Source organism: Marmota monax, unplaced genomic scaffold (genome assembly GCF_021218885.2).
Source record: "Marmota monax isolate L192 unplaced genomic scaffold, Marmota_monax_Labrador192_F-V1.1 WCK01_AAM20220418_F8-fsc00063, whole genome shotgun sequence".
In the NCBI taxonomy this organism is placed as follows: domain Eukaryota; kingdom Metazoa; phylum Chordata; class Mammalia; order Rodentia; family Sciuridae; genus Marmota; species Marmota monax.
The window spans coordinates 2,893,302-3,026,473 of record NW_026693726.1 but is presented as its reverse complement, the minus strand read 5'-3'; the positions used below and the strand labels follow the sequence as shown (position 1 = coordinate 3,026,473).

Sequence of the window (133,172 nt, the reverse complement as noted above, 5' to 3'; positions counted from 1 at the left end):
CACCATCAGAAGGACCGTGCCACCATTAAAGAGAGAAGTAGAAAACCAGGAAATAAGGGTCCTGGCAGTAGTAGGGCAATTTCTTTAGCTTTAAGAAATTGTCTACATTTTCTTTTTAGGCTATAGTCTCTTTTTTTTTTTTTTTTTTTTTTTTTTTTTTGGTGCTGGGAATCAAACAGGGATGAAACCCTGGACCTTATACATGCTAAGCACGTGTTCTACAACTGAGCTATACCTCCAGCCTAAGCTGCAACCTCAAAGATACAGCAATGGAATCAAAGTATTAGTAATAGTTAAACCATCAAAAAAAAAATCAAGCTGATTTTTAACAAGATTAAAGCATACTATTTATCCAGATGAACCAAGATGCAAATAGTTAAAATAAAGATAGGTGCCTTTTTGTTTTTGTTTTTTTTTTTTGCAAAAGATAAAAGCAATGCAACATAGAATCCTAGAGCAAAAATTATAGAAGAGAACTGGGACATTTGTCTTGTCCCCATTAAAAGCAGGTGATAACGTTTTTTCATCTTTTTTGAGTCAAAGATATCTTTTCAAATTGATTGAAAATGTAGAAGGTGAAAAATCCAAATCCTATGTTAAGATTTCTTATACAGCATGGTGATTGTTAAGAGATCTTAAATGTTCTCACAACAAAAGTGGTAAGTATGTGAGGTGATAGATATTCAAATTAGCTTGATTTTGCAGCATATGTATATATCAAACATTGTGTTGTACACCGTAAGTATATACAATTATTTGTAAACTATATCTTAATAAAAATAAATATTTTTCAAAATTCAAGTTCAATAGTTAGGTGGTCTGAATTGAAATTCCTGACCTCCTTTTCTTACATTTATACCTTAAGCAACTTCCAAACCTTAATTTTCTCCTTTATAAAATGAAAATGATGATAGTAAATATTAATAAGGAGAGACCCAAACAAGATAACCCACATATGATGCTTATGGTAGTACTTAGCACTTACAAAGCACTTAACAAATGCTACCTATGACTACAACCGCGTGGCTCAAGTATTGAAAAATGCAGGGATTTTTGCTTTAGACAGGACTAGATACAGAGGCTCAAATAATGCTCTTTGGTCTCCTCTACTTTGTCTATATTAGCTCCATTTTCCAACAGGCTCTTTCCTATAGGAGTTTTCTCTCAGAAAATCTGAAAGAAAAAGTATGCTTCCTGAATATTACCAGATTGGGGTCTCAGCGTCTCTATCCTATGCTCAATCCTGGACCAGTTACTGTGTCCAAGGAAATACATAGCTCTGTCTGGCTGGGCTTAGGACACTGAGCCTGGGGAAGATCATCCCTACCCAGGCACAACAGAGAGGGAATGCAAGGGCTGCATTTCCTTGAGGAAAAATAGGCTACCATTCCCAAGAAGGAATGGAAATAGGACAAGGAAAACAATGGGTGACCACTTATGCCAGGTTACTAACCTCTGTCTTAGACCTCTAAATGACCTCTTCAATGGTGAGGGAAATGGAAGCGATTCCATAATTGTCTCCTTCATCCACACAATGCTTAACAGTTCTGAAAGGAAAAAAAAGTCTTCTTTTGAAATTAATTTTAAACCTTGAAGAGAAATTAAGCTCACTTTGTCAGAGATTCTGGAGTCATTTATTTTCAAAAACAAACATGTTCTTACCATATTTTGACTTTGGTATTCTGGGAGTCTGTTACATTGTCTATAAAAATAAGATGATTGACTTATATGATCTCTAGTCTCTTATAAATATCTGTGACCTCTAAGAACAAAAACAATGACTCAACAAAAATTTTGTCTACTAACATCAATTCTACATACCCTAGAAAAGTCTTCTTTTCATCTAGACCAGTTTATCAGAGCTCATCTCTAAGTAACAGGCAGTGGAGTATATTGATTTAGGGGACTGACCCGAGATCCAAAGTAGTCTATGTCCTACCTTTGTTCACTCCAGTTGCATGACTTCGGGCAAGTTGCATAACCCCTCTGAAAATTAGTTTCCTGTTTGTAAAATCTGAGTAAAGACTTGTATCATAAGACTTGTATCATAGGACTACATGAGCTTTAAGGAACTTAATATGTGGAACTGTCTTCCTCTGTTATGTAAGCAAAGGTGTTAGCAATTACTAAGTAAGCAGCATCACTACTAGTGAAGAAACATAGTGCAGCCCAACCAACAGGCTGGATTTTTTCATTAAAAAAATGTCTCTCCTTCCAAAGGTTTCCAAATTCCAAAAATGAGAATATTAGTTTTCTTTTCCCTGATTTTGTCAGCCACGTATTTGAAACTTTAATTAAATAAAAGATTCAATTAAGTCTTTTTAGCCCAAATTATATCCAAATCAAGAAAAGAATTATCAAAGCCCACTCAATTCAAGACATTCTTTAGGTTAGCAGCTGTCTGGTCCACAGCCCAGTTGAGTCAGGTTGCAAACAAACCAAAGAGAATGCCTGGATAGAGCATGGGAGACACTGGGGAAAGAGGTAAGAAGTGCTCCAAGAAGAGTTCAGTGGCAACGCTGAAAGATAGCACCTCTGTCCCTTACAGTGGTTTTCAAGCAGGGCCTCCTCTTTCTCAGCACCCTGCTCAGTGGCAGCCGACGAGATAGATGAGAAGCATTCTTTCCACAGTACCCTCAGTTCTGCACCTGATCCCACTCAGAGAGGGGTTTTATATGTTAGGCAGCAAAAGCAGTGACATCATCAGCATTAACTTGTTTAGTTTGCTCTCTGATAAGTATTCTATGGAGCATCCATCCTAGTGCACAACCTAGAAACTAACTTTCTTCAGATAATATGGACCCAACAATCCAGTGAACATAAGAAAAGGCCATTGTCCTTTTAGATAATCTGAATCTGGACTCTCCCTACCAGACTTGCTCTCATTGTTCCCTTAACTTGGTGTGGTTTCTGGGAACAGAAAGGGGGCACTCAGGGACATGATGTTTCAAATACTTGGCTGACAAAATCAGGGAAAAGAAAACTAATATTCTCATCTCTGCTTTAGGAATGATGCAGCAATATGATTTGATACAGCCATTCTACTATTGCCTCAGGCATAGTAGAATCTAACACAGCTGGATATATAATGGAAACCAAGCCATATCACATAAAGGTCCAATGAAGCTACATGAAGGTCAAACATAACCTCTAAATCCTAAAACCAAATCTAAGTGTTTTTAGATAATCTGAAAGACAGGGGTTAATCGAGTGAAAGTGTAGATGCTCTTTCTTTTTTCTGTGTGGGGAAGGAAAAGGGGTGTATCAGGGATTGAACTCAGAGAATTTGCCCACTGAGTCACATCCCCAGCCCTATTTTGTATTTTATTTAGAGACAGGGTCTCACTGAGTTGCTTAGCACCTTGCTTTTGCTATACTATTGTGATCCTATGGACTCAGCCTCTTGAGCTGCTGGGATTATAGGCATGTGCCACTGCACCAGGCTTACAGATGCTGTTTCTAATGTTGGCAACATATATAAAGAAATGTATCAAAAATAAATAGTCCATTAAATCTTAAATTTTGAGGTTTATCAAGGTCTTATAAAAATTAAATATAAAGTGAACAGATTAGTTGATTAGTTAACTAATCAAAATTGTAGTTAAGTTTATCTAGATCTAAGTTTATAATGACAGCACTATACCATTCATTAATATAACATTTTAGCATGAAATAAGATATAATTTACCATCAGTATTCACCAAAAGACTCACATTTTTCAAATTCAATTTTGTATCATCTTGAGGCATTGAGGTTCTACCTAGAAATTTTTATTCTCCAAATATTAAGTACTCAAATGCATAGGCTACCAATTTTCAAAAGCTTATCATCAAACAGCTCATGAAAATACAAGTTGCAGTTAACCTTCTGTGCATTTCCAAATATCTGCCTGTTTTATCTGGCATATGAGTGCTTTTTTCATTTCTGAATGAATTCAGAGAGAGGGGAAGGTTAAGTTACTAATTTGAGTACTCTTAAGAACGAGGCTTTATTCCTCCATCTCCTTTATTTCCTAAGACCAAGTGCTTTAAATTTTTTATTTAACCACAACCCACAGCAAGAAATACATTTTACATTGCAATCAAACACATATGTATACATATTTATACATACATAATAATACTTGCTTACTTATATCAAAACTCATAAATAAAAGTTAAATGAAAAAAATATTTAATCTTACTAGTGACACTAATTTTTCTATACTATTTGATTTTCATATTTTAAAAAATTTTAGAGATCCACCAATTTTATTTCAGAAACTGCTACTGCATAGAATGCTGAAGCTTAAAATAGCCTTAGAGACTTTACTTTGGTATATTAAAGCACAGAAAGAGGATAACACAAGAATAACTAAAAACTACATGGAAAAAACTACTTTCAGTTATTTGAAATTTACTACTGATTAGGACTGTTTTGATTTCCCTCTGGCTAAAAGGAACTGCAGCCTCCTATAAGGTCTCATAGACTTATTTACTAAATCAATCAATTCTACTCCCCAACTCTTCCAGAAACTCCTGAGGATAAATAAACTGTATTATATGTGGCAATTAAGGGAAAAAGAGCTTTGAATTTCAAGTTAAAGTATTTAACTTTGAAGTTAACTCTGACACTTGTAAGCTACGTAATTTTGAGTAGATATCTCAGCAGCACAGAGCTCCAGTTTCCTCATCTATAACTCAGGATAACAACTAGGAAAGATGAACTCAAACTTCCAGTTTTAGCTTCATCAGGTAAAGAGTTTGGGCATTGTCACTCCCATCCTTAAACAAGCAAAAAGTGGAACAAACAGAAATCAACCAATTTTCTTGAACTCATCAGAAAACTGAGGTCACAGGGCAAACTGCCACCCCAAAATCTGGAGAGACAGGTAAATAAGAGAATCACAGCCAAGATCCACCAACCTGCAGCAAAATTCCCTGGAGCCACAACCTGGTAGGAACACTTAAATGGAGACTGAGTGTAGACTAGCAAGAATGAGAAACTTCTGGGACCACAATCTGGGGAGGGCCCCACACTTTTATGAGTTTGACCTCCAGGAGCTCCACCATGTTCCCAAAGTGAACTGCCTAGAAAGATTCCTTCATGGCTCTGGCAGAGGGAGAGGAATAGTAACCATTCTAAAATATGTCTTATAATGACAGCACTATGCCTTTCATTAATATAACATTTTGGCATGAAATAAAATATAATTTACCAGAGCCCCAGAGTATTCCTCCAAATATTAAATACTCAAATGCATAAGCTACCAATTTTTAAAATCATATCATCAAACAGCTCATGAAAATGCAAGTTGCAGTTAACCTTCTGTGCATTTCCAAATATCTGCCTGTTTTATCTGCCTGGACCTACTCTCCAGCAAAAAGACCTTCTAAGAGGGTCTCTAGACCCTTATCCTAACTATGGAAGAGTACTGATCCAACTTGACTCCCTGTAGCTTTCCTTTTTCACGTGGATGGAAGAAAAAGACCTTGTGACATTTGCAAAAGTTACAGCCCAGTGACACACTACAGAACAAAACTGAATCCTGCGATTATAGAATGTCTTCATTCCCCCCACACTTTACTACCACACCAACAAGACTCCAGTACAGAAACATGGATTGCAGTGGAAAGAACTGCAAAGCAGACTCCATTTAAGAAGGAGTTCCTAGGGAAGCTGACACTAGAGTAATGTGAAGCCTCCACAGCTCTGCAGCTGTAGCATCTCCTAGCCAGATTAACATTCAACCTCACACTACAGGCCTTTTACTTCATTTCCTATTACCTGATACCTCACATTTGGTTTTCAACACACATGAAAGATTATAGCACAGATCATGATTAAAAGCAAGAAAATATAGCCTGACAAGACAAAGTCTCTCATCAGAACCATATGCAGATATGACAGATATTTGGGAGTTTCCCAAATTTAAAATAATTATAATTAACATTTTAAGGGCTGGTTGGGCACAGTGGCTCATGCTTGTAGTTCTAGTTGAGAGGCTGAGTCAAAAGGATCACAAGCTCAAGGACAGCCTCAGCAACTTAGCAAGACCATGTCTCAAATGAAATTTTTTGAAAAATGTTTTTCAGACTTTTTAAAAACAGCTTTATTTTATTTATTTATTTTACATGGTGCTGAGGATTGAACCCAGGGCCTCACAAGTGCTAGGCAAGCCCCAGCTCTCAAATAAAACTTTTTAAAGTACTGAAAATTTAGCTTAGGGGTAAAACACTTACTAAAATAGTAAAATTATATATATATATATATACATATACCATATATATGGTATGTAAGTATGTTAAGGTCTATTGAAAAATGTAGATAATGTGCAAGAATAGATGATAATGTAAGCAGGGCAATGGGAAGCTTAAAAAATAATCAATAAAAAATGCTACAAGTCAGAAGCACTGTTATAGAAATAAATAATGACTTTTGATACACTCATTGGTCAAAGCTCAGAGATACATAAAACTTCTCAAACTGTTAGGCAAAGAGATAAAAAAAGAAGAAAACAAAATAAATGAAAGCTGAAATCCAAGATCTGTGGGAAAATTTGAGAAGATGAAACATATGAGCACTTGGGATACCTAAAGTAAAGAAATAGAAAACAAAATAAAAGCCAGACATGGCAGTGCCTGCCTGAAATCCCAGCTACTCCAGAGTCTAAGGCAGGAGAATCACAAGATCAAGACCAGTCTCAACAATTTAGTGAGACACGCAGCAAGTTAGCAAGACCCTGTCTCAAAATAAAAAATAAAAAGAACTCAGTGGTAAAGCCCCTTGAGTTCAATCCTCTGTACAGAGAGAAGAGAAAGAGGAGAAAGAGAGAGGGGCAAGAAGGAGATAACAAAGCAAAAGAAATATTTGAAGTAATAATGATTGAGAATTTTCCAAAATTATTGGCATACGCCAAACCATGGATCCAGGAATCTCAACAAACACCAATCAAGATGAATACTGAAAAGTCTACACCTGGTGTATCATTTCAAACTGCAAAACAAAAGATTAGGTGAAAGAAACCAGAGAAAAGAACACCTTATCTTCTAAGAAATAAGTGCTAAGAGCCATAGCCAAGTAGTAATGATGCATGGCATTTTTTGGTTGAAAGGTGACGCCAGCAAGCCATTGAGATGATATGATTATGTTAAGATCTGCATTCAAATGGATATTAGACCCCTGCTGTCCACCTCCGCCTGCTATGGGACTCCTGGAGAGTTCCCATTGGTTGGGGAAGTGCGGTAGGAGGGAATTCGGAGGAGGGATTTCCTGTTTGTGTGTGTGTTCGGGAGAATGCCACGTGTAAGGGTCGGCATATTTCCCAGGAGCATACAGGGCATTGGCGGGAGTTTCAAAAATAAAATTTGTTCCTGTTTGAGTGGCTCGTGATTTTTGTGCCTAGCCAGACTGCAGCAAATAAGGGCAAAAATTACAGGACAGTGGACTTCTCGGAGAGTGAACTGAAATATTATAAGTGCTGAAAGAAACAATTAGGGTGGTTGGTTACAGAGGAATGCACAGTTGACAGAATCCATAAAATGACCTTAAAATGGTAAATTATATTTTGTTTTACGTAAATGTTAATGCTCTAGAAAGGATTTTTTAAAGTCTTTTGAAGTCAGTTACTATATGAGGTCCAAGGAATTTAAAAATGGATAAAGCACAGTCCTATCGCTCATTGGAAAGGAATAGTTAGTGCAATGTGGTAAGTGACCTAAGAGAAATATGAACAAGACACTGGGAGATCAAAACTCAGCAGCTCTTTGTAAGGTCAGGGAAGGTCTTTAGAGGAAGTGACATTTGGGCTAAGGCTCACAGAAAAAGTGGGAACCAACAAAGGTCTTTCTGTTGGCTTTATCTCAGTTATCATTATACATCAAACCCACAGGTGGTGGCCTGAGACTTCTTGGTTTTCTAGATAGCTGACCCCCATCCCCCAGAAGGCTCTTTGATGTGGAGAATGTCCTGACACTCCCCTGCTGGTGATTGCTGGGAAAGTCTACCAGGCCGAGTGCTGCTTGGTAATGTGTTACTTTGCAACCTCTGCAGTTTGTCATTTCTTTTCCTTTACATTTGAGGCTAAAATAAATATCAGAAATACGGTCAAATTGCATTTTACTGTGCTTTACTATGATTTGGATTTCTTTTCAAAAAAGAATAAAATATGCAGAAAATTTATGTATTAGGAGTACTCGAATTTTTTTTACCCTGTTCTCACTTTGTTCAAGTTTTACGACGATGCCTGAAATGTGTCTTACAGTAGTTGCCATTGCTGGACAATGTGGATAAGAATAAAAATTGGAAAATTAAAATTAAAACAAAGTATCAGTCAACTATTAATGTTAAAAAAAAAGAAAAAGAAAAAAAAAAGCAATGTTTCAATAATGTTTTCCTATCTATTTCCTCTACAGTACTTGCACCTATTTACCCTTCTATGCTCTGCAGGGCTCAGACCTTGCAGCCTGAGAAAATTCACATCCATTAATTTAGTACAGCTTTAGCTTCAAATGGCTTACCACCAGGGGGGCAACAACTTCAGGCCCCACAAAATCTAAATCAACCCTGGGCCTATTTAATGTGATGCAAACATTTCTCAATCTGGGGACCAATGGGAATAGCCACACTCAGAGGCAGCTCCCTGACCTGTCCAGAGGGAGATACTTAGGAAGGGGCAGATTTAATTCTTTTTCTCTGGTTTCCCTATGTATTAGTTAACCTAGCATCACTGTAACAAATATCTGAGATAATTAACTTATAAGGAGAAAAGTTTTCTTTTGGAAGTTCCAGTCCAAGATTGTTTGACGCTGTTGTTTTGGGACCTGTGGTGAGACAGCAAATCATGGCAGGAGCATGTAATAGAGAAAAACTACTGATGGATGAAAAACAAAAGAGAAGTGGAAGGGGCTGGGGTCCTAATATTCCCTTTGAGGGTTTGCCTCCAAAGACCTAAAAGCCTCCCAGGAGATTCTACCTCCTAATGATTCCACCATCTCCTAGAAGTGCCATCCTGGGGACCAGGCCTCTAACACCTGGGCCTTGGGAGACATTTAACATCTAAACTATAGCACCCATAAATGAATGTACTGATATGTACTGGTTCTTAACAAACCTTAATAATTCTTGAACACACAAATTTAAATGTTAAGCCTAATTAAACCAATAACACCACTACTTTTCATTTTGAGTGTTAATAGGGGCACACGCAGGACCTACTGTTAAGTAATGACTCTCATTAGCAGCAGAACAAAATTAGTATTTATGGGTTCTAATTAAATTTCGGCTTCCAGATATGATATTTTTTTTCTTTCACTAAAAAGATTTAACATTTAAACTAGAGAAGAAAATAATAAAATGCCTAAACAAGTATGAGGAAGTTGATGCATGCAAGAATGGCAACATATTGTATTTTAGTTTCTGATTCTTCCCAGCCAATCCAGAGTTCCATGAGCCATAGAAACACAGCTTCACCAATGAGGCAGAATAAGATAAAAATAAATCATAAATGTGTGTATGCTATGAAAAAGGTAAATATGTCTATTTAATATCAGTTGTTTATTACTATTATTGCTACTGTTGTCATAATAATACTAACCCTTAAGAATAGTGTGACTCTGTGTGAAGCCAAGAATATTAAAGGCATAAAATTTTAAACTTTTGTCACCTTCAGTTCTACCAGAGTTATGAATATCAGAATTTATTCAAAGCCTTTAAAAATAAAAATTAAAAAATATTTTCATGTGGAATAAATGGTTAAAACAATAAGAAGAAAGTCAGAGGGACAGGCTAGAGGTAGGGTGGAAGGCCCTGCATTTGATCTCCATCACTACAAAACAAAAATAATTATATAAATAAATAATCATAAAAGGCACTGGGAGCAGTAGAATTTCACCTGGACCTTGTACAGCATAGTTGCACAAAAATGAGGTTTTATTTTCCTCCAAAACACTGAAAAATGCCTACAAATGCTTAGTTACTGCTGAAGGAAGATGTCTCCTTCTATTTTGGTGGCCCTGCAGCTTTATCTCCTTAATTAGAGTCCCCATATTGTCTGGCCATCTGCTTCTAGGTCCTGCCCAAGTTGTGGTAATGGAAGGGGTATATTATGATCTCATCCATTTGTGGGAGGATAAATTCCACATTTGTCCGATGAGGACAAAACGCCTTTGGAGAAGACACATGTCCCCCCCACACCCCATGGTGCTTCCTATGTAACAGCCAAACATTCCCCCTGGCTGCACAAGTTCTGGGATTTCCTATTTGACTGTCTCATAGTCAGCATGAAGATGCCATATGTAGAACATATTCTCCCTACTTTCTCAACCCTTGTCCTTACATTGTCTCCTACTTGATTTGTCATTTCAGAGAAACCTTTGTAATTTTCTCCATATGTATCTGCCTTCTCTTAGATTGAGTCATTTTGGCTATTAGCTATAATTCTGTCTAGATAGCTACAAGCCTACACTAACTCTTTGACCCCAGCTTCTCATTTTTACACATTTGGTCAAGCACTGATACAATGTCCGCAAAGATGGCCTTCAGTGGTTCCTCTTATCTACACACATTTCACCTCCTATCAAGATGTGAAGTCTGTTTGTGCCTCATGGAATCTGCGATAGTCTTGTAGCTTGCTTTGATAAAAAGGTCTGGGAGGATGCAATTCTGAGATTTTCTGGGTCTGGGCCTTCATAGGTCTGAGAGTGTCTGCTTCTGATATCTTGGTGCTTTGTTACAATGGAAAGAAATCCATTCTATCCTACTTAAGAGAGGAGCCATGAAGACAGGTTTTAGAGAAGACATCACATGGGAGTGGAGGCCAAAGGAAGAAAATGAAGGACTCCAACATATGCATGAGCCTAGCCACCACTGTGACTAGAGAGAGACCCAGCCAGTTTACCTTGCGAAGGTGCCAGACAGATAACTGAGGCCATCTTACATCCTCCATTCCCACATGATTGCTCCAGCCAGGATTATGTGAAGCAGAGAGAAGGTATTTCCATCAAGACACACCTGGATTCCTGAACTACATATATTTGAGCAAAGAAATGGTTGCTGTAAGCTCCTAAGTTTAGGGCTGGTTTATTACACAGCAATATATCGCTGACAGAAATACTATGATAAAACACTGTAATAATGACACCTAAAATTGATACCACCCGGCAACTATGCCTCCTCACAATGTGATATTGCCATACCTCCCATCAGATGGTGGGGACCTCTGACTTCTTTTGACCATAAATTTTGGTAAGAAAAACTTTGTGCAAGTCTTAGAACCAAGCTACAACTGGCCTTGCAGCTTTAGCTCTCATACTTTAGAACCTGAAAACCATTTTGCTAGAAACACAGTCTGAATTAGTAATGGATCAGACGCCACATGGAGAGTCAAATACCCAGCTGACAGTGAACTCCAACTGATAGACATGTGAGTGAGGTCATCTTGAAGCACCCAGGCAAAAATACCCAGAATTCTGACCATAAGTGATAAGTATTCTTCCTCTAAGCTGCTAACTATTGGGGTAGCATTCTGTGTAGCAATGGATAATGGGGAAAAAAATGTTCAACTACCTGACTCCTGGCTGGCTCATTTGGTCTGGCTCCCTTCCTAACCCACACCAACCGTTAAGTCCAAGCACCAATGAAGTCTTACAATGTAGACAACCTTCTGACTCCATTTGACTGTTAGAAGTACAGAACAATGGTCAGGAGCACAGGTTCTAGGAGTGCACAGCCTAGAGTTATTCAGGGCTCTACCTTGACAGGAGTTTCCCTGTTTGTACAATGGGGATAATAACAGTCAGTACTTTACTGGGTGGTTGTGAGCATTCAATGAAATAATCTACATAATATATACTCAGTAAATGTTAGACAACCTTATTTTTCAAAGGCATGAGATAAGATTTTTTATGGAAAGTCTTTGCAAGTTTTTAAATGAAGTCATATCCTTTAAAGATCTTTTTATAAAATGAAACTGAGAATGAAAAGCCCACATTTCATAGCCCTCCAAACCTTCAGGGAGTTGTCATGGTAGTACTGAAAGGATTATAGAGGAAATGGCATAAGGGCATTTTTTATGGCATAGATCTGTAGGAGGGAATACTTCTAAATGATAATTTAAAATAGTTTTAGGCAAAGCTTTAAACTCTGCTTTAAAAAAGAAAATTTCAATTTCCAATTACTTCTTCACAGTACTGGGAATTGAATCCAGGGCCTTGTGCATGCTAGTCAGGCATTCTACCCCTGAGCTACACCCCAGCTTCTCAATTACTTCTTAAACTAGAATTAAAACTTCAGACTTCCTGTCAATATGAAATGGGCACCTAAATATTTATTTTATATTGAAGTGGCACATCAGAAACATTGACAAACTAGAGAAAGTACACAAAAATGGCACTGGTGTTAATGATTGTATTTTCATCAGAGTGAAAGGATCCATTGAGGTGATAAGGCCATAGAAACACAGAAAGGAAATGAAGTAGCTTCTCTAATCATTGGAAGGAAAATAAGAAAATAATCACTGAAGATTAAAAATTTAATGAAAGGATGTTATTTCTATTATATTTCTGTACATTATGAATTTGTATACTGGGAGTAAAAGGCAGGTTAATGGTCCAATTTCATGGATTATAATGCAAATAATATATGTTAATTAGAGAATTTTACCTCAAGAACTGCTTCATATAATTAAGATATCAAAATTGTCAAGATGGTAGATTCTAAATGAAGCATTCTCTTCAATAAGAACAAATAAGATGAGAATTCTCTAGAGCCAGAAACACCACCACACAATTGTAGAAAAAATTTATTAATCGGCACAGAAAATACTAAGAAAAGAAATTTATACTCTTCATTAGTTTTATTCAGTTCCAGCTGCTATAGCAAGATACCGCATAATGGGTAGCTTAAATAACAGAAATTCACTTCTCAGAGTTCTGGAAGCTGGGAAGTCCAAGATCAAGGTGCCAATAAATCTATTTCTCAGTAAGGGCCCACTTCCTGATTTGCAGATGGATGCTTTCTCGAATGGGAGAGAAAGAAACTGAGAAACAAACAGCAATATGTAGCAAGTCTCTCTTGTGTCTCTTCTTATAAGGCCAGCAAACCCATCATGAGCTCTCTACCTCAAGATCTAAAGTCACAATCTCCAAATACCATCAATTTCAGAATTAGTGTTTCAAATGTGAATTTGGGAGAACACAAACATTTAGTCCAAAGCATTAGTTAAAGTCTACTGTGACAAGTTGTATTTTCCAAAACAGACCAGAACCAAATTTCTTGTTCCAATTTAAAAAAAAAAAAAGAAAAAAAATTTTCTTGTTCCACATGCTCTTCCAGAACCTTGTCATTCTCCTATAACTCCATGGAAGCTATTTCTCTTCTCCTTGAAGCTGAGAAGGTCCTCGTGACTGTATAAAATGAAGCAACAGTGGTTTTCATGGTACTTCTCCCCCTCAGAAGAAACAGGCAACATCTAGAGACAATTTTTTGGTTGTTCCACTTAGTAGAGTGGGTGCTGCTGCTTCTAAACATCCTACAATGGACAATGTCAATAATGGAGCATGGTGGCAGTGAGACTTTATGACTCTCTAGAATATGTTAAACGGGCAATATGGCTTCCACCCAACATGCCCTTTTGGAGGTTGTTCACACAGCTTCCATGCAATGGAAAACACAGGCCACATGGAAAGATCCATATGGAGAAAAACCAAAGCCCTAGCTCTTAGCTCTCACTAAGGTCCCAGCCAACCACTAGTAATAACATAACCAACCACATGAGTGTTATCACCCCGAAGTCAGATCCTCCAGCTCTCAGTTAAGCCGCCCAAACTTACATTGTGTGAAACAGGGATGAGCCATTCTTTTATGAACCAAGTTCAAATGACATATTTATGGAAAAAAATGATTATGATGGTTATTATTTTTTAACTCATTGTGATCGGAAATGGCTAGTTACACAGCCATAGAAAACTGTCATCCATCCATCTACCTATCCATCCATTCAATCTCATGAATTGTGGTGACAAGTACCTGTATAAATGGTATTATGTTGTTCATCAAATGTTTCTATAGCTTATTCTTAAATGCCTTATTACACAGTAAAGAGAGTAGGGTGGGAGATCTTTAGGAAGCAAGGGGCCTTACCTAGAGACCTGTTAGTATATTATTGTTCACCTACCTACAAGATACCTCTGAATCTGACGTGTAGTTAATCAATAGTTCTTAAGCAAATTAAAAAAAATAGTAAAAATAAATTGGAATTCTAAGACCATATAACAAAAACATAAAAGAGAATAATTATTGGTCCTTTCATAACCCTTCTGAAACAAATATAAGGTTCAGATGCATTCAGCAGGGTAAGAATATTATTTTTAAAGATCAATACGCATAATATACAGCTATAATTCCTTATAGGAAAAATTTTATAGTAGAAAAGTACCCGAGACAATTTAATGAAAGAAACTTAAATGATGGCTTTTATTTCTATTCAGAATTTCTATATTCTAGTATTTCAAAAATCATACCAAGCAATTTTGGTTTCTATTAGTGTGTGATAGTTATACATAATATAACTTCTTTTTTACATAATCATACATGCATGAAATATAATTTACTTTTATTTTATACCAAGAAATTTTAACCAGGCCATTGACATACTAAAAAAGTAATGAGGTAATTGTAACTTTTTTTTAAGGTAACAGGAATTGAACCCAGCCCTCTTTATTTTTTATTGGAGACAGGGTTCTACTAAGTTGCCCAGGCTGGCCTTGAACTTGCAATCCTCCCAACTCCATCTCCCAGGTACCTGTGATTAAAAGCGTGTACCATCATGCCCAGTTGGAACATATTTAACATTAGTTGAATCTTAGAATTATCAGTATTTCCAATCAACATTCTCATGAACTATGTTTTAAATTTTATATATGTTTTGAGGTTAATATTTTTGATGCTAGTTTCACATGGTTAATATTTTAAAATCATAATATCTATGTTACAAATGCCATTTTTTTCTTCACCTCATTCCTATAAAAGCATAAGTGTCTTATTTTCTGTTGTAAGTACTTTATGAAATGAGATTGGACAGATGTGTAATTGGATAGATGAACTGATTTATATATGGTAGATAGGTAGATGGGTATATATATATATATATATATATATATATATGTATATATATATATATGTGTGTGTGTGTGTGTGTGTGTGTGTGTGTGTGATCTTTTCTGACACAGAATTAATTCAACTAAGATTTTTCGTCATTCCAATTTTGTAGGTAAAATTTATCAAGGACCATGCCTTTATCACATGGACTTTGGGGAGACACTTAAGATCCAAATTATAGCAACATACTTTCCTACATGTTGTTTGGCACTGGCCCTTCCACTATTTATAATCTGATGACTGTGTGTGTTCTCCTGGTTTCTGACTGCTCCTGGAAAAGTCTTCCACAGTCACCTAAACACACATTTCTGACTCCGTGTCTAGGCCATCCACATCCTTCCTGTACACAATGGCTCCATAACTTTCTCCACTCCTTACCACCCTGAAGTTTTTTTTTTTTTAATTTATTCTAATTTGTTATACATGATGGCAGAATGTAATTCATTTCATATTACACATATAGAGCACAATTTTTTCAAGACACTGATTGTATACAAATATTTTCACACCGTTTGTGTCTTCATACATGTACTTAGGGTAATGATGTCTAATTCATTCCACCATCATTTCTTACCCCCTTGCCCCTTCCTTTCCCCTCCCTCCCCTTTGCCCTATCTAAAGTTCCTCCATTCCTCCCATGCTCTCCCCGACAATCGCCATTATGAGTCAGCATCCTCATATTAAAGAAAACATTCCCCATTTGGTTTTTTGACCACCCCAAAATTTTAAACTCTGTAGTGACCTCATGTAAGGCTTGTAACTAGGAAAATGTATACTAATCTTTGAGAAATCTTTCAAAAATAGTAGCACAGATTAATTTTTAAATTGGCTTAATTGGTATGTTTAAGTCATCTCAGAAAAGTATTCAAACAATCTGTGGTGAAGAATCCATTTCTTTTTTATTTCCAATCTCTACTGGGCATGACTAGTTTGCAATTCTCCTCATATGCCCAAATGAGACTTACCACACTGAGTTCAACAACACTTGAACATGTGTAGGCCTTTGTTCAATAAGACAAGTTCACTGATGACATGCTTGGATATCCAGTTTATTCTGTTGTTATAAACATTTCTAAATACTTAATCTCAGTTTTGTACTTTGTAAACCAGTAATCAGTGGTTCACAGACTGGCACCAGGTTCAGGCCACACTGAGTAGCCTGAGCTAGAAAATTCAATTAGCCTTAATGCCTCTTTCCTGAGAGTATCACTTGACAAAGATAATAAATGTAAAAAATTTAGAGTCTCCTTGCTAGAACATTTTATTTTTGGATATTTTAAATTCCAAGGAGTCATTTTAAAAATGAAAAGATAAAGTTTGATATAGGTACACATGGTCTCTAAACCTAGCTCTAAACCTAACGGGACTTTGAGGAGCATTATTTACTTTGACTTTGGGGAGCATTATTTAACTTTCTGAGTTTTTCTCATTTGGAATACATGGATAGCATATCACAGGACTTGGAGCTTGGGATGTATCTCAGTAGAACACATGCCTAGCATGCACAAGGTGTTGAGTTCAATTTCCAACACTGCAATATATATAATAGGGATTATGTGAGGTTTAGCATAATGATGTTATAAAGCATTTAACACAGTGCCAACAAAGTATTCATGTACAACACATTGCCATTTCCATAATTTTTATTTTGTTTTGCTTTGTTGGTGCTGGGAATGGAACCCAGAGCATTGCACATGCTAAGCTCATGCTCTATCACTGAGTTACACCCTCAGCGTCATTACTTTTAAATTGTCAGAGCTGCCTCACCATTAACGTTGTCTTCTAGTTCATAATCTCATTTTCTTTAAGTAAGACTCTCTCTTTTCCAGTACTGGAGATTGAACAGGGCTTTGTGCATGCTCAGCAAGAGTTTTACCACTGAGTTATATCCCCAGCCCCAAGTAAGACTTTCTTGAAATTGTTTTTCCTTTTTAATTAAAAAAAAAGCAGGGAGCTGGGCATGGTGGCACATACCTGTAATCCCAGCCTCAGGAGGTTGAGGCAGAAGGATCAAAGCCAATCTCAGAAACTTAACAAGGCCTTATGCAACTTAGCAAGAGCTTATCTCAAAATAAAAAATAAATATGGCTTAGGATGGGGCTCAAAAGTGTCCCTGGGTTCAATCCCTGGTTAAAAATAATAATAATAATAATAATAATTATTATTATTATTATAATTATATATATATGTGTGTGTGTGTGTGTGTGTGCATGTACACACATACATATGTATACACATACAGCTATATCTAAACATATAGATACATATATATGTATACACATATACACACATATATAAAATCTAACTAAAGTCTCCAAACTGCATATAAATAAAATAGTTATCTTAAATAATGAGTATTAACCCAGCAACTAAATACTGGAATTTCTTTCAACATATATATAGCAATTTCTTTCCAGCATTAAATGACCTGAAAGAATCCATAAAATCCAAATATATCTCGGTTAAATCAAGAACAAATAATTGCATTAAGAACATCAGGGCTCTGGACTGGGAAGATGGTGGCAAGGGGAGTGCATTGCCCCCGTGTGCTGCTTCACTGTGTGGGAGTATGACAAGTCAGGACGGCTAAAGGCTATCTTGTTAGGAATTTCCAGCAATAGTGGGGTGCTCCGGAACCTGGAGGAAGGATTTCCATCGCACGAGGATCGGCTACGGGGACTCAAACGCGAGAGGTTTGTCGCACGGAGGGTAACACTGCTTATTCAGCAAATCGCCCCACGGCTAGAGTCTGTAGCGCACGCTGGGAAACAAGGAGATAGCGACGCAGGGATACAGCGCTGCAGTTTCTGCCAGCTGTGCAAGCACCGTACTCAGGGCTGAATTCTGGGTTCGAGACGGGGGAAGGAAGCGGTCCATCTTGGTTCTCCACACCGGTCAGACCACAGAGGAGGCCAGCGGCCACCATGTTGGAAAGCTGACGTCACCATCCCTGTTTTCGACTGACCGCAGCTCATTCAGCCATAGAACAGGTAATTTCAGGCTGCCATTCGCCTGTGGCTTGCAGACAGATTGCTTGGGCTCAGTGCCTGGGTGCTTCCTAGTGCCTGCTCTTATCGGAGCGAGCACCAAGCGCGGGGCGGCCGAGTTCCGGCTCCCGGAACCGCCCTGGCCCAGGGCTGGGGAGCCTGCGGAGGCTGCTTCTTGGAGTCTGCTCTTATCAGAGCATACACCGAGCACGGAGCGGCCGAGTTACGGCTCCCGGAACTGCCCTGGCCCAGGGCTAGGAGCCCGGGGAAACTGCTTCTCGGTCCGGGTCCTGCTGAGGGCCGGTCAGGACTCACCCGTTGCTTTGGTTGCCCGGCAAGGGGAACGAAATGCTGCCATTCGCATAGGATACCAAAATGGCAGAGATCTGATGTCATCAGAAAGCGGCGGAGGAGAGAACTTCATCAATACCAGCGGCGACAGAAACAGTTGGTCTCCTGGTAGGGGGGGTGAGGCACAGACACCCGAGTCTCTCTCGATTTGTCGTCGAGCCAGAGGGGAGGGAGCAGGCCCAGCGGCTCGCCGTCGTGGTGACCGCGTGACCCCAATTGGAGAGGGGGCGGAGCGGAGCCGCCAGCCGCGCCCTCAAGGTGGGCAGACCTGCGACCCAGTGGTACACGGGCGTGGTAGGAAGGGCAGGGCAGAGCCACCACCCGCACTTGCAAGGTAAGCAGACCTGTGACAGACTGGTGGGTCAGGCCCAGCGGCCTGCCAGCATGGTACACACGTCACCCCAACTGGAGTAGGGGCAGAGCAGATCCTTCGCCCACGCCCGGATCAGGCCCTGCCGGTGTGGTGGTCACGTGACCCCAATTGGAGTGGGGGCGGAGCGAAACCGCCACCCGTGCCCGCAGGGTGAGCAGACCTGTGACCAACCTGCAGATCAGGCACAGCGGTCCGCAGGCGTGGTAGGAGGGGCAGGGCAGAGCCACCGCCCACACCTGCAAGGTAGGCAGACCTGCGACAGACCGGCGGATCAGGCCCAGGAGCCTGCCGGCGTGGTAGCAGAGTCGCCGCCCGTGCCAGGAACAGGCCCAGCGACCTGCAGGCGGGGTAGTCACGACACCCCAATTGGAGTAGGGGCAGAGTAGAGCCACCACCCGTGCCCGAAAGGTGGGCAGATCTGCGACCGACCAGCGGGACAGGCCCAGTGGCCTGCTGGTACGACAGACACGTCACCCCATTTGGAGTAGGGGCAGAGTAGAGCCGCCGCCCGCGCCTGCAGGGTAGGCAAACCTGCAACCGACCGGCGGATCAGGCCCGGTGGCCTGCCAGAGTGGTACACTCTTCACCCCAATTGGAGTAGGGGCAGAACAGAGCCACCGCCAGTGACCTGCCGGCGTGGTAGTCACAACACCCCAATTGGAATAAGGAGAGAGCAGAGCCGCCGCCCGCGCCTGCAGGAAAGAAACGCAAGCAGTATGAAAAGACAAGGAAAGAAAGGACCACAAGCAATGCAGGTCAACGCAACTTTAGAAGAGGTAACAGCTGCAGCAGATGGAATGTCAGATAAAGAATTCAGGATATACATGCTTCAGATGATCTGGAGTATCAAGGAAGACATTAGACAGCAAAATCAGACAATGAAAGATCACTTCGACAATGAATTACGCAAACAAATCCAGGAAGCAAAGGATCAACTTTACAGGGAGATAGAGGTTATAAAAAACAAACAAACAGAAATCCTAGAAATGCAGGAAGCAATAAACCAACTTAAAAACTCAATGGAGAATACTACCAGCAGAGTAGAACACTTAAAAGATAGAACATCAGACAATGAAGACAAAGTATTTCAACTGGAAAAGAACATAGACAGCTCAGCAAGACTGTTAAGAAACCATGAGCAGAACATCCAAGAAATATGGGATAACATTAAGAGACCAAACTTAAGAGTCATTGGGATACAGGAAGGTACAGAGCTCCAAACCAAAGGAATGAGCAGTCTATTCAATGAAATAATATGAGAAAACTTCCCAGACTTGAAGAATGAGACAGAATCCCAAATCCTAGAAGCCTACAGGACGCCGAATGTGCAAAATCGTAAGAGATCCACACCTAGACACATTATAATGAAGATGCCCAACATACAGAATAAGGAGAGAATTTTAAAAGCTACAAGAGAAAGGAAGCAGATTACATTTAGGGGTAAGCCAATCAGGATAACAGCTGATCTTTCAACACAGACTCTGAAAACTAGAAGATCCTGGAATAACATATTTCAAACACTGAAAGAAAATGGGTTCCAACCAAGAATTGTGTATCCAGCGAAATTAAGCTTCAGGATGGAAGATGAAATTAAAACCTTCCACGATAAACAAAAGTTTAAAGAATTTCCAGCTAGAAAACCATCTCTTCAAAACATCCTCGCCAAAACATTACAGGAAGAGGAAATGGAAAATAACAATGAAAACCAACAGTGGGAGGTAGGACAGTAAAGGGGGGGAAAATAATCAAAGAGGAAAACAAACCATGTTTAGTAACAGAAATAAACAAATATGGCTGGAAGAACAACCCATATCTCAATAATAACCCTAAATGTTAATGGCTTAAACTCACCAATCAAGAGACACAGGCTAGTAGAATGGATCACAAAACAAGACCCAACAATATGCTGCCTACAGGAGACGCATTTGATAGGAAAAGACATACATAGGCTGAAGGTGAAAGGTTGGGAAAAATCATATCACTCATATGGACTTTGGAAACAAGCACGAGTGTCCGTACTCATATCAAATAAAATAGATTTCAAGCCAAAGTTAATCAAAAGGGATAAAGAGGGACACTACATACTGCTTAAGGGAACCATACACCAACAAGACATAACAATCATAAATATTTATGCCCCAAACAATGGTTCAGCTATGTTCGTCAAACAAACTCTTCTCAAGTTCAAGAGTCTAATAGACCACCATACAATAATCATGGGAGACTTCAACACACCTCTCTCGCCACTGGACAGATCTTCCAAATAAAAGTTGAATAAGGAAACTATAGAACTCAATAACACAATTAATAACCTAGACTTAATTGACATATATAGAATATACCACCCAACATCAAGCAGTTACACTTTTTTCTCAGCAGCACATGGATCCTTCTCAAAAATAGATCATATATTATGTCACAGGGCAACTCTTAGACAATATAAAGGAGTAGAGATAATACCATGCATCTTATCTGATCATAATGGAATGAAACTGAAAATCAACGATAAAAAAAGGAAGGAAAAAGCATACATCACTTGGAGAATGAACAATAGGTTACTGAATGATCAATGGGTTATAGAAGACATCAAGGAGGAAATTAAAAAATTCTTAGAGATAAATGAATACACAGACACAACATATCGGAATCTATGGGACACATTGAAAGCAGTTCTAAGAGGAAAATTCATTGCTTGGAGTTCATTCCTTAAAAAAAGAAAAAACCAACAAATAAATGATCACACACTTCATCTCAAAATCCTTGAAAAAGAAGAGCAAAACAACAGCAAAAGAAGTAGAAGGCAAGAAATAATGAAAATCAGAGCTGAAATTAATGAAATCGAAACAAAAGAAACAATTGAAAAAATTGACAAAACTAAAAGTTGGTTCTTTGAAAAAATAAACAAAATCGACAGACCCTTAGCCATGCTAGCGAAGAGAAGAAGAGAGAGAACTCAAATTACTAGCATACGGGATGAAAAAGGCAATATCACAACAGACACTTCAGAAATACAGAAGATAATCAAAAACTATTTTGAATCCTTATACTCCAATAAATTAGAAGATAGTGAAGGCATAGATAAATTTCTTAAGTCATATGATCTGCCCAGATTGAGTCAGGAGGATATAGACAACCTAAACAGACCAATATCAATTGAGGAAATAGAAGAAACCATCAAAAGACTACCAACTAAGAAAAGCCCAGGACCGGATGGGTATACAGCAGAATTTTACAAAACCTTTAAAGAAGAACTAATACCAATACTTTTCAAGCTACTTCAGGAAATAGAAAAGGAGGGAGAACTTCCAAATTCATTCTACGAGGCCAACATCACCCTGATACCTAAACCAGACAAAGACACTTCAAAGAAAGAAAACTACAGACCAATATCTCTAATGAACCTAGATGCAAAAATCCTCAATAAAATTCTGGCCACTTGGATACAAAAACATATCAAAAAAATTGTGCACCATGATCAAGTAGGATTCATCCCTGGGATGCAAGGCTGGTTCAATAGACGGAAATCAATAAATGTTATTCACCACATCAATAGACTTAAAAATAAGAACCATATGATCATCTCGATAGATGCGGAAAAAGCATTCGACAAAGTACAGCATCCCTTTATGTTCAAAACTCTAGAAAAACTAGGGATAACAGGAACATACCTCAATATTGTAAAAGCAATCTATGCTAAGCCTCAGGCTAGCATCAGTCTGAATGGAGAAAAACTGAAGGCATTCCCTCTAAAATCCGGAACAAGACAGGGATGCCCTCTCTCTCCACTTCTGTTCAACATAGTTCTCGAAACACTGGCCAGAGCAATTAGACAGACGAAAGAAATTAAAGGCATAAAAATAGGAAAAGAAGAACTTAAATTATCACTATTTGCAGATGATATGATTCTATACCTAGCAGACCCAAAAGGCTCTACAAAGAAACTATTAGAGCTAATAAATGAATTCAGCAAAGTGGCAGGATATAAAATCAACACACATAAATCAAAGGCATTCCTGTATATCAGTGACAAATCCTCTGAAATGGAAATGAGGACAACCACTCCATTCACAATATCTTCAAAAAAAATAAAATACTTGGGAATCAACCTAACAAAGGAGGTGAAAGACTTATACAGTGAAAACTACATAAACCTAAAGAGAGAAATAGAAGAAGATCTTAGAAGATGGAAAAATATACCCTGTTCATGGATAGGCAGAACCAACATCATCAAAATGGCGATATTACCAAAAGTTCTCTATAGGTTTAATGCAATGCCAATCAAAATCCCAACGGCATTTCTTGTAGAAATAGAGAAAGCAATCATGAAATTCATATGGAAAAATAAAAGACCAAGAATAGCAAAAACAATGCTAAGCAGGAAGTGTGAATCAGGCGGTATAGCGATACCAGACTTCAAACTATACTACAGAGCAATAGTAACAAAAACAGCATGGTACTGGTACCAAAACAGGCGGGTGGACCAATGGTACAGAATAGAGGACACAGAAACCAATCCACAAAACTACAACTATCTTATATTTGATAAAGGGGCTAAAAGCATGCAATGGAGGAAGGATAGCATCTTCAACAAATGGTGCTGGGAAAACTGGAAATCCATATGCAACAAAATGAAACTGAATCCCTTTCTCTCGCCATGCACAAAAGTTAATTCAAAATGGATCAAGGAGCTTGATATCAAATCAGAGACACGCTGTCTGATAGAAGAAAAAGTTGGCTACGATCTACAGTCAGTGGGGTCGGGCTCCAAATTCCTCAACAGGACAACCATAGCACAAAAGTTAATAACTAGAATCAACAAATGGGACTTACTCAAACTAAAAAGTTTTTTCTCAGCAAAAGAAACAATAAGAGAGGTAAATAGGGAGCCTACACCCTGGGAACAAATCTTTACTCCTCACACTTCAGATAGAGCCCTAATATCCAGAGTAAACAAAGAACTCCAAAAATTAGACAATAAGAGAACAAACAACCCAATCAACAAATGGGCCAAGGACCTGAACAGACACTTCTCAGAGGAGGACATACAGTTAATCAACAAGTACATGAAAAAATGCTCACCATCTCTAGCTGTCAGAGAAATGCAAATCAAAACCACCCTAAGATACCATCTCACTCCAGTAAGATTGGCAGCCATTATGAAGTCAAACAACAACAAGTGCTGGCGAGGATGTGGGGAAAAGGGTACACTTGTACATTGCTGGTGGGACTGCAAATTGGTGCAGCCAATTTGGAAAGCAGTATGGAGATTTCTTGGAAAGCTGGGAATGGAGCCACCATTTGACCCAGCTATTCCCCTTCTTGGTCTATTCCCTAAAGACCTAAAAAGAGCATGCTACAGGGACACTGCTACATCAATGTTCATAGCAGCACAATTCACAATAGCAAGACTGTGGAACCAACCTAGATGCCCTTCAATAGACGAATGGATAAAAAAAATGTGGCATTTATACACAATGGAGTATTACTCTGCATTAAAAAATGACAAAATCATAGAATTTACAGGGAAATGGATGGCATTAGAGCAGATTATGCTAAGTGAAGCTAGCCAATCCCTAAAAAACAAATGCCAAATGTCTTCTTTGATATAAGGAGAGTAACTAAGAACAGAGTAGGGACGAAGAGCATGAGAAGAAGATTAACATTTAACAGGGATGAGAGGTGGGAGGGAAAAGGAAAGAGAAGGGAAATTGCTTGGAAATGGAAGGAGACCCTCAGGGTTATGCAGTGGAGCGGGTAGAGAGAGAGGAGGGGAGGGGAGGGGAGAGGTGGGGAGGGGGGATGGTGGAGGATGGGAAAGGCAGCGGAGCACAACAGACACTAGTATGGCAATATGTAAATCAATGGATGTGTAACTGATGTGATTCTGCAATCTGTGTATAGGGTGAAGGTGGGAGTTCATAACCCACTTGAATAAAAGTGTGGAATATGATATGTCAAGAAATTTGTAATGTTTTGAACAACCAACAATAAAAAATTAAAAAAAAAAAAAGAACATCAGGGCTGATCTGGGTCAACTACAGCCTAATGGAAGAGGTTTGGACGCATCAAAGGTCTACATTCTTCATTCCAAGCCTCTTGCAAAGACATAGAAAGAAATTGTTGGAATTGGCCCCACAGATCAAAACACTGCTAGGTGTCTTTCTGAACTTGTCTTTTTTTATTTGGGAAAAAAAAAAAAAAAGACTGAAACATATTGATAGTCCAGGTTACTATGGATGGTTGAGCCAAGCTACTGAAAACTTAAATCACATTACTGTAAGTCAAAATGCCTCAATCAGTCATCTGTATGTTTTCGCTTTTTTGTTTGATTTGCTCAAAGTACATCAATATACGACCTGCGTGTACATATTGTTGGGAGAGGTGATCACCACTGGTTCTGAGATCCTTATGATTATGTCAAAAACTTAAGGCCCCTAATTAAATAATAAAAAAAGGCCCAGACAGCTTTTTACATGGGCCATTTCTCAGGGTTGTGTTTGTAATGGACATCCTTGAGATAATATCTCCTCTGAGACAAAGAGAAAGCTTGCTTATTACCCACTATAACAGCAGTGGTCCTCAAGTTCATTGATCCTCAACTTGCATAGCTGCTCAGAAATACTGAGACAACCCCCTGCATGCATAGTACCCACCTGGGCCATCTGTGTCACCCCAGTGGAACTTGAAGGGAGAAGCAATGCAATATATTAAATATAGAGCCCAAATTTTGCTGTTCTGGGAATAATAAAGTCTTTTCTCTTTGATTCAAGATTATTGTTACTTTTGCTAGAATTTATAAAATAGGTTGCTTGTAAGAAGTGTAAAATCTGAAACTCTTCATAGATTTTTTTCAGTAGTAAACTAAAATATTGGCCACAAATAGCTGAGCACAGTAATGAATGACTAGAATCCCAACTACTCAAGAGCCTGAGGCATGTATATACCAGAAATAAAGCAATGAACAGGGTAAGGAGGTACAATATGTTGAAACAAAACTAGTTCTATCTCTCATGTAACTCTCTCTTAAAAGATTCTTCTGGCTGGGCACAATAGTACACACCCATAATCCCAACAACTTGGGAGTTTGAGAGAGAAGGCTCACAAATTCAAAGCCAGTATGTATATATATATATATATATATATATATTTACATTCTGAACCCCAGAAAAAAAATACAAAAGCTGGGTGTGGTGGTACACACCTGTAATTGAGCAACTCAGAAGGCTGAGTTAGAAGGATTGCAAGTTAGAGGCCAGCTTCAGCACTTAGCAAGACCCTAAGCATCTTATCAAGACCCTGTCTGAAAATTAAAAATTAAAAAAGGGTTGGGGATGTAGCTTAGTGGTAAAGCACACCCCTGGGATCAGTCCCCAGTACCAAAACAAAAACAAAAAGATAGACTGAAATACTACATTACTAAAAATGGAGTTATTTTTTGCTCATAGAAATGAAGCCTCAGCCAGCCACAATATCACATATGTGTAATTCTAGCTTCTGGGGAGATTAGGCAGGAGGATCACAAGTTCAAGGCAAACCTCAGCAACCTAGCAAAACCCTTTCAAAAAACAAAAAACCAATGAAAGGACTGGGGATATATATATAGCTTATTGGTAAAGTGTCCCTGGGTTAAACTTCAAGGAAAGAAGAAAGAAGGGAGGAAGGAAGGGAGGGAGGGAGGAAGAAAACCAGCCATCCAAAGTCTCCAAGAGACAGCAAGTGGGACACTCTGGAACTTAATTTTATAGACAAGTAAAATTCTGGATAAGATGTCTAGAACAAAAATTCAGAACATAAATAGTTAAAAAATATATTAAAATATTGAGAAATTTATTTTACTATTTATTTTATATTAAGGACAAAATTATTAAAAAAATTATTTAAGAGAAAGAAAGAGACATTTAGTATCAGAAAATAGCATGACTCTATTAGTCAAGCACTTCTGATTTCCACAATTAATTTTTTCTCTTCCTCTTCCCATGTTACAAAGTGAGAAAAAATGAGTCCCTTATTTTACATGAGCAATCCAAGGACCCTGATCAATTAAAAAGCACCCTACTGGCAACATAGCATTCACCTAGCATTTGCGGGACCCTGAGTTCCATCCCCAGAACTAAGATCTCTAAATTTAATTGAGTCCTTTGGCAATACTTATAGGAAATAAATATTCAGTTCACATTTGCAAGACAAACATTCTTTAACGTGTCTTTAGGAAATATTACTTGAGATGTTTTTTACTAAGGCAGACTATGTTAAGGGTCTCTTCTCAAATGTAGAAAGACCTTTAAAAAATTAATGACAGACCACAACTGAGAGAATATATCTTAATCTTTTCTATGCAAACAGACTTCATCTGAAAAATCATGTGCTGCACATTTTGTGCTAAAACGTTTCACACTCTCAACAGTCTGCAACTTTTAAGAGATCCATTCCTATGTTAGCTTCTGAAATGTTGAAGGGGGTTTTCTGTATCCAACATCTGGATTAGGAGGCAGTGGCAAGTTCATTCCACTCCATTAGCTTCTCTAACTTTCTGCAATTGTTAAGACAGGAAGGCAGGATCTAAGTGGCCAAAGCAGTTTGTCAAAGCCTCCAAAGCATAGCAAATTTCTTCTTTAAAAAAGAGCTGAGGTAGAACGTTCGCCTAGCATGTGGAAGGCCCTAGGCTTGATCCCCAGTAACACACACACACACACACACACACACACACATGTAACATTTAAGTTTTCTTCCTAGCATCAGACACTGCAACAGGGTTTTGCCTGTGTTAAGATTTTGGCACAAGGATCTAATAACAATAATAAGTTGATATAATACAGTCATTTGATATGCCACAAAATAAAATGCAGCATTGCTTTTATTTAAATTTTTGTTTAATAAAGACATTGTAAAAGTAAAATAACTAATGAGAAAAAAAAGACTATTAAAAACTATCAGTGTTTTTTGCCTGGCACAGTGGCGCATGCCTGTAATCCCAGCGGCTCAGGAGGCTGGAGATATGAGGATTGAGAGTTCAAGCCAGTCCTTGCAATGGTGAGGGGCTAAGCAACTCAATGAGACCTTGTCTTTAAATAAAATACAAAATAGGGCTGGGGATGTGGCTCAGAGGTTGAGTGCCCCTGAGTTCAATTCCTGGTAAAAAAAAAAAAAAAAAAACTGTCAGTGTTTTTGACCAGGGTGAGACAAATTTTCCATGGGAAACCTCTGAACTTGTTTCAGGATAAGAACAACCACAAAGGTAGAATTGCAACTACACTCAGCTTTAAAAAGCTATGTACAACCATCTGGACCTACGAAGCAAATAAATTAAAGGAAAATATTTGAATCATAAAAATTTTTAGAAAAGCATTACTTTATGTCAGTGGTTCTCAGTTGGGGCAGTCCTCCCTCTTCCCACCACCAGGGGATATTTGGTAATATCTGGATATATTTTCCGTTGTCACTGCAGAGGGAGTTGCTACTGGTATTTACTAGATAGAGGTTAGGGGTTCTACTAAACACTCTGTAACACACAGGGCAGCCTCCCACCAAAAAAGAATTTTCTGACCACAAATGTCAGTAGTACCAAAGTTAAGAAACCCGCTTTAAACAGAATTTTAATGCATTTTTAAAAATTGGTTTGTTGAATAAGCACCAATCGTGACTTAACTAAAACCTGCATTCTCCCCCAGCCTTCATCCTGTATGTGTCATTTCTAATAAAATTGTATTTATAAGTATAGCATTTTCCTGAGTTCTGTGAGTCATTGTAGCAAATTATTGATGGGAGGGGGTTGTGGGAATCTTAAATTTATAGCCAGTCAGAAGTCCAGGCCTGGGACTGCCAAAGGGTGGCTGATCTGTAAAGGGCAGTTTTGTTAGAAACCATGCCCTTAAACTTGTAGAGTCCCTGACACTAAGTCCAGGTGGTTAGTATCAGAACCGTGTGGTAATACACACCAGTTAAGGCTCCAACAGTGCTTCCCTGGTCCCTTAATAAATTATAGGAGTTTCTACCGCCAGTGGATCCTCACCCTAGCTTCTTCAGCTTCTTCCACTAAAGTGCCTCCGCCAGTCAAGGCAGCCTTGGTGGCTGGACCCAGGCCACCCCACAGTAACTCTCTCAGGTGCTGCTGACATCTGGTCCATGGGAAGCACTCGCCTCCTTTGTGCAACAAACTCCCAACACAGCAGCGCCTTTCCCCCAGAGCAGAAGCTCTTCCCTTGCCCTCAACATTTTTTGAACAGGAATCAATCCCTCCTTTCTACCCTTCCCACTCCTGGGTCACAAACTAAGGTTCCTATCTGAGAAACTTCTCCAGGTCTCTGAGAAAGCTTCATTAGACTTGATATGAAAGAAATAGAAACTATCCTCCCAGACGTCCTGCAAGGAAGAGATGCAATCTCACAATATAACAGCTCTGTATGAAAACATTTTTCACAAAATCCTGTCCATTTTTTCTGAGCCCTTCTATAACATTAAAGCAGGTAAGGGCAATAGAACAGGTTCATAGCTATTTCCTTTGAAAAAATATGAAAATGGCACTTTCATATTTATTATACTCTGGCGACACAATACTTGGAATATTAATCTGTTATATATCTTAACTGAAGATTTTTTTTAAAAAGCTGAAAAACTACAAGGAGATGACTTCCTCCCCTACTCCTTGCTGGGCAAGCATCCTATCACGGAGCTACATCCCAGCCCTGAGAAGAGATGGAGTGACAACATACGTCTACAAAATTCTGAAAGTAGATGGACTAGTGATCAGTAATTCAGTATAGCACAGAAATCTGAAACTCAAGTCTTGGATGAGGGGATTCATCTTCAGAGCTCTAGAAAAACCTAAAAAATTAAACAAACGAAGTGCCTCTAAAGACAGAAGTGCAGTGTAAGACTCAAAATATGCAGATATTTTCCAGACACTTTGACTCACTATCCTAGTCCATTTTCTGATCTGTAACAAAATACTTGAGACCAGGTAATTTATTTAAAAAAAAAAAAAGTTGTTGGGGGCTAGGTGCAGTGGCACACATCAGCTACTACAGATGCTAAGGTGGGAGGATAGTAAGTTTAAGGATAGCCTGGGCAACATATCGAGATCCTGCCTCAAGCCAAGTGTGGTGGCACATGCCTATAATCTCAGCAACTTGGAAGACTGAGGCAGGAAGATTGCATGTTTGAGGCCAGCCTCAGCAACTTAGTGAAACCCTGTCTCAAAATGAAAAATTAAAAGGCCTGGGAATGTAGCTCAGTGGTAAAGTGCCCCTGGATATAATTCCCAGTAGTGGATACAATTCTCAGTACAAAAAAAAAAAAAAAAATCCTGCCTAAAAGAAAATTATTTTGGCTTATGATTCTAGAAGTTGGGAAGTTCAAGAGCACCATACTGGCATCTGGTAGTCATCTGGTGAGGGCCTTCTTGCTTTATCTTCACATGCAGAGGGCATCACATGGAAAGAAAGAAGTCAGGCATGGTGGCGCACACCTATAATCTAAGTGATTTAGGAGGCTGAGGCAGGAGTATCTCAAGTTTGAGGTCAGCCTCAGCAATTTAGTGAGGCCCTAAGCAACTTAGGGAGACATTGTCTCAAAAAAATAAAAAGACCTAGGGATATGGCTGGGTTCAATCTGCAGTACCACAAAGAGAGAGAGGAGAGAGAAGGAGTAAGCATGTGGCTCAGATCTCTCTTCCTCTTTTTATAAAGCCACCAATGCCTTGGGGCAGTGGGGGTCCACCTCATAACCTCATCTAATCCTAATTACCTCCACAGGCCCCACTTCTAAATACCATTAACACATAAATTCGGAGTTGAAGTTTCCAACACATTCAAGCCATAGCACTGAATCAAACGTAAGACCCCATTAATCAGTCACACAGTTGGGTTCACAGGCTGAAGCTGGGTAGACTACTGTGCAGAAACTATATGAAAAAAAATCAATATTCTGACTATAACCTGAGTTCCTTTCTCCAGGAAGAGTCAGGGGGAAAGAAAGAGCTCTTGGATATAAAAGAAACAGGTTAACAGAAAAAAAAAATTTTTTTTCAAAAAAAATTTTAAATTGAGACTATCTCCAAGAAGGTAAAAACAAGTAAAGGGACTATTTTATGAAAAGAAGGGATTTTTAAAACTTAGATGATTAGCCAGAAAGCCTTTCCCTTTCTGACTGGTAGTTCCAGAAAATGGGGGTGGGGAGAGAAAGGAAGAAATTACCAGAAAAAATACAATTTATCAGACATATAAGATAGGACTATAGAACATGACTTCCCAAATTAAAAATAACCACCAAGGGTCCAGCACAATAAATAACAATAAGGCTTTATCAAACAACAGTATCATGAAATTTCAGATGAAGTGATAAAGAGAAAATTGTAAAAGCTTCCAGACAGGAGGAAAAAAAAAAAAAAAAACAATTTCCAAACAGAGAATTTTTAAAAAAATGTAATTGCATCAGATCTCTCTATAGTATTCCTGGAAACTAAAAAAACAATGAAGTAATATCTGCCAGCAATTTCAAATTGTATATCCAATACTCATTCAAACTATATTTTCAGTGGGAAAGAAGAAATACTGTATTTTTAGGCAATAGTTACTTCCCATACATAGAGTAAGCTAAGCTCTTCCAGATATGAATAGACCCTGGAGAAAAAGATACTGTAGGTTACCTTCTTCCTCTTTAATTCTCTTGCAGGACAAAGACACATACATACACTCATTTTGTGAGTTTCTTTCTTTGGGAGTTGGTGGGGGGTGAGATTAAAGATATGTGTTTTACTTAGAATGGAACCACCATTTGACCCAGTTATCCCACTCCTCAGCATATACCCAAAGGACTTAAAATCAGCATATTATAGTGACACAGCTGTCACATCAATGTTTATAGCAGCTCAATTCACAATAGCTAAGCTAGGTGCCATTCAACAGATGAATGAATAAAGAAAATGTGGTGTATATACACAATGGAACATTACTCAGCCATAAATAAGAATGAAATTATGGCATTTGCTGGTAAATAGATGAAATTGGAGACTATTTTGCTAAGTAAAATAAGCCAATCCTAAAAAACCAAAGGCTGAATGTTATTTCTGATATGTGGGTGCTAATTCACAATAAGCAGGGGTTGGCGGGGGAAGAATAGAAGTTCACTGGACTAGACAAAGGGGAATAAAGGGAAGGGAATGGAGATGGAGTAGGAAAGACAGTAGAATGAATCAGACAACTTTCCTATGTTATATACAGACTGCAGGATACACGACCAGTATAACTCCACATCATGTACAACCACAAAAATTGGAAGTTATACTCTATGTATGTATGATATGTCAAAATGCAAATGCAGGGCCGGGGATGTGGCTCAAGTGGTAGCGCGCTCGCCTGGCGTGCGTGCGGCCCGGGTTCGATCCTCAGCACCACATACAAACAAAGATGTTGTGTCCACCGAAAACTAAAAAAAAAAAATAAATAGTAAAAAAATTCTCTCTCTGTCTCTCTCTCTCACCTCTCTCTTTAAAAAAAAAAAAAAAAAAAAAAAAATGCAAATGCATAGTCATGTATAACTAAAAAGAACAAATAAAAAAATTCTTAAATTAAAAAAAAATTATATATGTGTTTCAGGAACTGGGGGTGTAGCTCAGTTGTAGAGTCCTAGTCTAGAAGCCCAGCACTGCAAATAAGGAGAACGAGGAAGAGGAGAAGGAGGAGGAGGAGGAGGAAGAGAAATATGACTTAGGCAGGATTTACCATTGCGTTGGAAATTCATGTGCAAATAATTTTTCATGGGAGTGGCCTCAAGGGTGACCAGAAAGAGGAGGAGGCAGGATAGGAAAGGAGAGGAGACAAGGAAGGATCCCTTAACCTGAGCCTGCAGAACTCTGGAATGTCTGTTCACTACAGAATGGTCACACTGGGTATGGGAGCTGGTTTTATGCTCCTGTACCACCAGTCAGTGGGCAAGGGCCTCCCAAGAGGACTGACCAAACACCACCTCTTGGCTGGCAGAGGTGCTCCAGTAGTCCAAGGGCCTCCTAAGAAGAGCTACTTGTGCATAACTAGCCTATGCATATATACGAATATGCCACAGTGAATTTCACCTTTATGTATATCTATAATGCACTAATTAAAAAAAAAAAATACTGGGCTGGGGTTGTGGCTCAGTGGTAGAGCGCTTGCCTCGCACATGTGAGGCACTGGGTTCAATACTCAGCACCACATTAAAAAAATAAAATAAACAAAATAAAGTTAAAAAAAACTATGAATAGAAGAAAGAGTGGCAGAACAGAGGAAAGGGAACAGGAGGAGGGAGGAAAGGAGAGAAAGGGGAATTACTGGGGACTGAATTGGAGCAAATTATATTTCCTGCTTGTATAATTATGTCAAAATGGACTCTGAAATTACATATAACTATAAAGCATTAATAATTTTTTTAAAAAAATCTAAAAAAAAGAAGGCAAAAGTACAGACATACAAATGATTAAAGACATGGGGGGGGGGTAGAAAAGAACAACAACAATACACACACAAAAAAAAAAAAGAAAAAAATTTTTTTAAAAAATTTTTTAAAGGTTGGGGCTGGGGATGTGGCTCAAGTGGTAGCACGCTCGCCTGGCAGGCGTGCGTCCCGGGTTCTATCCTCAGCACCACATACAAACAAAGATGTTGTCTCTGCCGATACTTGAAAAATAAATTGCCGCAGTCTGGCTGGGCACAAAATCACGAGCCACCACACAGCTTGTAGATTCAAACAGCAACTCTTTATTCCCGAACTCACACCAGCCGTCTACAATCACGTTCTGGGGAAATCCACGTTCTCTGCCCAAATCCACCCCCACTGGGCTTCTGTCTCCCAAAAAATACTGTCTGAATCCCGTGAGAACTCAAGGGAAACTCAGGCAGCAGGATACGCCCTACTCCCAGCCCGAATAACCTTAAACCTGGAACCACCCTAAACCCTGATAGTCCTAAACCGGAACGCCGTAAACCCGGATTATCCTAAACCGGGAACACCCTAAACCCGGATCTGCCCTGGTCCTTGAGCAAGGTCACCTTAGATGCAATGTCACTGCAAAATGTCCTATTTCCACAAGTCCTTCCACTAAGCAACATGGGGTACGCTGGCAAGGAAATTGTCATACCTACTTGGCTAATGGCTCCCAGCAATAAATATTAAAAAAATTTTTTAAATTTTTTTTTAAAGGAGTCGGGGTGTGGGAAGGCTGGACTGAGGGTGTAGCTCAGTGGTAGAGTTCCTGAAAAGCATGCAGTAGGCCTGAGAAAGGGAAGGGAAAAAAGAGACTCTAGGGGATCTGGGTGGAACACCATTTTCTACAGAATGTAACACAGGGTCTCCCTGGCCAATACTGTCTGCAACAACCTTAAGGGGAGCCATTCGAAAAGAATGAGAGGATGCCCTGAACCAGACAGAGATGAAAAGAATCTGGGTCCTTGATAATGTTGTTGAGCCAGTAATTGACCCACCTTGGCGATCTGATCATGCTAAGTGATTCAAGAGAGAGTGGTAAACTATGATTCTGGCAGAAAAATGGGGTAGGGGAGAGGAACAGTCCTTGCGCAGAGTGAGCATTCCAAGGATTCTTCTAGCACTACAACTGAAATATGGGGATATGGGAACGGCACTAATGCACACCACCTGACACTTTCTAGAGAATTAACAGGTGCCATGCTCTTCAGCTCCCTCTCATGATCTTAGTTCCAAAAGTTACCACATTGGTACTCTGCAGAGAGAAGAAATTCAAATTTTAACATCAGAAGAAATTCCCAAGGCCAGGAGAATAAATGCAAAAAGCCACATACACAAAAGTAGCTTTCAGACCAGCTTCTGGGATCTCTGACTCCACCCCCACCTTAGGTGTAACTCATCTGCAGAGTGAGCTTATAAATGGGCTTGCAAGAATTTCATGGATAGAGCTGGGGATATAACTAAGTTGGTAGAGTGCTTGCCTCACATGCACAAGGTCCTGGGTTTGAACCAAGCACCACAAGAAAAAAAAGAAAGAAAGAAAAAAATTACAGATTAAAGGAAAAAAATTAAAGAAAAAAATCTTTGCATTAGGGGAATTATGCCATGTAGTCTGCTAACCAAATATTTCATTGTATGGTGACCTCTACTGGCCAAAAAATGTAACACCAGGGCTGACAAAATATTAACTGATTTGGTCTGACTCTTCAAGGAATTTGTTAATATGGAAAGACAATACTAGCTAAGTGTTATTTGTACAATGTTCTCTCAAATGTTTACCTTTAAAAAGATTTTGTGAAAAATTTCAAACTTATGAATTATAGAAAATAATTAACACACCTGCCACCTAACATTATCACATTTTAACATTTTGCCTATTTAGCTCAGGGGTGTGTGTGTGTGTATGTGTGTGTGTGTGTGTTTGTGTGTGTGTTACAGGACTAGAGCTATAGCCCCAGCCGTTTTGGCAGGTGGGAGAAATTGAGGATTGACTGCAAGGGTGCTTTACCACTATTATTATGAATATTATTATTATTATTTTGAGACACTGTATCTCTAAGTTGCTTAGAACCTTGCTTAATTGCTGAGGCTGTTTTAGAACTGTCGATCCTCCTGCCTCAGCCTACAGTGTCAGTGTCGCTGGGATTACAGGTGTGCATCACTGTGTGCTCAGCTCTAGTCCTTTTAAAGTTTTATTTGGACACAGGATCTTGTTAAATTGCTTAAAATGGACTCCAATTTTCTATACTCCTGCCTCAGCCTCCCAAGTAGCTGGGATTACAGGACAGTTGCACCACACTTGGCTTTTAGACTTTTTTTTAAAGACAAGTATATACATGTGAAGTCCCGTATGTTTCCCCTTCCTGAAAACAGCCCCATCATTGCCTCTCAAAAGGGTACTGCTTGGTGTTCTTTTCCATGAATGCCTTCATATTTCTACTTCATATGCATGTCTTCAATAGAATATAGCATGTGTTGTAAGATTCAAATTGGAAAACGGTGGAATAAAATGTGTATAAATTTATGAATTTTATACTTTTCTGCTGGTTAAATGGACCTATTACTGAAATAATTCCTCCCTCCCTTGGGAAAGAAAATAAAAACCTGAGGTTTTCTTTTTTGTGTATGTGTGGCACTGGAGATCGAACTCAGGACCTCTGGCATACTGAGCACAAGCTTCCTCAATGTACTACATCCCCAGTGGGGGGTAGGGGTAGAGGGTGGATACCTGAGATTTAAACTGATATCTATAATTCCAGAGATTTGGGAGGCTAAGGCAGGAGGATTGCAAGTTTGAGGATAGCCTCAGCAACTTAGGGAGACTCTTTCACAAAATAAAAAATAAAAAGGGCAGGGGGTGTAGCTCAGTGGTAGAGCATGCCTATGTTCAATCCCTAGTACCACAGAAAACCAAAGTTAAATAATCAATTAAAATGAGAAAAACATAACCCTTTCATAAGAAAGGTAAATAAAGTTTCCAAAAAGGATACAGAAATGTTTAAAACCAAAAATAAAGGGGAAAATCAGTATTAGCTGATGGTATTGAGCACTTACTTATGCCAGTTACTGTTCTAAGTGCTTTCTTTAAGTCACTTAATCCATAGCAACCCTGAAACTTTTATCATGATCTCTATTTTAAATAGAAGAAAACCAAGGCACAAAGTATTTTCCTAGTTTGCCTTAAGTCAGTTAGTGAATGACAGAACCTACAGGCAAATGCATTCTGACTGTTGCTCAGATCAGTGATGTACAGATGAGGTCCCACCAAGAGTTCTAAGCAGCTGACATGGTATCACATGCCTATAATCCCAGTGAAAGTCAACGGCATTCTGGGGATGTAGCTCAACAGTAGAGAAGTTCTGAGTTTGGTTTCCCAGTACCATGGAAAAAAACTTCTCTGGATCAGTTGATTTGCACTTAAGACAAAAGAGTATTCTTTTCCATCTGAAATAATTTTGTCAAGAGGAAAAATAATTTAATGGTCTGTGATATTCTAAATTGTTAAATGGGAGGTTCTGACAGCCCTGCTGCTTACACCCATGCACTTATTGGCAAAAGTTGGTACACATGGGAATATTTTTGGCTTTAATTCTTTCACAGAGAGAAAGAGGAGGTAGATCTCCAGATCTAAAGAAGAGACTGTCAGGCAGAAGCTCAGACCCTGAAACAGATTTGGGATTCAGGCAGGTGGAAAAGATGCAAGACACAGTTGGAACAGAAGACATTCTTTATTCAGAGGTGGTAGCAGCCCCCCAGCCTCCAGTTCCAGCCCCATTTTGCCCCAGACAGTTCCATTTAGCCCCCTGAGCCATTTCCATAAGTCTTATTGATATGAAGGCCAGACAATGAAGGCACATCTCCAACAGGTTACATAAGTGGGCGCATGCTCATAAGCAAATATATTATGACCTTGAGTACATACTGTGAATCAGGGCACTCATGACCTTGGTCACTAAAAACATAGCCTGCTTGCAGGGCGCAGTTGCATGTGCTTGTAATTCCAGGAGCTCAGGAGGATGAGACAGGAGGATCAGGGGTTCAAAGCCAACCTCAGTAAAACCAAGGTGCTAAGCAACTCAGTGAGAGCCTGTCTGTAAATAAAATACAAAATAGGGCTGGGGATATGGCTCAGTGATTGAGTGCCCCTGAGTTTAATCCTTGGTACCCCAAAACAAAACAAAACATAGCCCGCTGGAAGGCTCAGAGAGGGAGCCTAATTACAGCCATCTTGGGCCTGCCCAACAAGGACAAGAAAAATAAACTCTAGCTTGGGTCTTCTCCCTCAGGACCTTACAGGGAGAAAAGGGAATAATGTGGAGACACAGTGCCTGGTTTCAGGTCCTGGATCCCTAACTCACTAACTTGCTAACTCATTACTTGCCTCAGGTAAATAACTCATAATTTGCCTCATGTTAATAACTCTCACTGTGCTGCAGATTTGTCCTCTAAAGAAACCTCTAAAATAATAGTATCCAAATATTAAACTGTCTGGGAAGATTGAAGAAGTTAATATATATTATGCATTAAAGAAAGTTGAATGCACATAGTATACATGCAGAAATATTAGGTATATGCTATGGTCTGAATGATGTCTCTGCCCCATGCAAATTCATATGTTGGAATCTAATACTCAATGTCATATTCAGAGATGGGGTCTCTGGGGAAGTGACTAAGTCATGAGACAGGAGGATCAGGGGTTCAAAGCCAGCCTCAGTAAAATCAACAACAACAACAACAATGAATGGGATTTGTGCCCTTTATAAAAGGAGTTGTCTTCAGGAAGTTGCCTTGGCTCTTCCTTATATGAAGTATACAGGAAAGAAGTGCCATCTTGAAGCAGAGAGTCAGCCTTTCCCAGACACCTGCTCTGTGGGGTCCCTTAATTGTAGAATTCCCAGACTCCAGAATGATAGGGAATAAATTTTTCTTTTTATTGTTGTTGTTGAACCCAGGAACACTTTACCATTGAGCTATATTTCCAGTCCCTTTTATTTTTTGTTTTGAGACAGGGTTTCACTAAGTTGCTAAGTTTGGCCTCAAACCTATGATCCTTCTGCCTCAGCCTCTCAAGTGGCTGAAATTATAGGCATAGCCACCACACCCAGCTGTAGGTAATAAATTTTTATTGTTTATAAATGATCCATTTGTGATATTTTGTTATAGCAGCCCAAATGGATTAAGTGATTCATATGATTATTGTTAGTATCTGGCTCCAGAAACTCATCCTGACCTTCTAAAGAGAAAAACACAAAAATAGAAACTGAAGAATTGTGTGTGTGTATGTGTGTGTGTGTGTGTGTGTATATATATATATATATATATATATATATATATATATATATATATATATAGCAAATCTTAAGAGTACTACTAAGTTCTCAATAGCTGAACTTTTCAAATTCTATAAAAAGTTTCACTGGTGAACTGAGAGTGTAGCTTAGTGACAGAGCACCAAAAAAAAAAAAAGGAATTTTTTCCATTTTTATTGTTATTGTTTCTTTGGTACTAAGGATTATACCAGGGCTACATCTCCAGCCCTTTTGCTTTTATTTTGAGCCAGGGTCTAAGTTGCCATGCTGGTCTTGTGTTGAGGGCCACAACCAAGTCAAGATGGTGCCTGGCACTTTGCCAGGAGGAGTGGTTTGAGAAGTAACACCAGTGAGCCATTAAGATGATGGAGATTCCTTAATGACTGACTGCTGTATCTAGATGTTAATTAAGTTAAGCTGTGTGTAATTATTAAGATGATGAGGATTCCTTAATGACTGTAACTGGATGATGCTAAATTGAGTCAAGCTGTGTATTCAGTTATGTATATATACCCCTGCAGTCCTACAATAAAGTGGCTCCCGCTGTTTCAATCTTCACAAGTTGCTTGTCACCCCCTCCAGTTATTTTGCCCAGCCAGACTGTGGCAGATGGTGGCCCGTACGGGGAGCCCTGGGACACTCGGGGGTAAGTGACAAGGAAAGGCTGCCTGTCCCTGGAGATAGATGGGACAGGAGCAAAGCTGCTCATCCCTGGAAAGGGCAAGAGAAAAGATAGCCATCTCAGGAAAATGGAGAGGATTGATACAGTATGTTTGTGTCTTGTTTTGTCTTTGTGACGAAAATATGGAAGGGGTATTAAGTAAATTGCTGAAGGAGGGAGGCACCCCAGTGGAACCAAGAATAGTTAGGGCATACGTTGATAAAAGCCCAGGAACTCTAATCAGAAAGAGGAAGAAAGTTCAGAGGAGGGAGGACTATCAGAAAAAAAGTTGCAACAAAAGGCTAATACTAAATACTTTTCGTCACCAGAGGGTGCGTGAAACTGCATGGCGGCTGCTGCGTGCACAAGCCGGTCACGGGCGCAGTGGGGACTTTCCAGCCAGAGGCCCTTCCCCGCCCCCCCACCCACCATGGGACTGCCCAAGGATGCTGCAGCTGGCAGCGGAGTGCTTGCCCGGTGCCCCTGAAGTTTAGTCATTTCCAATGTCAATAACTACAATGGTTCTCCCACACCTGGAGGCTAATGAATAATGAGCACCATTAAGGCCTATTTCAAATGTAAAAAACATTTTTTTTTAAGAAAAAACAAGTTGTTTTCTTAGTGCCTGCTGGAATGCTACAGGATTTTCTTTAGCCATCCCCGGAGTTCCTGCCTTCGTCCCAGTGCCGGTGAGGACGAGGGTGGAGGGATTTCCAGTGTTGCTGAGAACCAGACGAGATTTCAGATCATGGCTGTTGCTATTTCTGCTGCTACAGCTTAAGCTAGCTGCCTGCAGAACTTACCTGGACTGTGATGTAAACTTACCTGGACTGTGATTTACCTGGACTGTGATGTACTTACCTGGACCTGGACTGTGATTTACCTGGACTGTGATTTCTATTGAGACAACAAATTGTAATGGTGCCAGGGTATCTTTGCCGATGGTATCATCTGTGGTACAATTTTTCCAAGGGCTTCTTACTTGGAGCCATCAGTTGGCTTGGTATCGTGGCATTTTTATCCTCCCCTTCTGCTTGTAGCAGATTATTTATGGTGTTTGTGTAAAAACCACTATGGTCATTATTCACAAGTATAGCTAAGTGTGTTGGGCCGGTAGTCATAGAAGGGTAAGATCCAATTATAATGGTACCAACCTAAGACAGGAGGCTGATGATTTGAGGTCAGACCATCCAATGACTGGTAAGGATCATATGTAGTGTTGGACAACCTAAAACAGGCATGGTCCCTAAGCCACATATTTGTTGTTTAATTAAACAAAAGGGGGAGATGTTGAGGGCCACAGACAAGTCAAGATGGCACCTGGCACTTTGCCAGGAGGAGTGGTTTGAGAAGTAACACCAGTGAGCCATTAGGATGATGGAGATTCCTTAATGACTGACTGCTGTATCTAGATGTTAATTAAGTTAAGCTGTGTGTAAGTACTAAGATGATGATTCCTTAATGACTGATTGCTGTAACTGGATGATGCTAAATTGAGTTAAGTTGTGTATTCAGTTATGTATATATACCCCTGCTGTCCTACAATAAAGCGGCTCCCGCTGTTTCAACCTTCACAAGTTGCTTGTCACCCCCCACCCCCGTTATTTTGCCCAGCCAGACTGCAGCAGTCTTGAACTTGTGATCTTCCTGCCTTAGCCTCCTGGTTTGCTGTGTTACACAAATGCATCACTGTGCCCAACTTGGGATTTTATTATAAGGATGATCAGAAAGCATTATGGGTTTTGAGGAGGGAAATTATTTTTTGTTTTATGGCTTTTTTTTTCACAGTGATTGGAATTGAACACAGGACCTCATATATGGTAAACAAACATTCTACTACTAAGCTGTATCCCTTGCCCTTTTATTTTTATTTTTGTTGTTGTTGTTGTTGCTTTGAAACAGGCTCTCACTAAATTTTCCAGTCTGAACTTGAATTTGTGATCAATTTGCCACAGCCTCACAAGTAGCTAGGATAACAGGTGTGCACCATTACACCCAGTTGAATGATGAGTTTTGAGACTGAGACAGGAGGATTGCAAATTCAAGGCCAACCACAGCAACTTAGTGAGGCCCTAAGCAAATTATTATTATTATCATCATCATCATCATCATCATTGATTGTAAATGAACACAATACCTTTTTATTTTCTTTATTTATTTTTATGAGGTGCTAAGGATTGAACCCAGGGTCTCATATGTGCTAGGCAAACGCTCTACCACTGAGCTAGGACCCCAGGCCCCTAAGCAACTTATCGAGACCCTATCTCTACTTAAAAAAAAAAAAAAAAAGACTGTGGGGATGTGATTCAGTGGTTAAGTGCCCCTGTGTTAAATCCCTGGTACCAAAAACACCAAACCTGGATTCAATCCCCAGAAGTGCAAAAAAAAAAAAAAAATTGGGGGATGGGTGCAAGTTATCTGAGTTTTCTATAATTTTAGCTATTATAGAATATACTTAATAACTGGTATCTACATATATTTCTGTAGTAGTTTACAGAATCATTTTCCAAACTGTGTTTGTTGATATAATAATTGTTCATGACATCCAATGAAAAAAGAGTATAATGATCCATTATGGAACATGCCATATGTTATGTTCCACTAAGAAATTCATAATCCATATTAGCATTAGTATTGAAATATGCAATATAGTTAACTATAGTCACTATGCTGTACATAAAACTCCAGAATTTGTTCCTCCTATGTCACGACCCCTTGCCTGCAAGGAAGACGCAACTCAGGAATCTTCTTTCAGCAGTTTATTCAGGCCCTTGATATTTCTTCTTCTCTCTCTCGGATGCCCCTCCCAGCCTTAATAAAGCATCTCAAGCCCCAATGCGAAGCTGCCACGTGGAGCTTTCTCATAGGGTGGTGAAAAACCATGAGCCAACTCTCCCAAATAAGGAGTTGTTTGTCACAGACCACAGCGGAGCCAGCGCCATCTTGTAATGGCGACCATAGTCTGCAGAAACGGCAGAAGCAGCTCACCACAGTTCCCCCTTTCTGTTTTCTTAAAACAATACAGGTGAGAGTAGAGGTCCTATCCCACTGTGCAGAAGTGGCTGCATAGTATGGCTCAGTCCTAAGGAAGGCCCTTCCCCAGATCTGAGGCCATATCAGCCGACGCCTTTTTTCGTGGGGCGGGGCGTGGACGCGTCTAACCCGCATGCAATAGGACATGCTCTCCTTGAGGTCCACGTCAAGGATCACTCAAGTGCAGTGCCTTGCCTCGCATCCTGTATCGTGACGATGGTGGACGAAGGGGGATAGCTGAGGCTGAACTGTGGCTGTTTATAACGACAAACAAGTTGACAGCACCCTGAAAGAAAGGCACGGACTTTAGAAAAGCACTAGTGTGGAAACCCATCTGCGTGCAATGGCAGTAAGACCGGCAGAGTGCAAGGGCTTTCCAACACTAAGAGAATAACAAGGAAAGTCATGTCGATCCCAGTGCAATGTTATAATAACTTGGGGTGTAACGACCATGTCAAAGGTTTACTGTTTAAGATGCGCAAGCCAGACTTGAGGTGAGTTGCCATTTTCTAAGGCCGCAAGAGCCTGTACGATCATAGCCTTCTCTTGCGCATGGTGAGTTTTAAGGCGACAGAGAAGCCACAAACAAAGTACAACACCAAAGCAACACATTGCACCAAAAATGCCTACCCCTACCCACTCTTTGAAGAAGGAAAAAGCAGAAGATATCCAATCGGTGAATTGACCCAAAGTCACGGGATCGACACGGGTACTGTTCAAGACAGCTATCTGGGTTAGTTGAGACTGGATCAAGTTTTCTGCTTCCATGGACCAGGTTCCGGATAGATACTCTCCGATGATGCGGGAGGCATTTCTGGAATCATAAAATCTGACAGAGGTTATACATAAATGTGCACGTTGATCAATACAACCCAAATGTACTAGGTCAGACAATTCCTCAACTTGAGCTTGAAGCAGATCTATCCTTTGATTAGCAGCCAGAATCCCAGATAAAATATATTGATTAATTCTACTTTGAGATTCAAGTATGGTGGATGTTTGTTGAATAACCTGATTAATAGTGGCAGCAGTTTGTACCTGGCTGGCCATGGCTACTCCAGCTGTAACTGCTGCAGCAGCAGACACCGCCACAGCTGTCACTATAGATGCCGTAATTCCAAAATCTCTACGGGCTCTAATCAGTTCAACAATAGGAAAAGATTCTGGATCTGCAGTAACCGGGATCGGGACAAAGGTTGGAATTTTCATAACCACTGCCGTAGTCCAGGAGCCATTCCAACACTCAGACAAATAACAGGTAATATTAGAGCAATTAAGCATCCCCTGTGATGTATCATTAGCCAAAAGAATCAGGAACGGAGATTGGAGACAGACTGCTGCGGAGGGTAATGTAGCATTAAACAATTGTGAATTGTGTGAAGTAATTTTAAGTCTCCTACCTCGCTCCGAGTCTTGGGTACTGCCAGAAACATTAAACAGCCAACTTTGGACTCCTAATATTTCCCTGGGGAAACACAAGCGAGGACTAGACTAGCCCAATCTGAGGGAGTCATGCAAAATCTAGTAAGTCCCTCCACCTGAGTGAGAGTGAAAGCGGCATCTATGCCATAAGTGCGGACAGACCCCGCCAGGGTCTTCACAATTTTAAAATCTAAGGGTTCATGGAATCTTCCCCTATTGTCATCCTGAAAAACTGGATAAGCAAGACCCATCTCAGCGTTAACAGCCCTCCATGTTTGGGCATGGAAAGCTCTCCCCGAAACACCCCCACCATACGGCGGTGGATCTGGGGGATCGCTTTTCTTGAGCCCCTGTTTATTTCTGTTCCCTTCTCCTATAGCTAAACTCTCTAGCTGACGAGACAGCCTCCCGAGCTCTTCCTCCTCATCCTCCTCTTCCTCTGACCCACTTTCACATGGGGGTGTGTGCAGCGAGCGTACTGAGATCTGGATACAATCGTCTCCTCCCCTGTTTCACGCTCCGCACACTCCCATCCTTCTGAGATACCTCACTTCTTGCCGGAGACAATCGTCTCCTCCCCTGTTTCACGCTCCGCACACTCCCATCCTCCTGAGGCACCTCACTTCCTGCCGTCTCCGATTTCTCCTCATGTAATTGCTCTAGAACTTCCTGTCCTTTAGTAAGTGCTTCCTGACATCTGCCATCTGTAAGGCAACTACGGACCATTTTCCAAAGGGGTATCACCCCACCCTCTAATATGCCCTGCTCAGAAGCAAAGTCAAGATCTTTGCCTAATTTATCCCAACTAGGCACAGTAAGGCTGCCCGAAAATGCAAACCACGGTGCAGCGATATCTATCTTCTGTAAAAATCTCTGTAAAGTACTATGTTTCACTTCCAGGCCCTTGGAACGTAACAGGCCATCTAGGGCCAGGAGAAACAGACTTGAAGATGCGGCACCCATGACACAACAACAAAAGAAGCACAAAAAACAAAAGCGAAATGACAAAACAAAAGAAACACAGAAAACAAAAGCGAAAGTACACAGTGCAGCTGCAATAAAATGTAAGGCTCTCTCTTTCTTTACAGAGGAGCTGCCCCGCTTTGGTCGTGGATCCCACTTATTGGGACTAACCCCGCTTTGGTCGCGGATCCCACTTATTGGGACTAACCCCGCTTTGGTCGCGGATCCCACTTACCTGGGACTAACCGGTGCACCACCCCTGACTGCTGAAAGTTCTGGTTCCCGGGTCTCGGCACCACTTGTCGCGACCCCTTGCCCGCAAGGAAGACGCAACTCAGGAATCTTCTTTCAGCAGTTTATTCAGGCCCTTGATATTTCTTCTTCTCTCTCTCTCGGATGCTCCTCCCAGCCTTAATAAAGCATCTCAAGCCCCAATGCGAAGCTGCCACGTGGAGCTTTCTCATAGGGTGGTGAAAAACCATGCGCCAACTCTCCCAAATAAGGAGTTGTTTGTCACAGACCACAGCGGAGCCAGCGCCATCTTGTAATGGCGACCATAGTCTGCAGAAACGGCAGAAGCGGCTCACCACACTCCTATGATCTGAAACTTTCTTCCTATCTCTCCTTTCCTTTCCCCAACCTTCCACCAGCCTTTGATAACCACTATTCTCCTCTCTACTTCTATGAGTTCATCTTCTCTAGATTTCACTTTCTCTAGACATAAGTGAGATCACATGGGATTTCTCTGCATCTTGCTTATGTTATGCAACATAGTGTCTTCTAAGCTCACTCATGTCACAAATGGCAGAATTTCCTGGTTTTTGTTTGGTTTTGTTTTGTAAAGGTTGGATTATCTTCCATCATGTAACACATTTTAAAAATCTACTCATTTGGGGCTGTACATGCTTGCTTGCTTGTACATGCAAGGCACTGGTTCGATCCTCAGCATCACATAAAATTAAATAAATAAATAAAGGTATTGTGTCTAACTACAACTAAAACAAAACAACAACAAAAAAATGTTTTAAAATCTACTCATTTGCCAGGTGTAGGGGTACACACCTGTAATTCTAGCGAGTTGGGAGGTTGAGGCAGGGGGATTGCAAGTTTGAGACTATCCTCAGCAACCTAACAAGGCCCTAAGAAACTTAGCAAGACCGTGCCTCAAAAAGAAAAAATAAAAAGGACTGGGGATGTAGTTCAGTGGTAAAGGGCCCCTGGATTCAATCTTCAGTACCAAAAAAAAAATTAATAAAATAAAATCCATTCATTCATTGATGAACAGTTAGGTTGTTTCCTTATCTTGATTATTTTGAATAATGTTGCAATTAACATGAGTGTAGGTATCTTTTTTTTTTTTTAAGAAAGAGTGAGAGAGAGAGAGAAATTTTTAGTGTTTATTTTTTAGTTTTCGGCAGACACAACATCTTTGTATGTGGTGCTAAGGGTCGAACCCGGACCGCATGCATGCCAGGTGAGCGCGCTACCGCTTGAGCCACATCCCCATCTTGAAAATGTGTGTGTGAGAGAGAGTGTGTGTGTGTGTGTGTGTGTGAGAGAGAGAGAGAGAGAGAGAGAGAGAGAGAGAGAGAGAGAGAGACTGAGACTACAGAATGAACCCAGGGGTGCTCTACCACAGAAGTACATCCCCTATCCTTTTTATTTTTTATTTTGAGATATGGTCTTGCTAAATTGCCAAGGATGGTCTCAAATTTGCCATCTTCCTGACTCAACCTCCTGAATTGCTGAGATTACACTGGCCCCAGCTTGAAGACATTTTTTAAATGTAAAATATTCTTAATAATTATTTATTTTGATTACCTGTTGAAATGATAATATTTTAGATATACTGAGTTAAATAAACTATGATATTAAAATTAATTTCATTTATTCCTTTTACTTTATAAAATATGGCTCATAGAAAATTAAAAATTATAGCCAGGGAGGGTGGCACACACCAGTAAGCCCAGTGATTCCAGAGGCTGAGAGGATCACAGATTTGAGGCCAGCTTCAACAATTTAGCAAGACCCTCAGCAACTCGGCAAGACCTTCTCCACTCAAAAAGACTGGAGATGTAACTTAATGGTAAAGCACCCTGGAGTTCAATCCCTAGAACAATATCTATCTCTATCTATCTATCTATCTATCTATCTATCTATCTATCTCTTATATGGTGCTTTATTAAGTAGAGGCTGTCCATGGTTTTATTTCTTAGTGCAGTTGTCATTTTTTTACAGTTCAACTTATTTTTGTATTCAAGGGTAAAAATCATCACCAGAATATATTTTGTTTTATCCAGGGTGGGTTTACTTTCAGGGATAAAAAGGTACAAACAGGATTCTCCCCCTAGATCCCAACTGTTGCTCATATTCTTTTACTCCCACACAAATGTTATCACTTTCACTTCTGGCAGATGCATTTTATTAAAAATATTGGCTAATCAGTGCTTGTTAAAGGCATACACCAGAAGGTATTTTTCTTAAAGCAATAAAATAAAATGGTCATGGAGAGTGAGTGCTGAGATTCTTTCAATTACAGTAGTGCACTGCCAAACAACATTTCAATCAAGGACAGACCGCTAGAGGCTGGGGATGTCGCTCAGTGGTAGAGGCTTGCCTAGCATGATTGAGGCTCTGGATTCAATCCTCAGGACCAAGGAAGAAGAACCTAGAATAGAAAAATAGTCCTGCTAAGGTTATAAGGAAGCTGAAAATTTCCTATTGCTTTGTGCCATCATGGTTGTGGTAATGTCAGAGAGCAGGAGAACAAGAGAAGCTTAGGACATATTTAAAAAAAAAAAAAAGCCAGAGGTCTCGAGATATAGCTCAGTTGGTAGGGTGCTTGCTTGCCTGCACAAGGCCCTGGGTTCAGTCCCCAACACCACCAGGAAAAAACAAAGCAGAATGCCTTGCTTCTTGGGATACCAATGATGGCCCCCTTCTCCCTCCCAGGAGAAGTAAAGTCTGCTTTATGTGCTGGCCCCGGCGTGCTTCTCTAATGTTCAATCTTAAACATGTGAAGGAATAGAACTTGTCACCAATAACCAGGTGATGGGGTCTGGACTGGTCCCAAGGGCAGGAACTCTATTCCTCATGGAGTTAGGGTGGCCCACCCCTCCCTCTGGCACGTAGATGTGTTCTTATTCCTGAAAGAAGCCCACTGTCCTCATTTCTTTGGGGGTTTTACGGATGCTTTTGTAGGCAAAACATTTTTGACACCATAATGAAAACATAAATTGTGGTAAGCCATTCTTATAGACCGTGGCCGCCATTAGAAGATGGTGCCGGCTTCCACTGTGGCCTGTGATAAACAACTCCTTTTTTGGAGAGTTGGTGCGCAATCCCTTACCACCCTATGAGAGAGATCCACATGGCAGCTTGGGATTGGTATGCGGGAGGCTTTATTAGGCTGTGCTTGGGCGCTCGGCGGGGGGGTCACTAGAAGATGATACTTGAATCAAGGCCTGAATAAACTGCTGAAAGAAGAATCCTGTGTCGTGTTTTCCCTTGCCGGCGAGGGGTCGCGACAATAAATAACTAAGATAAGAGCAGACTTCATGGACCAGAAAGGTTTTTTATTGAGCAGGGGAGTCAGGCATCACTTTCTGGGTAGAAAATGGCCCCTGGTTACAGAAGGGATCTGGGTTTTTGTGTTACACTGAGAGATGATTTAATCTCTTCAACAGACTGGGTCAGTTTGGGCAATCAGGAAAGAGGGTGTAAAAATTTGAGACTTGTTTTTACTGGGCAAGATGGAGGGTCCTAGTTTATCCTTTTCCTCCAAGGGTCACTGTACTGTCACTGGGAAAGGATTAGTGTTTGGCCTCTTCCTCTAGGGTCTATGGTTACCCAGAGCTTCACTATTTGCATATCTCCTTCCAGGATTCATTAGCAATGGGAAAGGGTGAAAGTACTGGGCCCCAGCACTTGGTATCTGCCTTCTCACTTCCAAATCATTGTAACTAGGCAGGGATAAATGTTTTGCCTTCTTCCTCCCTCCCTCTTCCCAGGTCACACTATCTTGGTGTTGCCAAAAGCTTGGTCTTTATCCCTGATGCCAATCCAATAACATGGTTTTGAGAAAAAGGAAAAAGAAGGTTTATTGCTAGAAACACAGGGGACTCCTGTCTAAAAGGCAGTGATTCTGCCCATCAGCAGGAATGGGGGGCTTTTAAAGAGGTGACTCAAATGCTACATTCCACATGTTCTCTGTCTGGGTTTGTAATTCACTTGTTTTTAATTTCAAAGGTAGTTATTTCTGAGATCTTCTGAATGACGTGGTTCCTATGGTGTATGTGTATTCAGGAACAGACAACTCTGCCTAGAATGGGGAAGAAAGGCAATTCTGTTTTCCCTGAGATTAGGGATGGGGAGAGATTAGGGAGGAACAAGGAGAGAGTAAGAGGAAAAACAGTGTCCACTTAAAAAAATAAGTTGCAGTGGCAGAGCAGCAAGGTTTATATTCAAAGCATAAGTAGACCACTGTTACATTGGGGGTTGTCATTTTTCATATCCTTCAGGCATGATGACTAAATCATCAGCCATTGGGATCAACTCAACCTTCTGATCCCTTTCCCCTTCCCTGGACTTGGGGACTGGGGCAGTAAGTTACAAAGCTCTTGAGCAGGGGGTTGGTTTCCCTGGCAGCCAGCCCCAGCCCTAACCTCCCCACCCTCCTGCAGTGGTTATCCATAGACTTTCAAAAGATTATCTTATTAACATAAGCCACGTGGTTGAAAGGAGCTTGTTATAAATAACAAAAGACTGGCTTTCACCTTATAGCTCTGGAAGGTTCCAGAGCTCATTCAGGAACTAAATACAAAGGGCTAAATATTTTAACAAAGGAAACTCTATTTCCCTGTCACTTAGGAAATCACAAGGGTTACTGGAGCTGGAGTCAGAAACCATGAACGAAAACCAAATATACACTTTGTACCATAATATGACAGTCCACCACCTCAAAGTGGAATATTCATTTTGCTAGTGTGGTGTGATAGTGAAGCCAGAATTAGACAGGCAGTCAGTACAGATAGGTAAATCGAGTCAGATCGGATAAAGGAGGCCAATTTTGAGTGAGACCCACATGTTGGAGCTGTCCCCAGAGGGACTGAAATGTTAATTCCTTCACAGCCCTTCCTCCACCCTTATCAAGAACCTCCCCTTGCTCCAACAGTTGCTAAAGTAACCTGTCCCAGGAATTGTCCCTCCCTAGGAACTATAAGGTTAATACTTCCTTGGCTGCTCCATCCTGCCCTTCCTCCTTCAGCCCCACTGGTTTCCCACCTTTTGGCCACCCCACCAGCATTCCTGGGTCTAATCAAATGCCCAGCAGGAAGGAGAGAGATAAGGGGAAGATAGCAGGAGAACAAAGGAAGCCTAGGACATATAAAAAGGTCAGAACCCTTGCTTCTAGGGATACCAGCTCTGGCCCCCTCCCTTCTCCCTCCTGGAAGAAGTCTATGTTACCCCTTTTTCAATAAACCCTGCTTTAGGGGCTGGGGTTGTGGCTCAGTGGTAGAGCGCTCGCCTTTAGGCGCTGGGTTCGATCCTTAGCACCACATAAAAATAAATAAATAAAATAAAGGTAAAAAAATAAATATTTTTTATTTAAAAATATTTATTTAAAAATAAATAAGTAAATAAACCCTGCTTTATATACTTGCCTCAGCGTGCTTCTCTAATGTTCAAACTTCCACATTTGAGGGAGCAGAACTCCTCATCTGGTAACCTGTGGTATTGTTACCGATGTTTACCGATGATGAGTCCTTGCTTTCCCAATGCTGAAGTATAATACCAGAGAAGCATGCCCAGGCAAGTTTAGAGTGGAAAGTAGAAGCTTTATTAAAGGACAGCAGAAAAGACTTCTCCCTGGAGGAAGAAGGGGACCTAAGAGGTGGAATCCTTGGAAGGGGAAGGTCTTCCCTTTTTATAGCTAAGGTTTACTTTCAGATTTCCTGCATTCCTGTTATATGCATTCTTGTCCTTTGTTCTGTTATCTTGCAGTGCTGAAATGTAGGTGGGAAGGTCCAAAAGCTGAGAGACAGATAGGCCTGAGGAGTAATCTGGGCAGGAAGGGTTTAGGATTAGCATCTCTGTTTGCTGGGAGCTGCTTCATTAATATTTCCTTGGAATGGCTCCAGGCCTTGGGGACTTTTTCAATTCCCCTTTTCCTGGACTCCATTCTCAATATGGCCTTCATTCTTGATTTTACTTGATATTAGACCTGATTTACCTAACTACACTAACTACCTATCTGTAAATCTGGCTTCACCACCAAGGCTGCTTTGTAAACTTTAGTCACTGTAAATTCACCCACTTAAGAAAATCATCAGGTGCACTGTTCATTAACCCAAGAGATAATTAAGAGAGATACAACAATAGAGAGATAGAACACTTTAAGAAACCTGTAACTGGCCCTGGCATCTTGTCTATGGCAAATGCTGGGCCAAACACAAATGGTTCCCAGTTTTTCATCTGCACTGCCAAGACTGAGTGGTTGGATGGCAAGCAGGTGGTCTTTGGGAAGGTGAAAGAGGGCTTGAACTTTGTGGAAGCCATGGAACGCTTTGGGTCCAGGAATGGCAAGACCAGCAAGAAGATCACCATTTCCGACTGTGGACAACTCTAATACATTTGACTTGTGTTTATCTTAACCACCAAACCATTCCTGTAGCTCAGGAGAGCACCCCTCCACCCCATCTGCTTGCAATATCCCATAATCTTTGTGCTCTAGCTGCAGTTCTTTGGGTTCCATATTTTCCTTATTTCCCTCCCAAGTCTAGCTGGATTGCAGAGTTAAGTTTATGATTATGAATAAAAACTAAATGACAAAAAAAAAAAAGAAAGAAAACTGTAACTGGGGCTGGGGTTGTGGCTCAGCAGTGAGTGCCCATCTAGCACTTTCCCGCATTTCTGTCCTTTGTTCCGTTATCTTGCAGCGATAGAATGTAGGTAGGATATACCGGATGTACCTAACTACAATAACTATCTATCTTTAAATCTGGCTTCAGTGCTGGGGATCGAACTGTCCTTTGTTCTGTAATCCACTGTCCTTTGTTCTGTTATCCACCCACATTCTATCACTGCAAGTTAACAGAACAAAGGACAGTTCGATCCTCAGCACTGAAGCCAGATTTAAAGACAGGTAGTTATTTTAGTTAGGTACATCCTGTCTAATATCCAGTGAGGTGAAGATGGAGCCCATCCCAAGGAAATGTTAATAAAGCAGCTCCCAGCAAAGAGATGCTAATCCAAAAACTATGCTAAACAAAGAGATGCTAATCCAAAAGCCCTTCTTGCCCACATTATTCCTTTGGGCCCCTCTGTCCCCCACCCTTTGGGCCTTCCCACCTACATTTTATCACTGCAAGATAACAGAACAAAGGACAGAAGTCTTTTCTGCTGTCCTTTAATAAAGCTTTTACTTTCCATTCTAAACTTGCCTGGGCATATTCGTCTGGTGTTATACTTCAGCACTGGGGAAGCAAGGACTTGTCACCAGTAAACAGCGGTAACAGCACCACATTTAAAAAAATAATAATAATTAATTAAAGATATTGTATCCAACTACAACTAAAAAATATTTTAAAAAAAGAAACCTATAACTGAGGGAGCTTTCCAACATTATTTATCAATCCAAGAATGGAAAGGAAAGCACAACAGCTTAAGGATCCTGAGAATGACCAGACAGACATCAGCCTCACATATCTACCCCTCCCCAGTTCCCTTTAAAAGAGAAGCCAGGAATCTCAAAAGCAATTTTCTCACTTTCAAGATGGCTCTCATTCTCCCTTGAATGTCTATTTCCTTGTTTTCCTAAATAAGTTTGTCTGTGCCACTACGTAGTAACAGGTGCTGAAATTCTTTTCCATCAAAGTCCCTTCTGGAAGGTCTGCCTGTCTGGGAATTCCACCAGTGACATCTCCACCAAATTCCTATTGTAATAAGGACTTAGACTCTTCATATATACATATGAATATCCGATGGGTGTCTAAAAGTTGACTATAAGATTTGGCATCTCTGCCTCCATTTTGCATCAGTCTCCTTTACTCTGAATCACTTTGGATTCCAGGAATGAGATCTAATCTGATAAACATCTTGTGAGGAGAAGTCAGACCCAGGCAACAGCAACTTTCTTATCTGGGACCCAGTCTGACCAATTCTGAAATGGTGGACAGACCACACCTGATCAAGATTACCTACTTAGGCAGTTGTAAAAAGGCTTCAGTTGTGCAAATCCTTGCCCTCCTTCCTTTTCCTATAAAACTACAAGGTCCGCCTCTGTTCCTCAAAGACAGGATTAAAAACTTGGGTCCCTTTGTCTTCCTGGTGTAGCTGTCTCAGGAAGTTCCTTTCATGCTTTTCACCATTATCATTTCTGTTTGATATTTGGGGTAACTATGTTACCAAAAGCTGGGTCCTTGCCCCCTGAATGCCAATCAAATAATGAGGACACGGTTTTAAGAAAAAGAAAAACGATTTATTGTTTTGCTGGCAAAGGAGAAATATGGGGTGGAGGGGGGGGACCTCCTGTCCCAAAGGCTGTGATTCTGCCCATTAGCAAGAATAGGGGGGCTTCTAGGGGTGATCCAGAGAAAATGAGATTAGGGAGGAGAAGGTCAGGAAGATTAGGGAAAAGAAGATCAAGAAGGATGTTAGGGAAAAGAAGATCGGGAAAAAGAAAAAAAAGCGACAAGGAATACAGTCAAAACATCAAGTGAACCTCTGTTACAGCTGGCTCTGATTTATTGGATCCCCAGAATCAGGCCTCTGGCCTAGGACTCTGGTAACACTATTAGGGTATGGTTAGCAATACCCATGAATTTGTGTACTTTGTATCTTTCTTGTCTCCTCAACAGGACCTTAATTCTTCATGGAAAGGAACAGTATTATGTTTACCATTCTAACAGTATAAAAGGCACACAACAGGAAAAGAACATTTCAAAAATACATATGTAGTCTGGATATTAAGGAGTTATTGATGAAGGGTTTTGTTGTTGTTTTTGGTACTGTAGCGTGAACTTGGTAAAGGGGTGCTTCAACCATTGACCTACATAGCCAGATGTTCTCTTTTTTTTTGAGACACAGTCTCACCAAATTGCTGAGGCTGGCAATCCTCCTGCCCCAGGCTCCCTTGAGATTGCAGGAGTGCTGCTGCACGGCCCAGCCTAACAATGTACTCTTTCTAGAACAGTGGTTCTCAAAATGTGGTCCTCAAACAAGGGCCTCAGCATCACCTGGAAAGCTTATTAAACGTGCAAAATTCAAGGATTCCCCAAGCCAGAACTAGAGAACAGAAACTCGAAAGCCCATGAATTACTTTTTAGACAGCCCCAGGGCGGAAAATAATGCACCTAAAAGTTGGAAAACACGGGTATCAGTCCTTTTCAGTTTTGGTTTATGATCATGTACTGCGTTAGATAAACACTAGGATCTATCTCCTTTTTAACTACGTTGTAGGTAAAATACGTTTCCACGGACCTTGTTTCTAGTCAAGGTTACATTTTAAAAGAAGGGGAAAGGCAGACTCCCGCTTCCGCATCAGTACCTCTGCCCAGCCTGTCATTACAGTAGACACAGGTTTACCAGCAGAGCGCTGGCCACAGACTGGCGGGGAATTCAATGTCCAGAGACTGGAGCAGGAACTGACCAATCAGAAGCCAGGTTCGAGTTGCTCGCCCATCCCGGCGGTGTGATTGGGTGGTTTCTCGCCGACGGAAGAGACCCGCCTCGGTCATGCTCCACGCCCTCTAGCGCGAGCCAATCGTTGCTCGCCGCTCGAAGAGGCACGACCCGCGCGAGCGATACAACATGGCGGAGTCCGCTTCCTCAGCGGCTCCGAGCCCGCGGGGCCGTGCGGACGGGGAGGATGAAGAGTCCTCCCATCGAGAGGGGATGGAGAGGGCCAGAGAAGACCTAGAACAGTTTGAGTACCAGGAACTGACCGACTGTCAGATGCAGTTGGGGGCCCCTGAGGAAGAGCGGGGGGAGGCGGAGGAGGAGGAGGAAGAAGAGGGGGAAGACGCGGACCTGGTGGCGGAGGCCGAAGCAGTGGCTGCTGGCTGGATGCTCGATTTCCTCTGCCTTTCTCTTTGCCGGGCCTTCCGCGACGGCCGCTCGGAGGACTTCCACCGGACCCGCGACAGCGCCGAAGGTGAGGGACGGGTGGCTGCGTGGGGACGGACGGCAGAGGCTGCGTTTCCAGCGGGGTCGCGAGCAGGGCTCTTGCGGCGGTTCGGCGGAGGCTCGGCTGAACGAACCTCTGTTGGAATCTCGGTTCCGCCTCTTCTCATCAAGCTTCTGTTTTGCACTTCGGAAAAATGAAACTAAGACCCGCGGCTAGGGCTGATAAAAAAATTGAGTTGAATTGAATAAGATTGCACCCGACCCACAGCCCAATTCCTCGTCTCCTTTGCCTATATTTGTTGCTCTTCTGCTTAGGTATTCCTGTAGTAATGTTAATTTGTGAATTATTTAAATCTCATTTGGCCTACTTGCTGACTATAGCCCCTGGAATAAAAATAACTATGAAATCTGTCTAGCAGCCTTTAACTGATGGGAAAAGGTAGACCCAACGAGAAGACGAGAGTTAGCATTTTGAAGGGCAACGAAATGATATCCCGGGATTTCATTTAGCGTTGCCATTGAATTAATTGTGTATCTATAATATGGCTAGTATTTAATACAAGATTCTCAGCAAGCCATATCGATGCATCTTCCTGAGTAGGCATATAATCTTATAGAAGACTGAATTAGTTAACCTAAGGTACTGGTAGGTTAAAAGGGGTGTTCTGAACCCATGCTTTAATGTTCCAATTCAAGGACCTTTCTTCCACTTGTCACACGTGGATACACTGGAGCCATAATTACCATTAATTAGAAAATTAAATCCTAGAATGAAGTCATTTAGTAATAATTAGAATTATTAAAAAGTTGTCTTTGGGGCTGGGGATATAGCTCAGTTGGTAGAATGCTTGCCTCGCATGCACAAGATCCCCAGCTCGATCCCCAGCACCACAAAAAAAAAAAAAAAAAAAAGAAAGAAAAGAAAAAGAAAAGGAAAAAAAGAAAAAGATTGTCTTTGGGCAGGAAGATTGAAAGTTCAAGGCTAAAACTTAGCAAGACCTTGTCTCAAAATAGAAATTTTAAAAAGGCCATGGATGCTGCTAAACATCCTATAGGGCACAGGAGATATCCCCAACCCCATTCTCCAACAAAGAATTACATGGTCCAAAATGTCAAGTGTTTCCATTCTATTTTATTAGAGATAAGACCTAAAGCAGCTGGGCATCTGGTCTACGCCTGTAATTCCAGCAATTTGGGAGGCTGTGGCAGCCTCAGGAGTTTAGCAAGGCCCTGTCTCAAAATTTTAAAAAGGGAGCTGGGGATATAGCTCAGTGATAAAGCACCCCTGGATTCAATCTTTGCTACCAAAAAAAAAAAAAAAAAAAGAAGAAGAAGAAGAAGAAGCAATACTATTCTTTTGGTTTCTCATTTTTTTCATCTGTAAAATTTTGGTAACAATAGTGTCAAGGACTATTAAGCAAATGAATTGATATGTGTAAAGGAAGGTTTCTGAATGGCAACTCTTGAAGTTTTGGACCATGTAATTCTTTGTTGGAGGATGAGGTTGGTGATATCTCCTATGCCAGGATGTTTAGCAGCATCTGTGACTTTGACCCACTAGAGCCAGTCCTTGTATTATGAGACAGGGTCTTGCTAGATTGCCCAAACTAGCCTTTAACTTTCCATCATTCTGCCTCAGCCTCCTGCTTACCTGGGATTACAGGCATGTGCCTCCTTCCCCACTGTTTTTTGTATACTTGATGATAACCCTTCTGACTGAGGTAATATAGAAGGAATTCTTTTTGGCTTTGTTTTGCAGTGCTGGACCTCAGACTCAGGGGCTCCTGCATACTAGACAAGCATTCTACCACTAAGCTTTCATTACTATAGAGTGTTGCTTTTGATTTTTTTGATTTTTTTATTTTTTGGTACTGGGGATTGAAGCCAGGGGTGCTTTACCACTAAACTGCTTTCCAACCACTTTTTTTTTTTTTAAGACAGAGTCTCATTAAATTAGTGAGGCTGGCCTAGAACTTGTAATCTTTCTTCCTTAGCCTCCCAAGTTGCTGGGGTTACAGGTGTGCACCAACACGCCTGACAAATGCTGCTTGATGAAAGTAGTTTTAAGTGTTTGTTATTCTGCATATTAGTCAGTTATATTTTGCAAGAAAAGCATTAATTCTGAAAGGTTCTCTTTTTTTTTAGATTTTTTTTAAAAGTTGACTTAAGTAAAACATAACACCTCTAAATTTCTGCTAAATTTTTTTGGGGGGAGTGAGTACCAGGGATTGAACTTGGGGGCCACACCTCCAGCCCAGTTTTGTATTTTATTAAGAGACAGGGTCTCTCTGACTTGCTTAGTGTCTCAGGGTTGCTGAGGCTGGCTTTGAACTTGTTACCCTCCTGCCTCAGCCTCCCCACTGGGATTACAGGCATGCACCACCACTCCCAGCTCTGGTAATTTTTACAAGATATTTGTAACCTATTAACAAACCACATAGTGGCACTGCTGGATTGTTTGTTTTTAATAAAATTCATTTTTTTCTTTTCTAGCCATAATTCATGGATTATCCAGTCTTACAACTTATCAACTGAAAACTGTATACATATGTCAGTTTTTGACAAGAATTGCAGCGGGAAAATCCCTTGGTAAATATGTTTTTATCTTATAGTAGAAGTATTTTGATTTATGTCTAAATATAAGAGAATGAGAAGAAACAGATGGGAGCTGTCTTCCCCCTTTTATTTAAGTTTACCTACAGGTATACAGCATATAAACACATACACACAAACACATATATATGTTCACGTAAATATATCTAAAGCAAGTAAAAGTATATTCTCTGTCTTCTTAGCACAGTGGTTTTCAAACTTTAGCCTGCTTCAGAATTGCTTATAGTACTTCTTAAAAAACATAAAAGTGCTGAGTCCTTCTGCCCCTCATGAGTTTCAGATTCTGTAGGATGGGTGTGGAGCCTTGGAATTTGCATTTCTAATAAGTTCCCAGATAATTTTGGTGTTGCAGTGGAAGAATTATGCCTTATCGATTCTTGGGGATTTCACTTTAAATTTTATACACAATAACTTTGTAATGATGCCTGTCATATACACACTGTTTTTACTGGCAACTATGATATTTGAAACCTTTCATAAACTTGATGTTAGTACTTGTTTATTATAAAGAAACGTGGTTTATATTTACTCTCCTTTGAAGTTCAATTAAAATTGGAATAGGGAGGTTTAGTTCAGTTTTATCAATAATGACTATTTATAACATGGTCATTTAAATGACTGTTTTGTGCAAATAATTACATACTTATGTTGGGTTTTTACCACTTATAAAAATGCTTTGTCTTCCATTCTGGGTGGTGGGCAGTACTTACATGACACTGCTTACTTAAACATGTATTACATAAAATCACAGAGTATTACCACATGAATCCAGCTCTTGCTCATGTATCCTGCTTTGTTTGGCAACTGAGGTTAGATCTGGAGTTGATGCTGAAGCACAAGTGGAAGAACTAGAGGTAGAGTAGATGTGGAAGAGAAAGGATGAAGATAGAACCTGTTACTGAGGAAAACAAACTGATATGGACACAATTGGAAATTTTCAGACCAAAAGTTAACATTGCTATTCAGGGTTGTTTGGAAAATTAAATGTGAGAAAATATACTAAAGGGTCCAGAAGTTCTTTACATATAGCATTTGTTCAATATATCTTAGTTTCTTCTCAGAAACCTCCCAGCAAAAAAGGAAAGGAGATCCAATTATTATGTGTGACACAGAGCTGGGGATATAGCTCAGTTGATAGAGTGCTTGCCTCACTTGTACAAGGCCGCCCTGGGTTCAATCCCTAGCACCACCAAAAAAAAAAAAAAAAAGTAGTAGAGTGCCTCTGGATCCCCAGTACCAAAAAAAAAAAAAAAAAAAGAAAGAAAGAAAGAAAGAAAATACTATCATTATTTAGAAAATAAGCTATAGTTGCTGTCTTGATATCTTCATGCTGATCTTCCTAAACTTGGTCCTCACCCAGGCCTCTTAAGTTAGTAAATGTCAGCACATTTATCCATTAATTAAAACCTGAGAGGCCTTCCTCTGTTGATTTTTCATTCTGCATATCTAATCTATTAGTCAAGTCTTGTTCTATTTTCAAAATAAGTTCCAAATTGGACAACTGCTTGCCTTTTCCATTATTCTGATCTTAGGTAGCTGACTCTTCCTTCTCCTTTTTTGGTACTGAGGATTGAACCCAGGGGTGCTTTACCAGTGAGCTATATCTTCAACCCTTTTTTATTCTGAGATAGGATCTCATCAAATTGCCAAGATTGGCTTCAAATTTGTAATCTTCCTGCCTCAGCCTCCTATATCCCTGGGATTAAGGCATATATAACTGCATCCAACCAAAAGGAATTCATTATTGTAGTAAAGAAAAGTTTCAGTTGTTTTATAATTTTTTTTTTTATATATTTATTTTTTAGTTATTGGCGGACACAACATCTTTGTTTTGTATGTGGTGCTGAGGATCGAACCCGGGCTGCACGCATGCCAGGCAAGCGCACTACCGCTTGAGCCACATCCCCAGCCCCGTTGTTTTATAATTTTAACAGAATTTTTTCAGTTTTAAAAATCTTAGCAAATTAACTTAGAAAATCACTTCCCTAAATTGATGTGTGAGAACAGTGCCTGGCACATAATATATACTCATATAAATATATAATATATACTCAAATATTTACCAGCAATGCATCTTTAAAAAGCTGATAAAGTAAGGTTCTACTTAAGTCTTCTAAATTATTTATTTTTCTTCTGTTTTTTTAAAAGACGCACAGTTTGAAAATGATGAGCGAATTACACCCTTGGAATCAGCCCTGATGATTTGGGCTTCAATTGAAAAAGAACATGACAAACTTCATGAAGAAATAGAGAATTTAATTAAAATTCAGGTATGAATATTACTTTGTACTTACAGTTGTTATTGTGAAAGAAAATGAAAGCATATGATATCTAAAATAAACAATTGGTTTGGGGTTTAGCTTAGTGGTAGAGCATGTGCTTATTACTAGCATATATATATATATATATAATTACTAGCATATATATATAGAAATTGGATAGGATACCCAGAGTAAAATTTAGAATCTTAGAAATTTTGACCTTTGTTTTGTAGTCTTGATATACACACCAGCGCCTAGAACTTAAAGATTATCAAGCAGTCTTCAAAATTGAGGAGTTGTACCCTCCCAATTTCTATTTAAGGAGTATTTTTTTTTAAATAGGCAATTTTAATTTTTTTTTTTTTTGGTGGGGTTTTTGATGCTGAATATTGAACATAGGGCCTCATATATGCTAGTAATAAGCACATGCTCTACCACTAAGCTAAACCCCAAACCAGTATTTTTGATTAAGAGTAGATTATGGATTTTTGCAAGCAAGAGTATATAAAATTTTAAACATGTTGAGAATTTTCATAGACCATTTAAGAGTCAGAAGCCAAAAGTCATTTAGAGATATAATTGGTAAAATATGTTTTGCTAGCATTGAAGCCAATAGTATAGACTTTGTCAGTTAAATAAACTTTTCCTCATTCTTATAAAATTAAAGTTGTTTTTTTTTTTAACATGGTGAAGGTAGAGAATCTAAGTGGTTGTGATGACAGTCAAGTAGAATTAGGACATGAAAAGATTGGGCAGAAAAAGGCCTAATTACTTTAAGACTCGAACTCAAGTTGAAGAGATTTTTCATGTTATTCCAGACTTTAGGGGCTCTAGAAAAAAGCTAACCTTTGTTACTACACTGTAAGGTTGAGGGGTTGACAATAAGTACATAGTAAACATTTAATATAATACTTGCCAGACATTCTAATCCCTTTTACATTTGTTTATTGTTGTTTCACATTTGTATATTGTTCTTTTCATCATTTTACATATTTATAAGGCAACAAGAAATATCCTGCCAAGTTTATAGTTATCCAGATGATAATGGTGGTCTAATATCTTCTCACGTGTTTTATCAGAAAGGCTAATGTGTAAATGATCATTCAAAAGCAGCTGACTTGCTAGGTTTCTAGTAGAAATCTTCCAGGGATCTTGACTACTAGCAAATTTTTTTATATTTTAATTATCAAAAATAACATCTACCTCCTGTCTTATTTTCCTGTAGCTCAAAATTAATATTTAGATAGGTCCTAAATGTACGTCATTTAGCTTCTTATCTATTAATGCCTGCTTTACATTTGGCTTACGTATGGGATAGAATGTTGAGTATTTGTTTTTGAATATGTGCAGGACCAATGAAATTTTTTTTTTCATTTTTTCATACCCTATTGTAAATTGTTCTGTTATTTGTCAAATATAACTTATTAAACTGCATAAAAGTTTTAAATGTATTTCAGATTCACTTGATTGATGTCAGTAATTAAAAATTTCTGGATATATAGTAGTTTAAGGTGTGTATTTCTCATTTTATCTTTAGGCTATAGCTGTTTGTATGGAAAATGGCAGTTTTAAGGAAGCAAAAGAAGTCTTTGAAAGAATATTTGACGCAAATTCTCACACGGTAATTGTCTAAACTGAAATCATAGAATTTTAGAAAAAAATTGTCATTTTCACATTAAATCGAAGTATTATTGATATTTTATATTCCCCTTTTTAAAAATCAAGTCTTCTAAATCTGTTGTGTACTTTATATGTTTAATATGTCTAAATTCAAATTAGTCACATTTCAAGGAATCAGCAGTTATGTGTGGCTAGTAGCTACCATATTAGGCAACCCAGGTATAAAGAATGCATTTTAACTTGCTTATTTTTCCAGTTATTTTTGTGATTATTAGTAATTTGCCTGTGGGTAATGTTAAAGTCAATAGAATTTTTTTTTAATATTAAAAGCACAGTATTTTTGGAGTGAATTAACATTCAAAGAAAAATGGTTTTATATGTTTTTAGTGAAATTTTTACTGAACAGGGCATATCTCTAGAAGAGTACATGTATATAAGTAGCTGTGATTTTACAAAAGGAATATGTTTATGTGAGGAGCCTCTAGATCAAAAAACAGAACCTTAACAGCATCTTCCAGTCACTTGAGGAAGTAGTTACCTTCTCGGGTATAACTACTACCCTGGCTTGTACCACCAAAGATTGGCTTTACTTTTTTTGAACTTATGATGGAATTATATAGCAAGTTTATATTTGTAAGATTGATCCATGTTGCTTATAATAATAGTTTGTTCACTCTCATTGTTTCATCATATAAATATGCTATAATTTATTCATTCTACTGTTGAACATTTAAATTATTTCCAATTTTTGGCTGTAGCATACTTTTTTGTTTTGTTTTGTTTTGTTTTTTAAGTACTGGGGATTAAACCCACGAGTGCTTTACTGCTGAGTTACATTCTCAGCAATTTTTAATTTTTTAAAAATTTTTGAGATAGGGTCTCACTAAGTTGCTTAGGGCCTCGCTAAGTTGCTGAGGCTGGCCTTGAACTTGAGATCTTCCCATCTCAGCTATGAGTCACTGGGATTTCAGGCATGCACCACAGCGCTTGGAAAAAGTTCTGTAGTTTTTTATTGTGCATCCAGCATTGAAAGAATTACTACTGAAAAAAAACTTGTAATATCCTCAAGAAGATATGAAGAAAAATGTTTAGGAGCATTGCAATAATGGCCAATAGCCTAAATCCCCAACATGCTGGAAGAGTGGGTGAACAAATGATATTTTTGATCAAATAGTACTATACAACTGTGAAATAAGTAGTTCTACAAACATCAAACATTCCCATTACAACTAGGAAAAAAGTTTGATAAATTGTAAAATCATGTTGCTAAAGACATGGAAGCAATGAGAATGAGATGCACTAAAATTCTAATCACTAGAAATTAAAAGAGGCAATAAAAGTTGAAAAATCCCGTTTTAGATAAAACACTGATATATTTTTTCCTTTTTACCATCCCCTTCTCAGTTTTTCAGTATTTGATGTTTTAGACACATAAACATTATTTAACTTTTAATTGTTCTTTGAGTTTATTATAAAGTGCTTGTTTCCAATTAAATAATATGATGAATTCTTTTGTATTTGGAATTTATTTGTGTGGCATATTATTAATACATTTTTTTCTATTTCCTTTAGCCTTTAGAAAGGAAATTGCTTATGATAATCTCTCAGAAAAATACATTCCATTCTATTTTTCAACAGTTCAGCTACAACCACATGATGAAGAAAATTAAGAGTTATGTGAATTATGTGCTTAATGAAAAATCATCAACTTTTCTAATGAAGGTATGCGTATTCAGAGAGTCTTAACAATAGACTTAAGAGAAATTCTTAAGATAAAGAATAGTTGAAATAGCCTTAAAAAAACAATCAGAATTTTGCTGGGCATGGTGGTATATGCCTGTAATACCAGCAACTCAGGAGCCTGAGGCTGGAGTTTTGGATGTTCAAAGATAGCCTCAGCAATTTAGCAGGGCTGAAGCAACATAGCAAGACCCTGTCTCTAAATAAAATATAAAAGGGGTTGAGGGGGTGTGGCTCAGTGATTAAGTAGCCCTGATTTCAATCCCCAGTACCTAAAAATTGAATCAGAATTTTGTGTAGTGGTTTTGTAGAAGAATGTGGTAAAGTGTTACAATTTATGAACCTACTAAAAGGATTTTATAGGTGGTCTTTGTAGTATTTTTGCAGCTTTTCAAAATAAGAGTTGCATCCGGGCATTATGACTTATGCCTGTAATACCAGCTGCTCTGTGAGGCAGGAGGAACACAAGTTCATGGCCAGCCTGGGAAACGTAGTGAGATCTTTAAAATAAAAAAATTTTGAAAGATCAGAATAAGAGTTGGGGAAATTTTTAAAACTGTGTTATTAAGAGGAAAACTTAAAATGAATTAAGAAAAAGTGAAAGCACATATTTAGTTTTATTGCCAGTAAATTTTAAACATTTTGGGAAAAGCAAAATTGGATTGAATAGGGATTCCCAGCCCCCACCCTTCCTACCCCACTCCCCCAGTGATGGGGATCAATCAGGGCCTCACACATGCTAGCAAGCACTTTGCCATTGAACTATGCCCCAGTCCTTTAAAATATTAAGTAACATTTTTAAAAAATATTAAGTGAGAGTTTTATTCTATCTTGGCCACAAAACATTTTAAGTTATTTATTGTGCATCCAGCATTAATTTGTTGCTGGATTAATTTGAGGGAATTTTATTTCAAAATAATGGATTTTATTTATTTATTTTTTAATTTTTTTAGTAGCTTTTGGTCTTAAAATTGCCTAGAGAGGGCTGGGGATGTGGCTCAAGCGGTAGCGCGCTCTCCTGGCATGTGTGCGGCCCGGGTTCGATCCTCAGCACCACATACAAACAAAGAAAGTTGTGTCCGCTGAAAACTAAAAAATAAATATTAAAATCCTCTCTCTCTCTCTCTCTCCTTTAAAAAAAAAAATTGCCTAGAGATCAGTATGTTTGTCAAATATATTTACAAGGAAAGATCCCCTCCATAATGCTTTACCAAGCAGGTAGCTAAAATAGCTGCCAGCATTACTATAATTATTGGTGAGAGCCTTGCACAGTGGGGCATGGCTTGTAATTCCAGCAACTCAGGGGATATAGCTCAGTGGTAAAGTGCTCCAGCTCAATTCCCTGTACCCCCTCCCCCCCCCCCAAAAAAAAAACCCTATTGGTGAAAATAGTAACATGATACCCTTTATTGTTCTGTGAACAGATATTTGCCTATGATTATTGGCAAAGAATTAACAGAGTTATTTAAATGTTATTTGTTTTAAATAACCTAATGTGTTCTTTCCTCTTCCTTTTTTCTACACAACCCTCTAAGGCAGCAGCAAAAGTAGTGGAAAGTGAAAAATCGAGAAAAATAACTTCTCAAGATAAACTTAATGGTAATGATATTGAAATGGAAACTGAAGTCAATTTGGATAAAGTAAAAAGGTTTGTAAAGTCACTAATTTTTTGTCTTATAAACGATCCTTCTTTATGTAAAAGTGATGCCATTGAGCCATTATTATTAAGAATAATGAGTTCTAAGTGTGTAATCTTACTAATGATTAACATTGGCTTTTTGAAGTACTATAGAGTTATAGCATGACATACACAAATTATATATTCTAAGCAAAAATAGGGAATGAGAAAATACTATGGCTTAAATAATGTAGGTAATTTCATTTATTATTCTCAGCAAAGATGTGCTGAGAAAACTAGATTGAGGTTGGAGAGTTGAATCATTTGTACCCCTTAGTTCTATTCATAACCCACATACCTTCATTATGTGACTCAATTATGCACTAAGAATTATTCTAGTATTTTTAAATATTGTTCATATGTCTTCTCAAGGGTAAGCTGATAGTTCAGATGATGTTCAGCTAAAGAGCGAGTAATTTGCTCTCTCACTGAAGAGAAATAGGTTGTATTAGTCCTAAGTATTGAGAGACAGTAGTTTGATTTCGTCTGCAAAATTAGGAATTTTTAAGGGTGGATTTTTCTTTTAGCTTTTGTTTTTGTGGTGCCATGGATCAAACCCAGGGCCTTATACATGCTAGGCAAGTGCTTTACCACCACTGAATTACATCCCCAGTCCAAAGGTAATTTTTTACTTTTTGCATTATAAGCTAACCCTATTGAAGAAAATGTAACTCAAATCATTAAAAAGATCTTTTCTGTTAAATCTATAGTCTACCTGGCACAATGATGCACTCCATTTAATCCCAGAAACTCAGGAGGCTGAGGCTAGGACAGGTGATGATGAGTTTGAGGCCATCCTAGGCAACTTAGAAGACCCACAAAATAAACATTTTTATAAAGAGCTAAGAATGAGATTCATCAGTGAAGCACCCCTGGGTTGTGTCCCAATACCACAAAATAAACAAGCACTCAGTGTTTGTTCCCTTTGTGCTTCCAACCTTAATTCAAGGCCAGATAATCTCATTCAGAGTCTCTGTGATTTCTGGATGAATATATTTGGCAACAGAAATAATATTATTTCTTCTTGGGACCACAACTGGAGTGCTTAATTATTTACTTAGAGATAGATATTGGAATTCTAGTTGGATATATACTGCATTGGTAACACCTCAGGACTGAGGCTTAGTCTTCTTATAGTGTTTCCTTTTATTGTTCCTGCCCATCAGAGAATGGCCTATCCCTCATTGGTTCATCTTGAGGTCTTATTTATCATTTGACTTTTTTCTATGATCCATTTAGAAAAGTAGAGATTGTATTTTTATTGGATACATTATTTCATTTTGTTTAGAAAAATCAAGGTTTAATGATTCTAAAACCCCAAACATCCTTGAAGCCAGGCCTTCCTTATTTTATGATGTAATACTATCATAAAATAAAATAAAAACTTATTCCATGGTTCTTGCAGATAATGAGCACATTTCCTATATTCTTTCCTTATATAGTACCATTCACTTATTTCTGATGTTCTCCTAGACTGAATGCAGTGTATGTATAGTTCTTCATTTTCTCATCTACCTTTCTGCTGCGTCCTGTCCTCCACCTCATAAATCCAGGTGTCTCTTGTATTAAGAATCTCATCTCAGAAATATTTCTCTAATGTGTTCTTTCTCTCTTTTTTTTTTTTTTTTTTTTGTACTGGGGATTGAACTCAGGGGCACTCAACACTCAACCACTGAGTCACAATCCCAGCCCTTATTGTACTTTATTTAGAGACAGGGTCTCACTAAGTGCTTAGCGCCTTGCTTCTTGCTGAGGCTGGCTTTGAACTTGTGATCCTCCTGCCTTGAGCTGCTGGGATTACAGGCGTGCGCCACAGTGTCCAGCCTCTCATCTCTTTTTTTTTTTTTTTTTTTTTTTAATATTTATTTTTTAGTTGAAGTTGGACACAATACCTTTATTTTATTTTATTTTCATGTAGTACTGAGGATCAAACCCAGGGCCTGGCACATGTTAGGCAAGCACTCTACTGTTGAGCCACAACCCCAGCCTTCATCATTTTTATCATAGATTATTACATAGAATTCTATCATATAAATCCAACCTTGACATAATTCCCAGAATTAGCTTTCACAAAATCAGATGTTTAAATCATTTCCCAGGTTAAAAACCTTTTGGCTCGTGTTTCCTACTAAATGTGTCAGAATTTATTGGCATGGCTTACAAAGCTTTATATGGCCTTGTTTTTTGCTTTTGTTTTGTTTTGTTTTTCAGAAGTCCCCTTGTATCCATAGTTTCACTTACAGGTTGTCAACCATGATCTATAAATATTAAATGGAAAATTCCAGGAACAATTCAGAAGTCTTAAATTGTGTGTCTTTCTGAGTAGCATGATGAGATCTTGGATCTTCGTGCTGCACCCTTCTCCTCTCTCCCAGGCAGGACATGAATCATACTTTTGTCCAATGTATCCATGCTATATTCACTACCTACCCATCACTCATTTAGTAGCCATCTCAATTATCAATTGACATTTGTAATATTGCAGTATTTGTATTCTGGTAACCCTTATTTTACTTAATAATAGCCCCAAAGGGCAAAAATAATGATGTCCCAATTTAGATATCCCACAAAGAACCCATTAAGTGCTTTCTTTAAATGAAAGCTATTGACCTAATAAGGAAAAGAAACACTGTATGTTGACCTTACTAAGCTTTAAAGTAAGAACAAGTCTATCCATGAAATAGTGCAGGAAAAAAAAGAATGTTATTACTAGTTTTGCTGTCTTACCTCAGACTACAAATGTTACTGCTACAGTGCTTGGTAGATTCTTACTTTATAAGGTTCAGTACTGTCCACTTTCAGTCATCTGCTTGGAGGCCTTGGAACTTAAAATTAACCCTGGTGGGTAAAGAAAGTGGTAATGTGCTATGTACTGTACTTCGGCTTACAACATGTTAACCTTCAAACAAATCATATTTCTTTGCCCACAAATTTAAAGTTTGAGGTAAGACAGCAAAACTAGCATAAAGTTCTTTTTTTTTTTTTTCCCTGCACTATTTCATGGATAGATTTGTTCTTACCTTAAAGGTCGTCATGAGCAGTTTGAGGTACAATAGAAAGACTAACATGAATATTTTGGTCTTTCTTTACAATTTGACAGCTAGAATATTTGTTTTTACATTAGAACTTAATAGTGTTGGCATATGATGTTTTTCTTGCCGAGAGCTTTTGCTTTTTTTATTGAAAGGATAGATGCTGTATGGCTTCTCTTTGGCACATTCAAAATGCCAAATCACTACGTTTTGTGCTTCAGGTTCATTATTAAGGAAAAAGGGTTACTTGAGGGGCTGTGGGTGTAGCTCAGTTGTGGAGTTCCTGCCTAGCATCTACAAGGCCCTGGTTTAGATCTTTAACACCACAAATAAAGTAAAGCTGCATTTAAAAGAAATGGGTGTGATGATGCATGCCTAAACTCCCAGCTACTTGGGAGGCTGAGGAAGGAGGATCACAAGTTTGAGACCAGCCTTGGCAACTTATCAAGACCCTGTCTCAAAAAATAAAAAGGAATGGGGATGTAACTCAGCGGTAGAGCTCCCCTGGGTTCAATCCCCAATAACACACACCAAAAAAGGTGGGGGTTGGCAGGGGGTATTTATACACTGCTTTGATAAGTGACTGATGGGTAAGTAGCATATATAGCATGGATATACTGGGCAGTAGGCTAGTTCATGTCCCATGCAGAACAGCAGGGAGAATGTGAGATTTCAACATACTACTCAGAAAGGCATGTAATTGAAATCTTAATATACATTCAGCAGTTTTCTATTTAATATTTTTGGACTGCTGTACACCAGTACTATCGGATAAGAGAGAACTAATGGCTCAACTATGGTATATGGTTTCAAATATTCATTGGAGACCTTGGAATATACCTTTCATGGAAAAAGGGGGGCCACCACATAATCTCATTCTTAAGTGTTATCCCCCTTTGTGCCCATATGCTTGAAACTTTCTAGAAGCACAGAACTTATCACTGATCTTAAAATGCTACCCTGTTCCCTTGCTTAGTTTCTTCTATTTTGGATTCCCTTCTTTTTATTCTCTCTAAGGCAGGCTGTTATTTGTTGTTCAAGGTCTACTTTACAGATCACCTATACAAAGTCTTGCCTAGCTCTGATCAGAGTTATTACTTCTGGGCTCCAATGGTACCAAGTCACATCTATAAAAAGGACTTACCTTAGATTGTAACTTATTTGTTTACCTGTTTGCATCTCTCATTAGTCTTTAGAATTCTTTGAAGGTTCTTTTGTGGCAGAGGCTAGGATGGAGGCTGGTTCTGGGCAGTGGGCTAAGATTGAGGCTGATTCTGGGAAATGCTTGGGATTGAACCAACTGAGTTAAATCCCCAGCTCCCCTTCTGAAGGTTCTTATTAGTCTTGAAGCATCTTAATTGGCTTGGTAACCTTGGTTACCAAGGTTATATTAGAACTATTAGTCCACTAGTTACAGGGATTAAAATAAAAATTAGAGACAGGATAAAGATCAGTAACCAAGCAAACATCAATATTATCTTGTAAGCAGAAACAGGGCAAAAAAAGCATTAAACCAAAGTATCAGAACAGCAGTCAACGGGATGCAAATGAAACAAGCATAGCATCAGAAGTATGATTGTGAGGTCAGATAAATGTTAGAAAAATCAAATAAATGTTCTTAAAAATAAAATAAAATGAATGTTCTTAACTTCCTTCCTTGAAGACCCAGAAGTGCCTTGTGACATTTTATAACTTATTAGTAACTCTTATATTTGAAAGAACTGAGTGTTTTACATTTAAAATGTACACTGTTAATAAAAGATTAATTCTAAAAAGAAAAAAAAACTCTCCTTAAGACTAGATGGAATAAATGTTTTGCTATGATAAAGCTTTTAATCTATTTGAGGCATCAACAGTTATTGGCAGGAAACAGCAGAAAATCTATAATTTGTTGCTAAAGTCTTTAGATAGACCTCAGTGCTAAAAGAATTGAGATAGACTACTTTGTAGAGGTATTAGTTTTGTGCAGGGACTTGAAGGACGGTTGAGATTTTTCATGAGTAGATGGAAATGTTACCTCAGAAAAGAGGAGTAGAAGCAGTGAAGGCATGGAGATGAAAATCGTCATGCTATATTTTGGAAGCTATTTCAACTATAACAAAGGGGAATTTATTTAAAAGTTCAATTGGAGACTTGGCAGAATCAGAAATTAAAATTGAATTATTCAAATTGTATACATTAAACACAAAGCATTATTTTTTGTAAATTGATCATACCTCAATAAAACTTTTTTAAAAAACTTGAATTCATGGAAATAAGGGCCATGGAAAATTTTTTTAAGAATGATATTATGAATGTTTGATGAAAGCATTAAATGCTTAATGTTTGAAGCTTGATATATGCCTTATGCCTCTTATAAGCACATTTGGGCAAAAATTAACCATGTTGTAACGGACTATGTATGTCTTAATGTTACCAGGCTTTCTTTCCAAAGATATTTTTATAAATCGAAATGTGACTTGACTATGTGGAAAGTGCTGTCTTTAGGCAAAATTGCTTTTATTTACATTCTTACAAATTTTTTCTTCTTTTAAAGTGTTAGTGACAAACAGTCTGCGGTAACTGAATCCTCAGAGGGTACAATATCCTTATTGAGGTGAAGTAAATTGATGTTTTTCTTCTCTGTCTTTAAAAGTCTTTGATTGAAACAATTCATGCAGACTTAAATATGTTATTATAACTGCCATGTAAATGGTATGATTAAAAGTATCTCAGGGTTCTGCTTACCTCAACAAATCCTCAAGACCCTGATATGTCTTAAAATTTCAAATTAGAGACCTACTTCTGGAATCTGGGTTGTTTTACATTGTTTCAACAAGGCCATTATTGGAATAATATATAGGGAGTACTTGAGCTTAAATCAGGTGTTCAGTAAACTTATTCTGTCATAAAAACAAAGATGTGATACTGGGGCAGGAAGGGAATAGGGAAACATATCTGATAAATGTCCCATATTCCAATTTAACGAAATTACTTGAAAAACTGGTTTTGATCTAGAAATGCTGTGACAGACGATAAATATGAGAGTCTGCATGAACGGTTTCAGAATAGAGTAGTTGGGATGCTTGATGGAACCATGGGAGAGGGTGGCTAATATGGTGTGGAAGAGATTGTTGAAGATGAGGATTTGAGAAGCCAGGATGTTCTATGATTTGTCCACAAACACTGAAATTATTCATAATGGCAGCACTTAGGTGTAGAAAATGGTCCATGAATGATGGGAAGTTCTTTGAGGGATAGTGAGTGGCTATAGAGAATTGATAAAAGGTGATATATATCAGGAGCTTGATTCCTCAAGAACTGAGACTTCTGGGGAAACAGGCTCCTGAACATGGTACCCATTGGTAAATGAAAACTATATTGGGGTTATGGATGTAATTCAGTGAGGAATTGCTTGTCTAGCATGTGAGGCTTTGAGTTTGATCCCCAGCACAGGAAACAAAAGAACAATAAAAATACTAAAATACTATGAAGATCCACCTCTAGGAATCTGTGGCTTATAGAGAGTGGAAAATTAAGCCAGTCTCCACTTGAGAAAGCCACAAAGAAGAGAAATGTCCCAAAAGAAGAGCTAGATTTTTAGATAAGGCAGAGATAGAGAAACTAGTGAAGCCATTGAGAATGGCATTCCAGAGAGCACAAGAAAAACTTTTGGGAGAGGAAAAGAGGGGAAGTATCATTAACTGGAATAGAGTATTTGTAGGGATAACAATGTAGCAGAGCCTACATTTTAGTTAGGTGTAGATAATATAGCTGTCTAAGCTCAGGCACTCTACTTTTTGAATCCTTTATTAAATGAGTAATACCAACTTTGCAGGGTTGTTAAATATATATATAAATATATAAACATGTGAAAAAAAATATATATATAATATATATATTATATATATATATATATCAATCACATCTTGTAATTTCAGACAGCCTACATCTGCTATCATATAAAGGAATTTTGGAATTTCTTTTTTGGGGAAATAAATTCAGAAGCCATAGGGAGAATGAAAGTTGGAGGGGTTTAATTCCCCCCCCCCTTGATCTAATTGGAAGGCCAATAGAGTCTTGATTTCTGAGAAAAGAGATGAAAGAGGGAAGTCTGACAACAGAAGAAACCAAAAGTTAACATGGAGCACTAAACAAGGAGAGCATGGAAGGAAGCAGGCCAAAGTAGAAGATCCTAGAACAGAGATAGTGATAAATCATGTACCTTTTCCTCCCTATCTTTACTAGTCTTTCTGGAATCACATGCTTTCACTTTTTGTTTAGGTCTCACAAGAATCTCTTCATATCCAAATTGAAACATGGAAGCTGGCAGCAAGACTTTAATGAGAAAGAGGAGAGAGTAGGAACTCTTCAAAGTAAGTACTATTACTGTAGTTTCAGAATTGGAAAGATGATGTGTTCTCAAAAATGATCCTCAAAGTTGAGGTCACCCTGCAACATACAAAACACTTCAGAAAACAAGAGAACAAAGAATATGATAGTTACTTGAGATGATACTTAATTTAGAAAGTTCTGAATGCTTAAAGTTCTTTTGCTTGTAACATAGTAAAACTTGTTTTCTACCTTAAGTGTATTCATCATCTTCATCTTCAAGTAATTACTTTCTTGAGACACAAATACACTCAGATTTCATTATTCACAGATAATTATGTCTTGAGAGCACTGAATTAGCAGATACTGAATCATTATCCCTAGGAGAAATACAAAGTTAGATTCCTCTGAGCCTTTCATCACAACTTTTTTTTTTAACCAACTGATTAATACATAATCTTGTTTTATGTATTGATCAGTTGTTAGCTGTTAAGAAAGGCACTTTATTATTGATTAACATTGAGTTACCGCCACCAGCACTACAATGCAAGCCTTGATGAACTTTGTGTAACATCTATTTTTCTATAAGGTGCATTACAGCCTTCTTGCTCTGAGAAACACTAGACAGCATTTCCAGATTTAAAAATGTGTCACTAAATCAACCAGAAAAAAGACACGTCTACCAATGGACCTGGAAACTTCCATGAGTATTGATTTTGGAGTTAGACAAATTTTAGAGAATAGATAAATTTAGAAATAGAATCTGAGGATTGACCATATGAAGAACCTATATATCCCATATATTTTCCTTACTACTACTTTTTTTTTTAATGCCAAGGATTAAACCCAGGGGAACTTTACCACTGAGCTACATCCCCAGCTCTTTTTTATTTTGAAACAGGGTCTTGGTAAGTTGTTGAGGTTGGTCTTGAACTTGCAATCCTCCTCTCAGCCTCCTGAGTTGATGGAATTACAGGTGTGTGCTGTCATACCTGGCTTGGATAGCTTCTGAAAACCAGTCTGAAATTATTTTCAATTGTAATTTGATTATCAGTTCCTTCTTGGTATGTATTCATTTAACAAAAATGCATTGACCGATATTTTATTCTAGGCACTGTATTAATGGTGAAATTAATGTAAATTATTTAGGTGGAAGCCTAAATATTAGGTCTAGACCTTTATTGATCAGAATAAAAAATAAGAGATTTAAGAAAATTAGGCTTGTTTTCCATACTCATAAGTTACCAACTGAACACTCGGCACAGTAAGTAGGCCTGCAATAAATATTATTAAATAAATGTATTCAGATCTGATACCTGGTGACATGGCCAGTATTAGCTAATATTTGTGAATATAGTGCTAAAACACATTTGTAAGTACTGTCATCACTCTCATTTTAAAGATGAAAAAACTGAAACTCCATTATTTTCCTAATGTTGCTAAATTCCAAAATCGAATTTCTTCATCTGTTACTACAGAATGTCTCAAAATTATAATTATAAACTAGAATAATGTGAGCCTTTTCTTGGGCTTTTAATATCATAATACAAAATTCAAGTAACAGTAAACATACACTTGTTGATGCTCAACATAGCTCATGAGTAGTTAAACTCTGAAGACTATAACCTCATTTCAGAGGGGTTTACAGTGATTGTGGATATTGATTCTATAAGGTCTTATGATTTTTAGCATTTTAAAAATCTAGTTTACTTAAATAGTACCAAGTGTCCTCTCAATTAGAGGATATTAGTTGTGAAAAGGTTTTCATTTTTTTAAAAATGAATTTTGGGTGCCATCTTTGATAGCACAAATACAAAAACAAATATTTGGTTTATAAAATTGATAAACTAATTTGGAAGAAAATCAAATGTTTCAGAAAAGTTGAAAGAAAAGAATCATCCAAATTCCTTCTATGCAGAAAAACTTCACCAGCATTTGGCAAATAATCATTACTATTTGTGTTAAAAGTTCTTTATATAGAATTCACTTAATATTTAAATCTACCTTTTTTATCAAGGTAGAAGTTGAGATAAAAAGAGGTTAATTAAAATTCCCTTGGCTATATAGTATGTGAGCAGAACCTACCCTAACCAGAATCTGAAATTAGACTTTCAGACTTTAGGCAGACCCATATCCTTAAAGGTTAGAAAAATATTACCAGGTTACATGTTATCTACAAATATGTTTATATATAATTTTTTAAAGTAGATCTGAAGGATTCAGTGAATTTCAAATATTGTTTCACAAGAAGCATCACTATATGAGCTCTCCATAATCAAGAATAAATATGAAATGCTTTGAAAGGCTGGGTCCAGTTGCATCTACAAATATAAATTTAAGCCTTGGCTGTTGATTGGTTTTTAGCAAAAATCTGTCCCACCAATGCCCATTTTTCTTTTAAATTTTTTTTAGATGTTATGGACCTTTATTTTATTCATGTATTTATATGTGGTGCTGAGAATCGAACCCAGGGCCTCACACATGCTAGGCAAATGCTCTTACCACTAAGCCACAACCCCAGCCCCCCCCCCCCCCGCATTTTTCTTAACATTTTATGTAATCAAGTTTTGTAACCTGTTTTGTAGCCATAATTCCTGTAAAAGTTTGATCGTATTTAAATTGATCTATTTACGAAATCCTTCTACCAAGATTCCCTTAATCCTCCGCTCTTCATTTTATTTATTTTTGGGCTGGATTTTTAAAAAATGGCTTATAGACACTATAATTTCTAAATTCATGCATGTCCAAGAGCGTCTACTCTTATTTGCTTAAAAGATTTGCCTACATTTACTTGAAGAAAAAGTAGGCCCAAATCTCTCTTGTCAATGTAGGAACTGAATTCTTCAAGTCTCCTAAAGCACAAGAAGTAAAATCAAGAATCAATAAATGGATGGTATCAAACTAAAAAACAACTTCTCAGCAAAGGAAACAATCAAGAATGTGAAAAGAGAGCCTACAGAATGGGAGAAAATCTTTGCCACCTGCACCTCAGATAGAGCATTAATCTTCAGGATATATAAAGATCTCAAAAACCTTAACACTTAATCAGTAAATGGGCAAACGAACTAAACAGACACTTCCAAAAAAGAAAAATACAGTCAACAAATACATGAAAAAATGTTCAACGTCTCTAGCAATTAGAGAAATGCAAATTAAAACTATACTGAGATGTCATCTCTTCAGTCAGAATAGCAGTTATCAAGAACACAAGTGACACTAAATGTTGGTAAGGATATGAGGAAAAAAGAACACTCATACATTGCTGGTGGGAGTGCAAATTGGTGCAACAATTGTGGAAAGCAGTATGGAGATTCCTCAGAAAACTTGGGATGAATCCACCGTTTGACCTAGTTATCCCACTCCTCAGCATATATCCAAAAGATTTAAAATCAGCATATTATAGTGATTAGGCCACATCTTTATAGCAGCTCAATTCACATTAACTAAGCTATGGAACCAATGTAGGTACCCTTCAGCAGGTAAGTAAGAAAATGTGGTATATCATCATAATGGAGTTTTAATGAGCCATAAAGTAGAATGAAATTATGGCATTTTCTGGTAAATGGATGGGACTGGAAACTATTGTGCTAAGTGAAATAAGCCAATCCCCCAAAAAATGTTCTCTCTGATATTCGGATGCTAACTCACAGTAGGTGAGGGTAGGGTGGGAGTGGGAGAAGAGTGGAGGTTCACTGGGGAGTGGGGGAAAGGGAAAGAGAATGGGAATGGAAAAGACAGTAGAATGAATTGGACATAACCTTCTTATTTTCATATATGAAGACACAACTAGCATAACTCCATATCCTGTACAAACATAAAAATGAGAAGTTATACTCCATGTATATGATATGTCAAAATACATTCTACTGTTGTGTATAACTAAAAAGAAAAAAAAATTAAGAAAAAAGATTTACCTACATATAATATTTTCCAGGAATACTTTCTTCTCACAGCTTTGTAAACTTTGATTCAAGTGCTACTGTGGTCAAGTCTGAGGTTAATCTGACTTCCCATAATTTTGTATAGGTGTTTCTTTTTTTCCTTACATGCTCAGATAGTCCTAATATTATTGTATGTTTTATGCTATAAATCCCTTTTTTCTGCTTTAGTTGTACCCACAAATTTCATGTTGGATTTTCATTTAGTTCAACGTATTTTTTTCATTTCTGTTGAGAGACTTTTTCTTGGCCCTATGGATTATTTTGAAGTAGCTTGTTTAACTTCCAAATAATTTAAGGATATTATACATGTCTTTGTGTGATTGATTTTCATTTAATTCTGGTCTAGTCTGAGAAGAAGATACTTGTAGAATTTTTATTTTATAAAATATTTTTTTATGGTCCAGAATATGGTTTCTCTTGGAGACTCTTTATGTATACCTGAGAAGAATAATGGCCCCTGAGCATCCTGCAGTTTTGCTATTATTATGGGGTGTTTTAAAATGTCAGTTAGACCATGTGTGGTGGTGCATTCCTGTAATCCCAGCATCTCAGGAGGCTGAGGCAGGAGGATCACAAGTTCAAAATCAGCCTCAGCAAAAGCAAGGCGCTAAGCAACTCAGTAAGACCTTGTCTTGAATAAAATACAGAATAGGGCTGGGGATGTGACTCCGTGGTTGAGTGCCCCTGAGTTCAATCCTCAGTAGCCCCCCCCCCAAAAAAAAAAAAAGTCAGGTCAAGTTAATATGCTACTCAAATATTCAATATTCTTACTCCTTTCCTGCCTACATGTTCTACTGGTTACAGAGAGGTGTTGAAATCTCCCAACTATAATCCTGAATTTGTCTGTTAATACATATTTATCTGTTAACTTTTAATTCCTTTTTGACTTTTTTTAGCCTTCTAGTATCTGCTTAAACAATTTTTCCAACCAGGCATAGTGGCACACACCTATAATTCCAGTATCTCCAGAGACCAAGGCAGGACGAAGCAAAAGTTCAAAGCCAGCCTCAGCAACTTAGCAAGACCCTGTCTCAAAGTAAAACATGAAAAGGGCTAGGGATGCAGTTTAGTGGTTAAGCACCCGTGGATTCAATCCCTGGTACCAAAATAAATAAATGAATACATACATCACATTTCCAGTACCTTTGGTCCATTCTTGCAACGATGCTATAGTATAGTCTCATTATTTTATTTTATTTATTTTGCAGTGCTTGGAATTGAACACAAGACCTTCTTGATCACTATTGTTTCAATTACTGTAGTTTTGTAATAACCAAATATGTGATAGATAGTATTCTTCTTCAGGAATGTTTTTCTATTCTAAAGTATTTTGGTCTTCCATATTGTCAGTTAAAAAAAAAAAAAACAATCCCAACCATAGAGATTATGAGCAATAAACCTTTCACTCCATAGGTGTGCCAAGTCAAGAGTAAGACAGTCTATTACAGTATAATTGCATGATAATCACTATAGTTGTGTTTATCCACTAACCCTAAGTCTCATGGGCAATGCAGTGAACCCAGATTGATGATATGAAAGCAGCAGGTTGTATTTCACCTGAGGAACTCAGTGTCAAATGCTTAGTACTTTTTGAGTACGCCACATGACATTGTTGTGAATAGCAAACAAGCCAGTATCCTCCTTCAGGAAAGAACAGTTGCATAGTGATTTCCATGACTTACCTGCTTAGCTATAGAAACTACATGGTACCAGGGTATGAATAACGAACGGTGTACTTTCAGCAGAACTACAGGGATGCTCAGGGACTATGGTGGACTACCTCTCAAAGAACCTTTCTAAATTTTTTATTTGAAATTACATTGAAAAACAGATCATTTTAGTGAGATCTAACAATTATATTATTTCTTCCTATGCATAAATAAATTTCTTTAGCCAGGTGCAGTGGTGCATGCCTACAATCCTACTAGCAGCTTAGAAGTCTGAGGCAGGAGGATCCCAAGTTCAAGGTCAGCTTAGGCAACATAGGGAGACCCTGTTTCAAAATCTATTTTAATTAGAGGCAGGGTCTCACTGAGTCGCTTAGTGCCTCACCATTGCTGAGGCTGGCTTTGAACTTGTGATCCTTCTGCCTCAGCCTCCTGAGATGCTGGGATTACAGGCATGTTCCACCGCACCCGGCGTCTAAGAATTCATTTCTTGCTAATGTAAATGGTCTTGATTTTTTTTCTTGGTGTGTTTTTTGTTTGTTTGGTTTTGATTTTGTTTTTGGTACTGGGGATTGAACTTAGGGGTACTTAACCATTTAGCAACATCCCCAGCCTGTGCCAGCCTGTGGGGTTTTTGTTGTTATTGCTGTTTTAAAAAAACTATTATGTATGTATACCACATTTTCTTTATCCACTCATCCACTGATAGACACCTAAGCTGAAAAAGGGTCTTGTTTAAGTTGATGAGGCACGTCTTGAACTCGCAATCCTCCTGCCTCAACCTCTCAAGATGCTAGGATTATAGGCATGCTCCACTGCACCTGACTCCTGTTGTTTAACTGTTTGCTAATTATTAGTGTATAGAAATCCCATTGCTTTTTATGTGTTTATTTTATAGCCTACCATCCTGCTAATTCCTTTTACTTATTTGTAGATTCTTTTAGGTTTTCTATCTAAATAATTATCATCTTTCAATATTTACAGTTCTGTTTCTCTTCTGTTATATGTATACATTTATTTCTTGTTTTACTGTACTGAGGGAAAGGTTATATATACTTCATATGTCAAGTACTCCTAAAATTATCATAAGAAAATTTCAAAGATCACTTGTGATAAATATGTTTTCTTTCTTTAACGGATGATGAACAGACAGGCTCAGGGAAAGAAGACTTTTTTTTTTTTTAATTTTTTTCCTTAGTTGTTGATAGATCTTTATTTTATTTATTCATACATGGTGCTGAGAATCAAACTCAGTGCCTCACACATGCCAGTCAAGTGCACTACCACTGAGCCACAGTCCCAGCCCAGAAGATGACTTATTTAAAGACAAAAAAGCTAGACTGATCTTAAACAACTGTGATTCTTGTACCTTACTGCTTCCAGATTTGAAAAAAAAAATTAAACATGTAGAGTTTTTTTTTTTAAATAGCTAAGAAGAGATGAAACTTTGTAATAGCTTTTAAAATTGTAATTCCTCTTTTTCCTTTAATGTGAACAGTTTTCCAACATTTTTTAAAATTGGTCTATTACAGTTGTACACAATGGTGGGATTTGTTGATACATATTTATACATGCACACAATATAACAATATTATTTGACTAATAATGTTCCCTAGTATTTCCCATTTCTCTCCTCTCCCCTCCCCCTGATTCCTTTCCCCTATTCTACTGATCTCCCTTTGATTTTCATGGGAACCCCCACCACCATCACCTTTCTTTTCCTTTTTGCTCTCTAGCTTCCACATGTGAGAGAAATTATGACTCTTGACCTTCTGAGCTTGGCTTATTTTGCTTAACATAATGGTCTCAAGTTCTATCCATTTTCCTGCAAATAACATAATGTCATTTTTCTTTATGGCTGAATAAAAAACTGCTATGTATATATACCACATTTTCTTTATCCATTCATCCACTGATAGACACCTAAGCTGATACCATAGTTTGGCTATGCTGCTGTAAACATGGGTATGCAAGTGTATATGCATGATGATTTTCTCTCTTTCTCTTTTTTTTTTTTTTTTTTTTTTGGTACTAGAGATGAACCTAGGGGCACTTAACCCAGCCCTTTTAAAATATTTTATTTGGAGACAGGGTCTCTCTGAGTTGCTTAGAGCCTCACTAAGTTGCTGAGGCTGGCTTTGAATTCACAATCCTCCTGCCTCAGCCTCCTGAGCCACTGGGATTACAGGCATGTGCCTCTATGCCTAGACTTTTGAGAAACCTCTGTACTGATTTCCATAGTGGTGATATAGATTATAATCCCACCAGAAGTGTAAAAGTGTTTCTTTGTTCCACATCCTCTCCAGCATTTACTATGGTTTGTATTCTTAATGACTGCCATTCTGACTGGCATGAGATGAAATTTCAGTGTAGTTTTAATTTGCATTTATGTGAAAATAATTTTTTTTTTTAAAGAGTGAGAGAGAGAGAAATTTTTAATGTTTATTTTTTAGTTTTCGGCGGACACAACATCTTTGTATGTGGTGCTGAGGATCGAACCCCGGGCCGCACGCATGCCAGGCGAGCGCGCTACTGCTTGAGCCACATCCCCAGCCCCATGAAAATAATTTTTGATGGCAATATTTTTAATTTTAGGTGGAAAGGAAAAAGAAGAAAACAGAAGAGTCACTGAAAGCAAGAGAGTATATGTTTCAAACAAACAACCCAAAACTCCTAAAAAACAGCGACCTAGGAAAAAACAGGTATCTTAAATTATAATACTTATGAACAAAGCTATAACATAAAGTCAGTTTATTACAGGTAAGATGAGACTTATATCCACATTAAAAGCTTTTATATTTCATTCTTCCAACAGATTCAATGTAAGATTTTTGTATGTGTAAAAACAAATAATTATATTGTTTGAGCAGAAAATTTTATTAAGGCAAGTCAATTTTAGGGTTTCATTTATTTATTTCCTCACTTGGTATAGTCCTGTACCATCTGTCCAATATCAGACTATTTTTTATTTATTTTATCTAATTTTTCTATTGTTTTTTTTACAGCAGGTAAATAAATCTGGTGCTTGTTACTCTATTGTTTCTGGAACTTTTTACTTTATTTCAGATGGTGTTTTTCTTGACAAGCAATCTGTAGATGGTTCCTATTGAAGTGTGATGGACAGCTAGCATCAAGTTGCAAGCCACTAGCGATATTATCTGTGACTCAAGGTTATATTGGCCTTGATATTTCCCTCAATGAATTTAACAAGCAGCTTCTACTTTTGACTTGTTTGCTACTCATACTACTTCTCTTTGATTCCTTTTTTTTTTTTTTTAAACCTGCTCTCTTTACCATTTGGAGTGATATTTGGTTGAGGGAAGCTTCTGCTGTTTGCACACCAGGGATATAGGGTGTGCACTTCATGGTGTGTTCCTTACTTTGGAAAATTATACACCACAGACCTTCTGAGATCTGAAGGCAAAGTAACTGTGCCCTACTTCCTCATATCCCTGTAAAGGTTTGTTGTAAAAAAAAAAAAAATCCTCCCCCGCACCCCCACAACACACTTTGTTTTAGTTTCTGTTCTTCAGAGTTTGGGATTTTGTTTATTTCCTTGTTTCTTTGGGTGAATTTTCAAAGGGAAAAATACGGACTTTATGCCACTGTATATGACCACAAGTCATAAGTAATTTTATGCTTGATTTTCTTTTTGCAGTTGAAATTCATGTATATAGATATTTTGTCATTTACTGTACTTGGTGTTCTCTAAGGTTCCTCAGTCTGTATTTTGTTCTTTGTCATTAGTTTTTGAGAATTCTCAGCCACTTTTACATCAAATCTACTATTCCTCTTTTTTTCTGGTGTTCCCATTATAAATATGTTACATCTTTTGTGATTTTTCTGAAGTTCTTGGAAAATTTTTCCCGTTTTTTTTATTCTTTCTTTTTTTCCCTCTTTGCTTTTTGATTTGAGAAGTTTCTCTTCACTGATTCCTCAGCTCTGTCTAGTCTATTAAAGAATTCACAAAAGACAATTCATTTTGTTACTGTGTTGTTGGTTTTAGCATTTTCCTTTGATTCTTTCATAGGTTTCCTATCTCTGCTTACATTTACCCCTCTGTACTTCCATGTGGTCTGGTTTTCTCTCAGAGGCCTTGGTGTATTAATCATAATCATTGTAAATTCCAAGCCTGACAATTTCTGTGATTATCTGCTTGAGAGTGTGGTTCTGATGCTTGCTTCATCTCTTCAAAAACTATTTTGCCTTTTAACATGCTTGCAATTTTTGTTGATAGCTGGATATTTATTGCATGTTGCCTTTGGTGTGAGGTTTTGTTTTTTTTGTTTTTGTTTTTGGTACTGGGGATTAAGTTCAGGGGCACTCGACCACTGAGCCACATTCCCAGTTCTAGTTTGTATTTTATTTAGGGACAGGGTCTTACTGATTTACTTAGCACCTTGCTTTTGCTGAAGTTGGCTTTGAACTCGTGATCCTCCTCCTGAGATGCTGGGATTACAGGTGTGTGCCACCACGCCCAGCTTATTTTATGAGGTTTTATGTTTGTCTAGCTTGGAGTTAGGCTGTGCTTTACTAAGTTTGCTGTAGCTTTTGGTGTGGAGGCTAAATTTTCCTCCAGTGTCCTTATTTTTGTCTCTAGTTACCTTTGGATTTCTCTTGAGGCTCCTTAATAGAGATCTAAGGCACCTCTTTTAGTTGAAATCCTGTGTTATATAGGCTCCTGATTAAATGTTGTGAGACAGGGAGAAGCATTTAAAAGTTCTGTGTATAGGTCTCATTCTTTAGTGAGCCTATGTCCTAGGCTGTGACTTTCAAATTGTACTAAAACTGTACTACTCATTAAATAGTAACTCTCCATTAATCCTTGCCCTCCTCTGCCAGTGACTATCATTCAACTATATTTGAATTTGACTGTTCTAGGCACCTCATTCAACTATATTTGAATTTGACTGTTCTAGGCACACTCAGCCTTTTGTGTCTAAATTACTTCACTTGGTATGTTGTTCCATGTTCATTCATGTTGTAGCATATGTTAGAATTTCCGTCCTTTTTAAGAATGAGTAATATTCTGTTATATCTATACACCACATCTTACTTTTATCCATTTGTCCATTGATAGGCACTTAAGTTGCTTCCACATTTTACTTGTTATGAATAATGCTTCTATGAACATGAATGCATGAATATCTCTTCTGAGTCCTTCCTTTCATTTCTTTTGAGTATATGCCTAGAATTAGAATCATTCATTGGATCATATGGTAGTTCTATTTGTAAATTTTTTGAGGAACTACCATATTGTTTTTTACAGTGGCTGCATCATTTTATATTCCAATCAATAATGCACATGAGTTCACTTTTTTCCCCTCATCCAAATAAGTCAAGATGATAAACTAGATTTTCTTTAAAAATGTGGAAGTCTAACCAGGTGTAGTGTACACACCCGTAATCCCAGTGGCTCTGGAGGCTGAGGCACGAGGATTACAAATTCAGGGTCAGCCTCAGCACCTAGGCCCTGTCTCAAAATAAAAAATAAAAGGGCTGGAAATGTAACACAGGGTTTAAGCGCCCCTGGGTTCAATCCCCAGTTAGCCCCTACCCCCACGCCACTCCCCTTCCCCCAAAAAGTAAGTCTAAAAATGCAGAAGTCTTCTTGGACATTTCCTACATAGTCTGGTAAAATTAAATAATAACAGATGATCAAACTCTCCTTGCCACCATAAGGAGTAATTAGTTAGTCACCTGTAGCAAATGCCAAATGTCAGTGATTTTTCTATGTATGGTATTCAATTTTATTTTTAAAATGTTGTCATTTTCTTCCAAAATGCCCTAAATGTTTTAAATTTTGTTTTGTCTTGGGTTTATGGCAGTTTTTGAACCCAAGAGCACTTTACTACTGAACAACATCCCCAGCCCTTTTTATTTTTTGAGACAGGGTCTTACTAAATTGCTGTGGGCCTCCTTAATTTTCTGAAGCTGGCCCCCCAATTTGGGATCCTTCTACCCCAGCCTCCATGTTGCTTGGATTGTAGCTATGTGCCACTGTGCCCAGGTAAATTGTATTTTTTAAAATTTTTTATTTCTTAAATTTTTTTTTTCTTCAATAAACCTTTATTTTGCTTATTTATATGCAGTGCTGAGAATCGAACCCAGGGCCTCACACGTGCTAGGCAAGTGCTCTACCACTGAACCACAACCCCAGCCCTAAATTGTATTTTTGAAAATTTATTATATACACACACATATACTTCCCTCAATGTTGGAAGAATAGGATTTTCACTGAGTTTGTTAATGAAGTACTAAACATTTATAAACTCTGTTTGAGGTGTGGAATAATATATAAAAACATCATAAGAAATAATGTACCTTAAGTTGGACAGATTGGTTTGGCTAGAAACCAAGTAGCTCTGTTGCTTAATAGCTGTCCTAGAGCTTATATAAAATGAACAGCAATAATAATTACCCTTAAAATGTTTAATGATGAAGATAAGTTTTGTAAGAAATAGAGAAATTCTTCCATCTTTAAGAGACTGTAAGTATTATTTTAACAAAAAACAGTTGTTCTTTTTTAAACAGTGTGCTGTTCTTACAGAATCATTTAGAAATAACTCTTCTACTTTTTTTAAAAGGCATGGCTTTGGGAAGAAGACAAGAATTTGAGATCTGGTGTGAGGAAGTATGGAGAGGGAAACTGGTCTAAAATACTATCACATTATAAATTCAACAACCGAACAAGTGTCATGTTAAAAGACAGATGGAGGACTATGAAGAAACTAAAATTGATTTGCTCAGACAGTGAAAACTGAATGTATTTGTTGAAGCTTGATAAAAGACAGTTAAATATTTTGATAACTACATTTTGTTTGAAACTTATTGGTCATTGATGTATCTCAAAATTTTTGTTTAAAGCATTATTTTTAGTTTAGCAAAGATTTGTGCTATAGAGTAAAATTATATGCCTCATTTTGTTCTTTAAGAATTTTTTAATTTTGATAAAGTGTAAATATGTTAACTCCAACCAAATTCAGTACTCCATCCCCAAATCTCGTTCCAGTAAAAAAATGAAACCTGACGAGGAAAAAAGCAGTTTTTTTATTTACCTATTTTGTGTCTATAAGGTACCTTCAGCCTCCTAAGACACAGCATGAAAATGAATTTTCTCACTAAGTGAACAGTAATAGTCCTTTTATATGAAACTTGATCTATGGCCTTAATATTCTACTTAATTACTAAAGCATTTGTTAATAGAGTGATAAATAAAGCTGTTTTTGTTTTCTTTTTTGATACTAAGGATTGAATCCAGGGGCAGTTAACTGCCAAGACACATCCCCAACTCCCTTCCACCTTTTTTTTTTTTTTTTTAACTTTTGATATAAGGTCTTGATAAGTTGATCAGAGCCTTGCTAAATCTCTGAGGCTGGCTTTGAACTTGCAATCCTCATGCCTCAGCCTTCTGAGTCGCTGGAATTACAGGCATGTGCCACTACACCGAGCTAAATAAAGCTTCTTTATAACCTGATGCTGAGTTCTCTGGGATGCTTTGATTTAATATGTCAATATTGGACATAAATAGTATTCTGTAAATGCTTAAGTTGTATTCACCATGATCATCTTTATATAGTATTAATAAATAAGGTTAAACATACCTTACTAGACAATTTGAATTTTCATTAATTTATTTAGATGTCCTAGTCAAATATTAATAGAATTATTTAGCATTTTGTGTTATGTGATTTGTTTAGCAAACAAGTATTGAAATATTCAGGTAGTTGTGTTAAAATCATATGTAATATTTTATGATCTTGTCCATTTCCTATTAAGTTTTTTATACTACTTTCTGATTGTTCGTGAAATTATGTTGTCCTTTATGCATAAACAGAAACATGAATAATTACTGTATGGTTCCTGACTCAGTCTGTCTTATTATACCGAAAATATTGTGTTTATCCAAGACATCAATGATTAATGCCAAAGTACCTTAAGTCAAAACAGACTTATAAGTCAACCACCTCATTCCAAACATGTACCATAAACCATCAAATCTAAATTGCCATTAATTGTATGATGCTTTGTTACTTCATATACTTAAAAAGAAAAATCACCATCGATTATACTATAGTTTGGTGCTTTCTTTGTTAAAAGTCTGTTTTATTAAAAGCTATTTTAGATTTATTTAAACAACATTCTTTTCATCTAACTTGTGAATATGTAAAAATTTTATAAGCTCAGTAATTTTGGTGGCATATTCCTAAAACATCCCTCCCATCTGAATCCTCTTTTTTTAAAAATTGATTTTTAAAAAATAGTTGTAGGGCTGGAGTTGTGGCTCAGTGGCAGAGTGCTTGCCTCGAACATGTGAGGCACTGGGTTTGATCCTCAGCACTGCATAAAAAATAAAAATAGTTGTAGATATACATGGAGTCTTAAGAGACAATGCAAAGATCCCTTGCATGCTTAGCTCAGTTTTCCCCAGTATAAATATTTTGTAAAACTGCAATATTATCACCGCCAGGAAATTGTACTAGTGGAATCCATTCATTTTATTCAGATTTCCCCAGTTTTGTACTTAGAGTCTAGTTCTAAACAATTTTATCGTTTGCATTCATCTCTCTACCAGAACCAAAGATCCTGAACAGCTCGATTATCATGAGAATCCTTTAAGTTGCTTTTGTATATGATACTTTCCTCCCCTGGCAACCACTAATCTATCCTTTATTTCTAAAGTCTAATCATTTTTAAATATTATGTAAGATGATGTCACCAAAAATAGTATAGGGAACTCCCAAGATCTGGCCCTCTACTGAAATAACCATGAAGTTGACAAGAGTCAAAATTTTGGAACTTCAATATCTAGTACAAATCTAGAACAACCAAGGAAATACTTCATGAAACAATTTTTGTGTGTGTGTGTGTGTGTGTGTGTGGTACTGGGGATTGAAACCAGTACTACTACTGAGCTAACCAAGGTGCCCGGGCTGGCCTCGAACAAGATCTTTCTGCCTCAGCCCCCTGAGTTGCTGGGATTACGGGTATGTACCATTGCTCCTGGTGAAAACTGTTAAATTTTGGTTGAAGTTTTGGTGCTTTTCCTTACCCTCCTACCATACCCTAGTCCTCAAGTTGGCAACTGCTGTGGCAACTTAGTGCCAAAGATTGCAATGTAGATATTGTCCTCAAAAAACAGGTTGTGCATTTTGACCTGTTTGTTCCTGAGGTTCAGCTCAAAAGTTTGCATTTGTTTCACACATACCTCCTCACCGCTGAGTTGGACCCAACCTCCAGAGTGGTGTTGTCAAAAGCTTTTTAAAATAGGCTATCTGCAGCCACCTGGGGAAAGGGATGGGATAAGCAGCAACAGACTAAAAAACCTGAGAGGAAACAGCTGGGGAAGAGAGGTGTGGGGGAAGCTCCAGCTCTCACATATACCAGGGAGTCTGGACATGCCCAGGACTGGACACATTCAGAGAAAAACCTGAGTACTAGAGACCTGCACCTCTGACTGATCTTTAGGTTCTACAAAAGGAGGACGCCAAATCAGAGTTGTAGGTGGCCTGGCCATGGGTTGAAGAATTGCTCTACTCTGATCCAATCTGCAAAATGTGGGAGAGTATTTTTTTTTTTGTTTTACTCTTGTGACATTAAAGGAATTAAATGAAATATAAGTATCCATCATCTTTGACTCAATCCAAATTGTATGTAGCTATGGCTTATTTTCATTTCTACACCATTTTCCATTATATAGTTATACCAGTTATTGTGCTATTGATGAAAATTGAGTTGTGAAAATAAATGAAGACCATCCAATAATGAAAATAAACATTTATTCAGCACTTGCTGTAGCAAGAGCCCATCACAATCCCTTGTATATGGCAGGCACATGTTTCTGGCAGGTCAGCATTATACTATTGATACTGCTGTTTAACCAGGGAAAAGTCCTGCTTCCTCACGTTTTGAAGTGTAACAATAGAGAAGTGTGCTGAGGCAAGCATATAAAGCAGGGTTTATTTTAAAAGGGGTAACATTTCTCCCAGGAGGGAGAAAGGGACCATAGCTGGTATCCCAAGAAGTGAGATATTCTGCCATTTTTTGTCCTAGGCTTCCTTTGTTCTGCTCTCTTGCCTTTATCTCTCTCCTTCCTGTGTGTGTGACTAGGCCTAGGAAATGCTCAGTAGGGTGGCCAAGAAGTGGGAAACAGGTGAGCTGAAGGGAGAAGAGCAGGATGGAGCAGCCCAGGACACGTTAAATAACTTTATAGCTCCCTGTAGGGAGGGGCAATTCCTGGGACACGTTACCTTAGCAATAGGTTGGAGCAGGTGCAGGTTCTTGATAAGGGTTGGAGGAAGGGCTCTGAAGGAATTAACATTTCAGTCCCTCAGGGGGCAGTCTCCAACTCACTCAGATTGGCCTCCTTGATCCGACCTGACTCGATTTACCTGTATCTATACTGACTGCCTGTCTAATTCTGGCTTCACTAGTGCAAAACTAACAAACTTCAGACACTCCGGAAGTTTTTGACATGAGGAAACTGGACACGAATCAAATAGCAGCAGACATTTTATGGGATTGTTTCAGGAAACATTTGGCTTTTTCTTATTGGTCCGAGTCAGAGGTGAGGGCAAAGTATTGGAATGTTGGCAGCCAAGTCCTGGCCATTGAATGGATCGCTTAGAGGGGTTTGGGTTTGGCTTCTAGGACTGGTAACATTTCACATGAAGTATAATATTAGGATAATGGTAGCTCAAACCAAGAAAAGTTAGTTATAAATATTGTGGTCATTAGATTAAAAAATACATTAAGCCAGGTGTGGTGGCACAGGTCTGTAATCCAGGGACTCTAGACTTCCAAGACAGGATGATCGCAAGTTTCAGGCCAGCCTCAGCAATTTAGTGAGGCCCAGTGTGAAAATAACAAAACAGAGGACTGGGGAAGGGAAAGGGAGACTGGGGATGTACCACAGTGGTAAATGCCCCTGTGTGAAATCCTCAGTACCAAAAAATTTAGAAATACACTAAACGATAATTAAAAACAATAGAGATTGAAATGCTTTACTAAAAATCATTTAATGCAAAAACAAAGGAGGGAAGCAAAAACCACAAGGACAAAAAATGGTACAACCTACATCAAATCCCATCAATAATGACATTAAATATTACAATCTAAGCCCTGGGATGTGGGAGAGTTGTTGGCAAACCTTTTCTACAAAGGACCAGATAGTTAATATTGTAGGCCATAGTCTGTGCATACTCTGCTTGGAATTAATTCTAGACGATATATCAGTGGGTATAGCTGTGTTCTGATGATTTTACAAATAATTTTATTACTCTTATACCACTTACAGTCCCCCTCCTGTATATGTGTGTGTGTGTGTGTGTGTAATTTAATTTACACATAATTTACAAAAATAAATAGCTTAGCTTTAGACTACTGGCTGTAGTTTGCTAACTTGATTTTGTTTACTTCCTTTAAAATTTATTGGATTCTTTCTGGCAGTTATTCTGGTTTTCGTTCTTTGTTTTTGGTACTGGGGATTGAACCCAGGGTTGCTTAAGCGCTGAACCATATCCCCAACCCTTTTTATTTTTTATTTTGAAACAGGATCTAAGTTGCTAAGGCTGGCCTAAAGCTTGTGATCCACCTGCCTCAGCCTCCTGAGTTGCTGGGATTACAGATGTGCCACCACCGTGCCCAGTGCCTCACATGTGCTAGGCGAGTGTTCTACCACTGAGCCACAACCTCAGCCCCTGGTGTAGTTTTCTTAAAGCCATCCATCCTCTGCCAATCGCAAGCTGTCTTCTCTCTCCTGAGTACTCCTCATTTCCTGCACCCTCTGCTTGGTTTACACTACTGTTTAAGTTGACCACCTCCTCCCTGAAAGGGTGCACAGAATGGAAAATTTTTGTATCTTACATGTCCGAAAATATCATTCTAGCCTCACATTTGATTCATAATAATTTTATTGAACACAGCATTTTTTGTAACTTCTTACCCAAATTTTACTCTATTACTCTATTCTAGCTTCAAATGTTGCTTTAGATAAATAATTCAATACTATCCTAATACTGATCCTTTACATGTGACCTGGCTTTTCCTCTCAGGTTTTCGATTCTTCTATATATCTGAAGATCTGGAATTTCATGATAATGTGCCTTGGTGTGATTTTAAGTTTCACAGATTTGTCTCAAGGGGAAGGAACTTTTTAAAAAATTCATCTTATGCTCAGTGGGAGCATAAGATGCTCCCCACTCTAAGGAAGAATAGCTTTTACATCTCACTCCACCATCTTCTCCACAAGAATGGGTCCCTCTATCCACGTCTACTGATCATCCATCAGTAGAATGTCATTTGCTTCCAATCTTCACAAAGATTCTTTAAAATCACTGAGCTTCTCATCTATTTATGGATTCGGTCTCTTTGGTAAGTCCTGTAACCTCAAGTGGGTTTGAAGAGAGAGTAAATATGTGCATCTGTCACAGAAACCTAGAGGTATCGCTTCCCTTTAAAATGCTCATCTTCTGATTGCTTAAACTGCAGAATACCCAGGGCTTGCCTTCTAAGTCAACTTGCAATTGTTGGTATGAAACTTCACTAAAATATTCTTAGAGGGCACAAACCTGTTTCTTTTACATCTGTTTTGTGCCTACCTGGAAAAAAATGGTTAATTAAAATCTTTATGCCAGAAGAGACCCAAACAATATAAATTATTGCTATTTATGCTTAATTATGACATTTTCAAATAAAAACAAGACTCATAAAAAAAAGATTGGTGCAATTATAGTTCATCTTGGTCCCCCCCACTCCCGACTCTTCATTTTTCCTTCTTTTCCACTTTTCTACATGATCATTATTTCTAATTCCTTTCCCCTTCTTTCCTGGTAGGCATATTTATTTTTGTTCAAATTACTTTCCACATTCACTTTTGAAAATCAGTCTAATAAGTGATTTTGAGTCTGTAAATCATGGCAGAGTGCCTGCGGAAAGGACCCTGACACTGGGGCTTATTAAAAAAGAACTCCAAGAGGTCTCTAAATACTTTGATCTTTAACTTTGAAAATAAAAACTTTGGGTTCTTCATTAATCACATGGACTACGTGTTTCAGTTCTGACATGTTTCCTCGAGCTTGGCTAGAATTAATAACGAGCTTTTCAAAACCATTATTTAATAGTTACGTCTGCTAGCTTAGGAAATTTTCTCAAGAATAAAAGTAGCAAAAATATAACTTCAATATGAAAGTAATTAGTGGTTATGCACCAAAATAAAATGCATAAGGTGAAAAATGGATTATGTTAAATGTTGGAACACATATTGGAACCATAAATGCATCAGAGCTTTATTTATTTATTTATTTATAGTTGTGTATGGACTCAATGCCTTTATTTGTTTTTATGTGGTGCTAGGATCGAACCCAGTGCATCGCACTTGTGAGGCAAGTGCTCTGCCTCAGCCACAGCCACAGCCCACACTATTGCTCTTAGTGATTATTTCACCTTGTTGTTGTTATTTTTCTTTTGGTGAAATTTTTATGCATTCTCTGACCATTCCAGAAGTTTGGGGTTCTTTTTTTTAGTCAAACCAGTGAAGAACTTTTATAAATCTAATAAGAAAGTTTATTTACTGATATAAACATTTTAAGCAACATTGGAAAATACCCAGAGACATCATCAAAAATCTTGCTTTATAATTGATTAAAAATGGGCTTAAAATGTTAATACTGACATTATAATTAAAGTCGGTAGCCTGGGTGAGATTCAAATTTTTTATCATTAATTTCTAACATTGATTTTCCCTTAAAATAATTTTGGCAGTTAAATCAGGATATAGTCAGAAACATTACTACTCTCAGTGTCACATATTGGGGACTTTTCCATCCCTTTTCTATCTTGCTGTTGTCATTCTGTTATTACATGATAAATTCCAAGAAATATGTGTTTTAGGGCATGGTGGCACACGCCTATGATCCCACTGACTTGGGAGGCCAAGGCAGGAAGATTGCAAGTTTGAGGTCAGCCTGGACAACTTAGAAAAACCCTGTCAAAAATAAAAAGGGATGGGGGTGTAGCTCAGTGGTAAAGTGACCTTGTGCTGAACCCTGGTATTTTGCCTGCCCCACCAAAAAAAAAAAAAAAAAAAAAAAAAGAAATATTTATTTTAGTAAACTGTTTATTAGTAAATAACTATATAATAACATTGAAATCAGAGGAATTTTATATGATTTAAATCTCAAGAGTCAATCCTTCAAAGGAAATATTCTGAATATAAAGCCTACTTCAAAACTGAAATATTTGGCATAGTCAGCTTATTACTGAAGCTGAGCACCAGTGAGGAGCCGGGTCTAGGCTCCGTGGCTGTCTGCAGAATGACTTGTCGTCCCAGACCCTTTAGCTCACCAAGTCGCCTTGAGTTCAGTGATCTCCTGCTAGAGTAAGGAGACTGACATCAGGAGATGTCAGTAGGAAAGATCACAGCATTCATAGTGAAATCCATGCCTCTTCCTCTGCCTTCCACCCAAAACATAAGAAAATGCATGCTGCAGAAAAAAGAGTAGTACACACACTTCAACTAAACTTGAAGTTGGGCTCTGAAAGAGTATTCCATTCAACTTCAGACTTTAAGCTTTGGAAATAATGTTAGATGCAAATAGTGGTAGAATTTTTCATCATGAAAGAAATTGTTTCATTCGTTGGCACCAAAATTTCTCTTCATGAAAATTATAACATTTAAAAGAATTCCTATTGGCCTAGAATGGGCATTTCACTAATCTTTCCAATTAACTGAAGAAAATGTCTTCTTCATAATATTTTTACAGCCAGATGAGGTGGTGCACGTCTGTAATCCTGGTGGCTCAGGAGGCTGAGGCAGGAAGATTCCAAGTCCAAAGCCAGCCTCAGCAAAAGCAAATTGCCAAGCAACTCAGTGAGACCCTGTTTCTAAATAAAATACAAAATAGGGCTGGGGATGTGGCTCAGTGGTCAAGTGCCCCTGAATTCAATCCCAGTATCTCCACCCTCAATATTTTTAGCATAGTTGGTTGGCTTTTCATTGCAAAATGCTCACTGAAATTTTAAACAACTTGCCCTGTGGAAAATATTGGGGATAATTTGCTTGAAATTATTGATTCAGGATTTATGGAATATTGTATGGGAAATATGTGTGATTTTTTGGGGGGGTGGGTGGGTATGGGAAATTGATTTCAGGGGTGCTCTACCACTGAGCTACATTCCCAGACCTTTTTATTTGGAGACAGGGTCTTGCTAAATTGCTTGAGGCTGGCTTCAAACTTGCAGCCCTCCTGCCTTAGCTCCCTAAATGGCTGAGATTTCAGACCTGTGTCACAGTGCCCAGCTCTATAACATTGTTTTTTTAAAGTGAGGAACTTTTAAGATATATGGAATAGAGAGAAAAGGATGCAAGTCAAAGTGTAGTTACCCTTAAATAATAACTTCCTCCAAAGCGGAGCATGGGATAGTAATTCTAGTGCAAACCAACACATATTTTGTGACTGGATGGAAGGTCAAGGACATAAAACCTCAGGAGCATTTCTAAGTCCTCAACTTATAAAAGTAAGATATATAGACATTCCTTGAGAATGTTCCTTGAGAATTAGCCTCTAATTTTTCTTTCTATACTTCAGTGTATGGCAATGATGTGTTCAGGAACTTGGGCCCAACAGTTTTTAGAGTTTCTGAAGTGTTACACACAACCTAACAATATTCAGCATGCTTACAAACACATCTTGAAATAGTTACATGATGATCTATATAAAAATAAAACTGTGAACTGCTGGACAAGAACAGTGGTCTACTCGCCGGACTTTTTTCCAAGTTCCTTGACATCGAGGATTGCCGATTGCTTGCCAGTGAAGAGTCTGATTTCTGAAACAATATTTTTGAAAATGTTAGTCACGATAATAAGGCCAGCCCCGACAACTTTGCAAGACCCTGTCCCAAAATAAGTAAAAAGGACTGGGCATGTAGCTCAGTGGTAGAGCACCACTGGTTTCAATCCCCAATCACAGAATTTTGAAGTTCATTACTAATAGAATTTTTTAAAAAACATAACCATAAAGGGGATTTCTTTTCCTTAGATTCCATCAAAGTAAGTTTCCATTTGATCCCTATCTGAGGACACTCTCATGGTGGAAGAGTTGTTTGTTCAATTCACTGTGCCCACAGGGCTGAGGATATAGCTCAGTTGATTGAGTGCCTCCCTCACATGCACAAGGCCCTGGGTTCAATCCCCAGCACCACCAAAAAAAGTCAATTCACTGTGTTCACTGTATTCAGTTCTCCTACTTGATCTGAATACAAGTGTCACATAAAGGTGAATGGCTATTTCAATTTATATTTAAATTATAAAGCTACCCAATTACCTCTTTCATCCCTTTCCAATTCTTTGATTTTGTAATGAAAAAATGAGAGTAATGAAAAGAGAGTGAAGCCATATTATTAAAATTATTATTTTTAAAGTCACTAGTGCCTTAACCAGGGTTTAAATATTTACTTTATTAGGTACAAATTGAATTATAAAATCATTTAAAGTCAAAATATGGATGAGGTATTCAGAAAAATATTAAATCTAAATATTAACTTTCATTTGATATGCATTCCTCACCAGCTTTATTGTTCATATGGTGTATGCAATAGAGGCCTTCCTTTGGGCACAAGTGACTAATGAACATAAATTCAAATTATTAAGTATTAAAGCATACAACAGGAATAACGATTGACAGGAAAGTTCAATATTTTGGTTCTTAATCTGTATTTTGATCAGTTTCATCTAACATTCTTAAAACTATAATCCAAGTATGACCTAAATTGGTCCTTGTCCCATAGCTGATCCAGTGTGAAGTTGACCCTTCTCCTAGTTATAAATGGTGTTATCAGGACTAGGGTAGATTTACAGGATGGCAAATGTTTTTGGCATCAATTCTTTCAGAAAAATCTATAGATGTATGTGGAGTTATTACCCTAGAGAACTGAGCCCATGACTCTATCCCTTTATGACTTAATGACAAAGCCCCTTTGGGCAGTAGTTCTGAAATGTCACCGTGGGTTTGAATCATCTGGGCAGGGTCAGCAGGCTATGACCCCTCATAGGCCAAATCTGACCTACGACCTCTTTTTGTACAGATTGTGAGTTAATAATTTGTACAGTTTCAAGTATCAAAAAGGAAAAATCAAAAGAATGATATTTTGTAACACATTCAAATTTTAGTATCCATAAATAAAGTTTTGTTAGAACAAAGCCCAAGATTTACACAGCATGTATGGCTGCTTTCATGCCACAGTGTCAGAGTTGAGTAGTTAAGATAGTAGCTGCTGTATGGGATGCGAAGCTGAAAATATCTACTCTCTGGCATTTTATAGAAAAAAAATTCTGACCTCTGACCTAAGAGATTATTAAGAAACTACATCAGCCAGGCCTGTTGGCACACACACACCTATAATCCCAGAGATTTAGGAGGCTGGGACAGGAGGATCCACAATTTTTGAAGCCAGCCTCAGCAGTTTAGGAAGACTCTGCAACTTATTAAGACCTGGTCTCAAAATATCAAATAATAAGGACTAGGGATGTAGCTCAGTGGTAAAGCACCTCTGGGTTTAATCCCCGGTACCAGGAAAAAAAAAAAAATCCATTCCCCCAAATTCTGATTTCAGCTGGTCTGAAGAGGGATTAAGAATTTGCATATTTTAAATCTCCATTCTAAGAGATTCAGATACAAGTTGTCTTCAGAATGTGGCTTTGGAGCGAACAGGTTTTCAGTGGTCATCTGAGAGCTTTAAACTAAATGACCCAAATGAAATTGACCCATGCAGTTATGGTATTGAAAGCCTCTGAGTTCCACAGAGAAAACTGAAGTCCTGGGCTTGGGGGCAGCTGCACAGATGTTTCTCCTCGCTGCCCAGATCATGCCTTTTTGTGACACACTGGTCAGCCACTCTGGGTGTGGAGAGGACAGATCCTCAACATGAGTAACAAGTCCTTCCATCAGTTCCCATCCTTACCCGTCAGAGTCCAGGCCATCTCCAGAACAACGAAGGCTCACAGAATTCATGGCCGGGGGCTGACAGTCCACACACACGGTGTATCCCTCTCGGAGATACTGCATCCACCGCGTCAGGGGCCGGTTCTCCAGAGCACAGTGAGGAGTCAGGGACTCTGTCTTGAACTCCATACAGTATCTAGAGCAAAAGAAGTAATAATGTCACTTGCTAGCACCAGAGGTGGCCTGACACTGTGGAAAGTCTTAGGAAGTCGTCATCTCCAGTGGCATCTGGCAGACTGGAACATGGAGTCACATCTTCACAAGTCACACACGATTCACAGAGTTCTTCAAGTTTCTTTTTCACTAAATGCTGACAACATGCGACTGACCACCATAGAAAAGCTTTTTAACTCTTTTTCAATCCGTTAGTGAATTATCTGGTCAACAGAAATTTGCAGATTTAGATAGCCTCTATCCTTTCCAATCAGATCACTAAATTGTATGTACAGGCACATGTTTTACTAGCAAACCAGCCCTTGGTAGTTTGGCTTGTGTTCTAAAGAATTATATAAATTGAACCAGGCGTGACAGCACATGCCTGTAAACCCAGCAACCCAAGAGGCTGAGGCAGAAGGCTCACAAGTTCAAGGCCAGGCTGGGCAGCTATGTGAAATTCTTGTTTAAAAAATTTAAAAAGGGGCCAGGGATCTCCTCAAACATTTATTATTTATTATGTTAAAAACTTTAAAGGGGCTTGGGGTTGTAGCTCAGTGGTAGAGCACTCTCCTAGCACATGCAAGGCCCTGGGTTCGATCCTCAGAACCACATAAAAATAAATAAATAAATAAATAGAATGGAATAGAATAAAGGTGTTGTGTCCAACTACAACTAAAAAATAAATATTAAAAAAGGGGGGAGGGAGCAGGAATGTAGCTCAGTGGTAAAGCGCCTCTGGTTCAATTCCCAGTACCAAAAGAAAGGTTGGGGGAAGGGAGGTAGGCTGGTGGTACATGACTGTTATCTCAGTGACTTAGGAGGCTGTGGCAGGAGGATCCCGAATTAGAGGTCAGCCTCAGCAACTCAGCAAGATTCTATCTTCAAATTTTAAAAAAGGGCCAGGTGCAGTGGCACACACCTGTAATCACAGTAGTTTGGGAGATTGAGGCAAGAGGATCACAAGTTCAAGGCCAGCCTCAGCAGCTTAGCAAGGCCCTGAGCAAATTAGTGAGACCCTGTCTCAAAAAATAAAAAGGGCTGGAGATGTATGTACCTCAGGGGTAAAGCACCTCTGAGTTTGAGCTCTGGTACGACAAGGGTTAAAAAAAAGTTACATAAATTGAACAAGCATTTGCATGAGTCTGAGAACCCTTAAATATGAATTCAAGAGGGTATATCCTCAACACCCAGGCCAGCACCTGTGCTGTTAGTCTCATAAATGTTCCCAGCACTCACCTTCCCCACCCAACCCACCTGCATGATCTGTTGTCACACTGATGAACATTGAAGTTACATCAGGCATCACAGATGAGAACAGAAACGGGGAGCTGAGTAACGTTTTCTATGACAGGTTAGTGTCACCTTATACTGGGCTGTGGAAAACTCTACCATGTATGTCTAGACTCTGAAGGTCCCAGGGGAGCATCCAGATATGAGTAAATATTTGAAAATTTTGTAGTTAAAAGAAACATGATTTTCCAGTTCTCAGGGAAACAAAACATAATATAAATCCTGAGTTGCCATAGTAGAAACTTGTATTTTCAGCTCAATGGAATAATTTCTTATCTATCAAATTATGATTTGTAATAGTTTAAATGGAAACTGTTTGGAGAGTCTGCTTCAAAAATCTTTTTTTTTTTTTAATTTTCATTTTCACTGCTTCAAAGATATTTAACAGCTGAGCGTGGTGGCGCAGGCCTGTAATCCCAGCGAGTTGGAAGGCTGAGGCAGGAGGATCACAAGTTCAAAGCCAGCCACAGCAACTTAGGGAGACCCTGTCTCAAAATAAAAAGTAAAAGGGGCTGGGGATGTGACTCAGTGGTAAATTGCCTCTAGGTTAAATCTCTAGGAGAGAGAGAGAGAGAGAGAGAGAGACAGATCTTTAACAATGGTAAGTACTACTTATTAGTAACTAAAGGTAACTGGTATCTTTAGTTATTAAGGTAGGAAATTCTGATATGCAGCTTCAGTCAACCCCAGACACCTTAACCCAGACATCTCTGCAATGTTATATTCTATTAAATGCTCATACCAAACCCATGTGGTAGGTATTAATATTCTTTAAAGAGAAAAAACTGAAGGGGAACAACTTAAGTCAAATGAGTGGCCTCGTGAGGATCTGAATATGCAGCCATCTGGTCTCCCTTAACTAATGGCAGAAGAGTGGACCCAAGTGAGCACAGGGATGGTTTCAATAAGAACCCTCTACCTAAGCATGGTGGTACACCCCTGTAATCCCAGCTAAGACAGGAGGATTCCAAGTTCAAAGCCAGCCTGGGAAACTTAGCAAGACTGTTTCAAAATAACAAATAGAAAGGTGTGTAGCTCACTGGTAGTGTGCCACTGGGTTCAAGCCCCAGTACTTAGTGGGGGGGAAAAAAAAGAAAGAAAGAAAAAAATCCTCAGGTTGAAGTGTGTGCCACTTTCAAATTCACCAGAGATGGTGCTAGAATCCATGGTTCCCTAGAGGGACACCCTTAGCATAATTAATCAAATAATATCATCTCATTTTTATACAGTTTGCTTCTTTTTAGAGATCAGGCACAGATAAATACAGTCCCACAAAAATGGGGGATCAGTACATTCCGAGTCTGGTGAAGGGTCCTATTTTCTTGGAAGTCAATGAACAAATAACAGAAGAAAACAGTGGAACCAAGTTGACTCTTCTGAATAGACTTGACTATACAACTGGAAAAACATAATAAGAGCACATTACCCGGCATCCTCTGTGTGCGTAGACCACTGTGGAGATGCAGCTTGTCTTGTTCTCTCCTTGTTGAAGGCAGAGGTAGTTATGAAGGCAGGGACTGGAAGAGGGAGAATTATGTTGAATCCACACAAAGTACTCAGAGCAGTTTCCCGAACTTGGTTCCATGCCCATCTCAAGGTCTCCATCTCCAAAACCCACGCTTGGTACACCATCAAGGAGTGAAGTAAGGCGCATTACAAAGTCCGCAGAATCAAATTGGTTAAAGACCTGTGTGCTGGCAGATGGCAGAGAGGGCACCTGCAGGCCTCTGACAAGGCTGTTCCTCTGAGACTAACCTGAGGAGCCAGGAAGAAAAACCAGGAAATGATAAAAAAGATGAGGAGAAGGCAAGGGGGTTAAGAGAGGTGATAGAGATTACAGGAGAAAGAGAAAGGACCTTTTCAATAAATGAAAGGAAGAGCTGGGCGCGGGTGGCACATGCCTATAATCCCAGCAGCTCAGGAGGCTGAGGCAGGAGGAGCACAAGTTCAAAACCAGCCTCAGAAATGGCAAGTCGCTGAGCAAGTCAGTGAGAGCCTGTCTCTAAATAAAATACAAAATAGGGCTGGGGATGTGGCTCAGTGGTTGACTGCCCCTGAGTTCAATCCCTGGTTACTACCCCTGCCCCAATAAAGAAAGGAAGATCTAGGTGGTGGCAGCAGGCCTGTAATCCCAGGGGCTCAAGAGGCTGAGGCAGGAGGATCACAAGTTCAAAGCCAGCCTCAGCAATGGCGAGGTGCTAAGCAACTCAGTGAGAGCCTGTCTCGAAATAAAATACAAAATAGGGCTGGGGATGTGGCTCAGTGGTTGAGTGCCCCTGAGTTCAATCCCCCGTGCCAGAAAAAAAAAAAAAAAAAAAAAAAAAAACAAGAAAGGAAGAGAAATAGAGAAGAAAAGAGAAAAAGAGGGGAAATAAAGTAAAAGAATAAACAGGAGAGAGAAGGAAGGAAAATCAAAGAGAGAGAAAATGAGATGAAAGGAGAGAGAGCAATCAGAGAGAGAGGAAATGAGAAAAGACAAAAATAAGAGCAGAGGAAGGTGCTCCTTAGCCTCCTGGTAACGACATCCTGGAAGCTTTGCCCCCCACACAGTGCCCAGCTGTGTCTGCCCCATGCCAGCCAGCACAGCAAGTCCCCTTATGGCCCTGGGGAAAGGAAGTTCCCAGGGACCCCCTTCTTCTCCTCCTTCTTCCCCCACCCCCACCCCCAACTCTGACACTCAGGGTCAGAGAAAAGAAAAGGAGCCAGGGCACACTCATACATTGCTGGTGGGACTGCAAATTGATGCAACCACTCAAGAAAGCTGTATGGAGATTCCTTGGAAAACTGGGAATGGAGCCAAAATTTGACCCAGCTGTCCCCCTCCTAGGTCTATACTCAAAGGACTTAAAAACAGCATGCTATATTGATGCAGCCACATCAATGTTTATAGCAGCACAATTCATAATAGCCAAACTGTGGAGCCAACCTAGATGCCCTTCAATAGATGAATGGATAAAGAAACTATGGTATATATACACAATGGAATATTATTCAGCCATAAAACAGGATAAAGCCATGGCATTTGCAGGTAAGTGAATGGAGTTGGAGAATATCATGCTAAGTAAAGCCAATCCCCAAAAAACAAACGCTGAATGTTTTCTCTGATAAGTAGATGCTAATCCATAATGGACGGTGGGAGGGATGAGTGGAGAAACTTGGGATGGGGCAAAGGGGAGGGGGCATGGGGATGGGGCAAAGGGGAGGGGGCATGGGGATAGGAAAGACGGTGAAATGAGATGGACATCATTACCCTTGGTACATGTATAATTGCATAACAGTGTGACCCTACTTTGGGTACAACCATAGAAGTAAAAAATTGTGTTCCATTTGTGTATAATGAATCGAAAAGCACTCTGCTGTCATGTATAACTGATTAGAACAAATAAATAAATTTTAAAAAATAAGAAAGAAAAGGAGCCAGGAATCCCTCCTGCCTCTCTGATCTCTCCCATTTCTTGGTGTGTCTCGCCCCTGTCTCATCACACAGTCTAGGAGGGAGTCTGTTGCTATACACAGCAATCACAGCAGCCTCTTGATTCCACTCTGCGATCATCTCAAGAAAGGCAGGGTTATGTGTTGTCCATTACACACCTCTCACACGTTTACATGCCCAGTAAAGAGTTGTGCAGCCCAGCACAGTGGTGCACACCTGTAACCCCTGGTACTCAAGAAGCTGAGGTAGGAGGATCGCAAGTTCAAGGCCAGCCTCAGCAACTTAGTGAGGCCCTGTATTTAAAAAAAAAAAAAAAGTGCTGGGGATATCATTCGTGGTAAAGCCCTTTGGATTCAATTCCTATTGCCAAATAAATATGTAAATAAAGTTGTGCAGTGAGTGGATGGGCCAGTGCGTGAATGAGAAAAAGTCATGGGATTGCCACCAAAACACACAGGTCCTACTTCCCCAGGGTCTTCTGTTTCTATACAGTTGTTCCTCAGTATCCATGGATATTTAGTTCCAGGGACTCAAGAGTATACCCAAAGCAGCAGATGCTTGAGTCCCTTAAGTAAAATGGCACAGTACTTGCATATAACCTATGTATATCCTCCCATATACTAATTTTGTGTGTGTGCATGTGTGGTGCTGAGGGTTAAACCTAGGAATTTGTGCATGCTAAACACACTCTCTATGCTGAGCTACTGCCCCATCATAAACTTTAAATCATATGTCAGTGCTATGAAAATAATTGTATGCTATTCTAATAGTTTAGGGAATAATGGCAAGAACAAGTCTGTACATGTTCAGAACAGAGGCAATTCCCTGCCCCCCCCCCCCATACTTTCAGTCCCGGTTGGTTGAATGTGCAGATGCATAGTCTTTGGCTATGGAGGCTGACTATACTGAGCCTTGCAACTGAGATGCTCAACAATCCTCCCACCTTTTGTTTTAGAAACTCCCAAGAAGGGCAGACACAAGCTGCTGTTGGCTCACAAGATGCCAAAGTCATCATCATCCTGAGCAAAGTGGCATGAGGGCACTAGATGCCAAAAATGTTCGCTGATTTTAGCTGACTCCTTTCTGCCACCAGATGGCAGACTTCAATTCTTTCTTAGATTTTTCTTAATGAGGAGTCCCTTTTTTTTATATTACTAGAGCAATCCAACTCTTGCGCCAAGAGTTGTAGGTGTAGTTCTTGTCTCCTATGGTTTGGTGCCTAATCTCTCCAGTACGACAATTGTCTACACCTAGAGTAATCTCTACAGTCCCAGCGTATGAGACTTTTTCTTGCAAAAAGTTTATTTTCCAAATTAAGCATGTCATGCTTTCTAAATGTGGCTGTTGCATTTCTAAAACCCACAGACCGAATTAAGAAAAGCAAGTGAAAGAATGTGTCCAGATCCTTCCCTGTGTCTCTCAGACCCGATAATCAGAAATAAAACATCTAAAGGATTTTAGCTTTCCAATACACTTTCATTTCTGTTCTTTGACACATAATTGTGAAGAATAAATTTACCACTAAGTCCTTGTAGCTTCTCACAAGTCAAAATATAAAACCTTCAGGATATGTCTCTTTAGTTCAAACCATATGATCTAATTTGTCCTGCATATGTCATTACAAAACTTCAAAGGAGCTGGATGTGGTGGCACATACCTGTAATCCCAGTGGCTCAGGAGGCTGAGGCAGGAGGACTGTAAATTCAAGGTCAGCCTCAGCAACTTAGTGAGGCCCTAAGCAAGTTAGCAAGACCCTGTCTCCCCAAAAAGGGGGGGTTTCTCCGTGGTTAAGCACCCCTAGGTTTAAACCCTAGTACCAAAAAAAAAATTAAAAAAAAATAATGCTTCAAAAGTTTGGCACTTAATGTATAGCTCAGGTTAGGAAGTAGAAGGGAAATAAATATATGACTATAGTTTCTAAATAGAATCCTTAGAAAAAGTTCTATAATTATACAAGTAAAAGTTGACAATTATGCACTTCTAGCTGGGCACAGTGGTACATTATGAGGCAGGAGGATCATAAATTTGAGGTCAGCCTGGGCAACTTAACAAAAACTTCTCTAAAAGAAAAAAAAAAAGGCTGGGGATATAGCTCTGTGGTAAAAGAACCCCAGAGTTCAATCCCCAGTATTGAAAAAAAAATTATGCACTTCTATATCCAGTCACAACACAATGCTAAGTCACTTTTCATACACTGATTCATTTCATTCTTACAACCACGCTTAGAGAGGTATCCTATTATTTCCGCATTTCACAGACAAGAAAACTGTAATACAGAGAGGTTAAGAAATGTGTTCAAAGCTCATGTCTAAACATGGCAGAGCCAGGCAAGGTCTCCCAAGCATACTTTTTTAAAAAAAATTTATTTTGAGGCAGGACCTCACTAAGTTGCTGAGGCTAGCCCTCAATTTGTAACCCTCCTGCCTCAGCCTCCCAAGTAGCTGGGATTACAGACATGCCCCACTGCACCTGGCCCCAAAACATACTCTATGATAATGCAGATTATAGAATTCTGCTGTTCTATGTGGCATGTTTCCTCCGAAGTGTTTAAATTCTGCTCTATTTTCTCCTTCTGTCCCTAATCATCACCCTCAGGGTCAAATATTTAAGAAATAAAAGGGGAAAACTGTGGCCCATTATACTCTGTCATGCAAGAGGTGTGGGAGAAGGACAGCAGTGGGCAGAGATTCACACTGCAGTACGGTGGCCCCTGGTGTAGCCTGCTGCTTAACGGTGTAATTTCACACCATACGTTCTCATTCTTCACAGAAATGTTGCAAAGAGGTGATACACCAACCTGATTACTCAGAAAACAGGCTCACAGAGGTTACCTGAAGGGAAAAATTACTAAGTAAAGGCCCCAACAGAGAAGGTGTCTTCTGCTTGTTAAGAATGACTATCCACAGTCATTTTCTGTGCTCTGTGCTCTTGGTCTGTGGTTATGGCACATCAGAAAAGAAGGCCACTTACCCAGGGCCTTGCCTCTCCCTCCCAACACCCCCCCCCCCCCCCCCCGCCGCCCCAGAGCTTGGATGCTTGGATGGTGGCACATTCCACCAAGGACACCCTTCCCCCCACTAGTCTTCCATAAACAGACCAGCAGCCTGGTGGCCTGGAGCTCTCCAAACCAGAACCACTTTTTAATATGCCCCACAGAGTTCGCTTTCATTATAGAAATTCTTTTTGCCTTCAGTCCCACTTCTGCTGATGCAGGGAAGCATGGAGCTAGGTGCCCCAGGACAAAGCTTCTCCATAAATGTTAGTTCCCCTTCCTTTCCCTTTTCTGGCAACAACATTCAAATGTAATAGATTCTTTGTGCCCAGGCCATTTGCCAACTTTCCTGGCAATCTGGGAGCCTACCATCGTTGGCTTTTACAACAACTTCCACCTTTGAAAGCCTGGCACGGCACATATTTCCTTTGAACATGAAAGTCCATTAAATTTGCCTTGGGAATTTTGTAAGCTCTCTGACATAATAGAGTACCACAAAAGCTGGCTTAGAAACACTCGTCTGTAGATACAGCGCAAGAGGACAACATGGGAATTTCACAATGGCACCACCCTACCACCCTGGAAGGGCACAGTTTAGAATAATACAGCTTGATCAGCTTTTAGGAGGAGAAATGCATACAAATGTCTATAATGGGCAACCAGTTCAACAGTTCAGCTTTTTCTATGTGTTTTTAATGATAAAATATAATCATATTCATTAAAGGTAACAGGAAAAAATGTAACATCTGCTCAACCATTAACAAGAGAGGCTCAGCGATGGTGTTTTGTTCCCTGGCTTCCTGGGGCATTTAGATTTCTACTTAGTTTCTAGAAGCTATAATCACAATATTTGCATTAATGATAACAGTTAACAGGCCTGGGGCTGTAGCTCAGTGGCACAGCACTTGCCTTGCAAGTGAGAGGTACTGGGTTCGATCCTTAGCACCACATAAAAATAAATAAATAAAGATATTGTACCAACTATAACTAAAAAAAAAATATTAAAAAAAAATGACAGTTAACAACAAACAATATGGGGGGGGGGCGTGTCCCACAGGACTAGATCTGTGAGACCCAGGTTTAAGTTCTGTTGCATTTTGCTACAGCTGTCATCTCCCAGAACTCCAAAGCCCTTTTGTACAAAGGATAATGACCCTGTTCTACTTCCCTGTGCCAAACATGATAATGTCCCCACAAAGATGTCCATGACCCAATCGCCAGAACCTATGATCATGTTATGTTACACAGCAAAGAATTAAAGTTACTGATGGAACTGAAGTTGCTACTCAGTTGGACTCTAAAATGGGAAGGTTCTCCAGGATGATGTGGGCATGTCCAATGTAATCGCCGGGGGCTTTAAAGAGGTCCAGCCGTGAGCCAGGCAGGCTGGCACACAGCTGTCATCCCAGCAAGTAGGAAGGCTGAGGCAGCCTGGTTAATTTAGTGAGACCTGTCTCAAAATGAAATTTTTAAAAAGGCTGGGGATGTATCTCAGTGGTTGAGCACTTGCTTAGCATGTACAAGGTCCCCAGGTTCAATCCCCAGTACTGCAAAAAAAGAAAGAGAAATCCAGAGGAGATGTAATTACAAGAGAAAGGCAGAGAGAGATGCAGTGTTGCTGGCTATGAAGATGGAAGAGAAAAGGAATGTGGACAGCCTGAAAACGGAAAATGCAAGGCAACAGATTCTCCCCTGGAGCCTTCAGAAAGGAATGCAGCCCTGCCAACACCCTGACTTGAGTCCAGTGAGGTCCACGTCAGACTCCCAACCTTCAGAACTGCAAGACAATAAATTTGTGTACTATAGACCTCAGTGATATTCTCTATAATCTGCTTTCCTAAGAGCGAATTTCTCCCTCCCTCTCTCTTTGTTACAGGGGGGACTGAACCCAGAGGCCATTAACCACTGAACCCCATCCCATCCCCAGCCTTTTTTATATATTTTATTTTGAGACAGGGTATCCCTGAGTTGCTTAGGGTCTCAGTTGCTGAAGGCTGGCTTTGAATTTGCAATCCTCCTGCCTCAGCCTCCCAAGCCACCGAGATTACAGGCATCCACCACTGCGCCTAGATCTCTCTCTCTCTCTCTCTCTCTCTCTCTCTCTCTCTCTCTCTCTCTCTTTTATTTAGAGCTTTATAGTTACACATAGCAGTTGGGTTCATTTTGATGAATTCATACATCCATAGAATTAGTTCATGGTCTCCCACTTTTCCCTCCAGTCTTCCCTCCCCTCCCCCATTCTCCCTCTGCTACTAGACTTCCTTTCTCTCCTCTACTTATTTATATTTGATTGGTTCTTTTTATTTATGCATAAAGGTGAAATTCCTGTGGTTTATTTATATACACACACAACATGATCTTTTAAGAATTCATTGGGTATTGCCTCCCCTTACCATCCCTCCACTCTGCCTCTTGATCTCCTTCCACACTGCTGATTTTCCCTTTATCTTATCCTTCTCTCCCTCTTTCCTTTATTTTACTCTAGCTTCTGTGGATGAGAGAAACATTCTACCTTTGAGTTTCTGAGTCTGGCTTCTTTCACTAATGTACTCTCCATTTCCAGCCATTTACCAGCAAATGTCATAATTTCATTCTTCTTTATGGCTGAGTAGAACTCCATTGTCTCAAATCTCTTAATTTTAGCATACTTTGCCATTTGGGTAGGCTGAGCATTTCCCAATTCATCAAATCCTGATTCTATTAGGACTAAATTTTTTTTTCCCTCATCAATTTAACTCTTTTCTCTCCTGTTTCACTAGAAGTGGCAACAAGAAACCAGGCTTCAACATTGCTTGAAGCTTCCCTTAGCTAAATATTTAAGTCCAGTTCATGATTTCCAAGTTCTACTTTCCACAAAACTGCAGGGTACAACCTGGTCTGCTTTGATCTCCTGCATATTAAGGATTCCCTTTCATCCATGAAAAGTCAAGGAAATAGATTCCCACTAGAGCCTTTGGGAAGGAATTATATATATGGCCTTGCTGACTCCTTGATTTTAATCCAGGTAGACCTGTGTTCAAATTCTATCCCAAAGAACAGTAAAATAATAAATGTATGCAGTTTAGGTCACTGCCACTGGAAGATAATAGATTTGTATTGTTTTAAGCCACTAAGTTTGTGGTGCTTTGTTACAGCAGTCATAGAAAACCAATACACTCCCTGTGAGACTACAATGAAGACTGACTCAATAATGTCTATCAAAGCTCTCTGTCATACTATTCTGGTTTGGACATGAGGTGTCCCCCAAAAGCTCCTGTGTAAGACAATGCAGGAATGCTCAAAGATGACATAATTATGGGAGCTGTAAACTAATCAATGGATTAATCCATTTGATGGATTAGTAATGTGAAGGGATTAATGGGTGGTAACTGCAGGCAAGTAGGGCATGTCTGGAAGAAGTAGATCACTGGGGTTGTGCCCCTGGGAATTATATTATCCCTGGCTCCTTGCACTAAGGCTCTCTCTGCTTCCTGGTTGCCACATTGCCTGACATGCTTTCCTCTGCCACTCCCTTGCACCACCATGCTTTGCTTCATCTTGGGCTCAGAGCAATGGAATTGGCTGACCATGGATTGAATCTCTAAAACTGTAAGCCAAAATAAACTTTTCCTCCTCTAAATTGTTCTCATTGAATATATTGGACACAGGGATGCAAAGCTAACACACATGCAAATGGGAGGGATTAGTATGCCATCCTGTGTGCACAGGAAGTCTAGTGGAGGATGGAGGACTGTAGTAACAGGTACACAGGTGACTGTGCAAGAGTACTGAGAGCCCCCAGACAAGGTGGGCACTCTTCTCCATGCTCCCACACCAACCTGTGTATCTTTCTACCATAGTGCTCATCGCCCTGAATTATAATGAGCTGTGATCTATTTGTTTAACAAGTGTTGATCTCCAAAAACTAGCACAGCACTGACATGTAGTAGGTGCTCAGTGAGTGTTAAATGAGTAGAAACACATAAGTAAATGCTCAGGAGCTGGGGTGAAACAGGGCCACAAGCTCCCAAATAACCCATCAGATGGGATGATCACTTTACTCTCATTTTCTCTCTCATTTTCCCCTCGTTGTCTATCGTTTTCTGAAGCATATTCCATGAATACTAGTGATTTCAGTGAGTTGCCCCTTGTGGGGAAGGTTCATCAAATCAAATAAAGTGGGAAAACTGCATATCCTATCTCCCTCTTGTAAAGAGATCGTGCACATATCATAAATTTTGAACAGTCCTTTGGTAGAGGAAAAAAAAATTCCTAAAAAAAGAAAAAGAAAATAAATTGTCCTTTTTTACATACTAATTATGAAAGAAGATGAACTTTGGGCACTTTTGCCAAGTATCCATGCTTGGGCTCCAGAAGTGGTTCTCCAACTCCAATAAGCATCAGACCCCACCCCCACCCAGGCCTAGTTACAACTCAGAGTGCTGGGCTCATCCCCGGGGGTCTGATCTTATGGGTCTGGGGGAGTGGTGGTGGGGTGTCCAGGAACTTGCATTTCTAACAATGTAATTCCCAAGTAATGCCAACGCTGCTGCTCCAGAATCACAGCAACAGAGGGAACATGGCCAAGACACTGCCAGTGGGCAGGGGAACCCTGAAGACTGAAGTCAGGGCTGAAAATGTGCAGATTCCTCCTTCCAAACCAGGAGATGATTATTTTATGTTTAGAAAAGGAGACTAAGTACAGATAACTCCTGCTAGTGTCAAACCAAAGTCACAGACAGCTTCTAGGGGTGAGACTGTTTGTCCTGTATAGTCCTCTTAGTGGAGTGTGATCAGAAGTAGTGATAAGAGTAATTTGTGAAGACAGGACATTTGGGGCAGGGCAAGCAACTTAGAACACAGAAGTGGACATCTCTAGGCAGGGAAGAGACCCCCAGGGGCTGTGCATGGGCCAGATTTGCCCAGAGCAACACCAGCCCCAGGGCTGATGACATGCTCCTGGTGCCCTGGACCCATGTTCCACAGCATCCTATTCTTTTTATTTATTTGTGCATGTGCACGTGTGTGTGCATGTACATATGTGTGTGCACATGTGAGCACATGCTGGGCAAGTGTTCTACCCACAGAGCTATACCTTCAGCCTTAGTTAGTTAGCACCTTTTTTTTTTCTTTTTTTGAGCGTGCCTCTCTAAATTGTTGAGGCTGGCCAAACTTGCAATCCTCTTGCCCCAGCCTCCAGAGTCACTGGGATTACAGGGCGTGCACCACGGTGCTCAGCTCTTACTAGCATCCTCTTCTTGAACTTCCTGCCTCATTGTCCTTTTGTAAGAGACCCAAGGTTGGGAAGAAGCAATAGCTTATGGTAGCACCAAGGTCTAATGTGCTAAAGAAACACCTTCCAGCAGCCATACACCACAAAAGAGTAGAAAGTCCACTTTTCCTGACTCTAGGTTCTAAGAGTCATACAGAGACTTCCTCTCTGAACCTGTCCCTTAGTGTCTCTGCAGAGTGCCTGGATTGAATGTGACTGTGTTCTACAGTTTACCTGTGAGCAAACACTCTGGAAGCACTACCTTACTTCTCCATGAGTTTAATGGGACTGCCCCATGGATGCGAGGCCTCCCCCCCAGGCTCACCACTACACAGTGATACTTCCCAACCAATTCTGGTTCGTTTTTTGTTTGTTTTTTCTATTTTCCCACCACAGTTCTGATTACAGTAGTTCTCCAGGGCTCTTAAACAAAAGATCAGAACTTAAATATAGCCCTTTCTATGCTCCCCATAGGCAGGCCTTTCTTGGCTTCTCATATGAGCCTCATGCTTCCCCAGTGTTATAAAAATGAGCCACAACAGCCCTGTGTTGGTTATTTCCTCACCACAGGCTGAGATCCTGTAGCTGAGAAGCCTGGAATAAACTCAAATTTTTACACATCCATCCAGTTTTTTTAAAAAATTGCCAAACAAGCAGATTTTTAGCCATTTAGGACCTGCCTGCTTTGCATACCTGTGTCATTATACCCAACATTTACTGGCCATTGATAAGACAGAGCCCAAGCTGACATTGCCCTTTGGAGTTTTATCCTGAGACTCCTTGCTGGGGTCCTGAGAAACATCACCTAGACACGCAAACCTCTGTCCAGTCACCACCCCACCTTGGGAGTTCCTGTGCCCTTCCCTTCTGGATGGTACCCTTCCCCTCCCTCCACCCACCATAGCCTTAACAGACTCAGGCTGTGGGACTTCCTTTCTCATGCCACCCTGTCCAAGCATGTTACTGCCTGTCATGGTCATATCTTTGCCCTTGATTAGCTCCCAGATCCCTCAAACCCCCTCCGTCCAGCCATCAGCTTTAACCATGTTGGTCTGTTGCCCACGCAGCTCTATGTTCTCAGCTCCATCTTCAGGGAGCTGCCGGCCCGCCAAGACCAAGGGGGATCACCTTATTACACTTAACTCAGCTTTAAGTACCACTCAACTCACTTGCTTGCTGTCAGTTACACCTATTACCACAACTGTGTATTTCTGAGATTAATTTTCTGGGTCATTTGATAAGGTGCTCCCTCCTACTAGACAGTGATCTGAAGGACAGCAACCTCCACATTAATTTTCCTCACAACCCTGACCCTGGCACCCAGTCCACACTTGGCATCAAGCAGACCCCTAAGAAAGAAATATAGGAGCTGGGAATGGTGGCGCATGCCTGTAATCCCAGCAGCTAGGGAGGCTGAGGCAATGCAACTGCAGATTCAAAGACAGCCTCAGCAATGTAGCAAGGCTGCAAGCAACCTAGTGAGACCCTGTCTCAAAATAAAAAAATAAAAACGCCAGGGACATAGCTCAGTAGATAAGCTATAGGAGCCAGTTGTCATGGCACATGCCTGTAATCCCAGCAACTCAGAGGCTGAGGCAGGAGGAGTGCAAGTTTGAGACCAGACTCAGCAATTTAGTGAGGCCCTAAGTAACTTATGAGACCCTGTCTCAAAACATAAAATAAAAAGGGTTGGGGTGTGTCTCAGTGGTTAAGTTCCCCTGGGTTAAATCCTGGTACCAAAAAACAAAAACAAACAAACAAACAAAAAAAAACCCACCACCAACAACAAAAAATAAAGGCACAAAACAGCTTGAGAAGTTATATTGACACAAAATTTTCCAAATTTCTATGAAACAGATACGGTCTTTACTATCCTGAGAAGTCAGTGTTTTGTCATATTGGGTTCAATCCATATCAACACACAGGCATTTTCATTGAATTCTTTGTGAGACTCATGGGGATCCTAGCTTATTAGTGAGCCAGCTCCCAGACCCTCCATTGCTACTCCACAACTATAGTGATCTTTTTAAATCACCAAACCTAGGCAAGTCCGCTTAAGAGCAGAAGAAGGTGTTTTAAGAGAATCGTTGTATTGCTGTTTAGAAACATCATTTTTCTATTGTTCTTACATTTTTGAATGTGCAAATAAACTTTTAATTTAATGCCTGTTGAATAAGGACTCAGGGTGGAGGTGAAATAGTTATCCTAGCTGGTCACTTGAACATGAAATATCATCCTATCATTTCACTGGATGTGAAATATCATCATCCTATCTAAAGTTCTCTATCACGGTGGGGCACAGTGCCAAACACCTGTAGTCTGTGACCTCTGCCACTCAGGAGGCTGAGGCAGGAGGATCTCACTTTCCAGGCCAACCTGGACAAGTTCTCAGGCCTTGTTTTAAAAATAAAAATAAAAAGGGGCAGGGTGGCCTGAGGATGTAGGTTAGTACTAGAGTGCCCTTGGTTCAATCCCTGGTACCGCAAAATAATTCAATTAATCAAAAAGTTTTCTATCACCTGTTTGATTCACTAAAAACCATGTGAATGCAAAGGCTGACATGTGGCTCACAGGTAGAGCACCTGCCTAGCAAATGTGAGGCCTGGGGCTTGATCCTGGGTGCACAGGTATGCACAGGCCAACCCCCCCCCACACACACACCCCTACACACACACACACACACACACGCAAGGTCACGTGCGTGTTTTATTTTATTGCTGAGTCTGTGTACAATGAGAATGGACCATGGAATTAAAAACACACAGAGGACAGCGAGGGAAAGAGAGTCATTTGTACAGCTGGCCATTCATTCCTCCTCAAGCACTTCCTGAGCTTCCTATCTACTTTGGGCAGACCGGCCCAACCCACTCGCTCCCCGCAGTGTGTGCAACTCTCCCTGCACAGCCATGGCCTTTCATGGAAGGTAGGGCCAAGAAGTCATCGAAGGTCACAAGGGCTGCAACCATGCAATCATCCCTACCGAAGGCGTGCGCGCAGTCCTGGCCCTGCCGCGTGGCGTACTCCAGGCAGCCGGCTCTCTCCTCCAGGGGCGGGCAGGGCGCCCCTCCGTTCTGGGGCTCCTGCCGCACCGAGCGCCTGCGCACGCGGATGGTCGGCTTGCACTGGTCCGCGCAGCCACTCCAGGGGCTCCACTCCCCGACGAAGCATGGGCGAGCTGGAAGACAGCACAACGGGACGCGCCCCTGAGTAAACCCAGCCCCCTGCAGGGCTGCTCCGGACAACACCAACAGTCGAGTTTAGCCCAATTTCACCTTGACCGGGGCCTGGGTATCAGGAGGAAGACGCAGAGCATCGCCTCCGCCCCGCGCTGATGGGGAACTGATAATAGAGAGGTGGACGGGGGAGGCCCCCGGATCCTGAAGGTGTGTCTGAGCCAGAGACAGGCTGCCAGGTAAATTCCTTCAGGGAACTTCCTCATACTGCTAGGGTTAGAAAAGATCTTTGCTTTTGTTTTGTTTTTAATATTAACTTTATGTGCCCCTGCCTGTAACATTTTCGCCTTTTCAGATCATTTCACTTGTACATATTTATAAGGTGCAGTATGATATCTCAGTGATGTATTAGATAAGGTGTAATGATCAGATCTGGGTAATTGGCAGATACATCACCTGACACATTTGTCATTTCTTTGTGTTGGGAACATTCATAATCCTCTCGACTACCTCCATTGAAATATGTGATTAATTGCTGCCAACCTTAGTTGCCCTATTATGTGCTACAGAACATTAAAAATTATTTCTCCTAACTGCACCCCTGTACCCAGTAGCGGTCCTTTCCCCACTCCCCACATTCCTCCACCCGGGACATTTTAGTATAACAATAAAACATATTCGTTTTAGAAAACATGCGGCTGGGTAATAAAAATGAGAGGTACTTTACTTACCAATAATCTGAATACTTAGCCATGTCAATTCTTCTCTGCAAATGTGTCTCCATAAGATACAAGGCTTAGGGCCACACACAGGGACCTCTATAATTTAAGACTTCTCCCACTTTCTCAGATGGCACCCCACCTCCCCCAATAGCTCACAGACTCTTATGTGAGAGCTGGAGTTTGGAGATGAGCAACCAAGACCCAGAGAAATAGAGTATTCACAGTTGTTCACAGAGAGGTTCAGTCAGTCTTGACTTAGCCCTAAAGGCTAGTTCTTTCCATTAGTTGTGTTTCACAAGCATTTGGTAGAATTCAAGGCCCTGCTGGCCTATAGCAGCCAGCCATGTGCTAGGCTGTTCCCTGGAGTCCAATGACATGTTTTAGAATTCACCTAAATAGACAAATCAAACCAGTCTCTTTTATTTTGTTCTCAAGTTCACTAACCAAATCTGAAAACAGAATTTAAAATTCCAATTTCCTCTCCATGACTTTAAAATCAATTGGTTTCACATTTAACTTTCCCATTGAAAATTCTAATGAGTCTTTTTAAAAGACAGCAATGAGTTTTTAAATTGAGTTATTTCAGGACTTGAAATATAAGAAAAAAGAAAAAGACAGATGTGCCCTGAAGTAGATGCCAAATCTCTCCACAAAGTGAAACCCATTTTCCCTACCACTGTTATATTTCAAGTTCATAGTATTTCCTACAGGAAATCACTCTGACTTCTTTGAAACCTTAATTTGGACTTCTAGCAGTTCATATGTGAAAACTTATTTTGCCTTTCAACAGATTAGTTTAAGGTTCATAGTTGGGGAGGACATATTTGTCAACACATATTTACCCCTGATGTGAAAGAAGTTCTCCCAACATAAACATCTGTTAGTAATTCAAATGTTTTAATGCTATTTTAAAACATAATTTCATTATCATCTAAAAACTCATAGATAGCTGGGCATGGTGGCACACACCTATAATCCCAGCCACTTGGGAAGCTGAAACAGGAGGATGGAAAGTTCCAGTCCAGACTAAGAAACTTAGACTTTGTTTCAAAACAAAAAGGGCTGGGCATAGAGCTCAGTGGTAAAGTGCCCCTGGGTTCAAACCCCAGTAACTAAATACATAAATACATACCCATAGATATCAAGACAACTATCTACAGAAGCAAGAATGAGCCATATTAGTATTCATCCCCAATATCCACCATGTATCTACATCCTTAGGAAAATCACTAACAAGTCACTTCCCTGCTGTGGTCATCTTTTGTTGACCCCACCCTTTTAATTTTCATGACACCATTTCATTGAACCATTGGAAAAGAAGACATTTAAAGAGACCCCTAGGCTGGGTACTGATTGAGAAGGACATTTTTTGTCTTTACCTCACCACTGCTGTGCTCCAGCTTCCTCCCTAAGTCTAGGTAGTCCTGCCCTGATGTCCTGATATGTTGGACATGAGGATAAACAACACAACAACATTATCTATCTATCTATCTATCTATCTATCTATCTATCTATCTATCTATTTTTTTATAATGGGGATCTGGGAGTTGAACTCATGGGTGCTTTGCCACCGAACTACATCGTCAGCCCTTTTTATTTTTTATTTTGAGACAGGGTCTTTCTAAGTTGCTTAGGACCTCCCTAAATTGCTGAGGCTGGCTTCTAATGTGTAATCCTCCTGTCTCAACTTCTGGAGTCGCTGGGATTATAGGTGTATAATGCCATCACACCTGGTATTATATATGTATTTTTAAAATGCATTTATTTCAAATATTAATATTTGGCATCACTATAAAATAAAGTTTTGCCACAGCCTTAACTCAGAATTTAGTAATATGGCCTTGACTTAGTCTCTAGCCATTTGGCAAAAGATGATAGTGAGGTGAGGAGTCTGACTGAATTTAGCCTCTTAGGATTTCAACATTTGTGTCTCATGTCCAATATTTATTTATTTTATTTGGTTTGGTCCCAGAATTGAAGCCCTCAAAAAACACGGAATCATTGCATCATTGTAACAATTCCTGTTGATTAAGGTTCTTCCTTGGCATAATGCTATTTCCTATTTTTCCAATTTATCTCTTTAAAAGCCCCATTAAAGCAGGGAACTGTGGCTCAAGTCCCAGCTACTTGAGAGGCTGAGGTAGGAGGATCACTTGAGCTCAGGAGTTTGAGACTAATCTGGGCAACATAGGGATACGCAATCTCAAAAAATTAAAATAAAAGCCCATAAAGACAATCAGAAAGTTCTAGGGTCCAAGACAACAACATCGCAATGGTTTCATTGTAAAACAAAATGGGGGAAAATTCACACAGAATCAAAGAAATAAAAACGTATTGCACAAAATATTTTTTTGCGTTGTAATGTTATCTCAGGTACTTATTTCTCTTCTACACCAAATCTTCTATCCGTGATTCACTTGTGAACTTTTGATTATTTGGACTGCAAGCTTTGGTAGGTCACAAGAGGTCTTCAGTCACAGAGGTTAGGGGCTAGGAAGGAATTTCTGACTGATTTATTACCACAAGTCATATATTACGGCTTTATGACACACATTTCCTTTTGAACTGTCCCATTAGTATTTTTGTCCCTTTCCCACTAAAGCTTATCTAAATCACATCTATTTAGAGCATATCAGAATGTTTTTTTCTTAAAATCTGACTTTCTCAATCTTCACATTTAGTTTCACCTGCTATCAATGGAATCTGTCAGGCTGTGTAACCTAGTGTTATGACTCAGGCCTTTGACTCAGGAAGGAAACCTGGTGTTAATGGGTGCCAGAAAGCTCAGTGACTTTCTTTTCTTCTTTGTTTAAACTTAACCTAATGTTCAGGTTTCCCCAGAAGCAGCCCATAAAATATGGATTTGAATGCAAGTAATTTATCTGGGGCCTGTGACCCCACAGAATGCTATAAGGGAGTGGAGAACAGAAATAGAACAATCTTACTTGCTACTATAGTCTTAGTGGGCTTCTCTGGCTCCTAGCTCTTTGGACAGTGAGATGATAGACAGATCCAGGGTGTAAGGAATGATAGAGTCCTTCTCTCTCAACTTTTTCTTTTTTGGTATAGGGGATTGAACCCAGCACCTTATGCATGCTAGGCAAATGCTCTGCCACTGAGTTACATCCCTGGGTCCCTGGCCCTTTTTATTTTAAGACAGGATCTAAGTTGCCTAGGCTGGTCTCAAATTTGCAATCCTTCTGCCTCAGCCTCTCAAGTAACAGATTACAGGCGTGTAATCTATGCCTGGGAATCAGATTCTTCTGGATTTGCCAACTAGTTTCCTTTCCTCAAGAGCTTTCTGGTGATCAGATATCCCTACCACAGCCACAGGAAAATGGCCAAGAAGAGAAAAGTGAGTTGTATATTCTAGCAATGAACCTAAACATAAGGGTAGGATATATTTATTTCCTTCCTTCATTCTTTTCTCCTTTGGAGATTGTGGGGGAGGGGGAAACTTTGCCATTGAGCTATATCCCCAATCTTTCTTATTTTTTATTTTGAAACAGGTGCTCACTAAGTTGCCTTCAACTTGAAATCCTCCTGCCTCAACCTCCCAAATAGCTGGGGTTACAGGCATGCGCCATCCTGCCTGGCAAGAATAAGATATATTTTCACATCATCTAATAATAGGAATAGTGAGTCATATCCAAGTTCAATTACATTAAAATTTGTACCACTGATTTCTCTTCTGGGGGGTGGAGTATTTACTTCATAAACTCCCTCATTTATTTCATTTGGATTTCATTAGGGTTTTTTTTTTTTTTTTTTTTGGTTTTGATCTGGTGGGGATCCAAGCTAGGCCTTTGAGAATGCTAGGTAAACACCATACCACTGAGCTACATCCCCTTCACTTAAAATGAAATCCAAATTCCCTCCTATGGCCTACAGACCCCGTGTGACCTGGCCTCTTCCTGACCTTCCACTCCCACTTGAGGTTCCGCACATCTACCACCCCTGTGCCCCACCTCTGCTCCAGCCACATTGGCTCCTCCATCCCTTGAACAAAACAAGTTTATTTATATCCTGGAATCTTTGTCCATGTTTTCATTCTGCAGAGAATATTCTTCCCATGTTGGGCATGGCTGAACAGTTCATCCTTTAGATCTTAGGTGAACTGCTTCCTTTACAGAGTTTTTCTCTGGCCAACTTGGCTAACTAGTCTCCCAGCCTCCTCAAAACACACACACACACAAATACACACAATTATTTCACTTTAGAGCTCAATGTTGCCTTGTAGCAGCTCCAAAATTTATGAGTATATATTTGCTTTAAGTATGGTTGTTGCCCCCTGAGAACTGAGATCATTTTTCATTTCATGCCTAGTGTTTAGCACATGGTAGGTCCTCAATAAATATTTGTTAAAAAAATGAATGAAATGGCACTGGGCAAGTCCTCCTCCCTAAATAATGTTCTACATTAAACAAACTCTGGTCGGCTTATACCATTGATTGGAAGCCAAACACAAACAGAGGCTCCAGAGAGGGAAGGACAGGAAGTGGAAGTACAGGAACAAATCAGAAACCCCCACAGCCAAAATCACAGGCCTGATCAGTCTGGGCTCTTCTGGCAACCTTGGCCCCACAGGGTGCTCACTGGAAGGATCACTGTTTTCTGTGCCTTAAGGTCAGGGAGATTTCAACCTCTCCTGACCCCCAGGAGTCCAGGTATTTCCAATCCTTTCTTTTCTTATTTTTTTTAGTTATTGATGGACCTTTATTTTATTTACTCAGTTATATGTGGTGCTGAGAATGGAACTCAGTGCCTCTCACATGTGAGGCAAGTACTCTACCACTGAGCCACAACCCCAGCCCCTTTCAAATCCTTTCTAATCCATTTATATCACCTGCCAGTATATCTTGAAAGTCAAACTCCTTTAATTATATTATCTGGGATATGAAGTAGTGTTTACTTTAATTTTATCCGAATTTTCCTCACTCAAGAGTTTCAGAGGGCTGGGGTTATAGGTCAGTTGGTAGAGCATTTGCCCAGCACATTTTAGGCACCACATAAAACTCAAATAAAGATATTGTGTTCATCTACTTATAAAAATAAAAAAAAATTTTAAAAAAAGAGTTTCAGAAAAGGTGAAAAAACAAAATTGTTTATCTTATTGGTTCCAATCCTGGTCTGACTGTTTCCCTATGTCCTCTTCCCTCCCAGCAGGGCAGATCAGGTGCATGGCTCCAGTTCTGACCCCATCTTTCTGTGGACACTTCCTGCCTCACAGTTAACACTGGGCTTCCTCCAAGTCCATTGCAGCTCAGTGAGTTGTGCCAGTAAGACGGACACACTATTCTGTCTTTGGCTACCAAAGGGCAATTTTAATAAAAAGTTTTTCTCATGTTTTTCCTGATAATGCCAAATATACCCCCCACACACACACACCAACAAATTAAGCTGCTAGCCAGAGAAGAGCCCTTCATTTTATAAATATCATTTGGATTATTTCTTCCTCATTGTAAGGCCTTGTTCTTGTTTTCATGTAGCAGTGTCTCCTTGTTTAATCACAGAGACTCAAGAACTCTCCTTTGTAATCCAGCCCTGCCTGCTTGGCTTTTTGCCACCAAGTTTAAGGCCACCCACGATCAAGTGCTTTCTTCCTCAAGTTGTTAAGTTTTGTTAAGTTCAAATAGTCCTAATTGTTCTTATGGAAATATTCTTTCTACACCTCACTCAGAGCAGTATCCATTTATACATAGCTATTGCTTCTTGACATTCTATGGAAGAGAAACTAAACATCTTTATCTCTCAGCATGCGCGCGTGCACACACACACACACACACTCACACCTCTCATGGTGTCACAACTTTAAACACCTGTCATCTGCCTTTTTCTCTATGTATATGTATATAGAGATTGTATATGGTACAATCTTGTCAAAGTTTCTCTGAAAATTGAGTGAGACTCCATCACCTAAAGGCCTATTTACCCCTTAAAAACCTCCAATAAAATGATCAAATATTTTTTTTCCTCTGGCAGAAATCATGTTGCTGATCCCCAATAGGTTTTCATTTTTCTTTTGAGATATTAGTTGAGATATTAGCAGACAAGGTCTTGCTGAATTGCTTAAGCTGGCCTCCAGCTTGTGAGCCTCCTGCCTCAGCTGTCCAAGTTGCTGGAATTACAAGCATGCACCACCTTGCCCAGCTAGACCGATAGAATCTCACATACCATATGAACCCCTAAAAGAAAAAGGAAAAGGAGATACCAATAAAAAAATAATAATAATGATTCATTTCCCCCCGCCCCGTAGCAGGTTTCCAAGTGAGTTGTTATCTTCTTCTGTGTATTCCTATGTTTTTCAAATTATCTGCAATAAATATGGATTTTGTGGTCAAGGGAAGGAAAATGTTATTTTTAAAAGGAACTGTGGTTCCACCCCAGATAGCGGTGCTCTCTGAAGCCACAGACAACATCCCTTAGGTAGAATGAGTGGGATGTTCTTTTGACAAACATTAAGAGGCCTGATGAGACCATCAGGAGTTACAAACAAGGCTGGGGTACAGCTCAGCAGTAGAGCATGGCTTAGCATGCATGAGGCCTAGAGTTCAATCACCAGCACCAAAAACAAGGGTGAGGGGGTTACAAAGAAGAACAGGACACTACCTTCAAGGAGCACAAAGTCAATGGAGAGATGGCTCACCCTCTCCACTGGTATTAAATTGGAGCCTACCCTGCCAAGTACACAGTGTCTCATAAAGCTCATTTCTTTGAGGCAGAAAAACAAGTGTTTAAAAGGTGTGGGCCCATGATAGGGATTTCCTGGCTTCAAGTCTCACTCCATCATCTATTAATAATGGCACCTTTCTTTCTTTTTCTTTCTTTTTTGTTATTGTTGATGTTGTTGCTTCTGGGAATTGAACCCAGGGGCACTTGATCATAGAGCCACATCCCCTGCCCTTTTTATTATTTTGAGACAGGATCTCCCTAAGTTGCTTAGAGTCTTGCTAAGTTGCTGGGATTGGCCTTGAACTTGTGATCTTCTTGCCTCAGCCTCCCAGATAGCTAAGACTGCAAACATGTGCCTCCGTGCCCAGTAGTGATGTGACTTTTGACAAGTCACCTAACCTCTCAGTGCCTTGGTTACCTTGCCCATAAAAATGAGACTAAAAAAGAGATCAACTTGAGCAAGTTGGGAGCAAGTTAATTGCTGTGAAGTGCTTGGGCAAGTGCTTGGCATGGTGTCAGTGATGGTGGGCGTCCAACTTGGACAGGGGCTGCACCTAAGTGCTGTTATGCCAAGGTGCTTTTAATACTGGCTCTAGACCCTGCTCATTTTTTTTCCTCAAAGGCAAAGGAAGCCAACAAGACCTCTCAGGCTGTTCCAGCTCTTGTAAAGCCTCAGCTTTCTAAATCATCACAGACTGCAGGCCCTTCCTTTGGGTGAACTTTAAAGCACCATGGCCCTGTTCCCTCTAGAAATAATGTCCTCATATTTCGGCCAGTTTGTTTTTTGCACTCCTCATGAATCTAAGAGAAGACACTGTTCCATAGGGGCTACTTATTTTTTGTTCTGCCCTATTTGAGTTAATTATTGCTCTTTCAATTGCTGTCAATGATCCAAACCAACCATCTATTTTGACCATCTTAGCACGAAAATCTTAGATGCCCAGCTGGTGAATTACAGATTGGTGTTATTATGCATTTGGTAAGCAAGTCTTCCAAGAAGTTCTTCCGTGATAGAGAAACTTGTATCCGTCCCCTTTTCTACAGTTAATACTGACACAGATTTTTTTTTAAGTACCCAGGATTGAGCCCAGGGGTGCTTAACCACTGAGCTACACCCTTAGACTCTTTTATTTATTTATTTTTTTATTTTGAGACAGGGTCTTGCTAAGTTGCCTAGGGTCTCACTAAGTTCCTGAACTTGTGATCCTCCTTGCCTCAGCCTCCCAAACTGCTGGAATTACAAGCTGTGTCACCATGCTCACCTCGCAGTGCAGAATTTTTAATCTTGTTTGTTTTTTGGTAGAGGAAAGAGACTTGCAGTACATTATTGGTGTTAAACCCATGTTATCATCATAATGAGGTTTTTTGAGATAATTCAATTCAAAACAGATTTCTTTGACAGTTTAGTTATTCTGTGGATCCAATAACATTTTTTATTTTTACATGAGAAGAACAAAAACAAACCTTTCAAATTAGAAAAAGAAGTGTATTTCATCTCAGCCACCACCTCCCAAATCTGTTTATCAAGATGAAAAAAAAAATCAGAAAGGACAGACGTAAAACAGGTTTAGTTAATACTGACACAGATACATTTTCCATTCACATTGAATGTAATCTCAGGAGATTCCTTAGAAAACTTGGAATGGAACCACCATTTGACCCAGCTATCCCACTCCTTGATCTATACCCAAAGGACTTAAAATCAGCATACTATAGTAATACAGCCACATTAATGTTCATAGCAGCTCAATTCACAATAGCTAAATTGTGCAAGCAACCTAAATGCCTTTCAGTAGATGAATGGATAAAGAAATTATGGCATATATACACAGTGGAATATTACTCAGCAATAAAAGAGAATAAAATCATGGCATTTGTAGGGGTTGGGGTTGGAGAATATCATGCTAAGTGAAGTAAACCAATCCCAAAAAACCAAAGGCCCAATGCTCTCTCTGATAAGTGGATGTTGATCCATAATGGCGGAGGGTGGGGTGGGGCATAGAAAAAATGGAGGAACTTTGGGCAAAAGGGAGGGAGGGGTGCGGAGGATGTGTGGGGTCAGGAAAGATGGTGGAATGAGATGGACATCATTACCCTAGGTACATTTATGACTGCACATATGGTGCGATGCTACATCCTGTATAACAGAAAAATGAAAAGTTGTGCTGCAATTGTGTACAATGAATCAGAATGAGTTCTGTTGTCATATATGCTGGGAGCCATTAGCCAAGTAGGTATGACAATTTCCTTGCCAGCGTACCCCATGTTGCTGACATGTTGCAGTGACATTGAATGTACGTGACCTTGCTCAAGGACCAAGGCAGATTAGGGTGTTCCCGGTTTTAAGATAATCGTGTTTAGGGCGTTCCCAGTTTAGGTTCCAGGTTTAAGGTTTAACATTATTCCTGCTGGGAATAGGGCGTATCCTGCTGCCTGAGTTCCCCTTGAGTTCTCACGGGATTCAGACAATATATTTTGGAGATAGAAGCCCAGTGGAGGTGGATTTGGGAAGAGAACGTGGATTTCCCCAGAACGTGATTGTAGACGGCTGGTGTGAGTTCGGGAATAAAGAGTTGCTGTTTGAATCTACAAGCTGTGTGGTGGCTCGGGATTGTGTGCCCAGCCAGACTGCGGCATTTGTGCCCAGCCAGACTGCGGCAATATATACTTAAATAAATAAATTTTAAAAACTTTTAAAAAGTATACTGAAAATCTACATAACTGTTTTTATGACACTGACATTGTTTTCAACCAGTTCCTACCTAGAACAATCAATTGTTGTTAGGTTTAAAGGCTTTAATTGTTGGCAACAGGTCCACCTTGGCCCCTGGAGCCCTACCTCCACTAGTTTGTTCTGCATGCCAGTGTGGCCAGCTCACAAGGCCATGGCGAACTTGCGGTTTTTCTGTTCCTGCTTGTCCGTCTGAGACATATGTGTCCCACGGGAATGCCTTGACCTTTTCTGGTCTGATGGACTTATTGTTAAGGGAGGTTTCGGTACCTGACAATAATAGATGTTGAAACTAAATTTCTCCCCCCTCCCTCCTGCTTTTGGGTAGTTTTCCACTTCTGCTGCTTGGGGTATAAAAAAAGGTGTGTTAGCAATAAAGATTATTATTGACTCCTGGATGAAGAACCTTGGTGTCCTGTGTGTCTTTTAACCTCGCCGTCCCTCGCCGGACTCGGCTCCCTTGGCCGGACGCGGCAATTGGAGGCTCCCACCGAGATCCGGAAAGCAGGGGTAAGCGGACGGGGCTCACCTTCTAAGAAAGAAGGGGGAGGATTGGTTTAAAGATAATTTAAAGAGACAGGGTACGTACCATGGGTAACTCAACAGCGAAGGTTCGTCTGGCCAACGAACTGAAAGAGCTGTTAAATACACAAGGAACAGGAATAAAAACTAAGACTGCAACCGAATTCGTTGAAATTATTGCCCAGGCTTGTCCTTGGTTTCTGACAGGAGGATTTCTTAATAATAGTGACTGGGACCTGGTGAGGCATGACCTTCAGAAATTATTGAGGGACCGGGGCTCGGACAGTGTCCCAGTTGCCACCTTTTCCTTATGGAGGTTGGTAAAGGATGCTTTATTAACAGATAAAGTAAAGATCAAGGATCAGCTTGCTGAATGTGAACAGGCCCTTAATCAGGTGCAGGAGGAGCAAATGGCAGAATCCTTAAAGGATGAGGGTCCTCTTGAGGACTCGGGCTCAGGGGGTAAGAAACACCTCCAGATTTCTAAGCCCAAAAAGGATCCTGAGGACCTCAGTTCTCTCTCTGAGGAAGAGGAGGGATTAGAAAGGGAGATAGAGGAACTAGAACATCGCCTTAAAAGGGCAAATGTGAGGGTGCCTAGGGCCCCCTCAATTGCCGCACCTCCTCCCTATAATCCTGATTGGAATGAGGACGCCCCTACTAGATGGGCGGGGGTCCACTGGGGTTCTAGAGCGGCTCAGGTTTTTCCAATGATTGAAAACGCCGATGCTGATGGACAGCCGGCCAGAGCCCATGTCCCCCTAGCCTTCAAGGACATAAAACAGCTTAAGGAGGCGGTCATTAATTATGGACCTCATGCCCCTTTCACATTGACCCTCTTCGAGTCTTTCTCAGCCAGTCAACTGATACCTAATGATTGGCAGCAACTTTGCAGGGCTGTGTTATCTGGAGGGGATTTCTTATTGTGGAAAAGTGAATATCATGAAAGGTGCCGCGAGCTGGCTCAGATTAACCTGAATGCGGGCCATCAACGGCGAAATGCTGAAATGTTGACAGGAACTGGGCAGTATGCCACCATAGGCCAACAAATTAATTACGACCCAGGTGTTTATGCTCAAATAGCCTCAGCTGCAGTCCATGCCTGGAAAACCCTGCCCGTTTCTAAGACTGAAGCAAAAATTTCCAAGATCTCTCAAGGACCCTCTGAACCTTATTCAGACTTTATAGCCCGCCTAATGCAGGCTGCTGGAAAAATATTCCCTAATCTGGAACAGGCTATGCCACTTATTAGACAACTGGCATATGAAAACGCTAACACTTACTGCCAAAATGCTATTAAGTCCTCCCGGGCCAAAAGTATAGATGACATGATTCGAGCATGCAAAGATATAGATGGGCCTCATATTACTGGTCAGGTTTTGGCTGCTGCCCTTAAGACTGGAATGCAAAAAGCTGATAACAGGGGAACCCGCTCTAAGGGGTGTTTTAAGTGTGGGAAAGAGGGACATATAAAGAGAAACTGCCCGGAAAGGAGCGAGGGTGCTGGCAGAGGGATGCCTAGAATTTGTCCTAGATGTCATAAAGGAAATCATTGGAGCAGTGAGTGCAGGTCAAAATTTGACATCCAGGGTAACCCAATACCGTCGGGAAACGGGAGCAGGGGCCCGCCCCGGGCCCCGGAAGCCAAAGTGTACGGGGCAGTGCAGGGACAGAACAGTGCCCCAGGGAGTGGGCGTCTCCGCCGCCTCCCACTGACCAACCCCTTTCTATCTGGGAACTCCCCAGGGGAACACCAGGAAGCGCAGGACTGGACCTCAGTTCCACCTCCCAAGCGGTATTAACTCCCCAAATGGGACCTCAGACGCTGCCTACTGGGGTTTTTGGACCCCTGCCAGAGAGGACGGTGGGACTAGTGTTGGGACGAGGTAGCGCAACTCAGTGGGGCTTGAAGATTCTTACGGGGGTTGTTGATGCTGATTATCAGGGAGAGATAAAGATAGTAGTAGAAGCTACCCAAGGAATTGTTATTCTTCCCCCCGGGGAGCGTATAGCTCAATTGCTGCTGCTGACCCTTAGCTTCCATTCCTGGGCACGCCCTCCGTGGGTCCCGGGGCGACGGCAGCTTTGGCTCCACTGGAACTCCCCAGGCCTTTTGGGTAGCTCATTTGGATTCGCGTCCCAACCTGACCATTGAGATACAGGACAAGGCTTTCAAGGGAATACTAGATACGGGGGCGGATGTCTCTGTCATTTCTGAAAAACAATGGCCACCTGCCTGGCCCCTCCAGAGTCCCTCAGCCATATTACAGGGGATAGGACAGACCCGACCAAAAAGAAGTGCCTCCTTTTTAAAATGGAGAGATGGCGAAGGACATAGTGGCCATTTCCAGCCCTATGTGGTGACTGGACTCCCCACGAATCTTTGGGGGAGGGACTTGCTTCATCAAATGGGGGCTATTCTCACTACCCAGACTTTGAAAGGAAATAATGACTTTGTTAATGATGCAATGCTAGACATGGGATGGATCCCTGGAAGGGGACTAGGAAAGAGACATGAGGGCAAAATATCACCCGTGGATCCAGCAGAACAGGTTACCCGGCGGGGAAGAGACCGGAGAGGACTGGGAAATTTATCCTAGGGGCCACTGAAGTGCGGCCGCCTCCACTGTCCATTACTTGGTTATCAGATGACCCTGTGTGGGTAGAACAGTGGCCCCTAACTAAGGACAAATTACAGGCCGCTTCCCTATTAGTTCAAGACCAGCTTAAGTTAGGACACGTGGTGCCCTCTACCTCCCCTTGGAATACCCCTATTTTTGTTATACAAAAGGGGTCTGGGAAGTGGAGACTTCTTCAGGACCTACAAGACCAGATAGACTCTCTAGCAGAAGTAGTTCTTCAGAACAGGTGGGGTTTAGACTTGCTTACTGCCAATCAAGGGGGAATTTGTTTAGCCCTTGGGGAGAGGTGCTGTTTTTATGCTAACAAATCTGGCATAGTTCGCACAAAAATTAAACAACTCCAAGAAGACCTAGAAAAAAGGAGGAGGGAATTATTTGAGAACCCTCTCTGGACTGGACTTAATGGATTTTTGCCTTATCTTCTTCCCTTATTGGGACCATTGTTAGGCCTCCTTCTAGTAGTGGCAATAGGACCCTGCATTGTAAATAAGATAGTACAATTCATTAAGGATCAAATTAATATCTTAGCCTCTAAGCCGATACAGGTTCACTATCAACGCTTGAAGATGGATGATCGCCTCTCTGAGATATACTTCAGACCTATCCGAAGATGAGTGTCCTCCTTAAAAGAAGAACTCCTGCCATATCTTTTCTCTATGCATACCTCTCCCTCTTGCCTTCCTGTACTAGGATCTTTGCTGTCTAATCTCTCGGTCCAATCACATCTGCCATTCGGCGGTGACGGTCATGGGTCCCGTAGGTGGAGACGGTTAAGCGTTTACCGCAATAATGTCTTGATAGGTCATAACACCTTGAGCTGATCTTGTAGTACCCAGTGACGGGCAACTTTCACGCTTGCTGTGCGACCTAAGCCAGGGAATCGGGGCCTTCCCAGAGACGGGTAAGCATCGCAAGGGCTGTGAACGACCTAAGACAGGGGCTACTTGATTCCCACTGGCATGCAAAAAACAAAAGAGGGGGACTTGTTGGCAACAGGTCCACCTTGGCCCCTGGAGCCCTACCTCCACTAGTTTGTTCTGCATGCCAGTGTGGCCAGCTCACAAGGCCATGGCGAACTTGCGGTTTTTCTGTTCCTGCTTGTCCGTCTGAGACATATGTGTCCCACGGGAATGCCTTGACCTTTTCTGGTCTGATGGACTTATTGTTAAGGGAGGTTTCGGTACCTGACAATAATAGATGTTGAAACTAAATTTCTCCCCCCTCCCTCCTGCTTTTGGGTAGTTTTCCACTTCTGCTGCTTGGGGTATAAAAAAAGGTGTGTTAGCAATAAAGATTATTATTGACTCCTGGATGAAGAACCTTGGTGTCCTGTGTGTCTTTTAACCTCGCCGTCCCTCGCCGGACTCGGCTCCCTTGGCCGGACGCGAGGCCCAATGCTCTCTCTGATAAGTGGATGTTGATCCATAATGGCGGAGGGTGGGGTGGGGCATAGAAAAAATGGAGGAACTTTGGGCAAAAGGGAGGGAGGGGTGCGGAGGATGTGTGGGGTCAGGAAAGATGGTGGAATGAGATGGACATCATTACCCTAGGTACATTTATGACTGCACATATGGTGCGATGCTACATCCTGTATAACAGAAAAATGAAAAGTTGTGCTGCAATTGTGTACAATGAATCAGAATGAGTTCTGTTGTCATATATGCTGGGAGCCATTAGCCAAGTAGGTATGACAATTTCCTTGCCAGCGTACCCCATGTTGCTGACATGTTGCAGTGACATTGAATGTACGTGACCTTGCTCAAGGACCAAGGCAGATTAGGGTGTTCCCGGTTTTAAGATAATCGTGTTTAGGGCGTTCCCAGTTTAGGTTCCAGGTTTAAGGTTTAACATTATTCCTGCTGGGAATAGGGCGTATCCTGCTGCCTGAGTTCCCCTTGAGTTCTCACGGGATTCAGACAATATATTTTGGAGATAGAAGCCCAGTGGAGGTGGATTTGGGAAGAGAACGTGGATTTCCCCAGAACGTGATTGTAGACGGCTGGTGTGAGTTCGGGAATAAAGAGTTGCTGTTTGAATCTACAAGCTGTGTGGTGGCTCGGGATTGTGTGCCCAGCCAGACTGCGGCATTTGTGCCCAGCCAGACTGCGGCAATATATACTTAAATAAATAAATTTTAAAAACTTTTAAAAAGTATACTGAAAATCTACATAACTGTTTTTATGACACTGACATTGTTTTCAACCAGTTCCTACCTAGAACAATCAATTGTTGTTAGGTTTAAAGGCTTTAATAAATTCGGGTTAAAAAACAAAAAGGCTTTTTGGGCATCAGCAATGAGTTATATAACCTTGGGTAAGAAGGAAGACAGATTCTAAGACACTGAAAGTTTCTGGGTATGGAGAGTGAATGGGGACTCCTAGGTAACCTTTGCTTTATCTAGTAATATATAATAATCATGAATTTTCACCAACAGATGTGGCCAGTGGCAACTTTAAATCAAATAGTCGTGAGTTCAAGTTCCTAGTTCTACTGCTCATTCATTTGAACTTGAGTAATGGGAACCCTTGGAAAGTCTCAGCTACTGCTTTTTAAAAATGCTAATACAGGCCCATTTCTTTTCCCAAATCCTAGAAGCAGATGAGTTTTAGAATTCAGGATTTCTTAAATGTAGAATCTGCATATCCCCTCTCCCCAGCAGAGCTAGGGTAGATCCTTGCAGAATATGTTAATATTTTTGAGGCAAAATATATTTATACTATAATGGGATAGAAAAAAGATTATCAATAGTCTTCCCCTCATCAGTTCAGGGAAGGCGAGAGTTTTGGTACCAAATGATGATGAAAAAAACTTTCAAGTTTTAGCACTTTTTAGACTTTGATTATCAATTTTTTTGGATTTTGGGATTGTGGACCAGACTTATCTTTCTTACAGAAATTTTGGGAAGATTGAATAAGTATGTCAGTACCTAGCACATGGTGGGAGTTCAATAAAAGATACTTATTATTTAAACTAATACAAATGACTGCACTATATTGTTATAAATTTATTGAATACATATTTAATGAAATAAAATGTTAATCCATGTCCACTGATGATAAGAGCTGACCAATGATACATTTGTTACCCAAGTGCCTACCATATGCCAGGTCCCTGGCACTTTTGATATTATCTCTTTCTGTCCACTTGATAGTCCCACATGGTGGTCTTATCGTTCCCCTTTTATAAATGAGGTACTTTAGCTGGGTACAGTGGTACACGCCTGTAATCCCAGTGGCTCTAGAGGTTGAGGCAGGAGGATTGTGAGTTCGAAGCCAGCTTCAGCAAATTAAAGAGGCCCTAAGTAACTCAGCAAGACCCTGTCTCTAAAAAAAAAAAAAAAACTATATATATATATGGATGGGGATATGGTTAAGCACCCCTGGGTTCAATCTCCAGTACAAAAAAAAAAAAGAGAGAGAGACACTTTTTGCCCCATGAGGCAGACAGACATACATTCTCCAAAGTCACACAGAGACAGTAGGTGGCAGGGTAAAAGATTGAACCCAATATTCTCTGACTTTAGTGGGGAAAAATTCTGCATTTGGATTATTTCTGGGAGGAAAAAATAATCACAAGTATACAGTAAATATTCAGAGGGAATTCTCTGTAAGAATGGAAGCCTTCATTCTACATCTTGCCTCTGAGTGGGCTCCCAACTGTCAGTCAGCTCTGGGCCTGGAAGGCAGGCCTGTGGTGACCCAGCTGAGAGTCCAGTTGTGCTGATTCAGGGCAGAGGAGTCTGGGCCCTATTCTCAGCAAGCGGCCAGCTTCTGACCATCTTTATTTTCTTCTCCCCTTTACAAGGAACTTCAACTGCAGAGAGTTTACAGCAGGAGCCTTTTCAGGGCTGAGTCTGCTTCTCTCTTATCTAGGTCTGCAAGGTCCTCTGTTGACACCCTGGGAAAGCACAGGTAGGGATCCCTGCTCCTTTAAAGATACCATTTCCTTTTCTGGCTTTGGTTCTTTCATCTACCACTCACAGCCCTTCTCCCAGGCAGGCGCTTACAGTGATTTGTTTTCAGTTCTTCAGGAGATGGCAAGCTTGCTTATCTCTTCTGTATTTATCCTATAAATCCCTACTCCAAAATAACTCACACTTGGTCCTACTATTTCTACCTCCTAGACTGAAAATAAGGTAGGGGTGTGATTGCATTTGTGTGTGCGTGATGAAGACTTGAGGATTCTGCGAATCCTGTTAGCACTGTTAGGTCTCCTTAGAAAGCAAGTCCCTCTCTCCACACTTGCCTCATTTTAACCCATCCCTCTCAGGTGCTGAAATTCTCCAGATCTGGCTGCATCCACCCTCTGTCCTGTTCACTCTTTTAGTTTCAGGGTCTAGGACAGGACCTGGCACAGATTGCCCTGCACCGTTACCTGCTAGACAAAAATGTTAAGCTTCCCTCCCAGAGCAGCACCCCCACCCTTTCCCTGGAGACCTCTTATTTATTATCCTGACTAGGTCATCCGTGACTTCCTCTGGGAAGTCTTCTTTGCATTCTTCAGGTCTTCTAAGTTTTTCCTCATAGATCACCTCCCAGATCACCCATTTTGGCAGTGGTCCCCCCCCCCCCCGCCTTATTTCCAGTTTCACTTCCTGTTGTTTCAATCACCCATGGTCAACTGCTATCTGAAACTATCAAATGGAAAATTCCAGAAATAAGCAATTCATAAATTTGAAATCGCAAGCCACTGTAAATAGCATGGTTTAATCTCACACTGTCCTTCCAGGGATGTGAATCATGCCTTTGTCTAGTATATCAAAGCCATATAGTTGGGCGTGGTGGCACATGCCTGTAATCACAGCAGCTTGAGAGGCTGAGGCAGGAGGATTGCAAGTTCAAAGCCCAAAACCAGCCTCAGAAACTTAGTGAGGCCCTGAGTAACTCAGGAAGACCAAAGGAGGCCCTGGGGCTTAAAACAGTGGAAGGACAGATTAACCCTCCTACTATGTGACAGTGCTATAGGGCATATAAGAAAAAAACAGTATATGTAGCCATCATTACTATCTATAGTTTTAGGCATCCACTGGAAGTCTTGGAATGTATCCCTCTGCAGATAAGGGGGGACTACTGTACAGGAGCATATTGCATGCAGTGTTACAGGTGTTCCTGGCTAGACTGTAAACTCCTAGGGAGCAGAGATTGCATCTTTGTGTCCCTGTGCTTATCACAGACCTGGACACATCATCTTGGCTACATAAATTCTGTAATTACCTTTGAAATGTAGCAGGCCCTTCATGAGACTGTGATCCTGTCTTGAGAGAGGCTTTGCTGGAGTTATCCAGGTAAGAGAGGCAAACAGGAGTTTAGGATGCTCCAAGGATGGGCCAGAGACAGGCCCACGGAGGGCACTGCATTTCCTAAATAGCTGACTTCCCCGCCTTTAAATACCCTGGCCTTGAAGCAAGAAAAGCAAAGAAGCTTATCAAAAAGATTACTTATTCATGGGGACAGATTAACTATAACTATCATGGGTACATCATTAGCTCTCAACCAGTGTCAACAAATCTTAATGTTTTTCAATTGTATTCTTGCAGTACCAGGCTGAGGTGACAGGCACCGCCAGGGACTGGCAGCCTTCTCATGCAGCAAAGAGGGAGGAGGGGTGCTCATTCCTACTGGGCATCCAATTCTTGGAAGATGGCACAGCCCTGTGGGTTCTTCTCCCTAGAAGACACGGAGGATTCCACACACTGGGATTCTTGAATGCAAACCCCAACCTATGTGTGGCTTTTGGGGTGATGTGATTAGCAGGGAGCAGGACTACTTTTACTTCCAGAGCTGGATTTTCTCAGGCACACCATGTTCTGCAACACTATACTTTACCATTTCTTCCTTTACCTTTTAATTCAATTGAACCCAGCATTTATTGAATCCTGCAGAGGCAAGAAACTGTGAGATCCTGTCGAAATTTAGATGAAAAGGGCTGACCCAAAGGAAAAATGAACATTTCCTAAGAGGAAAGAGCCGTGCCATGTGGTAGGGTCCAGAGGTGAGCACAACCTCAGTCCTCCAAGAACTTGTTCTCCAGAGCAAAACACTCTCCCTGAGTAAGTTTGACACAAAGTGGGGCAATCACACCTTCCTGCCCTTATTACCACTCACCAGCTCAAAAAATTCCTGAGGGTTAAAAGAATAACAGGTGGAGTCTGGCCTTGCTCCAGGGCATGATGCTGGAGCCTGTCAACGCCATCTTTCCAGGCACCATGTGGCCCTACCCAGATGGAGATCCTGAGTCTCACAATTCCAGAGCAGAGGTGGCCCCCTGCAACCTTCAAGGAGAAGAGCAGAGGGCTCCAACTCCTTTCATCCAGGCTCTGGTGGGGAGGAGTGCTTTGAGCTGTCTAGGTGGAGAGTATTGAGCTGGGTATGAATGGAGGTGGCTGGGAGGGGACTTGGACAGATGGAGTGGACAGGCCAGAATGGAAGAGGCTGGGGAACACCAGCTCCTGGGTTGCGGTCCTTGGCGCCGCGCCCGGCCCAATGCGGGTTGGCTGCGGGCAAAGGGGTGGCGCCCCCACCCTGAGCCCAGCCACCCACCTGGGCACGCCCTGGCGTAGTCGAAGCAGCAGTCCCCCGTGAGGCGGCAAGCTTGGTCGCAGAAGCAGGTCCCATAGACCCTGTCCAGCCTCCAGCCGCGGGCGAAGCAGGCGGGGTCCCGACCAGGGCAACAGCGCCCCGCCTCGGCGCAGCCACCTAGGGCCCCGGGCCACAGATGCGCCAGCGCGCACAGCGCCATCCACAGGGTCCTCATGGCCAGCGATCCGGTGGCGCCTGCGATGTGTCGGACCCTCAGGGCAAATGCTCTCTGCTCTAGGGAGAGATTTGCGGCCCCTGAGCTGCCCCAGCGGCCCGCGAGGCACTGCCGGGCCCTGCCCTGCGCCCGGCCTCCGCCCTCCACCCTTCCGCGCGGCCCCTCCCCAGCCCTGGCGGCGCGCCCATCGGGCTCTGGGCGGGTGGCTGCGGCGCCCCTGCGCAGGTGGGGAGGGCGTCGCTGCCTTCCCGGGATGCGCCCCGCAGTCAGGGACAACACTCGTTTCACACTGCCACCCCGTCCGGAGACCGCCCTCAGTGGGGAGCAGGGGTGGGGCGGGGGGACAGGTGCCCCGGGGGCCAGGAGCAGGGAGGAGGGCCATCCAGGAGCCCCGCCAGGGCGGCCACTTTTCCTGCCTCCAAACTCGGCTTGCTTACGTCTAGGGATACTTTAGCATTAGGGTATTTTCCCTCTAAAGCAATGAGACAAATAGCTCTTGATGTGCATTAAACCAGGCATCATCAGCACCCTGCATTCTAGCCCTGACCTCGCCCAGAAAAGCCTGTAGTGGTATTTTTTTCCAAGTATCAGTTCGCCGACCCTCTGAGCCCCCACACCACTTTGCTTCACTTAAGAGGCAGTTAATGAGTGTGAAGGAAAGGATAGATAAAATATAAACGGTGCTCTGCTTTCTGTGAAAGCAGATTTCCCCGCAAAGAAACCCTATTCTATATTTTAGAAATAACTTGCACTTGAATAAAATGCTTGCCTAATTTTTAAATATGCAAGTATATCATGATTTCTGCACTTCACTCTTTTTGTTCACCAAAATTTATCCTAGAAGTCACATTTTCTTTTATGTTCTTAAATCATTTGACTTAATATGGTTTTTTTTTGAAAGACGTTTTCTGCATCTGTCAACCTAAGAAATCAAATTCAGAAGAATCCAGAGACTAGTTTTATTCCTTTTTCATATAGGGACCTCTCATAGAGGAATTTACTCATCAGAGAGAAAAGTAACGAAAGGAAAAATGAAAAACATATGTGTGTGTGTGTATACGTGTGTGTGTGTGTGTGTGTGAAATGGAAAAGATTTACTACATTGTAAGACTTGTATAATTTTTATTTTTTGTATTTATTTTTTGTCCACAATGCCA

The 133,172-nt window shown here is 40.1% G+C and overlaps 2 protein-coding genes across 4 annotated transcripts; one reads left to right on the top strand and one right to left on the bottom strand.

Annotated features, from left to right (window-relative positions):
* The first annotated feature begins 54,453 nt into the window (after positions 1 to 54,453).
* Terf1 (telomeric repeat binding factor 1) lies at positions 54,454 to 85,543 on the top strand. 3 transcript variants are annotated; one of them, XM_046460537.2, is made up of 10 exons: positions 54,454 to 54,841; positions 57,307 to 57,402; positions 59,575 to 59,696; positions 61,225 to 61,308; positions 62,946 to 63,029; positions 64,583 to 64,695; positions 70,294 to 70,353; positions 72,021 to 72,112; positions 80,272 to 80,378; positions 84,264 to 85,543. In XM_046460537.2, the coding sequence occupies exons 1-10, from the start codon at positions 54,499 to 54,501 to the stop codon at positions 84,438 to 84,440; spliced, it is 1,278 nt and encodes a 425-aa protein (XP_046316493.1). In that variant the 5' UTR covers positions 54,454 to 54,498; the 3' UTR covers positions 84,441 to 85,543. The 3 variants fall into 3 exon arrangements, with proteins under 3 accessions (XP_046316493.1, XP_046316491.1, XP_046316492.1); XM_046460535.2 differs by having other exon boundaries at positions 62,880 to 63,029; XM_046460536.2 differs by lacking the exon at positions 70,294 to 70,353 and having other exon boundaries at positions 62,880 to 63,029.
* A 3,132-nt stretch (positions 85,544 to 88,675) lies between these two features.
* On the bottom strand, positions 88,676 to 132,133 carry Sbspon (somatomedin B and thrombospondin type 1 domain containing). Its single transcript, XM_046460527.2, has 5 exons — positions 131,802 to 132,133; positions 111,781 to 111,975; positions 98,551 to 98,641; positions 95,638 to 95,814; positions 88,676 to 93,504 (listed from the first exon to the last, which is right to left on the bottom strand). Exons 1-5 carry the CDS (start codon positions 132,013 to 132,015, stop codon positions 93,387 to 93,389), a joined length of 795 nt encoding a protein of 264 aa, XP_046316483.1. The 5' UTR covers positions 132,016 to 132,133; the 3' UTR covers positions 88,676 to 93,386.
* Positions 132,134 to 133,172: the final 1,039 nt, after the last annotated feature.

What these genes read in the sequence shown, in the direction of transcription:
- Terf1 (XM_046460535.2), top strand. Translation starts at nt 54,499, where the DNA reads ATGGCGGAGTCCGCTTCCTCAGCGGCTCCGAGCCCGCGGGGCCGTGCG. An exon ending in AGAATTTAATTAAAATTCAG is followed by an intron (nt 59,697 to 61,224) that starts GTATGAATATTA and finishes TTTTATCTTTAG; the next exon opens with GCTATAGCTGTTTGTATGGA. An exon ending in GAGAGTAGGAACTCTTCAAA is followed by an intron (nt 72,113 to 80,271) that starts GTAAGTACTATT and finishes TTTTAATTTTAG; the next exon opens with GTGGAAAGGAAAAAGAAGAA.
- Sbspon (XM_046460527.2), bottom strand. Translation starts at nt 132,015, where the DNA reads ATGAGGACCCTGTGGATGGCGCTGTGCGCGCTGGCGCATCTGTGGCCC. An exon ending in GGACTGCGCGCACGCCTTCG is followed by an intron (nt 98,642 to 111,780) that starts GTAGGGATGATT and finishes TCCCTCTTCCAG; the next exon opens with TCCCTGCCTTCATAACTACC. An exon ending in ACGCACACAGAGGATGCCGG is followed by an intron (nt 95,815 to 98,550) that starts GTAATGTGCTCT and finishes CTTTTGCTCTAG; the next exon opens with ATACTGTATGGAGTTCAAGA.